At 40.6% G+C, this 144179-nt stretch overlaps 1 protein-coding gene across 2 annotated transcripts; it reads right to left on the bottom strand.

Moving 5' to 3' along the window:
* Nucleotides 1-70385: 70385 nt before the first annotated feature.
* On the bottom strand, nt 70386-128104 carry UBE2E3 (ubiquitin conjugating enzyme E2 E3). 2 transcript variants are annotated; one of them, XM_074144891.1, is made up of 6 exons: nt 127947-128104; nt 126490-126692; nt 124275-124325; nt 74733-74865; nt 72879-73026; nt 70386-71794 (listed from the first exon to the last, which is right to left on the bottom strand). In XM_074144891.1, the coding sequence occupies exons 2-6, from the start codon at nt 126681-126683 to the stop codon at nt 71697-71699; spliced, it is 624 nt and encodes a 207-aa protein (XP_074000992.1). In that variant the 5' UTR covers nt 126684-126692; nt 127947-128104; the 3' UTR covers nt 70386-71696. The 2 variants fall into 2 exon arrangements, with proteins under 2 accessions (XP_074000992.1, XP_074000993.1); XM_074144892.1 differs by lacking the exon at nt 127947-128104 and adding an exon at nt 127471-127863.
* Between the last annotated feature and the right edge of the window lie 16075 nt (nt 128105-144179).

Below are 144179 nucleotides of genomic sequence, written 5' to 3'. Positions count from 1 at the left end.
TTTCCTCTTCTATAGACGATTAATCTCTGCATTTTTCATCTGTAAATTAGATAATGAACCACTCAATAAACCAGACAGTTTTTCACAGTATGTTTGGATCATTTTGGAAGAATGCACCTACCTCCCTTCTTTCTTTCCATGCGAAGAGTTTCTTTCATGTGAGTAGCAGATAAAATACAGAGTCAAGAACTGAGAAGAAACCAGGAACAAATTACTATGGCTAAAATAATGCACCAGACTAGTTACCCTAGAGAAAATATAAGAGGCTATTGAAACAGCATTTGAGCTCCTTCATCTCAGCTCCCAGCAACTCCCACTCCCATTGCTCTTCAAACAGCTGTGTGTTGTTAGAAAGGATCTTGAACTAAGAAGGGCCCTTCTTAGGGTCGTTTCTTATCACAGAACTGTTAACAAAGACCTGATGTTGCTGGAGAAATACTTGTTACAATGAATGATCACTGCTGCTTGGTGGGTGACATAAGCTAAGAGTTGTCTCTTATCTGTATCCTGTTGAAAAGGTTAATTTTATATCTCCACCTTCTTGCAATCCCTTGAGGCTAACAAACAAGCAACTTTGCACATAATTATCAGTTTTATGGAAGCTTTTAAAATACAATTAGAGTAAAACAGATAAAATGCATTCACCTTTTAAAAATTTAAGACTTGCATGAATAATTAAAAATACAGATATTCATTATCCCGGGGAGGGGGGGGAATCAGCTTGAACAATTCTGGAATTATACTGTTAAATCACCAAATACTGCTGAATGAAATGACTGAACAGTGAATTCCAAGCATCCTTGAAAAACTGCTTTTGCCAGAGGACTAAAGTTCTGTGCTCAGCAGCACAGAAGGGGCCAGGTCAAAAGTTAGTGGGTTTTGAAATTTCACAAGATCAGTGTGAGTCCTGCAGGACTGAAAAAGTGAAAATACAGGACTTTAATTCCATGCTCTTGTGACTGTTTAGTAGCAGAACACATTCTCTTTGGTCAGCGCCTTAAGATGCATTAAGAAAGCTTTCTGGAATTAGACACTGGTAATGACATCTGCTCCAAGACAGTAACAAAGGAAATAAGTGAAATGAAAAGAAAACTGCGTGCCACAGAAAATATGCAGTGCCAATTATTTATAAAAACAAGAAAACCTCCCAAGCTGACCCCAAACCTCATTGTTCTACTCTATCATTAAGAAGCTGTATAGAAAAAAATACATTTTTTCTTCCAGTGTAGAGTTTCCAAGTCTACTGTGCAGAGCAAAAAAATGTATCACGTTTTGATAGCTTGTACTGAGTCATGAGAAAGTATATAAATATTTATACAACTTAGTCTTTACTAGACAATAGATAATTTCAGTGAGATATATCCCAGCTGCAACACAAACAGGATCAGGTATTAATGTACAAAATGTTGTGTTTTGCATTAAAAGTCAATGAAAGAGCAAAAATACATCAGGTGTACACTGGGATAAAATACACAGTTGTTTTTTCAAGTCCCAGCATCAACTTAATCAAACATGAGAGCCTATCTGGAGCCATATTTGCACAAATACTAAAGTGTGTATGAGTGGTACATAACAGGATCACATTTTCTATGAAGTTTTAATGAAAACGAAGAGATTCAGCTCAAAAATAAAAGGCTGTCAGGGAAGAAAAAAAAAAGAAGAGGTGAATATGCATCCTTATTAGGAAAAAGAAAGACTTTAGTCCTCATTCATTGTAGAGCATAATCACAACAACTGCTATTACTGTATCTTTATTTATAAAAGAAACTAAAAGTCTCCAAGTGTTTTAAAAGCTGGGATTCTCACCCTGAGGAATACCAGAGCGTGACAAGCTGCACCCTACAGATAGATTTCAGGGCTACGTTATGGGGTACAGAAATATAAAAAAATTAAAGCTCTGCTCTTTCAGAAAACCAGCACACTGTGTCTTTATATGCCAGTCTTTGCATTGTCAGAGGAGGCTTAAGAAGCTATTAAGTAACCTAGACAGAGACCCGAAAGCTCATGAACTGGTGGTTACTTATGTAAACTGGCATTTAAAGAAAAATAGATGAACTAGAGTATGTAGAGAAGCGTCTTGGCACTATTTGCATGCTGCAAAACCTGCATTTAAAATAAGTGGGTTACTGTAAAGTCTGGGCTGCAGCAGCTGAGTCTCAGAGGCTAAAGCACAGTGGGACAGTTGAAAATGTGCAGAGCACAGTAAAATTTGTTAAAGGCTAAAATATGTCTTTTGCAATCCTGTAAATACTTCCTTGCTATTATCATTAATATTTATATTGTTTTCTCACTGAAAATGCTTGGGATTTTACAATTTTCTTAGGTTCAAGAAATCAGAGAGCTGTTGGTTTTGAATGGTAGAAAAATAGCCTTTACAAAATCCTGTATTTATTACACAGGACCTATTTTGCTAGAACAAACAGAGCATGTCAAATGTTGTACGTGGAAGAAGATTTTAAGCTTTGTCTGGGACAAATTTTGCCGAGCAGGAATAGCTGGCTTTAGTGTTTCATTTGTGCCAGTGTAGTTAGTATCTGATCCAATTTGGATGGAAAGTGTCTGTTCCAAATGCTCAGCAGATGGAAGGGTGGTGAGTAGTCACAAGAAACAGGTTATTTCTATTACAATAAATTGCTTGGAAACCCAGGTATTCCTCCACTGCCACTGACAGACATCATTATAGCATGGAGTGTCTGTAAATCAGGTAGATTACTGCCAACCCAAATGCAAGGTTTCTCACTCTGGGTAGTGCTTCTTTGTAAAAAAATGTTGCTTTCCCCATGCTCTGCTCATCGCTTGTTCTCAGGGCTATGGTTACATTGCAAGGAGTCTGCCTGGTATGTCCTGCCATCCCTTCAAAGTGGGGTAAAGCTCATTGATTTGAACTGGAGATTTTGCTGCTATAAAGCCTATATGTTCAGGTCCCTCTCTGTTTCACTGTAACCTTGGAAATTTCTTGAATGAAGGAAGTATTTCATAGTACTATTGCTGCTGCTTTTACTATTAAAACTAAGAAGTACCAACAGGAAAGCAGCAGAATCGCTATCTCTTTCTTTTCCATACAACCACTTGTAATTCTCTTGGCATGAGAACTGCCAGACACTTTGACTCATGCAGTCAGAGCTAATATACCAGTGTAAAAATAAGAGATTCTGAGACAGCAGGAAGTGTTCCAGAGAAGCAGTCTGATTTTCACACAGCTTCTTTTCTCCTTGCTTCTACTTGGCATGCTGTATTTTGCAGCTCATTAGTTATCATATGTTCACTTTGCTCTCTGATTCTCATGATAAATACCTCTGGTAAAGAAGAGTACAGCTCAGAGATTCTGCCTTCCCATTTTGGGTACACTGAAGAAAGTACTTTTAACCCCATCATCCTCAGTCCCAGATTGCAGTTGTGTCTTCCAGGTTCTCATCTCATATTCCATTTGCGGTTACTTATTTAAAAAAAAAATAAAGAGAAGTAATAGCAATAATATAATCAACTTAAGCTGGTAAGCATGACATTATTTCTTGGGTCTAGGCCATATCCCTAGCATTGTTTTATGCATGCAGTGACAAATATAGCAAAGTCTATAAGGTTGGAATATTGATTTAACCCTGAACATCTTCAGTGTCTGTAGAGTGCTCAGTTTCACTGAATTTCACTGAATTTCACTGAATTTTTTTTAGAGTTGGAAGGGACCATATAGATCATCTAGTCCAACTCCCCTGCTGAAGCAGGATTGCTTAGAGAATGCTACCCAGGACTGCGTCCAGGCGGGTCTTGAAAATCTCCAAAGAAGGGGACTCCACAACCTCCCTGGGCAGCCTGTTCCAGGGCTCTGTCACCCTCACCGTGAAGAAATTCTTTCTCATATTCGAGTGGAACCTCCTATGTTTCAACTTGTGCCCGTAAGCCTGTTTCATGGCTCTTCCTTTGGCCAATTGTATATAGAGGAAATTTTCAAAGTTCTTTCAGAAATATCAGATCCAAGTTTCTGATTTCTTCTCAGCTGAACAGGGTGAAGTTTTATAATTTTTGCATTTTCATTTTTATAGTAATTGAATGCTTCCTTATGCGTTGAGTGGAGCTCTATATTACCTTTGTACAATGCACAGAGAGCATGGTGCTCTCTGTGACAGCAGGAAGACTTGTGCCCTAGCACATATCAGACATTTAAAGCTTTCTGATACTGAAAACACTGTTACCACTATGATTCCATCCAAATAAAGCCAAGGAAGGATGTAAGCATAGCTTGGAAAGCACCTCTGAAGATGCAGTGTGGTCATTACAAATCTTTCTTCCTGCTTCTGTTTCCGGAAAATTCATCAGTGGATGACAAAAATATACTGCAGGTTTAGACTGTAATGAGAACATATTTTGAAGGGCAAAATGTGCACTATGGCCATTTCTCTGGCTGTCTTACAGGCAGCTCTTCATCTCGATAGTTTTGCTTGTTCTCCAGATCTAGGTAGGGGGTTTCTCAGTGTTTATATAAAGCTACAGTAGTGTCCAACATTATATTTCCATGGATTCAGTATGTGGAAAGCTGCTGCAAAAGAACAAGTTTGAACCCTCTAAGATTTATACACTGATCTCAACAAGGCACAGAAGACTGGGTTTTGATCTCTTGTAGGGCACCTTCTTTTTCTATGTGTGCATGTTCATCTTAATATGTAGTCACAGATATATCTGTATTTAAGAAAGTTCTTTAAATACCATGGGAATTGGACTGAGACCAGTTCCCACAGACTCAACAGAAATGGAAAATTAGGAACTGGGAAGAAATCCAATGTATATGAATTATGCTTCTTCACTTCCGCCAGTTTCCATTTATAAGGAGCCAGAGCTGATGATGCCGCTCTGAAGATTGAAGTGTCTAGCACCCCAGTGAATCTATTTTATCTTCTGTCTCCATATAATTATTATTGCTAGTCCTTACAAAATTTTAGAATACTAATGCAATATGAATAATTAAGAGAAATAATATTAATTTCAATATTACAATAATAATTACTTTAGGAAAATGTACAGGAAAACTTGCAGTCCTCATTAAGTTGTCCAGAAACATTTTCCCTGTTGCTTTTCTTCAGTAGTTCTTTTGGACCCTGAAGTGCAACCATGAGGATTTATATTCCTGCCAAAATTTTTGAATATTATGATTCTTTACATTACAATTTTAGATATCCATAGGAGTAGCTTGTCCATCTTATCTTCATGATATCATACATAAACAAGATCCATTGACCAATGCTGTTTTCCATAAGAACATTTCTCAAACGTGCAATGTTTTGTACTCTGCCAGAGATGTGTTTCTGTTGCAAACACACAGCCTCAGGGACAGCTTACCAGGTGGAGGGCAGTGGGATACAGCCCAGCAGCCCGGAGCGCCTTCTGTATCAGCATTTGCCCCTCTCACACTCAGAAGGCTGTATTTCTCTTCAAAACAGGCTGCAAAAGACATTGTACTTTCAAAGCTCTCTGACCAAGAAAATCATTCAAATGAACAAACACCTTTTGAAATTTCTTCTTCTGTGATGGTAAAATATTAACTTAATCCTTTAATTATGAGTTGAGCTGGAGGTACAGTTACCCCATTTGAATCTGAAATATAACACGTGTAAAAGTGTAAAAAACTTTGCAACTGCTTTTACCTGAGAACCTGTTGTCCAGTTTCAAAGAACCAAGAACAATCAGAACTCTGTTTTTGTCTCATTCTTTTTAGAAACAGTGTTCTGACATCATTATGACCTTTTAAATAGATTGTTTGTTATAATGACTGAATGAAAGAAAACGTGCATATCGTCTGTCTGAGCAAAACATCTAAACCCTAGTGTTAATCATCTTTTAGTCATCCCTGTGATTCTCCAGATGTTAATGTTTAAGATTAGAAGCCTATCAGCAGCTGTGACACTTTTATGATACCCTGAGGGTCATACAATGGTAACACCAGAGAAAGTCTTCTGCATGATCTGTTACCACTGAATCTGGCTCTATGTAAATTCCCTGTGATATGGCTCATTTTAATCTGAATCCAGAATGAAAATCATCTTTCATATGTTTTCTTAGTAACATACTTTGTTCTTGTACAAATGCCAAATGTTTTAATGAGTTTCCTCATTTTTATGAGTCTTTTTACATCACATTCTGAAGTTTTGTTGAGACAAACCTCAGACCAATGAAGAAATCCCTAGTCGCAGATATCTTCACGTAAACTGAATGACTGGTAGTAAAACTTTTGTAACTATGGATTGTATGAAGACTAATTTTTCTAAGATGTGATGGTGAAGTAGAATCTGCGGGGCCTCTATTCCAATGGTAATGTAATATTGGAGGTGTAATATCGGAGGTGTACTATCTGAGCATAACTACTGGTTGACTCTCATCTGAAACTTGCCCAATGTCAGAATTCCACAGTGCTCTCCTATTTTTAGTTTGTCTATTCACATTAAGTAAATTAAAAGACATCATCAAAACCTCCAGGCGATATATATTTTTTAATAACAGATAATTATTATAAAGGATTTGCCATCGTAGTCTGAAAGTCTTCCTAGACTTTCTTCTAGAATTTCCCTAGAATCATTCATATCTTCAGAAAGAAACCTAGGCAGAACATAAAGAAGATCTGTAAATTGTTTTCAAGCTTTTTGCCAAAATTTAGCCATCTCTCTGTTAAAGCTGCTATTGCACCAGTATTTTGGAAGATACCAATCTCTAGCACAAGTAGGATCATATTAGAACATCATTGTTCAACTTTCAACTTACCTGGAAACACTGTGAAATGCTTTACAAATCAGGGAACATAGTCTTAATGTATTTCCTACATACATGGTTATTAAGTAAACATAGCAGTTTATACAAGCAAAAGTTTTTTAATGCTCTGTCTTTATAGAATAAGCAGAGTCCAGGAATTTACGCTGATGCTTACAGAAGCCTAATATAAGATCCCTAGCTGAGAAGATGATAGGTAGCTTCCAGAACAGATCAAAATAATTACCATGAGATGGGTTTCAGACAGTAGCTAAGGATTCAGCAAGATCTTGTGTAACAGTGTAGAGGCATTCTCCTGCCCTCCCCTGTTGAATCTGTTTGTGACTGGGCTGAGTTGTGAGCTTGTTCAGAGGTGCTACCCAGCAACCAAAGGAATCTCTGGGAAAAAGGTGGCATCAGAGAAAAGGGAGAGAAATCCCTGTCCTCCTCTGCCACTGAAATCACTGGAGCTGGCTAGAAAATTAATTGTATTTCTAAAAATCTATTCTATGTGACAAAAAGGCATTTTTCCTCTCCTGAAGGAGGAAAAAAAAAGAGCTTATCTAGGGATCCTAGAAGCAGAAGAAAATCTGATCAGAAAAAAAAAAAAAAGAGAAATCAATTTAATTTGAGAAGACAAAACTGCAGGCAGGAAACAGCAACACAAAACAACTGTAGAAAGAGTCTATCAAAGCTTTTATGGCAAACTTTGGAAAGTGTCCATAACAGCAGGCTCCAATATGGGCTTTTAAATCTTTTGAAGTTTTTTTAATCACTGGTCATAAGTGTTTCCCAGTATTTACTTTGTGAAATTCTTCTTTACAGTTGTTGGAGAGGATTGGTCAGGGTATGTTAAACCAAGATGTGCAAATGCTTCTGAACTTAACCATGCCAACAGCAGATTAAGAGCTCTCATACTGTTAAAGAAAACCTTGCTGCTCAGGCAAAAAGATATGGTAATTCAAGCTCCAACGACTGGTCAAATAAGGAGTATAAACATGTTTTAGGCAAGTCTCTTTGTATAACTTAAAACTTCTGCTCATGTCTCTGCCAACGCATGCTTTTCCAGGAATATGAAATTGAGATCTTCCAAATTTGGCTTTGCATGTTTTTAGCAGCTTTTTACAACTGGATCTGACATCCAAACTGATACCACAGCTCTGTTTTTCTTCACTAGGCTACTGCAGATTGATGACAGATTGAAAAACAGCTTTATATGGAAAGAGTTTCAAAAAGCCTCCCAAACTGTTAGCAATTTATTTATTTTTCTTCGTACTGTGGAAATGTTTTGGCTCTGTATTGCAAGGTGTCCCGGTTTGAAGTAAAACCGAACCAATTTTCTGTTCTGTAACTTTACATCCCAGCTAGGCCTCCTCTAACTCTCTGAAATTAACGGCACATTGTGGAGAAAACTGCTCGTTCTCAGAATGATAAGACCAATGTTTGTGCTCCATGCCAAGGAATGGGATGCAGAGAGGCCCTTGCTTATAATTATTGCTATAACAACCAAGGGCAGCCAATTTCGTTATTTGCCCCCTTAGGGGGTCGGAAACGGAAAAAACATAGAGGGGTCACATCAGTGGGGAGGAGTGGACAGGACTGGTGACCCAAACCTGACCAACTGGGGTATTCCATCCCATCTGCCCCATGCTCAGTATAAAAGCTGAGGGATCAAAGGGTCAACTCCCCTTCCTGCGATGGCCGATGTCCAGAGAGGACTCTGTGTGTTCATCTGCCTTTGATCCCGATCCGTGTGTTCCTGACTCCAGAGCTGGAATCCAGTTCCCATCCGTCGCTGACTCCAGTCTGGGACTTCCCCAGTGCCTGTGCCAGTGACGTGACTGTCATCCTGGGAGCTTGATACGGTTTTGTATATATTGTATCTATTTCATTATTTTCTTCTTTATTTTTTATTTTAATATTAATTTTTCATTAAAGTAGTTTAGTTAATTCTAAACTTCTGAATCTCCTTATCTCTTTCTCCTCCTCTCTCCTCTTTTGGGGGAGGGAGAAGGGGGAGGAAGGGCCATCTGTCGGTCCGGTTTTGGTAAATTCGGCCGAAACCACGACACAAGGTAGCATCTTTAACTGGCATCACTCAGCCAGATTCAGGCCACTTGGTTCTACAGGGAAGCTCCAGCAGCTCCGGAAAGGGACCCCTTGAACATGCAAACATTCACATTCACGTCTTCACAGAGTCCCCATTATTTTCTCAGTAGGATTGGGATTTAGACACTTCAAATCACCTGAAAAGCATCAGACAAGAAATAAATATATAGTAGGGAAATAATCTGTGCAATCTATACCCATACTGTGTAATCAACAGCAGTTTCATGAAACCCAGCCATTGAGCGTGCTCTTGGTGAACCAGAGCCCATTCCAGCTCTGCCTGCATCGTAGCTTTTTTCTCCCTCTTTTCCGCTGGATTTGTTCCCATGGCACAGGCCAGAGCACTGGCCCTGAGCAAGGGCAAGAGCTGGGGAGGGGAGGAGCAGCTGGGTGGGAGAGTTCCCTCTCCAGGGAGCTCTATGAGTTGCTTAATTTGACAGCCATGTAGCTGATGAGTGCCCAGCTCCTGCCTTGGTGCCAGAACAGAACCAGGAAAAGGAACAGTCACTGTTTCGTTTCTTATAACAAAACAAGAGGCAAGCCGAGATCCCTGACTGCAAGATGCTGTGTAAACAAAACACTGCTTCTAACACTAATAGTAGTAGGTACCATATATACAAAGACAATCCAAGAGGATTTAGTAGCACTTCCTAGACCTTTATATGAGAATGTGAAAAGTCTTATCCTCAGTTGCTCAAAAAGGGGATTTTGAAGGAAAAGGAATCAAAGAAATGGCATATGAACAAGTTAATTTAAAACTGTGGATAGTTAACATTGACCACAGGGAACAAGACCCTAGTGATTCAGGTAACCTCAGAGTAAAAAAATTGGGCTGTATGTCATACCTAATCTCTGTAAAGACAAGCAGCTAAAAGGCTGGTGTTTCTGACACTGACCTCGAGCCCATGCTGAGCTTTCCACTTGCAGATGCAAAGACACTCTTGGCCTTTACAGTTTAACTTCTGAGGTGTGGCTAAGATTTACTTCCAATAGGCTGGCCACTTTTCTTCTTTCTTAGCATTATGTATATCTATGTATATCTTATCGGTCAGTAGTATTCTATTTTAATTCGTTTTTGTATTCTACTATCAACATGTTTCATATAGCTCCCTTAAAGCCAGGTCTTTGAAAAAATTTGTTTGTCTAGGGCTTGATTCTTTTATATTCATGTCTTTCTCTGGGGATCGATATGTAGTGCTTCGAAATATATCAATTAAATTTTAAGTTCTTCACTTTATTTAAATACTCTCATTTTGCATTTGTGTGAAAATAAGCAGTTTCAATACCAAAAAGGCTGAGGCAGGAGTCTCTTCCCAAAGAAGTGGCAACTCCAGTGCAGTGGTCCTGTTTCACACCACCAGCATCAGCGAGCAGCTCAAAATCCCCTGAGAAGGGGCAGGGCTCATCATAGAATCACAGAATCATTTGGGTTGGAAAATATTCTTAAGATCATCAAGTCCAACCGTAACTGCAGGCTACTTGACATGGCAGTGGCAGTAACAAGGACACTGCATCTGAACTGAACTTCCTCTGAAAGAAAGTTGCCTCTGCTGCTGTCCGTCATAGGACAGAAACTAGTGTTGCCTGGTGTCAGGAAAAGCAATTACAATTGAAAAGGTAAATAAAGACAAAGTACATAACTGGTCGTGGGTAAACATCTTTAAAAGGTCACAAGTCTGAGCTGTGCAGATAGAAGATACAGAAATGTAACTTCCTGAACCCCCTTGAAACTGGAAATAATAATAAATAACTGTTTGCACACATACTTTTCTTTTTGTGTGACTTTCCAGTTAGGCAGAGTATCTTCTTGCTATGCAGAAGTCCGCTAAGCCACTGAATAAATGCCTTGCCAGGTCTTCTTGGTTTGTTTGTCTGATGTGTCTCACTTCCCCTGCAAACTCTCACCCTTGCTGTTGGGTGGCCCATGGCCTCTTCAGATGTGGGATGCATCAGTGCATACTGGATTCCCTGGATTTAACATCAAAATTTAGTCACCAACATTCACAAAAGTGTCTGTGACCCATGCGCAGAAACTTAGAGAAATAAAAGTTTCTGAAAGCAAGGAAATAACTGGTAGAGAAGGAGCTTGATCCTGCAGGGCACGAGTGAGGATTATTGTGTACATTTCGACAATGCAAATATAATGAACAAAATAAGAAGGCATGGCCTAACTTATTCTTGCATGATCGCCCCTTTATAGCTCCCTAATGATGCATGACCATGATTATCAGAGGCAGATGGAAGAACGTACAGCTAAGCATTCATCTGCACAAAGCGGATCATGGTTCAACTCATGGTTCCTTAAATGTGCTCATTCACTGCCCACGCCTTGAACTTCTTTTAACCTGCAGACTGGCAAACAGGCGGGTGGAGCTGAGATTAACTTCTGCTTAGGGCACAGGGATCTACTTCATCCACATCTGACCTGAAGTGCAAATCATTGTGTCTCCTGGGACGTATCACACAAGGAGCTGCTGGCTCAGAGAAGGTGCTATCAGCCGTGTTCCAGCCCAAGAAAACACTGATTACACATCAGATTTGCAAGTAAATGAGACCACTGTAACTCTCATTCTTCAGATGAACTGTACTTATGGCATACACATACTGAAGTTACCCTGCTGAATAAGATAGACTCCAGCATGTCCTTATCGATAAAAGATATTTTCAATTATTTCAAGTGCAGAACAATCCAGATAAATTTAATTTTTAGATCTTTTACCATCCAACATACAATTTTAGTTGTTTTTTACAACATAATTCCTATTAAAATCATGCATGCTTTTGAAAGCTTGTTTCCATGTAATGGTTCACATAAAAGGGCTTAAAAACTCTTAAACAAAACTGCCCCTGTTCAGCAAGTCCTCAGCTTGCTCTGTTTCCTCAATAGCACTAAAAACTTGACTTGGAAGGTATATACGAGAAAGGGAAAAATAATTCCATGCTGAAATACTGCTTTCATTGATGTAAAAACTTGGAAATTAAGCAGAGTGCCAGAAGGTAGGGATAGATTCTAATGCTAAATGCTTTCCAGTACTTTCAAACATAAATATCTGTTAGATGAAAGCACAAGACAAGTAAAGACCATATGGTTTCAATACTGTCCGTATGAAAACAATGCCGCTCTTCAAAATAGTTAACTGATGATCTTTCTGAATTAGATCAGACATTTTCCTGCCACTGAGGGGCAAAAGACATGATAGTGCATGCTGCACAGTGTGTGTTACAGAAAACAAAATCCCTGGATGAAGCATCTTATATAAGTAAATAAGTTATTTTACTGGTTTTAACAACTATTTTTATAGGCATTTCTGTGTTTTATTGGTTGCTTGGGAAGTGGGAGAAATGAGATAAAAGAACTATAGAAATAGATATTTAATGTCCCCAAAACTGATTTCCCACAAGTTGTGTAAACTTTTTATGCTTAAAACAAATGGATTTTAAAAGTTTTAAATATTAGTTTTTCAACAGAACATTTACAAGAAGCTTTTTCTGATTTTGGCTCTCATGATGTCTAACAGAGTTCACAAACCTCTGCTGCCTATCTCTGAATTTGACATGTTCAAAACATTTAATTAATCTTGGATTCCTTGCCTGATGCAAATATTCCCAAATGGAAACATCAACTAGATTACAGATAGAAAAGCATGGACAAGTTTTCTGGGGCAGCCAGAAAAAATTGCACTAGATCAGGGTTTTTCGAATTTTAGAAAGTGATGGTGACCCTCTTTTGTGTCACCATTATGAACCAAACATGACATCTCTGGATCAGCTGAGCTCTTGTGGGAGGAGGGAAGAAAACCTGTGCCTGATGCTGAGCATTTTCTCTTAATCTCCTTCAAGCTTGTAGTTCTTTTTAGGAACTGCTCTGCCTTTAGCAGTTAAGGCATTGGAGTCTAGGGGTACTGGAGTCTCTTGCAAGCACTAGTTAGGTCCCGCTTTCACTCTTCTACCTTGGGAAACTGGTCAGCTGCTAAATCACTCTGGTATAAAATAGTGTGGCCCTCTACAAAGCCTTTTCTCATCACCTTGGGAATCACAATCCACAGTATGAGAACCTCTGACCTTGCGAAGCATATTGATATGATCTTCCAGTGTTTTACACTGCGTACAGGATTGTGTAGTTTGGAGTTTGCTACAAGTTTGGAGCTTGACTTTCCAACCACCACCAATATATAGGAGAACAGGTGAAATCACTTGTAGATTTTTGATTTGCACCTGAGGGCAGTGCAATGGCTCAGACATAAGCTGCTGCATGACTATGCAGTTTGCAGAGACCCTGCTGCTGTCAGCCCTCTCAGCCCATTCATTCTCCAATGTCATTCACATTGTTTTTCCTGTAATGCAAAAGGATGAATAAAACTGCATCCATCAAACATGAGCACCAAGGCTGTGCTTTGCATAGCTCTCCACCAAACCTTTTGGCTGCCTTTAATCATTATAAGGAAAACATGGAATTCCCAATGTTTGGTGTTCAAAAAGATTCCACAGCACTGTTTGCTGTGGAGAGGGGGAATCAAAAAAACCCCAAACAACCAAAGGAAAAAAACACTCTAAAAGCCCAGGGGCATCAGCGTAGTGTCTGGGCCAGATTTCTGGATTCAATTTTTCCTTAAGAAACTAGGTTTACATGTTATCTATATTCATGCCATTTACAGTATCAACTGGTAACACACGTCCATTATTATAACAGTATGTGCAGCTATGTGCACTGCTGAGATGATAGAAGTAAAGGGGTTGCAAAGGCAACATAATTCTCAGCTGTTTATTGTGTTAGGATTACATGGTAAGGCTGGGAAGTAGAGAGGAATGTTGAAATTGTTATCGTTATTTCCATGTGCAACTCACTGTTTACCTTATGCAGATATGACTATTGTTATTTTTCATTTTATATGGATTAGTCAATAATCTCCCAAAGGATGGTAAACCACAGCAAAATCAACTTACCACTACAAACTGCACTCCTAATGAGCTTGTGTTTCCTTATACGAGTCATTCTTTTGTAACAGGAAGTCCCATGTTAAAAAAAGGAAAATGTTAACTGGAAAAATACAAGCTACTTTCTGTTTTGAGAAAGACCTTGAAGTCCTTGTAAAGTAGCAAAGGGATGTGGCTTTAATTTCTTCCCATATCTGAATGTGGGGACTATAAATAGTGAGTAAACTGAAGCACTTAAATAAAAAAGAAAGAAAGAAAAAATAAAAGGCATGCAAGAATAGCACATGATCAGGATTGAGCAAAGATCAGAGCCAAGGCGTATAGAAGAAAAAGCTAAATTGCTCTCATGATTACAATAACACATACTTCTTTTTCTTTGAGTTATTTTTACTTATTCTCTGAACATAAACTCATTACTTTAAAATTACTTTATGGAAAACTAATAGAAGCTTTTCATCAAGAGTCTGAGGTTTTCAGCTCGTAGAGCCTCTGTGGGTCTTTTATGCTGGACTTAACAGGAAAATGTCCCCTGATCAAAAACCAGCTACAACAGGAATGAAACAAGCCCAAACAACTCATAGGAGGTGAAGACACAAACCATATTTCCAGCCTCTGTTACTTTCTTAAACACAGCAAGGTTTAAGGTGAGCTCAATCTGTTCTCAGACTGAACGAAGCTATGATGTGAAAACTGAAATGTCGGATACTTTTAGGAAGTGACCATTAACTTGAACTCTGAAAAAATTTTCCATGTCCTCTGTGCATGCAATGGGAAAGTAATACTCCTTGCATTTCTGGAGTTTGCCTGTGTTTTGTTCTGAAATTAGCTCCTTTTTTTTGCCCTTATTTTGAAATGCCGTCCATTTCTTAATGTTGAATTCTTACAGTTCTGCTTTTTTTGTTCCTCTCCTATATCTTATGTCTTTAGATATAAAATCAAACCATTATACTTCAGGCATCTAAATCCAAAACCTTTAATAAAGTTTATGAGGATTTTAGTAATGCTGTGGGCTTGCTTTTTTTTGAACTTTCTCTTGTCCTCTAAAGTTCGTACCTTTTCCACCATGCTGATTATCTTTGAATTTCTGAAGGCCCCATCACAAAGGGAGCTCTGAGCCAAAGGAGAGCAGCCTTCTCCTTTTTGCAGGGTGCTATCCAAATGAAGATGAGACTTTGAAAGATGATCATTGCAGAAGTTTGCCCTGACAGCTCTTCAGGAAAGGGCTTGATATCCACGGCCTCATATTGAAAAGATGGTGAAAATGCTGCCATTAAAAATGTTAATCCTTTCTAGCAGCTGAATTTATATAGGGAAACAGCCCCTGTGGTAGCAGGATCTCTTACAGAGCTTACTGTTAGGTGAGGAATGCTGACAAGGAATTTTATTCTGCACTGCCGTGACTGCAGTGGAAGACCATGGTGTCTATTCCACGGTATTCAGAATAAATTTGATTTCTTCCGCTTTCTTCTGGAGTGTCTGGATATTCAGATGAAAAAAGACAGGTTCATTCTGGATAGCTCTTACTCCAAGAACTAAACATTTCTTGGTGACTTCATGAGAAGCAACGGAAATTTCAGTGTGTGAGAAACCTCACTCATGTAGTACAAAATCAGTTGGATTTGGGTACATGCATTTATTTGACTCTTCTGAAAACTCTGTCTTAAACTTGTGGAATGATCAGCAATGTGAGAATATATAAAAGAAATTAAAGAGAGTAAAGATGTATCCAAGAAATTGAAACACTGTGAGTAAGAGTCAAACTCTGGAGGATGGTTGTTCTGTGCTGACTAGTAAGTCACAGCCCATATGATTCATTCCTGTTTAACCAGATTTTCTTACTTGTATGGACTTGATCACTGTTGGTTTTTGGGTTTTTTTTTTTATTTATACGCAACAAACAGAACACCTGAATAGGGATTGCATTAAATTAATATACTAGATAAATGCTATAAGATATTGGTCAATTATCAACCTTATTTTCACTCTAATGGACCAGAGGAAAATGTACACTATTATAATAACAGCTATTTGCTCAGCGGGTTTACTTAATGGAATGATAAGAATTAAGAGAGAAAGTCCTGCTGCCTTAGCACAGCAAGAAATAATTCCCATGGCTTGAAAAAGGATTTGAGAGTGTAAGACTGCTAAATATAGCAATTTACTCAAGTAAAAGTTCCTAGAAAATCCATATATTATCAGCTGAAAGCATTGAAGGCACAATTACCAATTAAGAATACATAGAGTCAGATGCTCATAAGCTAACTTCAAGGAGAGCACTTGTAGCATGACACAGAAATTAAAGCTAGGATGTTATTTTTCTCCTCATCATAATGGCTACTTACCCGTGCATGCAGTTCTCTTTTGTTTTCATGAAGCCAACACCTAGAAATAGTTGTATCTATAATTAGTAGTCAGAAGTTTTGAATATGATTACACAAGTATAAACTTATAAACATTGTTGTGCGTATATTTAAACTCATATGGAATCCAGTGCTGTCTGTATTTCTGATGTCTTTTTGTTGTTGTTGTTGAAGCAGATTAGATTTGGCATCATTAATTTTGCACTGATTCTGCATGGACAACAATAGGAGTAACTTAATGAGATTTTTAGTTGCTCAGGTGCCCTGTTCCCTCAGTAACCCCTGTTCACAAAAGACGTAATAGTTTGTCCATAGATTTTAAGTAAAGCTTATGATTCTCTACTATAAGAGTTTTGTTAGGTACGTGCCTGTCAGCCTGCAGGATCATTTTGGAGTGTATTGTTCATAGCCTTCTTTAACTCCCTGTTCAGCAAACGTGTTCCTGATTTCTGTGTACTTTCACTGAAAGCACACTAGATATAAGGCTGCACTATGGTTTATCACAGGAAGGACAGTGTCCCAGGAAAAAATAACCCAACCTGTAAAATATTCCAAATATTCACATTGTTGATGCAACTCACAGGGACACACTAGAGTGCCTAGGGCAAGTGATGCTAATTTAGAAGCATTTGAACTAGGTACACCTGAAAGCCAAAGAAGATGCCAACAGTGAGGTTTGCAGCTCAAGCACGCACCCACAAGAACAAATCATGTAAATCACAAGCCAGTGCCATGGGGGAGCTGAGCTGTTGAGCCTTCATGGCAAGACAGGGATTACTTGGCCAGAACACATTACTTGGTGGCTCCTGTTACAGACAGGCACAAAGGACCATAACTGTCATCGCTCAGTTAAAAGAGCACTCCTCAGGAACTGCAGTGAAGCTGAAATTTTGCTTTAAAAAACATATGTCAATGTCTAACTATATGTATGAACCCAAGAATTCATTCCATTGTTTGCCTGCAAAACCCAAGGCTTCCTGATCTTTTCCCTGCAATCTTTACAGTGAAAACAATCTAACTAGTACGTTAGGGGAGGCAGAAAACGCTTTGCAGTGTATCAGGAAAGAATCCCATAGAAACAGATTAGCAGCTGTTCTAGGAAACCAAACAAGCCTCTAAATTAAATGCAGCTTCACTTTGATGCTGTTGAATAAAGTGCTTTTGGTGCCCTTGAGATGCCTTTCTCTAAACAGAGGTTCCATTGTGGCATTCCTGTACAGAGCCGTTACAACGTGGTTTTACTTTCTGATACTTGCATGCTTCAAGTCTGACAACATTCATGATACTTTGCTGCTTATCAGCGCTTTAAACAAAGATCTTTTTTCACTAGAAAACAGTGCTGGTACATTATTAATTTAGGAATAAAATTGCAGGTTACCAAATGGTATTTTAGAAGATGCTCTCAAACACTGACTTTTATGATCCTAAATTGAGATTTCATAACAGTTAATAATCTCATTAAACATTAAACATCATTTGCACAGTGCCGTTATTGTGCAGTCAGTCACAATGCAGTCTAAATATTATCTAAATGAAAATTCTATTATTTCTGCTAGGTGTATCTCATTATTATTCTTACTACTCCCCTCTAATTTGGGGACTAAGAATCCAGTAATTTTACATAACGAACATTAGCTAACAACATAAGGTTTTCTTTGCAGGACAGTGAAACTGTACCTGACAGGGAATATAATAATGGAATAATCATTTGTTGAATAGTCCATTCAAAATATTTCTCAAATTATTAATAGAACTTAACTGAGCCCTCTTATGGCAAATGTTCAGTGGTGTCAAAGCTGTTATCCTTAGCTGATAAAAGACATCACATAAAAAACACTGACTTCAATGAGACTTTGTAAAAAGAACAGGAGAAAAACTGGAAAAGATATTTAGGAACCTGATTTTACATATCTGTTTTTTTAAATCTTGGCCTCTTCATGACCTATATGAATGCAACTTCCCTGAACATGAGAGTTTCTTGGATTTGGATTAGCTAATTTGATGGATCAGCTAAGTCACACTCTGGACATGCCTCTCATCTATCAGCTATACAGAGAGCCTAGGGCAACTTAAATCCCAATTTAAGTGTTTCCTGTAATATCCAGATGCTGAGTGGGATTGATCCATGCCTCTGTTCATAGTGAGGTGGTCCTTCCAGGTGAAGCACAGCCATATAAAAGATCATTTTGATCTTCTGCTGTGCTAATGCTTCTTGACGACAGGCAGCCTCTGCATCTTCTCTCAACTTCACAGTGTTCATCCCTACAGCAAAGAAAAAGAAGCCTTGGCAAGGTCCTCACTGACCCCAGTGGGACCAGCAGGCAGGTTAATGGCAGCATTTAACAAGATCCAGTTTTTCTTTCAGCAGCAAATACAACTTTTTTAATACCTCAAAGACTACAATATAGAAAAAGAAATGTGGCCCCATGGAAATTAGTGACAGAACTGACTGTGAGCTTCACTAAGTCACCATTTCATCCACCTCTACAGCCCAGTTTTCCTGCTAGCTGAGGTATCTCTGTACCACAGTGAATTGCTTGGTAGATATACCACCTTGCTTCAGACCCTCACCTTGAACCAACCCCAGCATTTATCCAGCTACTGCCCTGGCTATGGGAAACAGCAGGGAGCCAAGGCTCTGATGCACACCAGTTGTGGCAAAATAATGCTTCTTTCCCTTCATTTGAATTTTTAATGTCCCACTGGAATATGCTCCCAGATTAATGCATTTCAGTACATTCACATCCCTGAACAGAAGCTACAGTGGTTAGTCAACCTTGTGGGAAGTCAGCATTGTCCTCTGACTTTGTGTCACTTGATGGACTAAGTGATAACTCTTCAATTCTCTGCAATTACATACTGTCATTTATTGCAGATTTTGTTATGCACTTTTTTATAGAAAGTAAGTGCTGAAAACTAGAAATCAGGTCACTTGAGATTTCAGCATGTCTTGTTTTCTCTGAAAGCACTTACGTTGTTAAATTAATGGTCTACTGGTGGTGGTTAAATGAAGGCTTCACTTTGTTATCTATCACCTCTACAGTCTGCTTCAAATAAACTCCATGGAAGACTCCATCCTCCTCCTGAAATTTGCTGTCTATATTTTTGTTCTTGGCAAAATTGGACACTTCTATTATCTATTGAGCAAAGTTCCAGATGTGTTTGTTGACACTTAAAAACTCATAAGTAGAAAATGTTTCGCTCATAATAATGTTTACATGATTAGATGCATTTTTAATTAAAAGTAGCAGAAGACATTAGATCATAGAAATGAAATAACCGCCTCATTGACTGATTTATTGAAAAGATTTAACAAGAACATTTTACTCCAATAATGGTGATAGCACCAGTTTTCTGTTTAATGTATGTTTTCAGAGATATTTAGCCCACAAATATTTCAGAGCTATTTCAAGCATAATATCAAGTTGTTATGGAGGAGCTGTATAGAAATAATCAGAATACCAGATTTGAATTACAGATACATCTTTTTTCCCCTTTGAAACTAGGTTGGGAAAGTTGAAAAAGGGTTCATTTTGTTAAATATTAAACATAAATTGGAAAATGCAAAGACTGAACAAATTAAATAATTTTGAAGCAATAGTGTTACAAATCAGCATAATAAAAAGAATAAGAGCATTAAGAGATTACTTATGATTTAAAGTTAGTTCCAGCTCCCATGTCATTGTAGCTTTTAAGGTAAAGACGTATATAAAGTGGTAAGTTACCAAATTCCAAGAAGAAAGCTTTTCAGTAAATATCGAGAATAAATTACTACTTTGTGATGGATTTTCATATCAGTTCTCTACATGTATTTTATTAGGGCAAATTATGTCAGTAGCAAAAGATATTATGTAGAATCAAGTTTCTGTCATGATCAAAAGCCTCACTAATGTATAAACTAATGCATTACTTGAGTTCATGAGTTTTACTTGTAAAGGCTTTGTCTTTGTAAAATAGTTCCTGCCAAATAACGAAGTAACTACTTCAACGTCATGAATGGTAAATCCTTCAGCAATTACAAGCAGATTGTCCTGAGGTGCCATGTAACTTCATTAGGTTTATCTCCATTTGCTTTGTTTAACCTGCCTCACACATCATCTGATTCTGATCATTGGTATTAAAAAAAAAAAAAAAAAGTGGAAAATAGTGAAATAGTTCTCACTGATTTTGAATCACAAACATCTGAAACTGGCATAAATTCTAAGGTGTTTTATCACATTTCTCGGCAGATCCTATAAAGCAATGATGATCTTCATGTCAAATGGTTCTGTAACCGGCAGGAACATTGTACAGTCAGTGAATGAAGTCACTTGGGCATTACTCATGCTTGTATAACCAGAGCTGTTATCGCTTTGCAAGCATTCATTACTGCGGTGATTCAAAAATGAAACCAACTTCACAGCCTTCTTTTAATTTAAAAGAGATTAAATAACTATCTATATAAGGAACATATCCTAGCTCTGTAGCTATTTGTGCATACAAAAGCAATTTAAAAGCAATAGAGCAAGCTGGCAGTGGTATGATACAATGGCTCCTCATTTTATAATACTACCCAGAAGTCATGCTCAAGCAGACTAAACATTCTTCAATGACTGTCAAGTGTTTGAGTTTACCTGAACTATGAGAAATTTTGATTCAATATCTGCGGTAGAGACTGCAGAGTAGACAGAATAGTGTGCAGTGCATGACAGCTCTATCCTGAGCCTATCCTTTTGACATTTCTAGAGTTCCAGTGTGGACCTGACAAATTAATACCCGAGGCAGGTTGTAACTTTGAAGTTAAATGTGCAATTATTCCAGTTGAATGTAAAATGTTTTCATAACATGAAGTGCCTGTGAGGCAGCAATTCATTTACAAGACTACAAGATAGAAGGTTTAACATCAGTCATGCAAATGGCATTTTAATCTTTTCCCATCCTGAAAAGAAACACTTGCAGGGCCTCCTGGAAATCAGTAATATGACCATCCTCAAATGCTTTCATTTTTTATAATTAGAAAATCTGAATCTCCTATATGATTAGGAATCCCCTAGCGACAATTTCTCCTGTGCTCATGAAGAGAACAAATCTCTCTTTTAGAAGGTGTGTACAATAAATAAAATGAATGTTATTTGTAGGAATGGGACCACATGTGAATGATGTGTGAAACTGATAGAGCTGGACTCCTGTGCACAGAACCCTGGCTATTCTAGTCTGCCTATAATGTTAAATTACAGGCAACAGACAACAACAATTACAGACAACAACAACAGAAAAGCCCAACAAACACAGACATCTTTCAACAAATAGAGAAGCTCCCAAAAGAAAGCTAATGACTGAGGTTGAGATTTTGTAGCAGGAATTTTTGGCATGAATGTGAGGCTGATCACCTGTTATTTTTATAACTTAGCGCCTGTATGTTTGTATACACACTGCGTATAATTGTATATCAACATATGAAACCGTGAGCAGAGAGATAACCCATCCATCCATTAGAGTTGCACACACAGTAGACAGACCTGACCCAAGACCTCTGTCATTCTTTCTGGTAAAGAACAGTCTGAAATCTTTTCCTCAAAGGAAAGGGATAGAGACAGATTCTGCTAAGAGAGGTTGTTTGCTTCTTTGGGAGCCAGGGCTATCTTATCTTTCATCACTATTTTCATGGCAGCATATTTAAATGGATGTTTCTGATTGTTTTGGGTTTGCTAAATTTAGGGACTCAGTAAAAATGAATTTGTTTTGCTGTTCTGCATGCACTGAGACTGTCTTGCAAAATGTTCCTTCACACATATGTTTCTTTGCACAATATGAAATAAAATTCTGATCCATTGAAATCAGAGGGAAATTCCCAGTAAACAAAGATTTTCACTAATAGTGCTAAATACAGTGTGAAAAATATCTCAGGGAAGAACAGTACTCAGATTTAAGGAATAAATAAAAATGAAGCAAATGCTTCTATTTCCTACTGTCAACAACAGTGTCATTTTGCAAGTAACTTTGGGAGTAACAGATTTGAATTCGGTTTCTGAGAGCCTTGGGTATAGATTCTCACATGCATGTCTGTGTGGCTTATGAATGACACTACCACCTATTTTATTTATTAACTAGCTGTTTTATTTATAGAATCATAGAATCATAGAATGGTTAGAGTTAGAAGGACCTTAAAGATCATTGAGTTCCAACCCCCCTGCCTTGGTTGCAGGGGTTGAGAAACAGGTTGAGACCAGGTTGAATTTTTCACTTGGGAGCAGATGATACAGATAGCAGTTTTGGTAAAGAAAAATTAAACATTTTTAATGAAGCTTTCTAGGCTGATCTAAATATTTTCTGGTACAGAGAGGCAAAACAGTAATCAAGATGGAAACTGCTTAAGAAGCCGCTCCATTCAGAGTCTGTAATTTCTATTCTTTACACTGCATAGTTGTTAGACACTGGCTATACACTCTTTGCCTTGTATTTCTAAAAAGTGATGAAAATTTCCATCTTAAATCTTCATTTTTGGCTTAATTATATTGATGAGGTTGCAGGGTTGCAAAAGGTTGCTCAAAGCCCCATCCAGCCTGGTCTTGAATACTTCCAGGAATGGGGCATCCACAACTTCTCTGGACAACCTGTTGCAGTGCCTCACCACCCTCACAGTAAAGAATTTCTTCCTAATATCTAATCTAAATCTACCCTCTTTCAGTTTAAAACCATTACCCCTTGTCCTATCACTACACTCCCTGATAAAGAGTCCCTCCCCGTCTTTCCTGTAGGCCCCCTTTAGGTACTGGAAGGCCGCTATAAGGTCTCCCTGGAGCCTTCTTTTCTCCAGGCTGAACCACCCCAACTCCCTCATCCTGTCTTCACAGGAGAGGTGCTCCAGCACTCTGATCATCTTTGTGGTCCTTCTTGCTGTTCTAATTTTGAAATGACAATGAAAGGCAACTCATGAAATTCAATCCTTGGTTCACAAACTGCATGTGTATCACAACTCCGTGGCCACAGACTTGTTGTTCAGTCGACCGATGCTTAGTACTGCCTGAAAGCTCACCATGAGTCTCCGGGCTGGTGGCATTTGAGCCCTTCCCCAGTCTGCCTGTTGAGAAATGAAGGGACAGGGGAACCTCCACATCAGCAACCATGTTCAACAGTAATGCCAGATGTTAACACTGACTCATTAACACTGACTGAGATCCTGGCCCTGAGGAAATCAATGACCCCAAACAGATGCATCCCCCTGAGACATGTTTATAATGCAAGTATGCTGCTAACTGTGTTAGCATTAACATGCATCGAGGGAACAGAAAGCCTATACTTATCAAGACAGTATAGACAAAGTATAGACAGTATAGTATAGCAAGGCAGTAAGCTGCATCTTAAAGTATATTTGAATTGATTTCTAATATGAATTAATATAAGTCAGCTCATATTCTGTTGCCAGTTATGTTAAGGCACTGTCCTGAAAAGTGTTGGTTGGATATAGTAAATCAGAGTGGCCCTAAGTTTCTACTTTAAGTAAATATATCGTGATCAATCCTGTAGAATGATTTTAGGGCAATGTCTCCTTTTGCATTTAGAGTTATTTTTGGAGTTATATTTTCTCTTTCATATTTATGAAGCAGAAGAAAGTAATATTGAAGCAGATGGTCACGGCAGAACACTGATTTCAAACAGGAGAGTGTGAGTCAACCTGTATCAAAACGCAGACAGGATAGATTAGGAAAGAACAGTGACCCTCTGATCAGGAGTTCAAAACTCACGCGAAATGGGAGCCTGTGAATGCTTGTGGATATTTCAGACAAAGTGGGAATAGGTGGGGTTGCCACTGGGAGCCTGAGTGGGCAGTGCTACCAGGAGGGAAGGAAACAACTGTTTTTTCTGCTTCTGGAAAGAGGCTGCAGCATTGCCCCTGTCCCACTTCTGCTATTCCTCACAAGGAAGTGCACGCATGAATCATGCCATTTTGTAAGAACAAGTATTACAGCACCTGACACGCTGAATGCAAGAAATATTTTATGAAAGTTCACAAATCCATTTTTTTTTCCTTTCAGAAGTAATGACTAAATGCAGATAAGGGCTGCAACTTGAGGTAGAGTCTAGAATGAATAAGCAAGAGTTCCTTATCTTCCAGAGGTGTTTCTATATGTGTGGCAAGACAGAAAAATGCAGCATTACTGACTACAAAGTCACACTTCCTGTATCATTCCTTCTGTAAAAATCTTGTAATGAAGTCTGGATCTTGAGACATGCAAGAATTTTTTTCTGCACTTGCACAACTCTTATATGTTCAGATTTCTGCATCCTACTGTAGCACTTTCAAAGACATTTGGCCAGGTCAGTTCAGACACTCTAGGGAAAATTCTTTAAAATGAAGTAGTTAAAATTTTTTTAAAGTAGACTTAAAAAAGCAAGCCTCCGTGTTCAACTTTGTGCATGTATTCATGGAGTTTAAAGCAGAAAGCACCATGAGGTACTGCTGTCTTGTGATCTGCTAAAAACCTGTTAACCCAATGTTTTGGGAATTACTAATATGTGACTTGCATTTAATTAGAGCCTATTTTACTGAAGATCATCAATTATTTGAAGGAAATGTGTGGCTATAAGTACATGACCTCCAAAAGCAACTCATTCTAGCAGTTCATCTAACAACATCTACTGTTCATCTAAGGTTTATCAAGCATGCCTCATTTAAATCTGTCTGGCTTCAGCTTCCAGGCACTGGTTGTTGTTATGGCTTTTTCCACTAGGTTAAAGAATCTGCAGTATGTATTTCTTCTTTTTATGTGGCAGCTATTTGTGCATGGTAGTCAATGATCTCTTTTCAGCGAGCAGACCTCTGTCATTCAAAAACTTTTTTTTTTTTTGCATCCACTTGAGTGGTTTTTTTTGCGCTTTCAATATCCCTTTAAAATGTGGATATTGGAATGGAATCAATAGTTTCTGTATCATCCTCATCAATGAGAGATTCAGAGTTAAAATTGTGTCTCTTTCATTCTCGCCCTACATGTATGTAATTAGTGACAGCATAAGGGTTTGTTTAGTCAGAGCATAAGGATTTGTTTAGTTGTCCACTTTGACCCTAATTCTTCTTGAAAGTCACTGCTTTCCAAGATACAGTCCCTTATGCTGGGCATGTGGTTTGCATTCATTGTCCATAGATGTATTTTGCATTTAGCTGTATCTGAATGCACTTTGCTTCAACTAGCCCAGCCTGTCTTTGTTGAGTCACCACACTGCCCGTCTTTGGGTCATCTGTATATTTTATTCACCATGATTTTATGTGTACTTTCCAGTTCAGTTATGTGAATATTCAGTACTGGTAGGAAAGGTTACAAATTCTTGTAAACTCTGCATAAAATCCCCTGCTTAAGTCCCAACTGAAAAGTTAATGCTGCATTGAATCAATAAATCACATATTAGATGGTTTTATTAGACAAATCTAAACAAATATCTGTCAATAGGAACTGTATGCCAAATGTCTGACTGAAGCTTGTTGTGTTTATGTAACCAACCACATTTTAAAGTTTTTCAGGGACTGAAATCAGGCTCTTGAAGTAATGGGACAATATGGAAAATTTCTAGAAGGCTTAAGACGGCTCCTTTTTGGCTTTGAGCATCTGCCTATGAGTATTGTAATGCTCCTTCCTGATCCTGGCTATGTGATTCCAACATTTCGCTCTTAAAGCTCCTGTGAAATTAGTGGGTTACTGTAACTGAAAAGTTTCCCTGTGTAAATAATGAGAAAAAGCCGTCTGCCAAGGTTATCTATCAGATCAGAGAAGACAGGAGAGAAAAGGAAGAATTGAGCATCCTTCACTTGGAGATAGCATGGCTGACTCACGTTTGCTAACACTTACAGAGTTGAATCAGCATCAGTAAATGCCTGATTGAGTGGATTTAAACAATAAGCCTTAGTTCAATATAATGAGCAAAAAGAAAAAGAATAGGAAGCCCAATAGAGATCTGCAAACTGTTTCACTCACCCAAGTCCCCTCTTTTCCTGGCTAGAGTGTCTAATACCCTTTCAGTGAAAGTAAGGCCTGAAGGGCACAGACCAAGTGCAGACCCATATAAGCACTGTGCCTGGGATCATTTTCTGTGGAGCTTCATCCTGATTTATTGTCAGCTCCTTTAGTGATGCTGGCTGAGCAATTTTTGGAGGTCATTGCCTGCAAGCCATGTGAGACACAGGCAACCCACGTACTGCAGTGTGTTCCCTGCAACAGCGTCTCTTGGGTGGCCCAGCATATGCTTCTCAATGAGGATGAAGCTGCATGAGAATGAGGAGAGGGAGGGTCCCTGGACTGCAACTGGCCACCACTGCTGAAAGATGATAGTCTCTTCTCCCCTCTCCAAAACCTTTTCCTGCACAATCCCACCTGCTTACATTCATTATTTACATGGTGCCAGCTATGATATTCTTCTGAACTGCCATGAGATGCTGCAGCTCACTAATTCAGTACAAAACTAAACTTGCAAAACAACAAAGTGGGCAGTTTTCTGCTGTACTCTTGGAAGTGGCTTGTGGAAGGATGTTGTGAGTGTCTGGGGCTGTGCAGGGCTGAGAGGAGAGAGCAGAAGCATAGAAGGAGAGCAGCAGGGTAAGAAGAGCAGGAGTGGGACCTGCCTTAGTTGCCACTGGATATTAGACGTACCCCACGCTGTCGGGATGGACTCCTGAGTCCTCCTGAGACAGAATGAGCAATGCAGCTCCTGCCCACCAGCCACCCCAGAGATGTGGCCAGCTAAACACCTGCTTGAAAAAAACTCTTTCTCAGAGGTTATTTAGAGTAGCTGGTTTCAAAATGCTTGTGTCTAAGATTTCCCTTAGATATAGAAGGGCATATCTGCCCGTTTCCTAATTTAGAACAGAACAATTTGTCAAGCTCTGCCTTTTCTGAATCATTGTTACTAGGTTTTTGTGCCTGCTTTGAGTAATGCTGCAAGAGAGGTCCTAAGATCATTCTTGTTTCTGCTACTTTTAGTATTTTCCAGCTTGCTAGTTTTCTAGCTTCTTGTATCATGTTTTCATACTCCATACTTTTTTTTTAATTGCCTCTTTTTAAATATATTTTAACTCTCCCGTTAAAATGAACACTCTCTTTTCTTTTTCTTGGAATAAATACTTCTCCTTTTTCTTGTTTTCCTCAGATGTAAGACAATAAATACACATGTGCACGTAGATCTCAATGTACATTGGCTCTGGATATGCAGGAAACACAATGTGATCATTCGTTCAAGCATTCTTCCGAGAATTTCAGTTCTACCCACGTTTGAATGAAGATAAAATTACTTCCTAAGCTGATCAAATAGTAAAACATTTTAAAGAGAGTATTTATTTAACAGAAATCACGTTGAGTGAAACTTGTTGGCTCCAGTTTTGGTTTAAGTGGTTTGGAATCTCTACACTTTTGCAGAAATTATCTCAATTTACTTCAACCTCAAAATTTTGTATAGAATGGAGGAGGTCATGTGTTTGAGGCACTGAGTCAGGCTCTCTCCAGTTCTCCAGTCTCCCCTTACCTCTCTATTGCTCCTTGTCGTGGGAAAGGCAGGGCAGAATTGCTCAAAGTTTGTGCAACCTACTGTATGTTTTTCAATCAAGCATATGAAACTTGCAGCTCATTTATGTCTCTTTAATCATTATTCATCACATCTGCCATCCTCCCCAGTTTCAGCATTATCAACTTTAATGAGCTCTCTCTAACAGGGAATGGTCTTGCTACAGTGAAACTGGTATTTTTATAACATGGAAACATGTATAACATGGAAAAAGGTTCAACATATTAATAACTTTCTTGCCTACTCAGTTCAAGAACCACTTTCTGGGAAGATTACTCTAATCTCACACAGCAATAAAACATCTACAATAAATCATCCATCCCTCCAAATGACTTGGGTTAAAACTGGCATTTCACAATGGCATCAACTGGTCAGACAGATTTACATTAGTGTAAAACTAGAATGAAGTTAATAATAAATGGACAGAACAAGAAAACAATTTGTAACTCAAACTAACATCTGCTACTCTTTAATATTATGAAAGAAAACTGGGATAGCCAGGTTCTAAACTTATGTTTTGCACATGCACAAAGCACTGCTTTTAGATAAATTTTGATTAGGAACAGCGTGAGTTCTGGTTCCATAATTGCATGGCTGACCAGACTTGTGGTCTATTTTATACTTAATATTGGTCTCCAAAATTTTTCTAATCAGGTAATTGCTAGTTTATCACGTAGACAATGTAACCTTAAAAGGACTAATTACATCATTATCACCCACAGTGGGCTGTAAAAGAGCTATTATGGAATGAATAGTTAGTGTTTTAACCCAAGTATCTGTGGATGCTCCTTTATTTACAGAGAACAAAAGGAAAAAACAGAAGTTTTAATCATTATTTGCTCTCTGGCAGCCTAAAGAAAATTTAAGTGCGTGTCAGTTTAAGAGAACCCCAGGAGATAGGGCATTGGTTTCCCCGCACGGGTGTCTGTTAATCCCTGTAGTTTTTCTGTGGGAACTGGAGAGAAAAGATCTTGTTCTCCACCCACATGATATTAGTAATTGTCAGAATAAGAAATTTCATAAAATAAAGCAAAAGCCTAAACCAAAACAAAACTCCAAAAAAAGCCTAGTAAATCACACAATGAACCCTTCCAAATTATGAGGCGTATATTTTATGTCCATTTATAAAATCGTTCCTTGTCTAATCTCACAATGAATGCCCCTTCATCTCCTTCTTAAATTGAAAGTTGAAAGGTTGGAACTTTAATACAGAGGAGAATAAACTTGAGAAATCTCTGATTAAAGAGAGTAATACTGATTGACTTGGTATACACCTATTTGGGTTTACCTTATTTGTACACTACAAGCATGGTTTCTAGTATGTAGTGAAAACCCTAAACTGATTGATTTAGCTATTGTGGACTAGATTGTGGGCAATTATATTGCAAACCACTGTTAACACCCCACTTTTGTGAAAGTCTCAGGTCACTGAGTATTACACACGAGTGACCAACAGTATCCAAAAACCAGTGTATGTAAAGACTGGGAAGGAAAGTTACTTTAATTCCAACTTCCTTTTCTGGACCTGAACCATAATAATAATAACTATAATAATTGTATAATACAACTGAATTTTTAAAAAAAACCCTGTCACAGACATTTTAGTGATGTGCATATGGGAAACTGGCATTTATACATACATTTTTGTAAACCAAAATCACACCAGCTTCAATGTCAATGAAAATATATGATCCTATATCTTGGGATTTGCCTGTGTCCTGGGAAGTGCCCCTAGAACTGTTTTGCAGTAAAACAATTTCTGGCCTGGATCTTAACTCTGTTTGATGGTAGTGTTTCCCATGTGTGATAGAAACAGGCTACTCTCCTACCATACGCATTTGTGAGTTCATGAACTATCAGAGGAAGTTTGCATATTGTGAACATCTGTTTTTTCCCCATTCAGCTGCACAACTACAGCTGGGAAAGACATGAACGGAGCTGTTAGTCATTTCTGAAATAAAAATAGATATAGTCTATGACTTTAGACTTTGGCTGTGAGCCTGAGACCGTGTTTTAAGGCTTTTTATTCCACTACATTGCATTACATTAACATACCCAATAACAGGATCCTTATTTAGGAAAGAATTTGAAAAGAGTAGAAGATAAAACACAATCTTTTCTGATAAATTAAAATGCTTTTTTAATGGGGTATCTTGCAAAGGCATATAGTTTTTGTAATACTGCCCTTCAATCGTTGACTAGCCAACACATCACAGATAACACGCATGGATCCAAACAGCTGAAAAACTGGCACGCTCATCAATCTTTGTCCTGGAAACACTGATTTCTGGAAGTAATTTCATGTAATGATGTAGCAGTTCAGGTGTGGCCTGTGCTCTCTCCTGTAGATTTAGCACTGAGCAGGACAGTAATATTTAAGAAAAAATATCGAAGAATTAATTATTATGAGTAAGTTTGTTTGAGAGCTAATTTCAACATGGTGAAAATAAGAGGCTCATGCCTTCTAATGAGGAAATAGTGGTATCGGGCAGGTTTATCCATTGGAGACACACATGGAAAAAATGCTTCCCAACCCACCCACCTCTGCTGCACTACTGCTTCCCTGTCTGGGAAATCTGGGGATCTCCCAGGTGAAGAGGGGTTGAAGCCAGGAGTGAGATCAGGGAGAATGAAATTATTTTCCTCATGAAACCAGCAGAAAATTTTGAGCAAGGTTAACCCAGCCCGGAATTTTTAACTTTCCTGTAAAAAATTTCAAATAGAGATGATTGCTAGAGTCTTGCTCTGGGCTAATCTGATCATGGCAGCCTGAGTCTGAGTGACTAAAGGGTCTTCTGCACAGAATGTCATAGGTCTCACTGCTTTTCAGGTGAAAACTCTGTCCTTTTGCTGAGAAAATCTTCCCACTCACGAAAATCATGTAAGGAGGATACGGAAGTGCCCTCAGAACTTCCTAGTTATCACCTGAACCCTTTACTAAGTAAAGAGAAGCAATCTGGCTAAATGACAAACATGAAGATATATCTGTGTTTCCATAACCCACAATGTGAATACTCATCAATGAAAGGCACTAACCTAGCAGAGGGTGCCAGCTGAATCTTTGCTGAGAGCCCTATGGTGTTTCTAAATTAGGCAGAGAGCAAGCAAGAACTATCCAGGACACCATAGAAAAAATGCAATTTCTGCAAACTAACAAAGGGATACTAATACTCGTCTTGCTTGAAAGACAGCAACTGTCAACACTATAGGCTATCTCAGCAGCATCTTGTAGATATGCATAGATCAGCATACAAAGGTGTTAAAATTCAAATGAACTAAAAATCATTTCTCATTAGTTCAATTTTCAGTCATTGACATAGCTGATCCTTAGATTACAAGGAAAACTAAAATTACATGTTCAGAAATGTAACTGCCTTTGACTTAGTAGTATTTAAGTTTCTAAAATACTTCACAGTTAATAGTTTTCCAAGGCTATGTTCTGTGCTCCATTTCACTTTAAATAATCCTTTAACTAAATTTAGGCAATTATCCTACCACTTTTTGGTGATTGCAGGTGACTTAGGTGTTGTTTTGTTCAATATACTGCTCACCTGCCACAAACTCTAGTGGTATATGAGTATTTTTACAGAGTTTTACAATGATCAGTGTGCTCTCCTCAGCTTTTGAGGTGCCATGACAGCAAGAACAGGCAATATTCCAGAAAATACAATTTGGCAAAAAGATGTCATATACTCATATACCAACAATCTCAGTCAGTCTCAGTGTTTGGACAAGATCAGATAATGGACAAAAAAATGACTGCTTGGAAATGCACCTCAGGAAGACAGATGAGGCTGACCTGTGAAGGAAATACTTGAAGAATTTGCAAACATGGTACAGTTCTCTTCTTTTAATGGTACACGTGTAAGATTAAGTGGTTAAATCCATCATTGTAGAACTCCTTCAAGTAAAACTTTCTGCTTTCTCTGACTGGTGGGGGAATGTGTCCCACCCTGACAGATGGTGGCCTCATCTTGGATGCGTGTCTTCTCTAGCTGCATGGAAAATATCAATACACCTGGCCATGAAAATGAGTCTTTAGGAAACACTGACAAAGAGCAGAGGAGTGTGGTCCCCTAACCACTGATGTCCCAGTGAGCCTGTCTTCCTCCCTCCACCTTCTCTTCCTCTCTGTAAAACTAAGGAAGAGGTTTGATATTGACAGCAGAAATCCCTACCATAGGGCAAAAGTTCACCTGTGCAGAAGACAGAGTTGCTCTGGAGCAATCTCAGTTTACAGAAAAAATCTGCACCGAACAGAACAGCCACTGCAGACGTCCCTGCCCTTCTCTCAAGTGAAAAGTGCAGCTCTGTGACCTGTCTCCTCACATACAGATGCAATAGGACAGATCCATTTTATTTAAAAAGAAAAAAGAAAACAAAAACTGCCAAGTACTCATTTTTTCCATTAGGGAGAGAACGAGAAAAAATGAACAGCATGTGGTAGATATTAGTCATGTTACTTAGTGCACTACTTACTCTGACTTTTCTGTATACTGTGGTGGCAGGCATTGGTGTTAAAACTTGTATTATCTGTTCTGGCAATTCACCTCAAAAAATTAAGTGGGGATTGAGCATTTTTTCTTTAATGTTTTCCCATAAGAGAGTTAAGTGCTCTTTCTATTTACAAAATGTGAGAATAAAACAGAGCATGTGAGAAGTCATCACAGGAATGAAAAGGGAACTTGGACCAAGATGAGAGCATGGCAATCATTTCTACCCACTGGCAAGGATCAGCTGTCCTCCCTCCTCCTAATCTTCCTCCTTCTGCTCTTCCTACCCCACTTCCTACTCTCCTACTGTTCTCTTGTTGTGAATTCTTCCATATGCTTCTTGTGTTTACAGTTCCTCCCTCTCCTGGAGACTGGAGTTAACTTAGATCATCATCTTCAAGTATCTTCTCTTGAAATACACCTTTTCTGAGATACTTTCGAATGAGAAATTGTGAAAAGTTGTAGCAGCATAAGAGGGCAGAATATGTCTAACAATAGAAAATATTCATGAGTTATCAGTTACTGTAGATAAGAAAAGAAGAAGTAATTAAGTCCTGCTCCAATAGGGAATTATATTTTGCTGATTATTTAGTTGTCCCTTGACTGCTTACAAGAGGATAATAGTACACCTATTAACTTCTTATGTTAAAGAAATTAAGTCATTCATTCATACATTTCCAGACCAACACACACCACCATTTGGACGTTTTTGGTACTGATACCTCTGCCCAGACCTGTGAAATAAATGCAATCTATGTAATTCAGAGGAGATTTTTTTTCTTTCTGTTTCAGCAAGAATAAGATCCTTCTGTCCTCTTGCTCTGGCAAACCACAAGAACCCCCAACTTATTTCTTTAGCTAGGAGCCCAGTACAGAAAATAGGGGAACTCCTGGTGTCCTACTAACAGGAAGAAGGATTCATTAGCAAAATTCACTTTTTGGAAAGATGAGGATGTATGTCAGCACTGCTACATTACTGTACAGTGTTGCCTGCTAATAGAAGGGAGAAGCTGGGTGGTGTTGATGCACTACAGGAAACAGTGGTGAAAGAAAAGGGTGATGGACTGAAAGTTAGGTGCTACTGCAGCTGGGATTAGTGAGAAGAAAATATGCAAACCATGTATTGGTATTTCCTCTGATACATCTGCCTCTACGGCTCCCAAGACTGGAGCGTCTGTACAAACTCTCCTGCTTTTACTACCAAGATTACAAAAGTTGCTGTGAGAATTGCTTTATTTTCCTGCAGTACAAATACCTAATCTTTATTCAGCCCAGTTATTTCAACCAAGTATGACACAAGGCTTGAATGCCCACACAGATTACACAGATAGCATTTCTCTGCATATTTATCAGCAGAGTGCACAATGGTGTAATGAATGTGTTGAGCTTCATTTTGAACAGCAACCCTAGTGTTGCAACTTGAAGCATGACAAAAAACTCAAGCATTTCCTGAGGTTTTGAAAAAGTCCAGCTGTCTTTTATAAAGTAAAACAGCTCCTTTTCTTCAGCCTTTACCACAGTCTTGATAAAGACTAAGACCTTGGAATCGCAGAGGTACCACTAGCTACTATGGTAGCTTGTGGCTGAGCCACAAGTACCCTAACTGCAGAGCACAGTTTGGAGAGGGCATATCACACATCTAACCCAAAGGGAAACATGCAGAACTTGAACATGAACATGGCTTACCTTTCCCCGTTGATGTCATGATTTCCATGTGCTAAATGTGTCTGTACCTCCTCAGTGGGTCAGCTCCTGAAATCCTGTTAAGAAGAATATAAGAGCAGCCTTTAGTTTATTTATTTATTTTAACAAAATAGATATCTTGAAAGCAAATTGAACCATATCTCTTTTTCCAAAGTGTTTAAATTTCTCAGAATCCGGGATACACAGACAGAAATTGTAACTGGGAGGCTAAAGGAGCCCAGACAACCATCTGCAGCTTAATCACACAACAGGCTCAAGGGCAGCTTCAGGGCCACCAACAGAACTGCCTCAGGAATCTGCGGAGAAACCAGATGCTTCTATGTACAGGAGAAGTCTTTGCCATTTATGCCCCTGAGGCTTCTCTGTGCTTGGAGAGGAATCTGCACAGGGGCCAATGCACCCACAACATCCCTCTTTCCAAAAACACATATTATTAAAAGACATCTCAAGTTCAAGATCAGAAAATAAATGGATAAATAGATCAATGACTGAAAAATGAAATTCCTGTTTTTGGAGTTACTGCTCTCATTTTGTCAACAACTAGCTAAATAAAAAGGCAATGGAGATGACAGGCTCCTCTCAAACTACAAAGCAGCATATGAAGCAGGCAAAGGTTCCAGGAAATATTTGGACATGCTCTGATTCCTTCTAAAGGAGCACAGATTGGTGAGAAGGTCACTCCTTGGTTAGTGGAGAATTTATCACTGTTTGGCTTCAATGTATGAATTATGTCCATTAAATTTTTAGGTTTTGTGCTGATTCCTTTATGGTTGTGAATGTCTTATTGCACGAGCATGATTCTTACATTCTTGAAAAGAATTCTGGTGAAAGTAAAAGCTTGCTCCAGATTTCCATGTTGAAAAACACCTATGCTGTATAGTTGTCTAATGTTAAATCTTATCTTTGAGTTTGCTTTGATTTTGGGTGTTCAAAATTCAAATTCATCTTTTCACACCATGTACCGGCTGCTAGAGTTCTACAGCTGCCTAATGGGAAACTACCATCACAGCAGTCATCTATCTCCGTTTGTTTAAATACCACCTTTTCCCCAGTATCCTGTGCTGACTATGTCACATGACTATCAAGACATTTCAGATAATGATGATGGCACATATCCTAAGATTGTTTGACCTCCATCCCATCTTTTTGATTCCCATTGGACAAACTACCAAAGCTGGGTCTGGAAGATTTTTATTTTTTTATCTCAACAGCTGTGACACTGTCCATCAAAATATAAACCTCTTTTCCTAAAATAGAGTCACAGGAATAGCTCAGATCTGTTACCAAAGTAGAAAATCTGATATCAGCCCAGAACCTCTTTTAGAAAGAAGAGAATGTCTTTTTTATTTTATGAACTGTAACTGCACATCTTTTATGTTTACATTTTTCTCATGAACATTTTTGCAGGTTTGTTCAAAGCAATGTACGAATTCATATTAGATCTATAGATCATGCACAGAGAATTAGTTGTTTCATTCAAAATTTGACAGGCATTGATTTCTTTTTAAACCCTGTTAAGATCATCTTCTTTATGACTGAAGATTGTAGCATTGGTGTTTTCATGTTTCATCATTCAAAACATAGTTTTCTACAAAAATGTTCTAAGATTATTTAAGTTAATAAATTTCCTGCCAAAATCCCAGATGTTGATATGCTTTTGAAAGCACAAATTACATAAAATTTCATTTATGAGCTTTGAAATATTTCCGTGAGTAACGTAGAAAAGACTTTAATCCAGAAAGAAGTTGGTATGCTAAATTAAATGGAAATGCTTTGGGAGCAAAGGAATACATTTTGAATTGTTAGATAAAAGTTCCCTCAAAGCATTTCACAATACAGAAATGTATAAACATCCCATCTAACATTTGGCTGTGTTGTTTCTGATATCCTGGATTGCTACAGGATCAGAGGCCGAGGAATTATCTCAGGACATATGGAAATTAAAATGTCTTCAGATACATATGGGAAACATCTCTGAGAGCAAAGAAGAGATTTACAGGCTGATGTTACTTCCTGTGTAAAAAGAAAATCCTTTCTACGGGAATTGTCTTTGTCTTGGGTGTTTCCAAAACTTTGTTCCCAAAGTGTTATATTTAGTTGGGTAACTTTTCCTGTGCTTACTGGTCACTCATCAGGCTTGCATACCAATTATAGCATTTCTATTGACTGCTTTTCTTTCTACAGTGGAATTAGTTGGGCTGGTTTGAATTTATTACAAACGTTATCTTCAAAGCATATAATTTTTCCTTCCTTCCCCTACAGTATCTTTGAAATGTTTAATCATGTAGAATAAAACTGTTTACCTGGCTCAAATCAACAACAGACTAGAAGCAGGAGAATATGGAAATGACTGATGAAGGTTCCCTATACCTCTCGTTAAAGGTTGTCTTAACCACTTTAGGGCTTATTTTGTGAGCACTTACCTATGTATGTATGCAAACCTGCCAACACTGAGAGATTCAAAAGTGGCTGTTTCATAGCCTCACCGTGCCCATACAGATGAGTTTATGTGTACAGATAGGCGTTGCACCACAAGCCAGCAGGAGTGGTGAGCCAGCAGATCTGCTCTCTGAGGTCTCAAGAGAAGAGCATCATATCTCTCCCCTGCAACTCAAATATCCACAGTGGAGCTGATAACATCTGAGGGTAGGGACTTGGAGTCCATTAACCTCAGGACAATGTCTTTTGTTCAGAAACAGGCAAACACACATGGCACAGTGTTTTCTTACGCCAATACATGTATATATGCATGTGAACTCTTTTTTCCCCCAAATATACAAAGACCTACCAGATCAAGTGATTTATATTTCCAAGAAAAATATCAAAACCTGTTTGAGAGAAGTGGTTAGGGTAACTAGCTGTCTTCTGTTCTAAATCACTGTGGTTTAATATCTCTACAGTAGTTGATTAAAAATCTGTGTTAAAAGCAAATTTACCTGAAAATCAGCCACCCCGGCAGCTCCCAGGAAAATAGAGCTTTAGAAAAATCATTCAAACAAATAACAAGATTCTCTATATAGAATAAAAGAGAGAAGAAAAGTCTTCAAAAAAGCTTTCAAAATCCCTTAACTATTTTACATGAAGTAATTCACAACCCTCGGCTCTCAACCTGGAATCACAACTCAGCATCTCAGTCCCAATGAAAATCTTACCCTTTCTCTCCAGTTTAAGTGACTGACATTGCTGAAGCATAAACTGTAAAATTTAATGACAAATAGATCTGGGATACAATGCTGAAGTATCACTTACTGCGATTAAAAAAATCCCCCTGATATTTGCATAGTTGAGCAAACGTCATTCATTGTGTAGTAATGAATATGATTGCCTTTTTCTGCCTTTAAAACAAAGCAAAGAACAAAACCACCACCTAAAAAAATATTTTCTGTATGATTCAGACGTGGTATCCGTCTCATGAATGAAACTGTCTTGGTGTCTGTCCATGCAGCACCGCATGCTTGCAGCGACAGCAGGAAGCTGTAGGATGGTACTGCTCAGGAAATGTTAGCAGGCAAATCTTCAGTCCGAAAAAAACAACAGCCTTTATTATTGCACCTATACATATTTAGGTTGAAAGCGTGGCAGTTGTCGGGTTGCATGGAAGGTGACTACTGAGATTACTGGAGAGGACTGGAGGAGACAGAGTTGTGGCAGGGACTGCTTTCCCACTGCGTTCTGCGTTGGGGCAGCTGTCTGACTAAGAGCAAAAATTGTCAGCTTCACTAACTGATAAATTCAACTTTGTATCTCAGTATCCAGATGGGGAAAGGAAAGTGGAGTAAATAGTTGGGCTACTGGTCATGCTGTTAGTTGTGCTATCTGCCTCCAAAGCTGAAGAAAAAGCTCCTCCCTCCTCCCAAAATGTTGGTGGGTTCAGTAAGAAACAAATATAGCAAATTCACCCTTTACAGTATTTCTTTTGTATTGCCAGCACTTGTAAAGTCAGTAACCAGTTTCAAATGCTGACAAAGGTTCATTTTGCCTCACTTTTTGTACTAAAGAGAATTGTATTGCAGTGCACTTATCTGGCACTTCTCACCTCTGGCTCTCAGCTTTAAACAATGCTTGGTACCTCAAGGAAAAAATGCTTAGAGGCTTTTTCCATCTTAACACACTCCTGTTGATTTTGCAACATAGTGTGAGGCGTAGTGCTGAGATTGCAGCTTTATTGTTTGAGGGGCAGCATAGACTGGAGAGCAACTAAATTGGGCCTGCCCCATGCCTCCCTCTCTCCCCCCATTCCAGCAACCCCCAGAACCCTCACCTCCAGTGAAGCCACAGGTATGCCCAAAGGTGTTGCTACATCCAGCAACTTGCCTGTCGGGTGCTGGCTGTAGCAGTGCCTGCTTGGCCTTACCGCAGTCACGGCTGTCTGCAGAGGGGAGCTTAAAATCAGCATGGACGTGGCCTGACTTCTGTGTTAGGAGCATAAAGGAGGAAAACTCATCTGATGGAGCCTCGGTCTAACGCAGTGCATACAGCTGCGTGGCACCCAGGTAAATCCGCGTGACAAGGCTTGTTGGGCTGTACAAATGTTACTGCTGTAAAAATACAGCAGTCACACAGGATGTCCTACAGCCTGTAGTTGCTCATGGCTACCCTCAGCCACTCTATTCCCTAAGAGTCAGGGCATATCAGGAAAGACTTGACCACCTGTGGATATTCACATATCCAACGAGGAGAAGAAAAATTAAATGGCTCTGCTTTGCTTTATTTCTTGTGACATGTGCAGAGCATTACATCTGGATGTGTCAAAATATATTATGTCACGTGATGCTCTGTAACCTGGTGGCACCGAAAGTGTGTGTGTCAGGCTGCAGGAGTAGCTTACTCAAGACAGACTTAAAATCAACAAAAGAGAAAAATTAAATACCAGTTTCCAACCCAGGGAACCCAGCAGAATTTGCTCTCTTGTCTATGAAAGTGTGTCAGCTGGGACATCTCTGCTCACAGAAACGTGTCCTTAGCAAAACCACAGAGTTTTATCACATCTACAAAGTGTTGAGCTGAAGTTTATTAAGCAAGAGAAGAAAAAGGAAAACAATGAAACAGAAGTAATTCTTTGTTAGTTCAAAAGATCTGGAATATTTGAGGCTTTCTACTGCAAAGTGTTCATTTGTCTGCGTTGCACACGTAGGAATCCATGTTTCTGCAGAAGGAGTTCTTTTGTACTTCACTTCTGCTCAGACAGTAATGTTAAATTGATACAATAAAATATATAGTGTTAAAATGCTAACTTTTAATTTAATTTGCTTTACGTTATTTGGATTTTAAAACTTGAATTTTAAGCATAGTCTGGCACTTGTTTTTCTGTTCAGCATTTTGAAGAGAAAAAGAAGTGTGAATCTTAAAAATATCTAAAGGATCTCAGTTAACCACTGAGGCTCTGAAATAACTGGATATGGCAGTACCCAGAACTGTTGCAAAAGGCTGAAATAAATGATGGAAGTAAATAGTAATATATTGTGGCTGGATTATATTTGTGACTGGAAATGTTAAAAACACACCTTTCTTTTAAAGGAAAGCCTAATATATCTTGTATGTGATGTATATACTAGAAATGGGAAGGAACATACATGATGTGGGTTTTTTTTTCTTCACTCACACTTTATTTTGCTAAGCTTCAAGTGGCAGCTTTTGCTCATGAAGACTCTCCTGTGTGGTTACACTGGAAGCTTAACAGGCTCCTGCACACAACTAGCTCAGCCTCAGCCCCATGGGCTTCCCACTGTGAGTAGGGAGAAAGGACACCCCGGTGCCGTAGAAAGGACTTTATAGCCCTGTAATAAAATTCCTGTAGTAGTAATGGTGTTGCAATCAGCCATGATAGTCTGCTACTTCAGGAGAAGCAGGGTTTGTTTGGAGGCAGAGACAGTATCTTCTGTTAGACCAACTGAAAATAACAAGTGAAAACAGACCTTTGTTCAAGCACACAAGCATGAGGTTAAACTGAATCAAAAGAAGGGTTCACGTGCCTACAATTTTGTCCATTTTCATACAGTTTTTGCAATTCTTTCAGGTGTTCTAGTAAGATGTTAAACTTTGCAATAAAAATCAAGGTAAAGTGCATACTCCAGTGATTTGAAAAACATTAAAAAATCGGTTGATTAACTTTCCTTCAGCTCCGTCAGCAGGCACATTACAGAAAGGCTCTACTTTTTCAAGGTGCAGGTGAAATAGCTCTTCTTAACTCTGTTAACAAAAGAAACTTGCTGTTCTTGCTGTGGAAATGGAATCAAAGGTGTTCCTTTCAGTCTGAAACAAATGTTCCCTTTGCCTTGCAGCTAAACATCAAGAGTTTTATCTTGAAAGGTGGGGTTTTTCTGTCTCATTGCAAGTGAAAATAGCATGTATAGCATGTAACTGAATGTGTCATGTTGAACAGTTTTTGTCTCTAAATTAGTGCAGATCAGAATATATGGGTTCTCATTGAATTCTAACCAGTATTTATTTAGTTTTGATGAAGTGAAGCTATAGAAACAAACCCACACAAACTCATAAATTTCTTTCAGCCTGTTTCCATGAGTCTCTAAAGAAAATATAGAAGAAAATGTGGTTCTGCTTCTCTTTTTCTGCCTTTAGCACCAAGAAGTTGCAATACAGTACTGATAGTTTTATGTGTGCTTGTGACAAACAGCTAGCAATAAGTTGTGGTCAAGGAAGTGGTTTTCTGTTCCATATAACAGCAGGTACTAGTGGTGCTGCTTGAATCAGGCACAGAATTTCTATAATACTAAGAATGAGAAGTCAAAGTAAGTTCAGAAGCAAGTAACGAGAGTTACATCTTTTACACTGCAAGGCATTTAGTTGGCCTAGCCAAGTGAAACAAGGACATGAATGTTATTTTCTTGTAGCAATTCCCACCAAAAGCTGTTTCATTCCCAGAATTTAGCCATCCTTAGGTTGCTCGTGCCTTCCCCATCCTCGGCATTACCAAGTTCCCAGGCTGTGCAAAGGCACAACTTCACACTACTCGAAAAAAATCACACACATATTTCCCACCATTTAGCCCCAGCTCATCAATATATACATATTATCTTTCAACAGACTCAGCCCCGATATTTTACTACCTCAGGACTGTCCCAGTTTGGCTGTGTTATGCTTATTTGCAGCTCTAACAGGCCACAGTAAAACCGTAATTTACACCTTTCAAGGAATGAAATTCAGAGGCAAAATGAGAAAGGTGTTACTGTTCAAAAGCTGTCAAAACAGAAACTTAATCAGGGAAATCCATATAAAAGGGAATGTGGGACAGTATGTGATGACAGCCTCTTGTTACAGAGCCTGTGCACAGCATGGGGCTTCTGGATCACACTTCTTCTGGCGCAGCTGAGACACTCGCTCTGCTTTCCAGGTGTCTGAGCTAGGTAAAGCAATCTCTTCATCATCCCGCTTCCTCTGTAATGTGATCAAATCCATCATTCTTTTTGTTATCTCCTTTTGTGTTTGCTTTGCCCCGCAGTAATTTGCTAACTGCAAAGCAGGCAAGTGCTTTAAAAACATACAAGCCTGCTGCAAGTTAAGTCATACTTATCAGATGTGCTGGTAGTGAATCATGCTGACAGATTGGCTCTGTTTACCTCAAACAAACTGTCAGAAATGTTCGGTACCCGAAGCAAAGCATGGAAAAGGCTTTCAAATACACACACAGATCAGATCATAGCCCAACGCATCATATTTTGCATATTTCATAAAAGTGTCACATGTACGTTTGCATGTAACAATCTCAACACGCTGTTTACAAAGATATTTGGTATCTCTACAAGAGAAAGCAATTAAGACTCATGTAGCTAATGGGGCAGGAGTGGATTTTCTCTCGCTCGTTCTGCCCAGTGAGTCTGGCTGGGGGCTGCAGGAACTGCCGAGCTGCGAACACTGCTGTAGTTCCTCCAGTGCCCTGTCCCTCCACTTCATATAAGGCTCCCAATGGTTTTGTGCCCCTCTGTGCTGCGCTGGTTCTCCAGATGGACGGTGTGTGGGACTGCGTGGCAACTGGGAGTATAGGAGTACAGACAGCACAGGCTGCTCCAGTGGCCAGAGCACTCATTTGCCACAAGCAACAAGCAGCATTAAAATGTGTTTGTTTTACATTGCCTGGGAATTTCCCTCTCCATAGGGGGCTGTATGTAACAACCTTGCTTTTCTTTCTGGGCTTCAGCGTTTTGTTAGCAATTTTAGAAACATTTTTAAACTGACTTTCTTGAAAAGACACATTCCCTCAACATGGTCATGTTTCCAAAGTCGTAAACACACATGCATACAGCTTTTATTTCTGATAAAAGCAGCCCTTACCTACCTGCCACAGAGACCCCTCTGCTCGTGGCTGTAGGTTGGGAACCCAAGGTGGCCTTCTTAAAAATAAACTTAGATTGGTGCAATTCCATTTCCAGTGCTCTTAAAAGACAACCTTTTTTTTTGTTTGTTTGTTTGGGGTTTTTTTGTTTGTTTTGTTGTTGTTGTTTTAAAGAGCTTTTAAAATAATCTACTTTCCTGCAAAAGATTAAAAGTAAAATGATACAAACCCTGGTTGAAATTTATAGTTGCAAAGTTCAATGCTGTAAAATCTGGGGAACTAAATATGAACAACTTACCCACAGCCTTGCTCAATGTTTAAATAGAAACCAAGTGGGACAACCTGAGACTAGAGCAGAGGGAGCAGCAGGGAGTTGTTTTGTTTTTCACTTCTCCTAGTTCTATTTTTTTGGGTTTTTTCCTACCTGTGAAAGTGTCAGAAAGTCCCCTCCCATGGCTATGTGGCATCATCTCTAACTTCCCTGAGCAGGGACCAACCCAGGATCTGAACCTTATCCAAAGGGGCTGGCAAGCATTTAAAATATGAGCAAGGTTTCTCATTATAAATAACTACAAATGAGGAGTTCAGAACCAGGAATGTCCTGGTGAGAGAGGGAACACTGGTTACAGCTTATTTATGTGTACAGGAATTCAATTAGGATCGACCTGGGCATCCACCAACATTGTTGTGATAGGGGGACTTAAGAGGGAATGGCTTTCCAGGGCTGTACTCTGCTATAAAAGCTGGCTTTGAGCTGCAGCGCCTGTCTGCTCACTAGGTCTGCACGCTCCCCAGGAAACAACAGTTTGTTTGCATCCAGTACCACTGAACGTGGCAAATAAGGCACTCTGAGGGGTGCTGTGGCTAGGCTTACGGTGGCTGGATGTGATACAAATGCCTATTTTGTGTTTATGATCCAGGACAGGATTACAAACTGGCATTTGGTGACACTAGACAATAATTAAGTAAAAATTAATTCCCTCAATCTATTTTACTGCTAGTGAAAAGTGGATTTGTTTATATAGGAAAAAAAAGGGGGAGACAGTAAGTTCTTGACTTTGTAGGGAACCTGGTAATGTTTTTTTCCTGCCAGGTGAAGAGAGCTCCTGACTTCTCACACAATGTGTAGTTTTACAGCCGTCATCATGTTTATGAAAGGGACTGAGAAGACCACTGTGCTATAACTTTTTGCACTTGACTCCCACTGTGTTAGTTTTGCCACGGTAGTACTTTTTTGATCTCCAGCCATTGCAACCTTAAACCAATACTTGCAAAGAGCGAGAGAGGAAATGGCAAGTTGGTCTAACCAAAACACCTGCAGTACCCTGGCTACTGGCAACTTCGTTTCCCTACTTTTGTTTATTTGTTTCTTACGGGCAGACAAGCCTTTGGAGAGGACAAGAAGAGGGGAGTCTAGAGAGATTCTTGTGGGTCTTTCAGATCCTTTTACAACTGTTGTTTCAGAAGGATCTATGACCTGCAAAAGTCCATCAGAAAGACAGAAATACAGGCAGCAGCAAAAGCTGCCTGAAAGGTTTCTTTATGTGGACATTTCTTTCTCTGTTTTCAAGGCATTAGCAACAGCGTTTTATTTTTGTAAATATGGCAGATAGACATTTTTCTATTTTTATACAGCTTTTCACCTTCATAAATCTGGAAATGATGTACCACTTGCCAACTCCAAATGAAAATGCAACCTTCTGTTGCTGCCGCCTCTTGAATAGTTTTATCTGTATCTATAGTACCGACAACGGGAATGGGGGAAAGCAGCTAATTAAGACATTCTTCTCACTCTATAATACTGAAGCAAACTGCAGATGCATTAAAAATACTCTCTTCCCAGTACTTTGCACGTTATATAAAGTCCTGGGAATGAATCGTCCTCAGATGGATGATATTTTTAAATGACAAGCTAAAATGAAGAAAGTTTCCGATGGCATTCACATAGTTCTGTGAAGCAGACCCTGCTCAGGCTTCAGCTTTGGGCTCAGCGTTTAAGTGACTGAATTTGTCAATCACCACAGGGCCGTGGGCTCTTTCTTGTCTCCTTGGGTTTGTCGACAGCAGCTTCTCAAGTCCACAGCGCCCTGATGCACCACCTACACAAACAGATGTACACAAAACATTTAAGTAGTAAGATAATTTGAACTGTGTTTTGGAAATAAACACAGCTTTTTCTCACTGGATGAGGACAAAATTGTTGAGGAATATTTTTAATGTTGTTACAAGTGTATTTATTTAATTGTTCCTTCCTGGGTTTCCTTTTTCTCACTGAAGCCGTTTTTATTCAGTTCCCTGACAAAACTACTAAAAACTCAGCCTTTGGGACATCAGAATGGGCCATCTTTTACATCACCAGCGAAGACACAAGCACAAGAAAAGGCTTCGCAACCAAAGGGTCTAGTGTGGGATAGATATGCTGAAATCTGCCCCCTCCCTCCTTCCCCCCCAGCTCTATAATATCTATTATCTATCAGTTTCAGTGGAATCTTTCAAATCTTTACAATGCTGTGGGATGTCACAAGCTGCTTATAGAAATAAAAGGTACTGTGAGTCTTCAGTCTTTTTTTCCAATAATAGACCTGGATAAGATCAGGGTCTGCCTGACCCCTGGTTTATCAGGTTTTCTGTCATATAAGACACAGGAGATGAAAAGATTCTGATTTGTTTAGATATGTTACCTAGTCCACTGGAATTGTTTCTGTTTCAGACACAAACAAACTTTTCTGCAACTGGCTAAAGATGTCACATGGCAAATTTCTGTTCATTTACTCATCCTAGAACTGTTATTTTTTGCATGTTCTGTAAACCCCTAATTCTCCCTCCCTCATTTCCCCACCATCACCTTCATAAAGTAGCATTCTGCTTTCCTGTGTTGCTATGACAACATTTACACTTGCCTTTTGAAGGCAAAATATGTGGCTTCCTTCCATATTTTTGTCAGTGTGCTCTTGTGTTAGAGGGACACACAGGGGAATGAAGACAAAAGCAGATAAAGGTTTAAGCAGCAGGCTGCAACTTTATTTCCCAACATAAAGCATTTAAGTGGGTCTGGCATGGATTTACCTATGATATAATTCCTCAGTGTACCCCTAAGACAGATTCATTCAGTTTAGTCTTCTGAATCTTCTTTCTTTGTGCAAGAGAGAATTAAAGGAGAAACAGCGAAAACTTCAGACCTGCCTCCCTCTCCTGTCTCCTCTAGGGCAGGCAGAGAGACCACCAGCAAAATTCACAATGGCCTTTACTTCTAGGACTTGTCAACTAATTCCAGAGAGGGAGAGCAGCTGAAAGGAACTGAAGGTTAAAGAAGGATGCAAGTTACTTTTTAAATTAATCAGAAAGTAAAAACAAAGAGAAAAAGCCCTTTCCTCTCCCCTACAGCCACTCAGAGGAAGGTCTTTGTGAATGCAGCGTGTTGCACTGCAAAATACAGGAACTAATGCTTGCACCTGATAAGAGTGACGGTTGGTTATATGGGCAGAGAGGGGTGCTGTGCCCCAGTTCCCAACAGGATCCTCAGTGCCACTACCTTGTCAATGACTTTCCGTGCTATGAACAGCCCAACTGACCACTGCCTCTCCACAGCTCTAAAAGCTGGCTGGCAGCTAATCTGCAGCAGACGTAAAGGGAAATTCTTGTCCAAAGACAAAACCTCTGCAAGAAGTTTTGAAGCAATTGGGTCTTTATTAGAAGTGCCAGGAACTGAAAAAATACCTCCCTTGACCAAGCGCCTGGCTCTCCTATTTAAGCCACAGGACCTGAGTCAGATAAGTCTTATGGGCTGCAGCACTGTCTCTTTGGAATGTAAAAGCAGATGGAGACATCCCATTCCCTCAAAGCAACAGAGATAGGCTGGCTTAGCTGATGCTTATTTCAGATCTCTTTAAAATCCTACAGGAGAAGATATGCAGCAGATATCTCTCTATATTTCTGGCACTGTTAGCAATCTGAACTGCCTCTCCTTACTCAGGCTGTGAGAGCATTCTCCTTTTTTTAACAGAGCAACAGAGCATACCTCTGCAACACACTAGCTAAAGGAAAAGCTTGTGCTCGCTGAGTGTGGGAAAATACTGAACTCTGACCACTGCTGACAAGATGTTAAACCGTGTCAACAGACTACGGAACAAATACATCTGTAAACAAAATGTATTGTATTTAAATAGATTGTTAATATGTTCTTCAGTGTATAAAGGTGTCAGCTGAGTGGGCTTAGAAAACTCACTGCAGACAGAACTATGTCCTTTAAGAAGCATGAAACTCCAATACTAATCTAGCTTGTATGAGCATGCCATGAACTCAGGGGGGACCACGACGGCTGTTCTTGCTCCAGCACCAAACCCTGTATTGTCCAGTAATTCCGTCACTCACACTTTCAGAGATAACCCTTAACAAAATGCAATCTACACAGACTTTAGAAGGCAGATAAATACACTGAAAATTATCAATGTAGAACAAACATGATTTAGCATGCTCAGAGGCCAAATCAAGTTTGCACAATGCTGGCGACAGTTCCACTTTTGACAGAGAGGCTGGGTATTGGCAATGTCTCTTCAGCACCCATCTCAAACTGTGGAGAAGCAACTCAGCAAAACAAGAGATAGAAGGTGGCTACAGCTGTCTTGGAGGGAACTTGATCATCTCCATCCACAAACCTTGAAGTCTAAATCACAGCTCCACTACTCAGTTCCATTTTGATTGCCCTGTGCTATTCCATCAGTAACAGCTGCTGCTCTTTGGATCTGCTTTGTGGTATCCAAATTGTAACCACTGTCAGCTTCTTAATGTTTGTTTGTTTGGGTTTTTTTTAATCTAAAGATGTACCTTAGAACTGAATCAATAATTAACCCTCCACCATGAAGGACAATGATCTGAAGAACTTGGCTTTGCTACAAATTTACAGGACTTAAATCAATTTCCCTGTTCATGCTACCGAAAACCGAGGAGTTACAAAGACATTACCGAAAGAGGTGAGTTTTGGCAGACATCATTGGCATATACTGCGTAAATGATGGGAAGAATTGTTCCTGTGTAACACGAGAACTCCAGGGAAAAGGCAGATGGAGCAGGACCCTCACAATTTCCAGACCTTTAGTCTTTCTGAAGGCCGTTCCCTCACACAGTCACTTTAGTCCTCCCTGGGGAGCAGAGGGCAGCTCCTGGTGGGATGTATTAGGGGGCAGTCCCACATGCAGCAGCAGCAGGAGCACCCTGGTGCCCATGCATAGCAGAGGCATCAGCGGAATCCCACTGCGCCTCAGTCTTGCTCCTTCTTTTCCAACACGCTTTTATGTCTCCACACAGATTGACTGTGGCACATTTATATCCAGCAGCGTTCCTCTACAGCAGGGGATTCTTTGCTGTGAATTTATGGCTGGATTATGTCCCTCTTTAAGCTACCTCATAGGACAAAGCAGCTGTAACACATGGTGCTCACAGCACTCCTGCACTGGCAGCAGGCATGAGCGATGGGCAGCAGTCTCACCCAGCTTCTGTTATGTTTTGCCACAACAAACCCCTCTAATGTGGTACAAAAATTTAGGCAACACCCTTTTTCCTGAGGCAAACAGTTTTAAAGCTCGTATTTCAGCTGAGCAGTGTAAGAAAAATAGGAAATGAAATACACATATCTTCTGAAAGCATATTTTCAAAATTTGAGCTGTATGCAGAGTTTTGGCTTGTGTTGCGTCATTCCTGTTTAAAACTTCATTTCAAAAAAATCCACAAAAAAAATACAACAGCCAATTTTTATTTTTTTTTGTTCTGACTCCTTAGTGATGTTACTGTGTGTATGCAAATAACGGTATATTTATTTCTCCATGGTGGTCTCTCTCAGCTCATTTTACTGTCCCAAAAGAGCAGTCTCAAAATTTTAAGTTTCCTAAATCAAATAATAATAAAAAAATACTTCAAGCCAGGGACAGTGAGGATTACTAGCTCATAATAAGTTCCCAAATCAGAAGTGCTAGCTGCTGTACTGCCCTGTGGCTACATAACATCACGTGTATATTCCTAAAAGACTAAATGATCTATACCTGTAGCTCCTATTGAGCACATATACTAAGATACTGCTTTTGTTCTGATTGGTGCAAAACACCATTCTGGAGACAGACACGTGGATGCAGAGGTCACAGGCAGAGAATCCCTAACCCATTTAAGGCGTGTTGTTTGCTGCTCTGTTTTTATTTATAATTTGGTTGCTTTGTTTTGGTTTTAAGACTCAAACAATGAAACTTCACTCATTAGCTACGGAAAACAGTTCATAGCCTGACATCTGTGACAAGGGCTCTCTTGATTTTCAGTCTCAATTTTCTTTCCTTTAATTTCTACTTCTTAATTGGAGTAGTGTATGACATGCTAACTAATTTCTCTCTGTCATTAGGCCATAGTCCTGCACATATTTATGCATATGATTAACTTTGTTATCACAAGGAATCTGAAATGAAAGTGACAAAGCAATAAATGTATAGTGTTTTGGGGATCTGACCCTCCTCAAATATCGTTGATTCAGACAGCTATGGTCTCCTTAAACACTGCATTGTCAACCCACATATTTTGCCTAGGTTAACCTCCTTTCTGAAGGCAGTGCATCCATATCATTAACCATGTAGCAACTTTTCGCTGTTAAATATCCAGTCTCTTCAGTTAATTAAGTATTCCAATATGAACACGATATTCCATGTCTGATTTCTTCACATCTGTCCATTATCATATAAGACTCATTCACACGATTTGTCACAACCATTGATGTACATCCGCGTTCAGAAAGATACAGCTCCCAACTGGAAATGCTCCTGGGGGTGAACAGCATATGTTCCATTTTATGACACTGGAATGGATGTGCATTGCTCAAAAATTTTCCATACTTTTTTTATAATGCATGAAACACATTAAATAACACACAAAGAGTAAGAAGATTTGGTAGAGCAGAGTATTATCTAGCAAGAAGAATCAGGCAAGTCCAAAGGAGCAGTATTACTTGCAATGCTCTAAACTGGAATTCGTAATTTAATGTAATTCAAAGCCTTTATCTTAAATAAGAGCACTAGAAGTTCCAGAATTTTGTGGTGTTTTCCTTATGCATAAGGAATAAATAAATAAATAGGAAGTGCAAGAACATTAAATAACAGCAGGGTAATCACTTTGAGCATAGGAAGAATTAAATAACTAAACTACTTATTTAACCCTTGTTCTCACACACTCCTAATGTCTTTCTCAAACACAGATGATCTGACATTAATGTCCAATAAAATCCAGGCTCTCTATGAAGTGCAGTGCAAAACTGACAGCCATCCCTAGGGTTCGGCTAATATCTTCATCGGACAAGAACAAAAAAGAAAGTTGCATGAGCTCTCACCACCACTGTAGCCCCTGCAAGGAGTAGCAGGTGGAACGTCTTAGAGCAAGTACACAGTGCCGTCTTTTTTAATCATGATTCTTCCACACATTATAATACATTTAAGTGCTGTGCTTGCTCTTTAAGACGGCCTCATCTTGATAATCAATGTAGCCAGTCTAGTGAAGTGCCACTTTCCTGCTGTGAGAAAGCACAATTCCTCTTACTGCCACAGCCCCCTGCTGACATGTTGTAAAACATTTAAGCAGGAAACTGTTAAACCTTACTTCTCTTTTTTCCCTCTCTGCAGACAGAAATCTTCTTTCCTGCTGGTTTCTCACTTGAAGTAAGAGCCGTTAAGATGTGCCCTGGCTTTTACCCTGAGCTTTGCCCTAATTTTAACCTTGTGCGACGGTTATCTTAATTTTACTCAGATTTTTAAAAATGACTCATTTAGTAAGACAAACTGTGAAAGTGTCTGGTAAAAGACTAGATTTCCAATAAGCATGGTTAAAAGGTCACCTACGCCAACTTTTCTTCAGAGGCAGGCGGGAGGCAGCTTCAGTGCCTTCACTTAGAAACCACACCGAGTCAGTGTGGGGCATTCTTGTAGCTGCAAAGTATGCAAAAAGCGAAGAGGCTGGACTCGGAGATCTACGTCTGCAACATCAGGCACATGTTTTCATGCCATGAGCCCTGCTTCTTACCACCGGCACTTTTAAAGAAGGAAGGAAAAATGAAGTTAAGGGACTGATAGTTCCATTAACCTGAATAAGCACCATTAATAGATGTTAAAGTTTAAGACTGGGAAGCTGATACAGGTACAAGTTTTATGAGTTTTAAACTGTACTGTGAGATTATGAATGAAGTTAAAGCCAGAGGCTTTTATGCCATTATGAGAGGCTCTGTCAGTGAGCACTGTAACCTAATTAGTTTTGATGCAGCAAATCAGCAAAGCCACTACTGGTTATGACCTCTGCCAAGAGCACGAGAGAGCCAGACAAATGAAGCTTAAGATGTTATTAGTTGTTCTGTCGCAAAGTTCCAGATAAAATATGACAGGATGTTGTTGCTTGACTTCGGCATCGGTTCTCCAGATGGCACTCAGCACTGGCTTGTGGCGAGGCTTGCAGGGAGGCTGCCACATTGTCTCTGTCAGAACGAAAGTTTTCCAATTACAAAGAGATAATGCATATAGATGCAAACTTAATCTCCTGAACGAAAGGTTGCAAGCTGTGTAATAGCAGTTGAGGGGAGAGATTTCACATAGTTCACTTGTTTTAAACACTGTTGTTCAGGAAAGCTTTATTATCCTGCCCAGTAAAACAAAGAAATCAGATGCACTTGAGACTCTGTGCGTTAGGGCAGCTGTGGCTGGACTCAGTCATGCCACAGACAATCTTGTGGAATTAGTGGGTCTGATCCTCCTGCTGGGCTGTTGGTGTAAATCAGGAACAGATGCCCCTGAGATAAAGTGGTGTAAGATGGATCAAAAAAGGAAATTAAGGACCTTTGAATCAGCTGAGAGCTGTTCACTTTTATTCAGTGGTAGAGCAGGTAACTTCTGCCAGTTTGGTTGGGTGAAATAATCTATTTTCTTTCTCAAATTTTTATGAAATCCTTAGTGGAAAAAAGAAACAGAATATCATGCAAGTGGTGAATTTAGTGATTTCACACTGATGTTATAAAATAATATCTTCATATTTGTAGCACTGTACCAGGCATGTTGAAGTTATTCAGTAGCCACAGTGACAGAATGACAGGATAATGGCCCAATAACCAGCAGAAATGGCATCTCACTTAAAGATCATTTTAAGGTGCTGGGAGGCATTAGGAATCATATAAAGGCTAGAAAATACAGTAAGGAGACGATCCTCCACTTAACCCATGTACATAAAGAACTGTTGAATGAATGTACCACAACCAATTTTAAATGCTTTCAGTAGCATAGCTTTTATATATCACTCAGTATCACTGAGTGAGTCACGATTGTGCTTTTCAGGGTGTGAGTGTCCTCTTCCATCTGACAGTCTTCTGACACTTGAAAGCAACATGGTTCAGGAACATTATCTGAAATACTTCAACACAAGAAATTTCCATTAAGCTTAAGAGAAAAACCTTCATCCTGTGAGGGTGGTCAAACACTGGCACAGGTTGCCCAGAGAGGTTGTGGAGTGGCCATCCCTGGAGATACCTGAAGCTCAACCAGGCTGAGCCATGAGCAGCCAGCTCCAGCAGACCTGACTCAGGCCAAGGGTGGGACTGAATCAGGTCTGGGGGCTTCTTCCAGCCCCAACCATACTGGGTTTCTATAAGTCTATTCAAATTATCATCTTCTAAAAATTATCATCCGTTGCCAAACCATTTTAAAAAGAAAGCCAAAATCAATTTAAAAAGTCCCGTTTTCTATCTGGTTATAGGGATGTACTTTTGACAGAAGAAAATATGTAAATACAGGCAAGCAGTAACAAAACGTGAAAAAGCAGGGTTATTTTTGATTCTCTGATTTCTAACTAAAACACAAATACCCAAAAGGCCCCAGCAGCACATAAAGGGGCGTGATTTCTGCCGGCTCAGAGGTGAGTACCATAGCAGCCACAGATGGCTTTAGCCACCCATATTCCCCTGTAGGGAGGCCAAGCGCTTCCCGAGAGAGGGCTCCATCCGGCCACCGCCAGCCTGGCCTCGGCCCTGCCAGCCCCAGTGTCTCTCTGAGATGGCTTTAAAAAGGCTGAGTGACAGTGAAGTTTCGTGAGCTGAGGGTAGGCAGGAGACCCTACACTTGACTAAGTGGAGTTGCACTTTTCCTTTTGGGGGTCTAGTTGTAAACCTAAGGATGACAAGGCAAAAAGGGCTTGAAGGGCTAGAGAGAAATCTGGATTGTGTTGCCCAGAAGCAAATCTCCAGACAGGTCTTCAGGAGGGGTATTTCTGTGCTTTTTTTTCAGCCTAGTCCAAACAGCAAATTGGGAGACAGCAATTTCTGACTAAAGTCTGTTCTTCAACCTGCACTGCGCTTGCTCTATGTACTTCAGGATGTTTGTTTTCCAAAGCCTATGTATCCATACTGGTAAGTCAGTGCATAGACTCTCTTGATAGTAAACTAATGATTGTCACAAGTGTTGGTGTGCCTCAGCCCAAAATATTTAGTAGGTAGGAAATATTTCTGCTTACTAGAATGGGGAGGAATGGTGATATATAAGCTGATGCACAGAGTCAAGAACGGCTTCATTTTCAAAGATGTTGCTGTTGATACTCTGCCTTTGCATGCTGCGTCCTTTTTGTTCTAGATTAGGACAGGACTTTTTCACAGGTATGAACAGCTGTGATAGCCACAGAGCTGCCATCTCAGAAAGAGAGGAGTTAAAGAAGTAGGTCAGTGAATGGCACAAGGCTTTGCTTGCAAAAGGCCCTGCACCTTTATTTCCTGTGGAATCCAGTGGGAATAAGATACTTTAAGAATCACCATCAATGACATGGGTAGAGACACTGAAATCTTGAATCTGAAGGGAGATGTGACAGCGTTTTCACTGCTTCACAGTTGCATTTGTTCAGACAGCCAAAGATAGCAAAGATGAAAGAGGAGATTGTCTTATAATTGTAGGATTTGTCTTCTCCAGGACCCAGAATGCAGCTGCCCCAGATTTTATTCATACACATGGTTTTTAAAAAATGCACCCCTCCCAAAAAGCTGTCCCAAAAAGCTGGAAGAGCTTATATTGAAAATCCGAGCTGCACCATGAAAAGAGCACAAAGCAGATAAGAGACAGCTATTAACTCTACATGTGCTCGTTAGTGCCTTGTAGGCAGCAGCATGTTGGTAAACGCTCAGCTGAAGGGTGAGATGTGCTGGTGGATCTCCCCAGGGAACTTCATGAACAGGGAGAGCTCAAAAGATGGCTTGGAGCTGTGTGCTGGGGCTGTGCTCTACCCGGTAAGGAACTGTGGAACAGAGACCGTGACTGACAGGTCACTGCAGTGCAAGCCATCATCTGATGAGTGAAGATGTGAGTTGGACATAAAATGCCTATAAAGAGAAAAAACTCTTTTGCATGTTTGATTTGGTAGAGATGGGGAGGGCCTTTTTCCCTCTGCAAAGTTTAATGCTCTCTCAAATGAGCAGCAAACCAGGGCCTGCTACTGCTTACTGTTTGAAATTATATTCTCCCTTTCGGCTATAAAGAACCGTGAAAAACATCTTACTCCAAAGTGTAGCTGTAAATTCAACATTAATAGTGCAATAGAAAAGAGCATTTTCTTTTTCACTGAAATAGCAGGATGTGAAAATCTCCAGTGTAATTGAAGCAGGACTGAAAGGAGTACTCTATAAATGGGATTAAAGAAGTAGATAAATGCAAAACGTAAAGAGAGGAAATCACAAATTCATACACAGAAGAATGAAAATATCTAAAGCAGAACAGCTTGGGGGAAGTGACTCTAGTTTCACATAGGTGTGGATGAGAACAAAACAGTGGTGAGGGGAAACGCCCTACAAGGTGACATGCATTTACTGAAAAAATTAGTAGAGTTTATGGGTCTAATTTTGCATTGTTTGGAAGGTCTGCAAAACCTTTTTGCCTGTAACCATCCCTGCACAATGAACTGATCCCTGTCTTACCTTTCTGAAGAAACTTAATTCTTGTTTCCTCATTGAGGAAATACAGGTTTGATGTAATCAGAAGTTTTACAAGAACACATGACATTCATCAAGATTATCTTTCATGAAAATTATTAAGAAATACCATCTGTATTTTGGTCAGGTGAATCCACTTTGTTCTGGCTGCTCATTCAGATGCTGATAGTGGTGCTCTGGAAGACACACATGCAAATGGTAACATCCAAAGGAAGTGTGCCGATCTTATCTCAGCATAATGCCCAAATAAATTCCCTTTGGTGTTCCCAAAGTGCGTGGGTTTTTCCATTCCACGACTTTCAAAATTTCAACTCCTTATTCTGTCTTGGGATGAAAGGAAATTCTGAAATGTTAAGCCTGTTGTTTGTTCACATTGGTGCAGCAGAGGCAGAGGGCAATCAAGGCTTAAAATTCTATTCTGTTGGACATTATGTCTGGACAGTTTTTTAATAATAAGATTCTGTGGCATGGTTGAAAACATTCTTTCACAGCTGTTGATGTGTTAATCCAGCATGAGGAAGAGAAAACTGAAAAGGCATTTCAGCCATAGGTTTTATATTAATATATTAAATTAATATACAGTTAAAGCTGACAGCATGTTTACATCTGGATCCTGTATGATAGCAGTTGATACATTTAATATGGCGTGTGGCATAAAACAGGATTAGATAAGGTTTTCTGCTTAGCCATGCTTCTCTTGTGCAAAAAAATATTTATAACAACTTTTTCTACGAATCACATCGTAATGCTGAATACTGTTTTGAAATGCGCTCTGCATCAGCAGTATTTTCCAAGGGTTATGTCCCTGTGATTCTTGCTAATTAGCAATGAGTTGGCTCTGGGGTAGAAGACATGCTCAGGAGGATTTTCTGAGGTTTGATTTCAAAAACCCAAACGAACCAGACCATTCCCCAAATTAGCTGGTGTGAATGGAGCTGAAAAATTGGGCTGGAGCAGGACCTCACATACGATTGATAATTTGGAGCCAGGTCAACTGAGAAAGAAAACCATGTTAATGTGAACTTTGGGAAAGCATGTACTCAAAATCCTAGGCAAGGGCGCAGAAGGTACTTTATTATTTGATGTTTCTTATCCACATGACTCAGTCTTCAAGTCCTCCCAGAATCTGAAACCGCACCGACATCTATTCGTGCAGTCCTTAACGGCTGCAAATTTCTGTGTGCTCCCATCTCTGTCTCCCCATCTCCTACAGCAGTATTCTTTCCTAACCTGAACACACAGGACCTGAGTGTGATTTTTTTGTGAAAAGCCTATCTAAATTGGAATAATGTGTTCAGAGGAAACCTTCTCCCTCGTACCCTGATGCTGAGCATCTCTGTGTATGTCACTACAGTTCCTGGCAGTGTGTACTGGAGGCCGGAGTGTCTGGCACCGTGATCCCCAGGCAAATAGGAAAAAAAAAAGTTAACATGTGAACCAAAGGTAGCTGTAGCATGTTCTACTGATCCCTGTCCATTGGAAGCTGCTACCCAATACCTAAAAGTGATGAGGGGAATGGGCACTGAAAATTCTTTCCACCCACAAGTCAACAAGAGTGAGAAATCATGTCTATACATGTACTGCAGGTACATGTTCAAATCCACTTTTAAGTAATAGAGACATAAATGAAGTTGAAACAGATGTGAGGCAGTGGTGCTAGTCATTCTTTAGGCTATAGGTGTAACAACAATGTTTAATTTTGTATGCTGTCAAAGGTAATGTTTGATGCTGTCAAAGAATATGCAATTCACAGCCTAAAGAAAAGATGTAGCTGTGTTTCCATATACGTCCACTAAAGACCAGGAAGAAAAATGCACGTGATTTCAGTAGTCAGTACTAAGCAGTGCCAGCATCACTTTGTGTCTGAATAAAAATAAGTACTAAACAGTATGAAGATGAAAATAACGTAATATAACAGGATTTGTATTTGGGGAGAAAAGTGCCTTATTTCTGGCATTCATCTTGAGTGCATTTGTCAGTCACATAGTCTAAATGATGAGAGAGTTCAAGCACTGCAGACAGGTAATAAATAAAGCCCTAGAATTGCCTGGTCTGGCATGTGTTGCTCTATCATGAAACGGAGACATTCAATAGAGAGGAAAATTGACCAGCCACTGACAAGAGATAATGGACTTATCTGTTAATGGAGTGAGATAATGTAATATTTAATATAACATTCCTGATAACTAGTCAGGAAGATCTACCTGTGCCAGATTTCCAAGGTTATTTGTAATTGAATGCAACTGAATATCACTAGAAAACAACATAAAAGGGAAAGAAGTTTCCTGCAATTTATTGTCAAGTGCAGAGAACTTTTAAGTCTGAAGACAGAGTCGCCACCCTGAAGATCTTACAGGCCCCAATTTAGGACCAATTTAGATTTAAGCAAGTAGCTAAGCACTTTGCAGGTAGATGGCCTCCCATTTTGCTGCAACTGTGAAGGGCAGATGTCTTCTGGCCCTCCTTGTCTCCACATCTCTGCCCCTGCTCTTGGCTCTGTGGTCTCACCCACACCTGCGCATGAACTCTGGTGCCTGTTTGACCCCAAGCTCAGCTGATGTAGCATAATGCATCTTCACGAAACTAGGTCTTTTTTCTCCCCTGTATTCCTTCCCTGCTGGTTTAATGAGGTTGGCTGTAATGCTGGGTTGGCCTGTAGTTCATTTCTCAGCTGTTAGAGGGCTGGAAATTACAGCTCCCCGTAGGTACAGTCCTTAGTCCTCAGCTCGTGGTAGTAGCCAGCCGGATGTATGGGGCAGAGTGGGGCTGGTGTGGCTACTTATAGTGATTTAACAATGTGATTCCTGACATGTTTTGAATGATTGTTTTTTTCTTTAGTGTGGAGTCTGATTCCCCACATCTGCACCAGTGCAGTATCTGTTGGTTTCAGTGCAGCTGGTGTAGGGCCAACAGAAAAATGGTGATGTTTGAATCATTCATGGAATACATCTGGGCTCTTCGCTTTATATATGTGTAAAATCAAAAATATCTCTTTTTCTGGTCTCACCACTTCTTCCTTTTTTTTTTTTTTCTGTAATTCCAGTAAAGATGGAGTTCCCCCCCAAAAGAGCATTCATTTCTTAATGCTGAAGGCATTTAGAAAAGATGTGGAGAGCAAGAAAATTGCCAGTAAGTGGCGTGTGAACTTTTAGGGACACAGACTAAACTGTGGTATTGATAAATCACCATAAAAAAGAGCTTTATTTGGGGAGTAGGACTTGAACAGAGTTCCTACTGATGTTGACAGAAGTTTTGCCCACATAAAGGATTTCAAATTTGGTTAAAATTGTGGCATTCACTCTTCTATCAAGAAGCAAAGTGCAGTCTTAGTCTCCTGACACATTTCTTATCTATCACATACTGTAATAACTATTTTCTTCAGACAAAAGCCTGATAGTGGTGCTGCAAAGTACTCCTGCCTGAAAGGATAAAGTTTAGTTCAGAAGTAAGAGATGATGAGAGGGAAATAAAGCATGGGATGAATTGATGGCAGCCATGGGGAGAATACATATGGAGTGGAGATCTCGAAAAGCACGTATCCTTGTTATTTAAAAACACAGGGTTATTAAATTGAAAGAAAATGGAAGGAAGGAAGGAAGGAAGGAAGCAAGGAAGGAAGGAACCTGAGCCAAAGATATCCCCAGACTGCAGAGTGCGATGACAAACTGTCCAGGGCCACAGAGCAGCTCCGCTTTGTCTGGTCAGTCCCGAGGCAGGGCTTTTTTGTCCCTAGCCATCTCTGATCGATCCCACCTCACTGTTTGGTGCCCACACTGGGGCTGGTGAGCTCCAACCAGTCCCAAGGCCAGGCCCAGTGAGGTTGGGGCTGTCTGCACCATCTTACGCAGAGAGCAGAAACATTTAAGCGGCGTGCTGCTCTGCTCTTCACATTGCCCACAGGGCCATTGAAACTTTGAGATACTTTTCAGCTCTCAGTCTCGTGGGAACTCGGTTTTTTGGAAACCAGAGCCTGCTTGCTGCAACCGCTGCCTCTGAGTCACTCTTTGCATCAGCCTGCAGCTGCTGGCAACTTCTCCCACTTTTCTTTTTTTTTTTTTTCATTTTTTCATTTCCCTATTCAGAGACAGGGCAAAACAGCCCTGCCTGGAGCTGGGTGTCAGGAGTCATGACTTCACAACTATCATGCTGTCTTGGCATTTGGGAAGATGCTCCTTATTGAGGCCATTTTCTTTACTTTTCTTGCCTGACGGCAGATGTTTCTGATTTACACCCATACCACATACAACTTCAGAAATACACATCTCTTCAGTTCCAAATGATATTGCCATATTAATCAGTTTCTAGATTCGCTATGAAACTATGCATTATGTGTTGATTAAATGGAGTGTTTCTTTGCTGGTTTGAGACTCCATGGGTTTGGCTAATTGCCTTGTTGTTCATTTTTAATTGCTATTGCAACCCCCCGATTTCAGCTACTAGAAGGAGTCTTGAGGCAAGTTCTGAAAATCTGCATGTTTTGGGAGACTTTTTTCTCCGCTAGCAGCTCCTCCTCCAGGAAATACTCTTTTCTCTGCTTTTTGAACTGGTCATTGTCAGCTGTTGCACTCAGAAAAGCAGAACAGGAAAGGATAGGTAGTACTTGACATAAGTAGTTCCTGGGAGCACCAGCAGCTCAGATGAGCACAAGGACTTACCTGGCAACTTACGAGGGATAAGGTGCCTTGGTTTTGTGTGGTTTTAACACATGGCAGTGTGTAACTCGAGTCACAGTGCAGGATGCTCTCCAACAGGGAAAGAAGGAGCAGGAGCGTGTAACTGAATTCAGGCAAAAGACAGGAGCTGGGTTTCACCGTAAGATAGAAGAAGTAACCCACTGCTGTCCCTAATTTTGTAGGAAGCCAAGAGTGCTCTCTATGTGGACAGTGAGAGTCTCTGGTGTTGAGGAACAGCATGTATTAACTTGATTTCTTTGTTAGTGCTATTCCCACCTGTGCAACAGCTCCTGTTCTGAAACAACTTAATCACTATTTATATCAGCCCAGCATGTAATCTATTTCTTCTTCTTTACTGTGTGTTGTTTTTTTTTCTGGAACTGCTGAGAAATGCTGAAGTGGAGGATATACAGATCAGTACGTGGAAGAACTGGTCTCAATATAGCCTGAAGTATCCCAGACTCTTGGCACAGATTTGTGAGTCAATGTAATTATGACCTTGTAGAAGATGAAAGTAAGGGACTGATTGAAGTATACATTGAGGTTAGCATAACACAATGCTAATCCACCTACAGGATTCTTGGAAGAATCTGAAGGAGAATATTTAAGCCAAAATTTCCAAATTTATATTCCAAAAATTTATGTTGTCAATCTATTATCAGCATATGAATTGATTTGAAAGGCCCTCTTGTTGATGTTAACATACAGGCTAAGGCCCATCCTTACCCTCAATCTATAGGAAAAAATTAATAGGATTAAAAATCCTTCAACCTCTGTTGCGCCTTTTGAGGAAGTCAGAGAGATAAACAAAGAACTGTAATTCCTAGATTTGCAGTGAAAGCCTAAGTGACATTAATCTCTGGTCTTGGGTCCAATATGTCACTGCTCCACCTGTAAGTTTTGCTCTGAGCTGAACTGGGGGGCAGCAGTTGGTGGTAGCTGCCCAACCTTAACTACAAGGAAAAGTCAGGTATGTAGTCACAACTTGCATGAATACTTTTGCTGAAAAAAACCCCGGTCTCTGGTTCACGGCTGCCATAACCAGTGATAGGTGTCAGGGCATATTTTATTGTTGTTGTTATTCTTTGACCCTTTCTAATCCAATGTAGATTTCCAGCATTCCAAACAACATCCTTGAGGAAAGGAGTTTCCTAACAAGCTTCCTTAATGCTCTGAGGAATATTTTTTGTCTTTAGTTTGTTTAGAAACTGAGCTGTCCTGGCTTCATCCTGGCATTGGATGAGACAGTGAACAATCAGTCCCAGGCACCACTCTTGGATGGCAAGCAGCAACTCAGATCCCATCATGTACATAAAGTCAGACTCTTTTCCTCCTGCTTATCACTTTACATTTAAATACATTGAATTTTATTGGCTGTACTAAATCCTGGTCACTGTAAGTTATTTTGATAGTTTTTCAGTCAGCTTTCCTCTTAACCGCTTCGATAACTATAAATCAGTAGCAAACTTTGTCCCCTTAGTATTCAGCCCTCTAGTGCTTTCTTGCTTTTAATAGCTTCCCTTACCCTGTAGCTAGCTGCTTTTTTTCATATTTTTAAAAGTCTTTCATGTTAAGAGCTTTTCTCCGAGACCCAATATTCTTTCATAACAGAAACAGGTTTGTTTGGATACTTTCCAGCCTGCTTATAATGATATTACTCCTTTGAATGTACTCCTAGTGTACTGTTAACAGGCTTCTACATTTTCATGTAGGTCTTTTTTAATTTTATTTTTCCAAATGTAACTTGCTTTCTGGAGCTCCAGTATGGATGCTGAATAGAAGTATATTTTGGGCCCTATTACAGGGTAGCTGTGAAAAATAGTATTTTGTCTGCAATAAGTAGGGCTGAGGTGCTTCTCTTTTTCATTTATGGGTGCTTTCTGTAGCTGCTCAATCTTGGGCTTCCAGCCTTCCCATCATTTATTATTTTATCAAATAAAAAGTGCAGTAGTCACATAGTTCCAGAACCAGCTTCATCCCTAGCCCTAGTCCTTGTCTGGGGCTGAGGCTGAGCCTGGGACCCCCAGCCACAGCCCAGAGGATAATCAAACTCATTCCGGAACCAGTCTTTGGGTAGTGCAGCCTCTCCTGTGGTGGCCTCCATCCAGCAGCACTCCAACCCAGCGCCAGTCTTTGTCTGTCTCCCAACCCCATCCCTAACCTTAACAGGATAAGAGCAATGAAGGTCCAGTGGGTTCATGGCCATCTCCGAAGGCAGCAGGCATGGCAGCCAGCGTGGAGAAATCTGCACCTTTCCGTCCACGTCTTTTGTCTTACAGTCAAATTATCATCCCTCTTCCTAGGGGGAGGATGAGTAGAGCCATCCATCTGTTCATTTGCCACCAGTCAGGCCTAGCTCCAGCACGACAGTTTTATTTTCTTCACTCCCACTGTCTTGCTCTTCTTGTTTACTAGAGAAGTCCTTTAGACCAGTCCAAGCTGTTGGATTTTATTTGGTCAGGCTTTATTTCTGCCCTTTGCATTGTGCTGGATTTTTGCAGCCACAGTGGCAGACTGAGCTGGCCTTCGATTCCTGGCTCTCCGAGGAGCAGAGACCCCATGCTGAGCGTAGCTGGCTCCTTGCCACCTGCTCCTGTGATAGAGGATGGGTGTCAGAACAAAGCTGGCGGCATGAATTGGCATGATGAGGTGAGAAAGTAGGGTGCACGGTGCTCCAGCTGATGCTTGCCAATGTAATTGCCCTTCAGGCAATAATTCTTGCCAGTGTGATGGCCTCCAGGGACCTTCTGCAAGCCAGCATAAGCCAGAGTCGCTTCTGCTTCCCCATCGCTCAGCTGCCATGAGTGTTAACCTTACATTAATTCAAGACTGAACCCCTAGATTCACATTACCCAGTTTTTCATAATAGCAAATTGAAGGAAATTACCTCTTCTTTCATAACCCTTAAAGTGGAAGGAAAAGAAAGCAGTAGCGAGATTTGGAAGAATGGTCTTGGGAGAAAAATATCTTGTACTGGTGCACAGTATAAACACCACGAGGAAGGTGTACTCATCTGGTGCTTGCAGCCTGCTTGGCACTTGCTACAGTAACTTGGTTGTCCTTAAACCAGCACAAGCAGCTCCCAAAGCCACTTTTCCAACGTGTCTCCAACAACGGCCAGGAATGGCGGAGTCAATTGTATGGGAACAAAAGCAGGAAAGCAAGAATTACCATAAACTTAAGGCAGAAAAATAAAATGTGGACAAGACCTGAAAAGAGCTCCCTCAGTTTTCTGCAACGAAAACAAAAAAAAAATCTTAGATTCCAAGAGACAGTCAGATCCTCACAGTAAAAGTCAGCTCTAGTAGGTTGGAGTTCGTAGTATCTGTGGGAACTTTTAAATCTTCCTTTCTTCAGAGCTTCATGTTTCCCAAATGCTGGAGTCTCAGGGCACTGCAAAGACCTCATCCAGTCTCTTCTTCTGAGAAGCTGGGGGCTGAATACCAAGGACTAGCTTGTCACTACACTTTCAAATTGCTTTTAAGTAAGCTACTCGGTTGATTCTTTTTTTGTGAGTGTTTTTATTTTACTTGTGTGGTGAATGTTCCTCAGCTGTGGATGAATGCTGTTAAACAAATAAATTGGGTTGGGTCACAAAATGTACCTCCTCACTTTGTAGTTCGCCCCCTCTAAATGGAAGTTTGAAGTTTCCCAAAGGCCAACCAGTCTGAACAGCAGCTAGAAGGTCCAGCACCCTGAGGGAGTGAGCAAGAAGGTCCCTTATGAGGTAGCAACTGCCTATAGGGAACATCACTGTGATGGATGGGGCAGATGGGTCATGAAGTGCCCGGGCTGGGGGCTTAGTGCCATGGGAGATCCCCACGATGCTATCCTGTGCCAAACTCCCAGCCTGATTCCTGGCCTAACTGGAAAAAGCCTGGTCACTTTTAATCAGCTCTCCAAGCACCGCTGCTGACTGTTTAAATTGTTAAATATTTAAATAGTCCACAGTGAGGAAGTATTGGTTCCTCCCAGTGCAGTCTGTGGGACTTGGCAGTAGTTTTGTATGATTTTCAGCACATTTGCAGATCTACATCACATTCAAAGCATAAATCTCAGCAATTTGCATGAGCCATCCCCCTTTGCAGTTTATGGCTCTGTAAATGCCTTTAATAAAAACCCTACTACAGGAAACATCTTAAGACGACTGCTATTTCACAGCTTCACTACAGGTTCCTAATGTAAGTTAATAAGGCAAACACAATACCTGACGTTTGCGATGGTAGTTGCACAGGCCTTACTTTGAATGCTGGCTAAATCCGATTGTGCTTGACTTCCTTAGTGGAGTGTCTGAATTACAGCGTAGGTTGAGGCCTGAAAAATCAATGGCTGCTTTAATCATTCGATTACAGCCTTTGAAAATCATTAGCAATTTGGAACTTTTAAAATATTTATCCATACATCCTTTTTCAGCAGACAGTGCCAGACCAGCACAACTCCATTTGTTAGGCTGGGGAACTGCTGCTAGAGGGGTAAAAGGAGCAGCATTAGCGCACTGTGGCTGAGCAGACAAGTGTACCACCAAAGCTGAAAGGCTGACAAGCCAAAGTCTCAAGTCAGCTCGCTCAGCTTTACCTGATTTACTGTGTTTAGCTGAGGTCACCCTTCAAGGGGCAAAATACAAGTCAAGGGCCAGGAGACGTCTGCTGGCTTACAGAGCAGTCGTCCCCCACAGCTGCCCCGGGTTTGGATAAACTCCTCCAAGACCTGACCAGTGGAACAGACCGTGCGAAGGAGCAAAAAAAGCAGCGCCGTCGAATCCTTTGTCACAGAAAGAAAAGCAGCTGTCTGCGAGGCTATTTTTCAGAGTGGGACTTATGAATTAATATGGTTTATAAGAAGAGGAAAATGAACTTTCTGATGACAGGAGCCTAATATTTAATCTAATAAAGAAAGTAGAAACTGAGCATGATATTTCAGTCCATCTGGACTAACTCTACCCATCTGCAAAGATTTAACTTTGGAAGGTAGTTGAAAATCTCACTTCTTAACTTGCACATTTATTTTCTTTAACTGCCTCTTCGGAAGCAGTGGCATCAAAGTGCATAATATATATCGTCTGCCTTTCTGAGAGAAAAAAAATTGATGTTCAGAGAGGATGAACAAGCAGGCTGAGAGGCACTGACCAGCACACCGACACTTCGCATCCCTCATAGGCTGTTGGGTTTATGTAAGTGACATTTAATTTTGTGGAGTTTAAGGTAGCTCAATGAACTTGGGAGAGATGAAGAACCGGGCTGGCAGCAGCTATTTCAGATAATCTGTTGCAGTTTCTTAGTTTTAACAATTTTAGGGTAAAAATACACTTCGATGCGGATTGTCTGTCCTTAGAGTGCACCGTAGTGGCTGTTGAGTAGAGGTGGCAGCAAGGCATCCTGCTGACATCCCCACGAGGAGGGGAAGCCCCGGGCCCCAGGATCACCCCCTCCTGTCCTGCAAGGGTGACGGGCGTCCACTCGCTGCAGCCCTCCTTGCTCCGCCGGGTGAAGGGAGGGTGGCCGGGCCTGTCACACCTACACTCGTCTCCCGGGAAGTGTCACCCACCTCGAGTGGACAAGCACAGGCCATGGGAACTCCCAGAGAAAGCCGGCCGGCCGCGGCCGCAAGCCCCGGCTTCGCCCACTCGCCTGCCCCGTGTCCCCCCCAGGCGCGTCGCCGCCGGGGACGGACGGTGGCGGTACCCGGTGCGGCAGTGACACCTAGCGGGAATCTTAAAGATCATCGAGTTCCACCCCCCCCCCCCTGCCGTGGACAGGGACGCCTCTCACGAGACCAGGTTGCTCAAAGTCCCATCCAGCCTGGCCCTGAACACCTCCAGTGATGCTGCGCTCTGCCAAAGAGCAGGCACCTGCAGAAAGCTCTGCAGGGCTCAGGAGGAACCACTGCCGCTACAGCTGGGGTTTAAAAAGTCTACGCAAGTGAAAACTTCTCAAATGTTTTATTTGGCTAATTTTTGTCTTGTATTTATTTGTCGATTTAGTCTTTTCTCTTTTCTCTTTTCCTTTTCTTTTCTTTTCTTTTCTTTTCTTTTCTTTTCTTTTCTTTTCACTATTTACTATATTTTATTTTATATATATATATATATTTATTATTTCAACGATTTAATTTTTTTTTCCCTCATGGAAATGCAGGAAATTAGCTGAGCCAGAAAAGCCACCATGTGGTTTGATTTGTCCTAACTTTAGTTTTTCTTTAATGCAAAGTTCAGGCATTTTAACATTTTGTACATGCGTGACAGTTTCTATTTTCCTTTCCCTTCAGTACAACAAAACTTCACAGTAATTCATTTTTTCATTTACTCCATCTGCTACCTTATAAATGCTTGGATCAAATACTGTGCAGCAGGCAAAGGAAAATTACAGTAAAGTCCATGATTTACCTACATAATATACTGAACGAGGTAACAGACCTGCTAATGAATAGCATAATCTTCCAGAAGAACTACTGTGTAATTTAGTTCTTACTCTCTTATTTTAAGAAAGATAATTCAGGTCATTTTTACAGTAAAATATCAACTAAATCAATGAATGAAGCTTAAATGATACCTTAATGTTTTTAGTTCTTCATTAAATCCATACTTATGAAAAAAATTGACTGGAAACAGCAACACTCAGAAGTGAAAAGGACAAAAATTGTTGCTTGTACATAATAACTAGTCATTCCAGCAGTGAAAAGACAGCACATTAGATTCACAGCTAACAGGGAAACCCAGGCAATGGCAGAAAGGCATAGAGCATATTAATATTTCCCTTCAGAAACTGACAACAAGTTTAAAATAATTTGTCACTTTATTTCCACTGCCTATAAATTAGGAGCCGTAAGTACTGGTAACAGCTTTGTTTAGCATGCAGTCAAGAGAGTCCCAGCTTGGTTCAAATTTTCACAAATGTATGCAGATTTAAAATGCTGGAATACATAAACATAACCATAGACTTCTACGCTTACAAGAAGCTGCCTTCCTTGGTATAAGAAAAGCCATCACACATCACTGTACTTTAACAGTTTAAATCCCTCTTCCATGTATCGCCTCTGCATTTCCAGCCCCACTATCGCTGCCTGGCGCCGTGAACGGACACTAGACTGCAGGTTTCTAACCCAACCATGTCCTTCCGAGATACATACAATTGCTACGTTCAGAGGAACGGTCTCCCACAGGATTTGCGATTCACCCCTGTCTACCTATATGATATCCCAGAAAACTAATCTCCGGGATGACAGCTCATTCAGCACTCTGGAAAATTTACCCATGCTGAGCTCCTCTTTAAATAATGACCTGACATTTGTTCTGTAGAGGGAGACAAAGCCCAGACTGATGAAAACAGTTGGCAGCTGCTTTCATTTGTGCCATTCGGAAGCCAGCTGATAATTTGTCCTTGGGGACCCATCATTTCTTGGCAGACAGACCTGTCCAGTGCTCTTTGCTATTACTTTTGCTGTTACCTCCCACTCCTAGTGTATGCGGCACACACACAGTCAATATTCGAGGCAGATTAAACTAAAACTGCCTGACAAGAGTGATGAAAGATTTCATGATACTGAGAACTGGGAGATAAGATCACAGATGAATTTGGTGATAATACAAAGCGGCGGATATTGGGGAAGACAAATTTGTTAGACCTACATAATAGGTTAAATTAGCTATTGCTCAGAAAAGAGATTCCAGCATTTCTGAACACAGCTTAACAAAGACATTAGCTAAGCGATAAGCAATGGTCAAAAAGGCAGAGTAGTATGAACTACTAGGCAAACAGACCAAACCAGAAAACATTACTCCAGATGAATTGTGAGTTCACCTTTTGCGTCCAGCGTGCAGCTCTCATTCCTGTCAATTAGCTGGAGCAGAATTACAAAATGTACAGACAAGGGTGATCAGGAAAATCAGAGCATCTTCCATGCAGGGAGAGATTAAAAAAATGAGGACTTTCCAGTCTGAAAAAAGAGGTTACTAGGGGCTGATAACAATAATGGTACACAAAATCATAAATGGGATCAAGAAGGAGAACAGATGCAATTATTCATTAATTGTCACAGTAGTAGGAGGCACAAAATGAAGTGTTCACATTGCAGGTTACATGTAATAATCACATAACAAACAAAGTATTTTTTGACACAGTCCATAATTAAACTGTAACATTTGCTGTCAAAGGATGTTGTGGAGGGTAATAATTCAGGATGGTTCAAAGAGGTGTTTATCTTGGACAACAAAGCTACAAAATGCTTCCCAATACTTGGAAACACTACATAAGCGGACAGGGCTGTCCACACCTTACCTGCAGAAGAGCAATAATGACAGCAAAAGAGACGTATATGCATTTATCATCCCTGCACGTGGTCCCATCACATCTTACATGCCTATAGCTGCAGAGCCTGTGCTCAGACATAGTCACCATGAGGGGATGAGATATGTATGCTTTTCATACTATGCCTCTTATTCTATCTATTCCTGGCAGGTTTTAGTTTTAAGGATCCCCCAAACTGTTGCTAGTATGTTGGGTGCTTTCTGTTCTATCCAGCAACAGAGGCAGTCATAACCGCACTCCAGAGAGACGTGCACGCAGAGAGGTGGGGGAAGACAAGCTGAAGCAGGTTTCCCTCTTTAAGGACAACAAAGCAAAAGCCCCTGTGCGCTGCAAACATTCCAGCAATTATCTTCCAAGTTCATTATCTGCTCTTCCACCTAAGCTACACTTGAACGTGCCTCATTATCATCAACATCAGCAAGGTCAGGCAGCAGAACAAGCAGCCATGCAGTTGCCTCACATCTTCTCCCTTTAAAATACATACTGTGTTACATGATCTCTCCTGTTGTCCTGGGATCCTCTCCAGCCACTTTCAGCCAGGGTGGTTAGTGAGGGAAAGAGAGCAGCGGTTCAGCCTCGGAAGTTCCCATGCAATACAAACGCAAGCGGTGCCACCATGCAGAGGCTGAAGGGACACTGTAAATGAAGCAGCGCCGAGTTCTCAAATGCACTCCCTAGCTATAGCATGGGCTGCAGAAATACAATGCTGGTTTATGGCTGAATCAAATCTCATTTTAGTCATGCTACTGCCACTGTCCTTTGAAGCTGTTTTAGTTCAGGATGTCTGCACAATCCTTCCTTCTTTCACAGTGCTGAGTTTTGCTGAAGGAAATACAGGGAAGATGAAATTCAGTCTTCACCCCGGAGTCAGGAGTCCTTCCTTTGCTGCCTGCACCCACGCAGACGAAACCCCAGGGGCAGAAGACCATGAGATCAATGCAGAAGCTGCTGTGGTCTCCAGCTTCCTCCCCTGCAGGTGCTGTGGTGACCTGGTCAGGGCCGTGGGGAAGCCGTGGCAGCAGCGGCAAAAGGGTGGCTGGGGCTGCCCTGCAGCTCAGAGCTGCACCCAGCTGCACCTCGGCCCGAGCTCTGCAGCTCTCCCATCGTGGTGCTGCTGCGAGGTCACAAATCCGGTTCCCACACATGAAGGAAGGGAGATGCTTGGTCTCGCTTTCTGCAATACCCATGGCCACAAATAAGCTGGTACAGAGCAGGAACTGGTGTGCAGCAAAGCATGGCAGAGTTTCCTCTTCCTCCCCAAGAGGCAGGGAGGTAGCAGAGCACGAATCAGACCTGGTTCAGGTCCTGCTTTCCTTACGAGGCTGCGCAAGCCTGGCTCGTGGCCCAGGCTACCCTGCAGTCTTGCTTTCTATATGACTTTTCTTTTCTATATGACTCCCTCCCCTTCCCAGCTATAGACTTCAAGTGATTGCTAGTCAACATCGATCAGTAATTGAGACCGTCTCCCCATAAGGTGCCTCACACATCGCTAAGACATCACAGAACATGAAGCAGCTCACCAAGAACATGTTAGTAGAGAAATAACAAGGCTGATATATATTTGCCTTTCCACTGTATTTAATATATTTTTATTTAATACATTTATATTCACCCACCCCTTCTCATTTGATATGACAAAGTAGTTCCTCTGAATGTTGCCACCACCTCAGCTGAGAAGTGGAGAGATGTGACCATGTTTGCCCGTTTGGTTTGGCCCTGTCCGTTCCTCAGCAGTGTCACAGCTCGAAGGCTGGGACAGCCAGTTCCCACGCGAGCGCTCCTTGTGCTGGGAGAGGACAGAGCCTGGTTCAGGCACCTTCCCAGCCAGCTGCATGTGCTCCCCAGTCAAATCCCAAAGACAACAGAACAAGAAAAGCCCATCCAAAAAGGAGATGAGGAGAGGATGTGTGATATCTTTACCTGGTCTTTTCACAAAAACGTCATTTCAGTTAACTTTTTTTCCCAAATACAGAGCCTAGTGATTGGCAATAAGAACATGGAATGGAAAATTAAAACTGCAGAATAGGATCAGCGCTGTGCTTTGGTAGTGTCCGATATTCAGCCCAGCACAGACAGGAAGGAAACAGTTTGAAAACACCAGATGCTCTTTGCAACTGGTATTTTGGATATATTTCCAGCAGGGATTTCTCCCTTCCCCATGAAAACAGACACACATTCTCATTTAACAACTAATTGATTTATTTAACAATACAAATTTCTTTCTACTGCATGGTTTAGCAGAGAGAACTTGAGAAACAAAATTAGCTTTTCTTCTTTTTTAAAGTTTAAATGTTTACACAAAAACAACCTTTACTTCAGTAAATATAAAATTTACACACAAAAAAACTACATTAAAAAAGAACAGAATCATGACAAACCAACAAAAAAAAAAAAAAAAAAGGATGGGAATTCAGTGTAAAGGATCCAATTGCAAGGAAGGCAAGATGGGGCAACACTAACAAGGCATCCCACTTGTACACCTAGGTATCTGAAGTTGTAGGTAAAATACAAAACCAAAATACATTAAAGTTAGGATTAAAACCTGTATTTTTATACCATAATATTTTATGATATAAATATCTGTAAATTCTGTAGGCAACACAGTTAACGTGTGAAATACATCATTTGCTCTTGACTGGAAAGTCACTGGAGTGGTGTACGAGCACCGTGTCACCACGAGTGCACTAATGGTCAGCAGTGAGCAGACTTTAGACGTCCAGCCCGGATGTGATAGCCCCTTGTTTCTTTGCCAATCTGTGCTATTTCTCACACGTCCAATGACATAATGAGAAACTCTGGTCACCTTCAGCAGTGATTTCCAGCACTTCATCTCCTGGCATTAGTCTGTTACCTGATTTAGGCATATTCACCTGCCAGATCCCGTTTCTCATTCCCTTTTGCACTTTATAACCTGAACTCTAAAGCTATTTTGTAGCTACCAAGAGAGACTGGCTTCTAGGTTGAGATATTTGGGATACACAGTTCTTCAAGCCACCTTCAGGAATCTGTAGAAATACTTAAAGTAGGGTGGACAATCATAGTCAAAGGTTATGTGATACAAAAACCAGGGACTGATATAGCAATGGCTAACTTTAGATCTAAATCTTTGCTTTTTCTATTGCTTTAATATTTAAACTTAACATTCAGTTTTCATATATTAAACGAGCAGAGCATCTTACTGATGGAAGTGCTACATTATCTCCAAAAACACCAGGTAGGGAGACTGTAAAGTTTAAAATTAAGCGTAATTTTAAAAATCATTTAAAGGGATCAAGTCTTTTTTTTTTTTTTTTTTATAATCAATATTGTGACTGGCAACCTATAAAAGCTTAAATTATAAAACTATTTGTGACTCTACTTTTTAAACTGTATGTACTATAAAGCTGTATATCTTTGTTACTTACAGATGTTACAAAATTTCCAAGCCAGAAAGTGAAGTGGGAGAAACGTATTCTAAAAGTTTTACAGATTGCATTTTCACGAACAAAGGTTCATTTCCCCCACAACTGCTTTTATGTCATAAAAATTTGATTAAATTTATTCTACTTCTCTCTTTTCTGGACAGATGATATAGTGTTCAATCATGCTTTGGAAGACCATTTTCAATGGATAACTGTAATTCTCTAGATCAGCAAGTCCGATCAGCAAGTAACTTGCTTTACTCGGAAACAAAAGCACCAGACTATCTCTAACTTGGCCCTTGTCCTGCAAAAAATATATGTGGCAAGACTCAGGCAGTCTGTTATTAGAGCAGGACTGGCCCTGAAGCAACCAGCCACATTAACTTCTGAAGGAAGCTTATGCAATGCTCTCATTCCAACTTGAGAAAGAGCCGAACAGTATTAGATTTAAGGAAATCGTAAAAATGACATTTGTTCTGTTAAAAACAAAACAGGGAAAACTTAAACAATCCACAGGTGTGCATTAAACATTTAATAGCAAGCCTTTGCTTATGTATATTAATTTAAAGATTATCCACAGGGATCTGTGATACATTGGCCCTGCCTTGTTACTATAATTAAATTTATTCAAATATTAACTTAAAATAGGAAAACAAAGAAACTACTCCTTGGGGAACATGTTTATTGTGTTTGAGATGATACACTGGGTGCTCTCTGAGCTACAAAGGGAAAAAGGAAATCCTTTCATTACAAACTGACAAAGGTAAAAGTTAAAACAGTTTTCACAACAGCATGTACCACATATTGGAAATAGATCTGGGTTTAATACAAATGACATAATTCCTAGTAACCTACAGCTACCTTTAATAACTTCATACAGATAATGAATTAGGCTAAAATGCACTATAATATTTGGTTGACTTCAGGAACAGTATCCTTAGTACATCACAAAATACATTTTGATATCCCAAAGAAGCAAGACTTGCAAGTAGGCATTTTAAACATAACTAATCTACAGCTACAAATTTCTACTCTTGATAGCATTTACCTTTTTGGGGGGCAGTATCCCAGTCTTCAAAAGGATAAAAGCAGAGTAGAATCAGTATAACATATACACAGAAGTCCGTATTGTAAAGGCTATAAAGATTTGTTGCACACTGCAAAGTTGCCTTCTGCACCTTCACACTGCACAAGTAGTTTGTCACTTATGTTGCATATCTCTTGGTCCACTGTCTGGCTATCCTGTCATGTTCTGCTCTGTTGGTCAGGTACTGAGTGGCTATGCTTCCAACCAGAGGGTCAGCTGCAAAAGGCAGGAGAAGATGCATTAGAAACCATTCCACAATAAAAAAAACACCAACTCAAACAAACACAATTTAAAACAGAGAATCTATTCCAAATTATAGTCTTTCTTAGGCCAGAAAATGCTGTGATATATAGTGGGGCTCCTATCATACATGACATTTCCAAGTGAAAGCACACAAGGCACAATGAACAGAAAAAGAAAACACATAAATCTGTTGTGCTTATCTGCATATCAATGAATCGTGCCGCAGCTGGGGACCCTGCTTTCATCCCTTGGAAGGGTCACTGGGTGGAGGGGACATTAGGCGAGCACAGCCTGGCACACTCCTGTCACATTGCTGGGCAAGACCAGTGTACACTGGTTATCAGGACTGCAGGACACACGCAGAGGGGATCCAGTTTGCTTCAAGAGCCATCAAACTTTTGCATCAAAGAGGGTAATCCATTTCTTCCCGATCATTACCAGTCTTCTGTAAATGAACTGTCATCTTACCACTACTGCTCAGTTCCTCCCCTGACCATAGGCAATTAGCATTCATTGCCTAATGACACTGGTCACACAGTTGTTGCTGCAAAACTGTACTGCTTCCAGTGCGTTCCTCCCCTTCCAAGAGGAACAAGAAACTCTTTTTGAAAAAGGGAAAAATCTCTCTGAACATCGTCCCCCTCACATTTGCAAGATTAAACGCTTCCATTGCTGCCTTAAGGGAAGGGACTTCCTGCAGCCCCTTCCAACCTTGCAGGATTTATGAGTTTGTAACTCAAGACAACTTTGTTGCTTTCCTGGTTTGACCACTCACTTGCTGGAGCTCCTGCAATACAGACCTTAAATGACATCAGCTTATTGTCTCCACCATGCCTTGGGAAAAAAAAGGGCTTAATGCTATTTACTTTCTGTTTTGCCACAGGAGTGAAAAGTGCCATTAAATGCGGGATCACATCCAAGCAGGAGCGTTTCATGCCCCATTTTAAAAATATTAATTTTTATTTAATCTGCATACAGTCAAATATACAAATTACATTCCATGGCAACTAAGTCAAATGACTAGGAGTGGACGCTCAGTAAACTATCAGCTCCTTACCCGGGTTGCAGTCTGTCAGAAGAGAACAAATAGACAGCAGAACCTTTGAAATAGTCAAAGCGGGGCTCCAGTTGTCTTTCAGGATATCCAGGCAGATGACTCCCTGACTGTTGATGTTGCAGTGATAAATTCTGGTACGGAAAGTAACCTAGAATCACAGCATAAGAGATAGAAAGAGAGCCATTCAGTGTTGCCCAGGGATGCTGCCCCTTCTCTCTGAGCAGCAGCAGCAGCTCCCAGAGCTTCTGTGGAGGCAGCTCCTCTCTGCTTAGTTTCTAAAACACAATTATTTAAGAGAAGAGTGTGTATTTACTGTGGTCACGGCTACTTTAAGAAACATACTATGGAGATCTTCGGTGCATAAACTGCTTTCACACAGGCCCTCTGCCTGGTACCCACAAAAATTAGGACCTACTTTGTAGTACTGTACGCTATTTAATGAACATATGGCATGTCAAGGACAATCTAATCACAAATGTAACTTTACTGTAGTTTCTGAAGGTGAAGAAGTAGACAGAATTTGGCTGCATGTGCAGTATTATTTTATCTTTTCCTTTCTTTCAAAAGCCTAAATATAGTCCATGAAAATTAATATTTAAAATTGGAGTATTGTATTATTCTTGTTCAAATTAGCAATGAAATCTTTGCCTTACTCTTCATTAGGCAGGACATAATATACAGCCAAAACAATGCTATCACACTAATACCATCCTTTTTTAAAAACTATTTCAGACTAATATTGGTAGAGCATGTGAGCATTATTCTGCACAAATAAGAAGTTAGAAATATTTAAGTGTTTTAATTACATAACGCACAAGATGATGATGAAAATTTCCTTATTTGTACTGATGCACGGGGGAAATGTCTACATTTTCTGAAACTATTGAAAATTCACAAATGATTGTGCTTTAAAAAAAGTCCATAAGATTTTTGTGAGGAATTTGTCTAGAGCTCTGCATCACTTCATTATAACAATTTTAACTCAGAGGATATTAAATTTCATGGATTTCAGAGAAGTCTGAAATACATAGAAAGTGTATTGTTCTTTATGCTGAAATCCTTCTGGGAATGAAAAAAGGTATTTGATTTATAATAACAATGTTATAGCAACAAGAGCCATAAGTTGTAGAAATGTCGTGTGGTAGAACGTATTTAGTCTTTGTGAATGTCAGCAGTGTCCTTTCTGGTGACTTGTCAAGAGTTGTAATTTGGCTTTAAGGGAGGGGAGAAGGGAACAACCTTTAACTTCTTTGATATCCGTTAGTAAGTTATAATTTCTTAAGTGTCCATACTACTACTGAGCATGGAAATGAAATTTTAGTTTAAGATTAGTTTCATGGGAATAAAAAGAGCTTTTGCTTAAAAATATTATCAGACAAGGTTGCTGATCTTACCAGTAGTAAGTAGATTGACATTTACAATAATGGGAATCATCACAGTAATCTACTCAATTTGAAGTGACAATGTAACACTACAGTGGCCTATCTAAAGTTATTTTAGCTTTCTGTTATTTTGTTAAAAATTATGTGAAAATATATAATATAAGATCTGGTTCATAACAGGAAAAAGTTTACTATACATATATTTTAGTTCCTGGAATAAGAAGGTCTTGCACTGTCTTCTATTAAAATCAAAATTTCTTGAATCAGAATTATCTTGGAAATCAGTATTTGCTGTGGTAATCAGGAAATAAATTAGACACAGGATTTTTAAGAAACTGCAGCCAAGATTTTGGACCTTGTAGTTTTCAAGAGACCATAAAGAAATTTAATATTGAGAAAGAGATGAGCACTCACTCACTGCAAGTTCCCACATATGAAAAAACAATAAACGCAATAAAAACCTTACCCTTACCTTTGGTGGCTTGAATGGATAGTCAGATGAAAATGTGATATCCAGGAAAAAAACGCCTCCTTCATATACAGAACCTGGAGGTCCAAGTATAGTAGATCTCCATTCATAAATGTTATCTCCTTTAGGACCGGCACTGTGTAAACAAAAGAGCAGAGAGAAGGAAAGAGTCAGGTGTACCTTTGAGAGAGGCATTTTATAGATTTCGTTCTACATTCATTTTGTTTAATACAAACCTATCCTTAACACTTGCCTAATTTCCAACTGATTTCAGTGGGCTCAGTGTTTTAAACTGGCACGAAAGCTGGGCGCTCCACTGTTCCTTTGGAGATGCAGCAATGAAACAGATTGACCAGGAACTACTGGACTGTCACTGTCTGAAACACACCCCCACCTGCTCTCTCGAACATGTGGTTGCTCTGAGCTTCTACATCATGCCCTTCCCATGACATCACATGGGACTCATAAAAGGAGTTGTAGGTCTTGATCACATTTGTCTTCTCCAGGCATTAAACGGATCATACCTTCCTAAAAAATGTGACTTACACGTATATGGATACACATTTATTGCCGCTTGTTTCGCAGGCTAGAATGAAATGTCACACCCTTGGGCAGGAAACTGAGGATGGGAGAGAGAGAAAATGAAATAACCTGGAATTGAGCTTCTTACAGCACTGTCAATCCAAATAACTGCTTTCTTCAGGATATATTTGTGTTACTCCTCCAGGCAATCAGCATTGAGACTACTAGCCAAAACCAGTTTATTTTAAGAAGTACAATACTGAAAGTATTTCTCACTAGGGGAAGGGTTATTGCATAATTAATTATTAAAGTAAAGCTTTGAAAGAAGGGATAATGAAGAAGCCTTTTCTCGACTTCTGAGACATCATACTTATTGCTGTCATCACACAGTAACCATCTAATCTCCTCACAAATGAAATCAAAGCACCACCTTATTTCTGTAAGCAACTCTCAGGGTAAAAACTAACCTAGCCTTCCGCAAAAGGTCCTGAATCTGAACCGCCAAGATCCAAACTGACTGCTATGGAAAACAACCCCGCTGAGCTCAGGCAGGCGTGGTGGATTCATCACGTCTATGCAGACAAGTCAATAATGCAGCACTGTAAAAGATCCTTTCAATTCTCCCCACCTCGGCAGCCTCCCAGGCACCACCGACATCTCGCAGACAGAAGGTCCCCATCCTTCTCCCTCTGCAGTCCCAAGGAACAGGCACTGAGGACTGTCATATGTGATTGCACATGAAGCAAGCAACAGGGCATGGCATCAAGCTGTAGCCTGAGAGTTTGTGGTTTCTGGCATTGCTCGACACTTGTCTCCCTACAAGCCCTCCAAGTGTTAAAGCTCTTCCCATGTCATGTCACCTCATGTATTTGTCATACATATGTCAGCAGTCTGTAACGTGGCATGCTGGACATTCATCCTTAAGATGTAGCCAAACACATGGAGACACTCATCAGAGACAAGGAATATGAGCAGTCTGCGCTGTGTGTCTGCAATTCCTGCACCAAAAATTTAGCTAGTTTTACATTAAGATCATATTTGGGAAACAACCAAAAGCTGATTTTGATTATGAATTCCCTTTCAATTTATAATTTCCCAACGTGTTTTTTATCTTGCAGATGTTTCATGTACCAAATGTTTGAACTGTTGCAGACCTTTCATTAACAGGACAAAATAATCATGGATTTTGGCTGACATCCTATTCAATTAAAAGCAAAAACATATTTGATGGAGCTGTAGCTATTTTCCTGTTGCCAAAATGAAAGTAGGTAACAGCGGCGTGCTGGCCTCCAGAGGACAGCTAAGAAAGGAAAACTAGAAGTGCTGTAAAAATAAAGTTTGGGTATAAAATCACTGATCTTACATTTCTATTTGCAATGCATGCACAAAAGCAGAAGAAAAACAGTGGATAATTTTAGGGAAAAAAGGGAAATCCAGAGGCAAGGTGGTCCACTTTTTGATGATGTAATGAACTGTTAGTACCCTCAGTCACTCCAGAAGATAATTCCATTTATGGTCTCTAAAAAGCAATTAGTGTAAGAACTGAAAATATTGGGGCAATAATGACAATATTTAAAACCCACACAGGCCACTGAAATGTTTTAATTAATTCCTGACATTCATCAAGCTTACAGCTAATTAGTATTGTGCTTGGAAACCAAATTTCTATGGAGCAATTCAATTTCAGCATTCGATGTCCTAATGACTGTTTTATAGTTTAATGCAGAGGTTAGTGCTCTTGCCTCATGTGTCAGGTACCTTTCTTTCATACACCTCTAACAGCTGGATGCAATTCAATCAGATTAATGAAATAGCTGAATTAAATTAGTGACATATTTCAGCCCAATGAATCAGTCACAATTAAGCGTGACACCAGTCCGGTGCCAAACTTGCTGGTAATCACTCACCAAGTCAGAGCAAGGGCATCTATCAGCCAGTGGCCAGAAGCTAAGTGCAATAACTCTCTGCCTATTACTGTCTGCAATCCTCTTCTATACCACCACTAGCAAAATATAAAAGGATCGGGATAAAACGCAAGAAGGGGAATTCCTAACCTTTAAGAGGAAGAAAACACTCTGTTCGAAACCCCTCCTACTGCTGAGAAAAAATTGCTGCAATGTCAAAAGTAACACAAAGCTGTAACAATAACCGCAATCAAATAAAGGAGAAAATTTTTAAATCAAAATTTCCTTACACCTGGCTGAGGTTTGTGAAATTTCTATTTAACAGCTGAAGTGTTGTCTCACTTCCAGTGGTGTAAAGAATACCCCCGCTTCTTTAGCAACCTGAAAATGCCCTCCATTACTGCATTACTGGTGTGAGGCAACATGAGGCTAAAGCACAGAGACAAGACATCACACTTGGCTTCTACTACCTGTATATTTCCACTGGGGATCATCCCCAGCCTACTTTGTCTTTTATATACATACCAAGGTAATCTTTTTTAGAAGGAAACAAACCCACACCCTCTAAGGCTCAGCAAAACATACCAGACCTATTCACGGCAGTCTTGGCCTCTGCAATGATTTCCACAAGGACAGGATGGTGGGGTGACACCCACTTGGGACTGGATCTGCAGAGCATCATCTCAGTGCTGCAGAAAGCCACAATGAAGGAACTGCGACTCCCTGGTGCAAATCTAACTTCTTTGTTCCCACGGAGGACAGCAAAAACCCAGGCCTGAAAACCCAGGCAAAAACCCAGGGGAATATAAGGAAGCTTTACTCTGTCTGCAATTTTCTACTTCATTGATATACCCAGAAGACATACTCTCCTCCTTCTCTCAGGCACTAAAGAGGCTGGCATGGGAGATCCTTCTAGGGGCTGTATTTGAGCTCTTTGTTCCCAGAAGTTTTCCTGCTATGCAAGAGACTCGCTCTCCTATTGCAAGCACAGGCTTCCAGCATCTCACCTTGAACTTTGAGAGCTGTGGTGAGTGGCAGCCTAGGAATGTTTCTCACTGTCTGCCACACTGGACAGAATACCCCAGGGAGCGCGCTACAATGAGGAATTTCCATCATTTTCTTCCTTTTCCTTTTTTCATCGCTGAAAGACCCAGCTCCTTCTGACTTCCCCCATGGAATCAATACGGACACAAAATCCTCCTCTATCCTGTCCTTTAGAGCACAAAATCCCAATGGGGCAATGGATCTGATGACAACTTCAGTTTTTTGGCTACACAGCATGCATTTGCAGTTCATTGCTACCAGTCTGCTGCTTTCCAAAATTAGCTTACAAAACATCACAAATTCAATAAAGGCACTACCAGTATATTCTCAATAAAAGAAATACTTGATTAATTTTTTACAATATGGGCTAAAAGAATCTCAGGCAAAATAACAAAGCAAGTTAACTGAAGTGACAAAACATTCTTCGAAAAATTAGGACGTTTTTACTTCATACATAAAAGATGGATTGATTTTTTAGAAATAAATTAGATAAATTGACAGAATAAAGTTAACTGGCTACATCTGCTTCCTACCTAAATATTCATTATGCCACTTCACTGAGGAATATATACCTGATCCAGATAAGACAAAGGATTTATAACCACACTCTATCCAAGCTTGTCGGCTGAAAAGATTTAATTTACAAGTGTGACTTCAGATGGTGAATTTGAGAAGATGTGAGGTTAAACTCTAGGGGCCCATGGGGTTACCCCAGGTCCTTTAAACCTAACTCTGCTGAACCCTGGCTCTCAGGTTTCATGAAGATCAAGAACAGCTCTTCCAGCACAGTCTTATGAGCATTCACACAGATGCAGCGGCATTCACACCAGCAAGAAGTCTGTTAGACTCCTGACGCAGTGGTTACAGAAATCAGAATTCAGCATTTGTTACAATTCACTAAATCAAAATGTATTAAAGCTGCCCATATGGAACTAGCTGCAGGATGAGAAACTAGGACAAGAAATTTCCAGTCTACATGATGCTGGTAGCATGCTGCTTTCTGCACTTGCTAAATGTGCTTCCCTGTCAACAGCACTCCTCTGAAACATGAGGCTCTAAATTTGGTGACAGAATGCAACTTCATAGGACTGAGACTGTGATAATTAAGAAGAAAAAGAGTGATGGAAAATGCAATTTAGGTAGATTTGATGTTAAGTCTGTTATGCTTTATTATGAAAAACAATTTGGGTCTGTAATAAGATACAACTGAAGAGAAAAAAAATATTTTGTTTCTTAGGAAGCTTCCTGACAGTGAAGTCTGTCAAACAGGCTTATGAGAAACATTATTGGTACCATGAAACTACAGGTACTGGTCTATACCCCAAGATGCCCATTGGGGATCCTACATAGCACAGATTTAAGTGATGGACTATTTTCCCGCATTTTCCCCCCAAAGGCCCCACCCTTAGGTCTGATACCCAGGCAGGTATCACAAAGGCAGCAGCAAACAAACCGAATGGGGTACCTGGAGTGAGAGTTAGGTAAAGGATGAGCCCCCTTCATCCTCCCCAAACTTTTGTCTCAAGATGAGACTCAGAAAAAGTAAAACTTTCAAAGTTCTTCACAGACTGCTCAGCCACAGCGACTTTGTCACAATAGTATAATTATAATTTTTACAGCAATGTAAGTGAAGACAGTGTTTTAAGAAAGAAGTAAGGTATCTTTTTTAATTTTTCTTGATTCAACTGAAGGTACTAAGGAAAGGAAGAACGAATGGCCTTATGTTGCACAACCTCGTGCTTGAAAAATCCACTTTAAAAAGGTACATAGTGAATTTTGCAAAATTCACAACACAGCTTCAGAAATTGAGTTTTACAAAACCTGCTGTAAGAAAGGCACTCAGCATGTTACCAGCATGAAAGGTTTTGTTTTGGACAGCAATGTCTCAGCTAAAGCTGTTGGAAGATGTTCTAGTTCAGTACCATGCCACTAGAGACTAATGGAGCTGTAACATCCTACCAGCATATACAATTCAGGCAAATACACAGATCCCATCTGTAATGAGTCTGCCTGCCTCACCATCTGAGCTTCTGAGCTTGATGAACTCATCTCCAGTGGAAGGAGAAAGCCCCAGGTTCAGGTAACTTCAAGGTATCGCAGAGGTGGGGACTTGTATCTACCATGTAGGATATCTAGTGCAGATGCTGATGTTTGCACCTCAGACTTCCCAGACAATCAAGGTAGAGAGATTGGTGACTCCCTGCAACACAAGGAACATCTAAATTCTCCCTAATACCAAGGCTCTCCATCTCCCGTTGATGACACCTACTTTTCACTGATGCATGGGGAGCTTGGCTCCTAACTCAAGTCTCTAAGGTCAGTACTTTAGAAAATACACTCCACGCTGTGAGAAAGGGCTGTCTAGCTCTGTATTCACGTGCTACCTTGTAGCACACCAGCTTTTTATCTAGATACAGATAAACACTGCCATGCTGCTGGTAATTAGAAAAAAAAATAAATCTCACAAGGAACCAAAGAATCTCCATCCGGTTGACACTGTCTGAGAGTTAGTTCAGTGTTACTCTGTGAAGCCTGGAGAAAGCACAAATCACTTACCAGTAGTTTTATTTTAGTGTTAAACATGGGAATGGAAAGATGCTCAGATTATTTTCTTGCTCTGATATTTTCAACATTTTGAAGAAAATGTATCCATTACCTTTTTTCCTTAATCCTGTTTTCCCAATTGTGGGGGTGCTCTTGTATTTTTGGTTATAGAGCACAAGAAAGGAAATGGACATTAACTAAATACATACGTTTGTGGCTTTCAGTCCTGAGACCTTTAAAAACAGACAAGCATGGACAGCAATTTCCATTGTCTTTATTTTTCAAAGCCTCATTTACAGGGCTTTCTGGAGTACTTATTCTCAGTGTTCATATCGGTGCCAGTGCCTAAGCACCTCTACTTACAGAATCTGAGTAGTACATCCTCTATATGCAGAAAGCATATTGGTTTCACTGGCAAGAGCCTCAACTATAGCCCTAATTTTTGGTTTACAGCATTTTTCTAGGGTTGGACACATGTAGGTTGCCTACAGCAATATATGAAATCCATGTTGAAAACACTTTTTGATAAGGTACTCACTATTATTAAGGTTTCCAGGTTATGTGCAATTTCTTACAAAGAAAAAGTTTCAGTCTATTGTTCTTTATACAACTACAACTGTTCTTATTTTACCTGCCACTGAACTATCTGCTACATCTGCTTGCTGAAAAAGGTTATTTGCTGCTTCTAGCAGGTCCACTGAGGCTCTGTGTAACTGAGGATATACACAGTCTAGTTCACTGTACAAACCTTTGCTTCTATCACTTCCTTAAAGTCTAACATACCCTTAAGACTGAAATCTAGAAATTACTGCTAAAAAAAAAAAGAAAAAAGCCTATTTTTAACTCATGGATCCCCTGATAATTCGGCTGGTTGTAAAGCAGTGCAGGACTTGAGCCCGAGGCCATGGTTCAATGCAACAGTAAATCCAACTTGAGAGCTCCTCCTACCAGATCAAAAGCAGCGTGGCTACTCATAGTAAAGTGCTGATCCAACATAAACTAACTTGGCCAAACCGTACGTGTTCCAAAAACTTCAATGGATTAGCTTTGTAACACCATGCTTTCTGCCTAATCAGGTAGCATTTGTCCTCCTGCAGCCAGCGTAAAGAGGGCATAAACTTTAGATTGCACGGTCTGGCTTAGAAATGTAATCATGTGGCTGTATTTGGTTCACGTCAAATCGTAGCATTATGGGAATCTATTTGAGTGCAGATCTGCTATTAATCACCCTAAAGAGAAAGATGCCAGATTGTAGTGTTTTAGACGATTAAAACCTCCAGTGCTAAACTTGCCATTAGTAGAAGAATATACACTGTTCTTACTAAAGGAAACTGAGTAACAAATCATTTGATAATTCCATCAAAGCTGTAATATGCAGATAACCCAAGTAATGTATCTTGGAAAGCTGATGGTTTTTCCACTGCCAAAAGCCCCATTAAATTAGTTCATTGCTCCAATAGTTCAACTTTACTTTCCTCTTTGTATTCCTGTTAGTTCCTTGGACCTTTCTTGCTGCTGTTAGAAGTCTGCTCAGGTTCTCTCCATCTTCCAGAACAACCATAGCCAATTATGGAGGCAGAATTCCTGTAATTTTTCTTTTGAAAAATAACTAACCCCAGAACATAGTTCACTAAATTACAACAGAAATGCTGAATTTAAACCAGGTAACAAAATATGTCAGATTGTTTCTGTGTATGCTCTTGACAGAGGAGTTATAAACTACCCAGGTTATATATAAAAAGTTTACCAAACATAAGTTGTTTTTGAAAACGGAGAAATCACAGGAGCCACAGGCATGAAGAAAGCTCATGCTGAACATTTGGTTTATTTTAAATATCTTGAAATTTGCATAGAAGTCCCTTTCACATGCCTACACTAGAGAAATTACCCATACTCCCTATTAAAAACACAGAACAGGACAGCCGGTAAAGGGAAACATTTCCTGCTACTTCACCATGTGTTAATAATAACAAAGCCATAGTTTAGCATAAAATAAAAGACCAGCTCCCTGTCATCAGTGTTGAAACACTAGTAGTACTAGTGGCAAAATGTGTGCTATTTTCTTGCTGTTGGTATAAAGCTCAATTTGTACTAAGGCCAAATCACTTTGCCAAAGAAATCTGTCTACCAGGTATAACAGTTCACATTTTCCTTCCACTCAAAATTACTGATGAGCTTGCATTTAGCAAACATGGCAAATTTTGCTTTTTTTCCATGAGAGATGATCCTTTTCAACTCCCTAACACAAACAAAACTCATTTGGGATACATGCGTATTTTATCCTTCAATGTGTTATAGCCTGCGTACTGACGCTAGCAATCCATACTGAAAGAATTGCAGGTACCTGAGAAATCATGTGGCCTTAATTTAAGGTGTCTGCCTCCACATACACAAAACAGAGGCACTCAGACACAAGATCATTTGCCTAATGTCATCCAAAAAATGTGTGCTGTGGAGTATGACTGCAATGTAAATCTCCCAAATCCCAGGCTATCACCTTACCCACTGGACTAAGATTTTACTATTAGTAGCTCATTCAATAGTTCTGTGGCATCCATGTGTTTTAGACATCAGTCACCTCCATCATTCACTGCAAAATCTTCACGTCAAAAAACTAAGTGACACTAAAAAATCCAGTTTAGGATTTCCTGCCAATATTCTCAATGACACTTTTAACATCAACGAAGAAAATCTATTAGTCCCAACATCCTTTACGCACACGCTTTGGATGGGGGAAGAAAGAACAGTTAAAATAATTAATTTCACTAAAGGATCTAATTAATCTAAACATACAATTGGCTTTAAAACTGTAGTAAACTTGAAAAGATTAATGCCTAGGAACAATAATGGGGCAATTTTGAACAAACTAAGCCTGCAAGTCAACTAGAGCTGTTCAAATGAAGTCCCCAGCTATCAATCTATCCCAAATACCTAAACATTAGGCAATTTCAAATACCGATTAATATATTAAAAAACCTTCCACTGCTGTGTGGGTTATGTTTTGTTTTTTAATGAATGTATCTTCAGCCAAAAACTGAAAGGAACTCCACCTCTGAACAGTGCTTTTCAAGACAGGAAGCACATAGTGATTTAGAGAATCACCACAGTCTGACAATTCAAGCCTAAAGGCAGACTCCATGATTAAACTTGTGAATGGTGCTAATGTTGTGGAAGAGCTTTCTTCTAATATCGTAAAAGGAGAAAGTGCGATTTAGTGAACACGATTTATTCAGGTACTTCATGAAGGACCAAGAAAGACAGTGTTGCTGGGAAGTCACCTTCACTGAATTGCGGGTGTATCCACCTGTCAAGAAGATGAACACCCAACGTGCCTGGTGCTCCTGCAGTGGAACCTCCTCCTCCTCTTCCTTTGGAATGTCCAGGATTGGGCTTCTCCACCACTTCACAGCAATATAGCTAGAAGTTCCCTTTCCCCCCTCCTCTAAAAATCAGCTTTCAGCTTCAGCAACAAAGTTACAGCTTACCCACACTGAGATGGAGAAAAGACACAACCAGTGGGTTGAAGAGCCTGTCTCTGAATAACACTCTGAATACGAAGCACCTACTTCAGGATCTTTAACATATGCGTATTAGTTTCATACTTTTAGTTTAACTTCCTGAATGTTGCCCTGTAGCAATATTACTTTCGCTCATTCTATCCCTCAAAAGAAGTCTGTATTGTCATCATCTAAGTCAGTTCTTGGTTCAGTCTTCCTAACCTTCTTGCATAGGCTTTCTTGCAAATGTAATTCTATTATTACTTGTAAATACTTCCTCCCTCTCACCTCCATCCATTTCCACATCACATTGTACAGCCTAATGAAATGGAAAATGCCGTGCCACAGCTCCCTGTGTCAGATGTCTAACTTGAAGCCACAAAAGTCTGATGGAAATCTCTGTAACTAGGAAAAAGCTGTATTTCTCAAAAATAAAATTGACCTTTCCCAGTTCATAAAGAAAGACCTTCCCCACCTCCCACACAATAAAGATGACTTCTCAAGCCTGCCTTATTTCATGGCTGGGGTCACTACAGCTTTTGTCATGAGCTACTTCATCTGAACTGAAAGAAGATAGCTGTTTTGAAGGGGTGTGAATCTGGTTACCCCAAAAACAAGAACCCGGTTCAATGCAATGGTCCAATGTCCAGAAGGCCTGTCTTTAGTCCTGTTCTGACACCGGTTAACAAAATTTCTGACATTGAGGATTGATCAAAATGAAATTTTCCCTTTTTTCACAAGATTCATGGTCTGAAATTATCATCAGAACTCTGGCTACAGGCTTTAAACTCTGCTTAAAGCAAAATGACGACAAGTTTCACATTCAGTGCAGGGCATTCAGTTTATCATTGTTGACGATTTTTATACATTTAATCTACTATTTGGTATTAGATTTTTTTTATCCTTGTACTTTTAACAAAACAATTCTGCAAATAAGCTTTTGCCAATCTGAATAAATAAAGCAAGCCTCTGTGGTATAACCCATTCCAGCAGACCCGAGTGCAAGGTGACTGATGCTGTCCCACAACCAATTAACCCCAGCAAAACCAGGCCCGTGCCTCCTCTTACTCCTTCCTCTCCCTTGACACCTGTAGTGGTGCTGGTGAAATCCCATACTGAATTGCTCTGTGGTGCTGGGGGTGCTGAGAAGTTAACTGCCAGGCTGGCTGGGCTCCTGGAAGCCGCAGCTGGCTGCAGACTGGCAGGGATGCAATGCCAGCATCAGCACAAGGACGGGGGTGGGTAGCTGCGGTGGGGAGTAGGGCAGAAGTGGGGGGCTGCAGCAGCTCCACCTGAATTGGCTTAAAACATGCTAGAATTATACTCTGCAAGGGCAACTCTGGACCTGCAGTGTCCTGTTTATCCAAGTAGAGGCTCAGGATCCTCCCTCTGTCTCTCCACCATTCCACTCTGTCCATTTAATCCATAAGCTGTAGAGTGACCCATTATGAGCAGTAACTGTCCTGTACTGAGCATAAGGCAAACTTGATTCATGTGCTAAAACATTAGCCCAACAACGTAAATTTCACTAATTGAATAGGAATATTTAGAGAGTTTCAAAACAAAAGCAGTTGAGGGTAGGAATCTGTTTTGTATAATGTAGAACTGAAGACAGCTGAAGCAACACTTGGTAGAGAGTAGATACAAATGCAACTTGTGTATTAAAAGCATTAAAAACCCTGTGAATACCAGCTTTAGTTCCAAAAGCACAGCAATTCAAAGGAATGGAGAAGGCATCATGCATACAAATACACAGAAATCAATGTCTGATATGAGTTCATTTTACTCCACAAAAGTGTACTACAGTAAAGAAAAATGTGAAAATAATAATCATTCCAGGGGAAAAAAAGTCAATAAACATCTAAGTGAAACAAGTCTCACTCAGTAAAATCTGTTTATTGAAAAGCTCCAGCCCAACTATTGCTCCCTCTAACAATGTTAATTTAATAAGTAACTCTTTCAAATGAATGTTCTTTGTGGAGACAGCTGAAGTCTATAGAGCAGAAGCTGTTCGGGTTAGCCTTGGGAGCAGGGCTCTGTAGCCCTCCTCCAAGACAGCTGCCACCGCTCAGGATGAGCTAAGAAATTTGTGACCCGCACAGAGCCTTCCTGTAGAGTCTGGACCACTGGTACCAGTGGACTAAGATACGCTGCTACTTCATTTCACCTTTTTACACATCTGTCCGTTAAGAACTATGATTAAAAAGAAATGTTTTCTTCCCCCATAGCCCAGATTCACGGCAGCTGTTGGGAAGGTGGCAGTTTACTGCCTGCAGCAGGACACAGTAACTCAGACCTCAGGCAAAGCAAAAGCACATGGAAAGCACTGACCTCTTTGTGGGCGCTAAATCCTTCTTTCCAGCAGATCAGGTTGCAGCACCAGATGTACTGCATTCAGGAATTAGATACCACTACAACACAGACACAGAATGGCTGTAACCTCACAAAGAAAAGGCTCAGTGTACGGTTTTTATTTGAGACTATAAGCATGATTTATCAGTGGAAAGACTACACCTAATGACTACTGTTGCAAAATTCATCGGGTTATATACAAATTAAGTATAATCTCTTCCAACATGTCCTAATATTATATATTGATACATAACTCCACTTCCTTCATATTCTCAGTCAGTCGTAATTCAGTGAACCCCATTAACCACACATTTGCTTACATTTGCAATCTAGGGAAAATAATGTTCTTTGTGATAACTGCTCTCAATAAAGCTCTTTCTTGCTGCAAATGCCTAATTTTAAAGTACAGCACTGCTAGAAAAATTAACTTAAGACAGGCTGCCTGCTCATTGTACTTAACAGATTAGAACTAAAGGGATAAACATTTTCACTAGTAGTTAGACTGCTAGGATTGATTACTGATGTTTAGATGACCAAGTATTTGTACCAACCCCCCCCCAAAAAAAAGTAGTAGTAAATATATCATTGCGAGCATAACCACTTTTACTGCAAGTGTCTAAGACAAGATCAATATTCTGTTTTACAGACAGAGTAATAAATGGGACAGGACTATGACCTGCTAAAAAGTGACTCCCCCACCGCATCAAGCAAATGCCAGCAGAGAAGAAAATCTTGCAAAAGGTAAGATGTTGGTATTTTTTTTGGTAGGAGGTAGTTTTCCAAAGAGGTACCCAGAGACTCTTCAATAGCCCACTGATAATTTGTGAGCACAAAGATCTTACTTTTCAGGGTTACACTTCAATTCCCTCCTGCTCCCCTGCCCGTGCAAGCAGCAGCAGCTTTCACAGGGCAGGACTCCATAGGAGCTGGAAGCTAATTACCAGATGTCTTGTAAATCTTTCCAATCTGCACAACTTCATCCAGTTTGCAATGCTTAACATCAGCTCTTTTGGAACCTTTTCATCCTTATTTTTGTGTAACAAATTTTCAACAACCCAGGAATTCTTTGTTCTCTCCTAATAAAACAACCTAAAATGTTAACAGTTCAGCATGAAACTAATGAATTAAATTCACTTTTCTGGAGATCTGAGCAGAAGTACAGGCATTTCCAGATTTACTTGAAAATTTATTAATTCTGCAAAAAGTGCTTTGGGCTGTTTCTTTAAAATAACTTTAGAACTACAAAAATTAATACAAATAATGGTTGTAAATTGTTTATGCGTTTTGCCAAACATATGGCCACTCAAATGCTGCCCTTATTGAGGAAAACTTAAATGAAAATCTTAAAGGGGGCTGAAAAGAGAAGTGGAACGAGTCAGATGTTTGCTTGGATGCAACTGTACTTAATAGAAGCTCTGTCCCCAAAATTTTACTCTGAATAACTGCTAGTGGCAATACAGAGATATTCTGCAGAGCACTGAGCGTTCAAGTCTACAATCTACATGAATGGAAATGATTTTCAATTGCCCCCTCTTGGGGAATATAGTGAAAAGATGAAGAGTTAGTCCGTTGAGTATTGCTGCTCCTGCAGTACTGCTGACACAGGAGACTGTCACTTCTCCTTAACCTATTTTAGTGGGACCCATACCAAGAAACCGTATGGATTTAGTACGAAGCAGGAATATAAATCCCCACTTACATGAATCCTCCAGTTGGCAGAGTTGGGAGGGGTTTGAACCACCACAGGAGAAATCTGGTAACATCTCCACAGGTGCAGCTGACTGTGAAGCGAATGCCTGACCATGCTCTGCCTCTGCTGTGGAAGGAAAGATGACTCTGAGCTACCTAGGAAGCATGTCCTATACCCAGGGTCAAGAGGAATCGGTGGCATATGGCTTTTTGCTAGCTGTGTAGCTGGAATGCCCTGTTTAACCACAAAGTTGCTTTATTTAAAACTCTTCAACCAGAAGAAACAAAGCAAGAACTTTCACCTCAGGCAAAACACCCAGGCTGCTGGATGCCACCTGCTCTGGAAAGACTCTGGAAGCAGTACCTTTGCTTTTATTTTGTACAAATTCTATCCTGTGGATGCTGCAGATTATATGGTGTAAAAATAAATAACCTTTTCCAGCACTCAGTATTAAATGTATTTAGATACATGCATTTTGGATGATAAGCCTAAAACACACTCTGCTTCTTGGTAGATGAAGATCATCAACTACAAGAAGCATCTTTCCCCCTCCAAAATAACAACTTAAGTACCTAAAATATTGCTCTCATCAAATTATATTCACAAAAGCATTCAGTAAACATCAAGTTTATAGGAACTGCCACTATAGAAGGAGCAGCTATGCCCCAAACCAAGTGACACTTAAATCACAATCTTCATTTGAGCTACTGTTGCAAGCAAACACTAGTATTAATTATAAAACCTCTGTTGCTAAAAAGCAAAGTGGCAAACATAGAATTAGAATCATAGAATAGTTTGGGTTGGAAGGAATCCTTATAGGTTGTCTAGTCCAACCCCCCTGCAATGAGCAGGGACACCTTCAATTAGATCAGGTTGCTCAGAGCCCTGTCCCACCTGACCTAAAATGTTTCCAGGGATGGGGCATCTGCCACTTCTCCGGGAAACCTGTTCAAGTGTTTCACCACCCTCACGTTAAATATTTCTTCCTTGTATCTACTCTAAATCTGTTGTCTTTTAGTTTAAAACCATTACCCCTTGTCCAGTTGCAACAGGCCCTGAAATTAGTGGCTGTGTTCACATGTGCACAACTATCCAGGAGGATTAGGGTTACATGAAGCTCCCATTTTGGCAGGTGCAGAATGACGTGATCCCTCCATCCTTGGTACCACAGCTCCCAAGCAGTAAAATTCAGCGAGAGAGGACTGGACCCTCCTACCACATGTTCCATCCCTCATGCCTTCGGGAGAGAGGAAGCAATAGGCCTCATTCATTCAAAAGAATTCAGGACAACAGGGTAGAAGAGTTGCCCCCATTTACAGAAATGCAACTGCAGTACCTAGAAGACAGTGTCACTCCTGAACTACATGACCGTGAGGAACTTGAGGCCCATGTGGGTGTGCCATATGGGAGCCAAAAGCGTAATGCTAAGGCAGCAACAGTGTTTTTTTCCAATCAGACTAAAAGCAATAAACTGTTCAAAATATATTCTAGGAAGGGAAGTACTGCAAGATCTAGTACTATTCTCCTGCTGAGAGTCAATGCTGAAGTGATGACACCAGTAATTTCTATCTGACTTTTTCCATATGCTGTGCTTGCATTCAATGGGAGGAGTCACTCTTGTCAGTTCTAAGGAGCCCACCCTGAGTTTTTGTGTACTAAAGATTAAAAAAAAGATTTACACTGTTTTCCTCCAGGCACTTGGCTCCCCATGCTACCCTGAATGCCTTAAACACTTATGAGTGCTTCTTTTCTTTAAATGTTAACAAATTTAAGTCATTATTACAGCAATTTTATGAGCGTGGCTTTGTGAAAAGATAAATCTCCTAACATGTTCTGAAACCGTCAATCTACAACACTTCCACTTGCCTCTCAAACACTTTAGAGCAGGCACCTCCCTTTAAAGATCTGCCCTGGACAGACCTCCAGCACCCAGCAAAACCTCATTAACCACTGGCTTTTCTGAGCCATAGAAGAAGCAGCAGTTCACCTTTAATACAACGCACTGAACCACTGAAGGTATAAAGACAGCAATTATCGATATGAAGTGGAGCACATCATGATGATATGTTCCTAATGATGCTTTCTTCTTTCCATTTTTAAAGCTTTATATATACTCTGTAGATTGGCATTTCTGTGTTTCTCAGATCAACTAAGTGGCTATGCCAAGCCTCCCTACAAACAAGAATTACATTAGTAACTTAAACATCAACTGCCTACACAGTCATAAACTAATCCACTCAGCTAAGTTATACTGCAGTTACGTATCCTGCCAGACTCACAGTCTGATGTAGGGAGACTTTGTGGAGCACAGAAAAGGGTGAACTCGCCGGCCTCTGGGGAGCGGGTGCCATCAAGATGCACCTTGGAAACCCAAGCATCCTCTCCAGATGGCAGGTATGGAGCAGAGAGAAACCATCTCGCAAATACCTGGGCCTTGAATATCTCTAATGCTCTGAAGGTCAACCTCCACCTGGAATCTACCTAAAAGCCAGAAGGCAATTTTGTTGGCACTTCCAACAAAGTGCTGCCTAACAGGTACAGGCTGGGTTTTAGCTTCTGAACAGCCTCTAGGCACAGCTCCAAGTCAAGGCACAGGGAGTGTCTAGGCACATCCGAGCTCATGGAGTCAAGGCACAAGGTGAAGCAGGCATAGATAAGGGCTGCATTCAAAACAACAAGGTACACTCAATATGCCAAACACAAATAAGCTGTCTATTTGGCATCAGAAAGCATCCAACAGAAAAAAAAATTCCAACTTTCAAACACTGACTTCCCCATACCTTTATCTATTTGCTGTTTGATTAATTTCGACATTAGGTCCACAAAACTAACGTACTACTTCTGCAGACTGTATGTTTCCAGCCCCCTCAGAGTTCAACTTTTCAAGCTCTACTACACCTTCCCACTCCACTCACAGTCTTCTCAACCTCCCTTCAGAAATGCAAGGTAAGTATGTCTTCCACTAAAATCTCAGACAGCAGAGACCGACCGCAGTTCTCCCAGAATGTGCCTACATTTGCTCTACCTCTCTCCTTCAATCTGGCTCAGCCGAGCGCCTCCCATCCGCTCTCAAAGACACCTTCTTCCTCTTCCCTTGAATATGCCCCTAGTACTCCTTCCAACTGTTACTCTTCTCACAATCAAGCCAGTCTTCATCTCATGAAGACAAAATTCCTTTTCCTTGACAATCTAACAGACTCAAGGAAAAAATATTAATTATAAATGGCATAGTTATCTGCTTCATATCTATTGAAAAAATTCATCAGACAGACAGCAATATCTAGGTATCTTTCACCATCGCTGATTCTAACACAGATTGAATTCTTCATCTTAGACTCATATTCAAACTGGAGATGTTTCTGTTCTGTTTATAAAACTTTTGTTCTTAGCATGCCTGAAATAACCACATAACAACCAGAAACTACTGAAAAGCAGAGTATTTTTTCTTATTGGATTTCTAGTCAAATGAATGCAATGATCCTCTTTGTGCATGGTAAAATACTTCTTAATTGGTTTATGCCTGTTGCATAATAATATAGAAATAATCTATCATGTTTTTACTATAAACTAAGTCTTAAAGAGGATGATACACTGCCTCTAGCTCTTTGCATGTTAATCTCCAACAACTATATCAATGTAAATCTGCTGTGCTTATATTTCTACTGTCAACATTTATTTCTCCTTAAAAAACTTTAATCTAAAAATATTTCAATAGTGAAGAATAGAAATAGAAAATAAAATGTCAAGGACATATTACAGGAGATTGATTAAATATTCATAAGCTAGGAAAAGCTAAATTTGAAGTTACACATGGCAACCTTAATTCCAAACTGACAAGTTCCTCAAGTTCTCTTTAACTACCTGACTATATGCTCTGTCTTAAAAAAATTTTCAGAACTTTAGAAACACCATCTTTTAGTAAGACAAATATTTTGCATCTATAACCTCTAGAACAAATTGTCTATACCCAGCTTCCTGCCAGTCAAAAATACCAAAATACCAGAGAACGCCTATGGCTCATACACTCAGCCAAGTTCACCACTAACATATCTACTGAAAGAACTACGAGGAAGACAGTTCCACTGCTAAAGTGAATTGCATGTTACATGATTATCAAACTTCATAGGAAAGAAAAAGTCTTGGAGAATTTTTTCTAGCATATTTTTTCTAGAAAAGACATCAAATTAATGCCAGTGTTATAATGTAAGAATGACGCAAATATATAAGAAAGAAAATATTACAGAATGTATTGAATGTGTATGAAAACACAGGTAAAAATAGCACCATCAATTTGAGAAACAAACGGTAATTTAAAGAGACTGTACAGTATACAACAGTTGTACATACAATTTCAGAGATACTGCAAGAAGTCTGCTTAATGTAAAAAATGCATATCTATAAACATTCAGATTTTCAATTGTTTTACACCTGGGCATTTGTAAAGTTATCCAAGCAGCAGCAGCAGCTGCGTTCCTTCTGAGCTTAGCACTCTGAATCCTTGTTTTTTGTAAGAAAGTCAAAAAATGGTAAGGCATAAAGCCCCCTCTGACTTCTTTCACAGTAAATTCTTAGCCAAACACTCAGAGAGTTTTCTTGCTCTCAGTCCCCTGACCATTACATTTTATACACTTGCCAAGCACGAGACTGTTTCCGTGACTTCTCCTTTATTCCAGCTGCATGACACTGCTGTTACTTTTCTGCAACTTATAGCTAAATCAGAGCTTGAGAAAACACATGTCAATACCCAAATATTCACAAAAAAGACATAGGATTGAATAATTTATTCTGCAGACCCCCATGAGTGAGAAAGCCTTTCATTTGTAAAGAAATCATCTTACCTTCCCCTCTATCTCAATAACTAAAACTTTTTTTTTTTTTTTTCTAATTTGGAACACGTAAACAACAGAAACATTCACTTTCTTTGGATCTAGCTTTCTCAAACATTTTATTCTTACTTTAGCCATGGACCTAAATTCAAAATATATCTGTATTACTGAAGACGACAAAAAATGATCCCAGCAGCAGCACGTCTAACCCTAAACCAGCTCTCCCTGATGGACAAAGAAAGCTCTCCATCAGCCTGAGGCCAGATATTCCAGTCTCGCAGCACAGGGACACCCACAGGAGACATTGGCAAAAGCACTCCAAAACCAGTTAAAACCTACAGTAACATTCTCAGGGATTTCAGCACAGCTACTGAATCATGACCGAATCCTTTAAGAACGATCAGGCTCCAGTAGTAGAAACAAGGAAGCAGTAAGAAGCAAGAGCAGCAGAAAATACTCCACCACATGTGGTGCACGCAAATAATATGGACAAATATTGAAGTTGCTTTTCCCAAAACTCAGTGCTACCACACTGCCCTGCTCTGGGAATATATGTCACACCAGAGGCTGAGGGAGACACAAGCTGGCTTTGTCTGTGGTGACTTCACGGATGAAGTCTGTAAGCAAGCCAGCTTGCATCTGGGTGCAGCATCTATCCGTTTCCCTGCCCAGCATAAGACAGGTAATGTTGAGGAGAAGTTAAAGCTCTCTATATGGCATTTAACGATCCAGGCCTCTACCCAGATGGACAGTGCCTGGGCTGTGCCCTACTCTGTAACTAAGAGGAGTTTTCAAAGTCAAAAAACATCACCTCCAGACTTCATTGGATCCCATGTGTGTTGTAACAACAAAAACCCAACAACAAACCAGAAAGACCCAACCCCCAAAACTAAACCCCCAAACTCTATGTGTTTGTTGGGTTTTTTTTAAAATCACACTTTCCTCAGAAACACCAAAAATAAACTCTGCTGAGGTAGGGAGTAATTTGCTCGTTAGACCAAGTAAACGAGACTGTGTCAGCAGACTCACTGCATCCCAAGGAACTGTAACCAAACGAAGGTGCTCGCACAGGATTTTAAAGAAAGACAAATCTGCTGGAAAGAGGCCGGTACTGTTCCCTCAGCCTCAGCCCCCATATGTCCTGCACCAAAAGGATGGACAGAGTGCCCCATACTAGATCTATTATTGGTCTTACACGGGGAATATCTGTTGGAAGAGAGGTCACAGGTTCTGGCAGAAGAACCACACACACAGCAACAAGCGATACCAAGTCTGGTACCAAGTCCAAGACAACATTCAACTTTTTTCCTGGATGCTGACGCAAGGTTAACTTTTGAAGCCTAATGATGATTGTTGAATTTCAATAAACTCACTCCGCTGTTGAACAACAAACCGAAACATGTTATCAGGCAGGGATTTGTTCAGAGCCGCCAAGGATACACTTGGCACTTCCCACTCCTCTGTTCATTTAAGCAGGGCTGTTCCAGAACAAACACACATTCAGAAAAATTTAAATAATCTGGAGCAGCTGGATGCAATCTTGATTCTTGCTTAGGAGAGCAGTGTTCAAATGCATGTCCGAAAATGAACCAAAAGCCACGTGCTCAGGTCCAAACTCAAGAGGGGGAATTCGCATGACTGCTGAGGAGCTGGCAGCAGTGGGTCCGTGGGAACTGGTGGAGAGGAACAGAGAGGAGAGGACCACTTTCCTGGTGGTTAAGGAAAGTCAGTTTTATTATCTAGGAAATGTTACAAATGCCATCAGCAACTAAAAAGAGCCTTAAAAAGATAACTGAGATCAATGTAATACACAGTATTATCTTCTCTTCCTAAAGAGACAGAGCTTGCGTTGGCTGGAACTATTTTAGAAACATCCCATGCAGAACATATCACAGGAGGATTTTCTATTCTCCCCTTTCCTGAAGATTTACCAGAGACCTCGACTAATCATGAGGGAGCCAGGGGGGGATCTAGTGGGAAGAGTTGATTTCTCACAACTAGCCACTGCCTTTTGTCAGTCTGATGAGCAGGTTTAGCTCTTGAGCGCTTAATGGCTTTTAGTTGGAAATCTAAGAAACCGTGCAACAGGGCAGGAGAGAGGGAGGCAATGAAGATCGATGAAGACCCAAAACTCAGGACATTTTTCTATTTAAATCCTTTCTGGATCAGTGCTCCCCCCAAATTTAATGGATGAGGTAGAAAAGATTTCAGCAAAGCTATTTTAATCTGTAGCTTTTCACAGGATGTATGCAGGGTATATACTGGTTAGTATATTTAGTTGGCATAAGAAATATTTTGCTGGCATTACCTGTGCAGAGCATTATTAAAATGAACAAGTGTACTCAGTCCCTTTGACCAAATTCAGTTCTCATCTCATCTGAGGCTTGACTAATGCCACTGAAGTTAATGGAGGTGCTTTATACCAACACAATATTACATTTCAGACACTAAGAAATGCTAGCAAGAATTAGTTCACTTAATTCTAAATTCATAAAAAGGCAGCAACTTGTGCTTTCATCTATAAACGTATAGTAAAAGTATGAAGAATACTTTAATGCATAGCTAATGGTTTAACATTAATAATTAAAATTTAACAATTAACAATAACAATAATATATAGCTAATGAATTAGTATAGCTAATGAATTAATAAACAGTGTAAAAAGAGGCAATAAAACTGAAAATGCAACAGATCTCTGGTGCTTTAGATAAAAATTGATTTATAATTTATTCAGATTTAATATTTGTTTTACAGAAAAATCTCTTTCTCAGAACCTCTACAATCTCTCCAAATAAGATACAAAATCTCTTAGAATAAAATACAATCTCTTAGCATAAGATACAAAATCTCTTCAGGTTAATTCACAGCTCTTTTGAGCAAAGGCAAAACCCACAATCTCATTATTTGGGTTTCTTGGTAAACACATTAGATCCACAGATGCAGCTACTGTGTTACATATGCATGTGACAACCGCTGGCATATTGACCTAGCAGTGCTCAAGCACACATTTCTCTACCAGTTAAACAATCTTTCCTGAAATAAGCACATCTTTTCTGTTATCACAAGCTATAAAGCAGTTCAAGAGCCCTGAAATGATCTTTTCATTAGTTTGAGATGCTTAAGCATCCCAGTACTGAAATGTCCCATGTAAGCCTTATGAGACAGGAAGAGTATAAATCCTGCTCTCTTATTCCCTTAATGAGAACGCCTAATAAAAATGTAAACTAATTCTCTTGGCTGCCACTATCCTGTCTACTGAATAAAATCTTCCTTTTCACCCTCATATATTTATATAACTTTGAAGCTACAATACCAGCATGGTTGTTTAAGATTACTCATCCAATGACACAATCTGGCACTAGTTTCTTAACTTCCCCCATTTCTCTTTTCTATTTTTTTTTTCCCTGTGTCTGAGACCAGACAGGATCACCCACCCTGTTAGCAAATCCATCCTCTTCAAGCCAATACTGTACAGCCTCACCAAAGTCCAGCCTCCGTCAACAAAGCAATTACAAAACCCTTAGCTTGCAACATTTCCTTGTTGAAGGTATACTTGAGTAAATATAAATTATCTATTTGATTACAAACATTTATGTGCTTTTAAACCCAAATACACATTAAATACACTTTTAAACTCAAATATATATTAAATATGCTTAAACTATGCCTTCCTTGCTTTCCCTGTAAGTGCCTCCTCGTCCTCCTAATTTAAACAAATAGAGATGGTGCTTCTCCTGTGACATTTCTCACCATTATTAGCTGGGTGGACACTTCTGTCTCCTGTTCTACTTACACAGAGGTCCTTGCTCTACGGGGACACAAGAGTTTCAGGCAGGCCACAATCTGACTGTCCAGCAGCAAAAGGAAGACAGTGGAGATTTCAGTTCATTTTCATGCCTGACCTGGAAGCCAGCCAAGAATGCCAGCAGTACCTCTGGACAATCTGAAAAGCTATAGAAGAAAAAAAAAAAAGAATCCTGAAGCTTCCAGCTAAAAGCCAGGGGCTATAAAAGAGATGCCAGAAAACCTGGGGTGATGCAGAAAAGTGAGTTGTCTGGAGAATGGGTCAGGAAGTGAGTTGAAGCACGGGCCATTCTTGGACGTGGCCAGAAATTGCAGCTAACCGCAGAGCAGAGCCGTGCCGCCCGCCCCAGCCTGCTTTTACCACTACCTGGCCAAAAGCAGGATCACAAGACGCATTTCAAAGCAAGAAGGTACCAGGGTGGAAGCTGCCAGAAAGAACATGTAGAAGATGAGATTGTTGGAGAGGAGGGCCACCTTTCACCATACAAAGCTGTTAGCAAATCATGCTTATTTGGTCCTGACTGGTTCCAGCTTGAAATAGCTGTAAAGCTTACTGCTAAGGAAGTGTTTCTCCAAGCTCTCTCCTGAAAGCACACCTCTCGCCAGGGACCAAACAGTGAGAAGACTGCAAATCTGCCCTTCCCTTCTGCTGCAGACTGCTCCTCTTGTAGTGTGGTTAGCAGGTGAAAATATGAGCTTGGGCCCCAGCTAGCCCAAGGTACTCCTAGGGGACACAGCGAGACGAACTGGTCTTTTCGGTGGGCTTCTCCACACTCTTGCTGGGTGCTGTTTCTCCTACTGCCCCACGTTTGCCAAATCACAGCTTTGGAACTGACTGGCAACCCAAGCTTCTTCCTGGCTCTCCCAGGTAAATGCTCACTGCCAGAGATGTACTTTCCCTGTGAAAAGCAATCCTCCCCCTCCTTGTCTCACATCCAACAGGGCCAGCCCTGACCAGAGAGTAGGCTTCCAGGCAGAGAAGAGCCAATGCTCAGGAGCAAAGCATCTGTGAACATCAAGAGAAAGCAGGAACTAAACACCATTACTCCTTTGTGGGTTTGTACAACTGGAATTAGACCACTTAGGAAACAGCCTCCAGCTCATTTGTTTATTATAAGGTGCCTAACGCATAATTAAGCAGGGGGCCCTGCCCTTCGGAATCCCTCTTCTTTCAGCCTGTGCTCTAACCTTTTGATGAAAAGCAGACAGAAGAAAGGAACCAAGTGTGTTTAGTACATGTAATATAAGCAGGTCTCGTGGCATGCTGATACTTCCCGGTCTCCAAGGAGAGGATAACAGCTGTCTTGCTGCTTCAACCTCCTGCTCCTGAGTTGATTCATGCAGTATCTGAAAAAAATATAGCTACGCCACAGTGCCTCCAAGCTGGGGGACAGGCAGAGGAGAGCCTCTCACACAAGCCTCCTTACACAGCCCTACACACAAAATATCCCACACCAACCGCTCTATCCCCACACGAATCACGAGTGTTTCCTCCCAGCAAGCTCCAGTCGAACCTTCTGTTTTTTCTAACATCTTGTTTTTATGCCAAAAAAAGTGTATTTCTTATTACGTCAGTATTGCTGTTTTCCTGGAGCACTAGAAGATACAAAGCAAGGGAAGAGCTTCCGTCATCTTCTCCACACAGGTGCAGGACATGGAGGTGGTCTCTCTCAGAGGTACTGGCCATCTTGCCCTGGTTGCGTTGGTCTCTGGTGTATTCAAACAGCCCCTCGCTGGATCCAGTGAGGTTTCCGTACTGAGCAGGCAGCCTTTGAGATGGAGTTAGGCCAGCTGGTTTTCCCGTACAGTATTCATCCCCCTGAGAAGCTCTGCCTTTTGTCAGTCCCTGCAGCGTGTGTTGTCAGGCCTGGCAGCTCACCTGTGCTTCAGGCTCCTCGCCATCCCTGCCAGCAGCATGGGAAGAAGAGCTCGCCGCTGCCTCCACCCCACTCTGCTTGTCCCACTGGTGGCAGCCACACCACCAGTTCATACAGAGAAGCAGCTCCCAGAGGAGACGGTGAATCAGGACAGCTGCCCGCAAGCCTGGTCTACACTTTATAAATATGCACACAACTCCACATAAGAGCTCGCTCACGCCACGGTGCCCCCTCACAACAGCCCTGCCACACAAGGGCTGAGGCCCTTCTGAGCTCCAGCTTCCAGCACTTAATGCAACTTCCTTCCACGTTCACAGAACAGACCCAACAAATGTCATCCAAGCTGGTTTGCTCTGAAACAACAGAAGTGGGATGAAAACACCTGCAATCTCATAAAGGTGCATTTCAGGCGTTGAGGGCAAGCCAAAGTGTTGTGGTTTTTATTGCAACTGATTCAAAGCAGAGACATTCACGTGTCTGGCACTGAGGTAAGACATCAGATCCACTTTAGATGATCTCCTGTAATGCTGACATTACACTGGGCAGCTCAGCCCTGCAGAGAGAAAGACAACTTCTGCGCTGATGGCAGCCACTCGTAACAGGGATCCTCAGACCTCCTTCTCACAACCACATTTGCTTCCATTTGGCACTTTTCCCCCTCTCCTGGAAATGCCATGGTGAAACAGTTTTGGGCTGGGTTTTTTTTTCCAAAAAGTTTTGACTTAAAATAAACACAAAAAGTTTCCTTTGAAAATGAGAACTTTTAACCCCGATGTCGGCAATCACGCAACTGCTAGAGGAATAGTGCTCCTCAGCACCCAGGCCAGGCGTCTCAGCCACTGACGGGCAGACAAGACACACGGAGCACTGGCAGCCACCTCCAGACACTGCCCATTCCTGCCTGGTGCCTGAAAGGGACAGATCTTCTGGGGTGAAGCACCCTAAGGCTCATCTCCTCTCATCACCATGGCTATGCAGACATTGCCTATTCAAACAGTCAAACAGGAGCTGCCAAGGGAGGGAGTGAATGAGGAGGATCTGCGGCAGCAGTTGCTAGGGGTTAAAAGCTGCTCTTGTGACACAAGAGGACAGATCAGAAAGACACTCTTGACTCCAGATTGGACTTTTTATTCCACTACCCACCCAGATTACAGCCCAAAGCCTTCACAGGGTACTGCTTCCCCATTTGGGTCATTGCCCATTTATGTACATTGCTACCGAATTTGACAGCTGCAAATCACGCAGGAGAAAAGGGGGTTTGAGATCCGACTGCTTCATCTGGCTTACACCTGCATTTCTGGCATACGTTGAAAGTGCGCCTGAATCACACTTTTTTCACCACAGGAATTGCCCACATCGTGTGGAAAACGTACTTAATCAACTTCTACCAAGGACCAAGATTCACTGTAAGACACGTTGAAAGGGGTAAGTGCTACCTCCCTATGTGGGGTACAGTCTGAGCTCCACTTCCTAATTATGTCTGACCTAGAGGTCATCAAGACAAGCCATCCAGCCCTCTGTTTCAACCAACCAGGAGAACCATTAGCTATAGTGGGTAAACTCTTCAGAGCAAAAACTGTTCTGAACATTTTGGTGTTAGGATTAGCACAACAGGGTCCCCTGACAAGCATCCCAAGGGTAAAAAAAAAAAAAAAGGAGATATTTGCAGTGTTGAGGAGGCCTGTACAGAGAGTGCAAATGAGCAAAAGCCCATGTTATCTTTCAACCCTCTTACTTACTGGGTAGTTCTAGGTGTTGCCCACCCTTCTCCCACATGTGAGCCCAGAGACGCTCCTGCCTGAGCGTTACACCCTTCAGCACTTACTGATGACAAAAGAAGGTGCAGTTTACACTTACTTTTACAGCTCCATTAAAAGGTGACCTGCAAATAAAAAAAAAAATCAAGCACATTTAGTATTATGTGCTGAATGCCCCCAAATAAACAGGATTAGATGAGCATTCAGCCCTCATGTAAAGATTAGGTAAAAAAATTGGCACTGAATGGTTACTTTGATTTTACACTCCTGAAACAGTCCTTCCCCACAGCAATGCAGCGAGCAGCTCCTGACAGCTACCGGCTTCACATTTCTGCCTCTCACTGCTTGCAGACAGCATACTGGGATGGAGAGGTAGCAGAAATGCTATTCCTTCGAATGGCGTATTTCTGAAACCGCCACAAGAAAGCTGACAAAGGCGAGGGGACGGCAAGCAGGTCCCGCTTCCCCGGCTTTCCCTCTCCTCACCCTGCTTGGGCACCAAAGACTATGCTTTCCAAATGCACTGACCTGACACTGGGCTAAACCTCATGCGGAGCCACTGGTAGATCACATATTTTTGAAGACGAGGCTTTGAGATCTGTTAAAAATATTAGCAGTGCATTGCACAGCTACAGGTAGAGCTTTCTTCTGTAAAACACTGAACACAATAGCTATTTCTGACTCCCCAGCACCACACTGCTGTCCCCTCTTCCTTCTGCATTTGGCCCCATTTAACTGTCTCCCCTCCCTCAGACCCAGCTCAGCTTTCTGCATGTGCTTAAAACCCACTGACTTCAATGGGAGATAAGCACATGCTTCAGTACTTTACTAAATAGGATGCTTAAATGAATATAGACCTCTCCCACCGATGTTCTTTTGTACCAAATTTTGTACCTTTATTATCAATTACCCTGTATAAAGTGATGAAAAGTTAGCTCATAAGTGCTTTGATTACTTCATAGCTACTCCCATTCATTCTGACTTATAAACATACGGACATATAAACATATGGTGTAAAAGAAGATTAAAAAATCATGGCATTCTCATACGTCTCCCTGGCATACAAGAGACGGCCGTTAAGCATTCTGCTGCAGTTCTCAAACAACCTTGATCTACCCTCAATTCCTATTTGCCATTTCTCTAAAGTGAGGCTTCACAAAAAAACTACATTAACCTACAGAAATACACAGCAGTGGTGTTCAGAAAGTTTTTCAAATAAGGCCTAGCACTTAGTTTCAAATCTCTTAAGTAAACAGTAGCTTTGGTGACCTACTGTCATCAAAGTACATTCTGATACATGCTTACTGTTTGTTGGCTTCTTTAATTTGGCTTTTTATTTCTCATTCTTTTGCGAAATCTGATACTGCTTTATAGGCGTCCAAGCTGTTAATGTAAATCAGCAACATTATCCTACAACTAGAACTCTACTATAAAAACTTCAAAAAATAGTGTTTTGTAAATACAAGTGTTAGAACAACCAGAGGCGTGCACATTCTCTACATCTAAATGCAGAATTTCAGGCAAATTGATTGACAAACAAGAACCGTTACTTAAACTAAGAAACCAAACAAGCGAGTTATACCAATTCCTGCCAAGAACAATTCTTCCGTTTTTAGTAGACTGATAAAGACATCTGCAATGGATTAAGAAAGAATTTTAAAATAACTATAATTTTAAGCAGGAGATCTTTTAAATTAAAAGTGCTGGTGAACCAAGAAAAGGGAGTAGTTTATGCCAAATTCACACTTACATTTTATAAGAGGCAGATGATGGAGTTGAACAGATAGCACTGGACAAAAGCTGCCTGGGCTCATCATTGTTCCTTACCATCCTCCCTGAATAAACCCACCTACCTGATGTCTTTCTGCCTTCAGCTAAATATGCTTCTGACAGTGAAAAGCAGGTTTCCCCTTGCCTTGCCTGGGAAAAAGCACGCCAGAGAAGAGTGTGCAGGCATGGTCACGCCCCACACACAGGCACGGTCATGCCCCACACGCAGGCATGGGGGTGTCACGCCAGTGCTGCAGCCAGAAGCACAACTGACCACTAACAAAACAGAGGAAACTAGCCAGAAAAAAAAATGCATGGTGTCTAAAACACAAAATAAACAAACAGAATCAAAACCCCAAACAGCACTTCTGTTGATTTCACATTGCCTGTAATGACAGTGGACACCAGACTTCAGGAGAACATGCCATCCCAGGAGCATTCCATAACGTAATACTGGCATGGCTTTCTGTTATTGTGTGTCTGATCTAGCATCCTCCAAGCAGTCCTTCCGCTAATATTTCAGCATACAATTAAAAGAGGCTAATTGTGCATAGAGAGAAACATGCATGAAACAGTGGCATGGGGTCTGGCTGAGCCTCAGTTCCTTGGCAAGTGACTTCAAGAAGTTTTCAAGCAAGGCAAGGAAGAGAGCAGAACCACAGCAGAGACTACAGCAGACTGCTTGCCTAAGAGCTATACATGCAGAAATAACACTTAAATGAGACGCCCTCTCTTGAACAATTAGAAGCATGATTCAAAAAGGGAAAAAAACCCCTGATACATACTGAAAGATTTAAATATTTTTAAATTACTCTATCAACTTAGATTAATTTCAGCTATTTTCAAACTAACACTCAACTGTTAGACTACTAGGCAACGCCATCTAGTGATGCTAGTTGAAAAAAAATCTTTTAAAAAGATTCACTCTTGCAAAATTCTTGTTAGTGGAATACAGTTTCAAGAGGTGCAAAATTTTCAGTACCTATAAGCATTTTGAAGCCTACAGCGTTAATTTAGAAAAAAAAGGTCTGAACCATTTTATTTACCCTGAAGTAATTTACAGAACTGACAACACAGAAAGTGAGCTGGGTTAATCATATCAGAATTTAAACATGCACACCATGTAGTCTTGAAATGATACAGGGATACAGCGCAAAGCCCAAAATATTACCTTCCAGTTTTGGGAATAGCTACAGATATTATTTGTGTGATAAAATAATTTACCTAATTTTTCAAGATTTCTGTTGGTGTGTGTAAAATACTTGCTTGAAAAATTTTACCCCAACCTTACAACCCCAAGGGAAAAGAAACCCTGTGCAGATTTAAACTCTCTTTTTTAAGAGGTGGAACCACTCAGTCATCTGCTGGCGATAGCTGCTAGCTGTAATTAGCTTCTGGTGGAAATTGCCAGCAGACACAACTAGAAGTTTAAATCAATTGGCTCTGCTTCCTCCTTACAAGAAAATTGGCATTTCAGGGCTGCATTCCAGCGTGATGGATCTAAGAAACCAAAGCCAATTTGACAAGAAAGGGAAGTGTCCCTTTTCATGGCCTGCTTTAACCCTGAACACGCTGCATGCTCCTGGAGAGGATATATCATTTTTTCTTTTTTTTTGAATCCCCAAAGAAAGTAACTACAAATATACAACAAATATTCCTCCAAAAAAGCCAGTCCAGTGTTTAACCCCAATTATTTTCACTTCACAGCTGTGAAGATGGGAGAGGGAGGGACAAGATTCGAAAAGTCAAAAACCGCAAATAAAGGTAGCACAGGAAACAGGATTTGCAAGAGGAAGCAGAGCCCGGTGTGTGAAAAGCCAAGCAAAACCCTCAAGCACCAGTACAGGACCTGGTTCACACTCACCCCAAACGCCATGGGCTCATGATAGTTTTCCATTTTAGCTGCACCGTATCACACCTTTCAATAGTACCACAGCGACTGCTGCACAGGTACCTGCTCTCACCCTGCTCTGCTGTACACCTCGCTTCCCTCCATTTTCTGCATATTTCATTATTTCAGCATTCAGGGCTTCATCAGCCTGTAGCGGCGTTCGGGCTGTGCATTCTTGTGACCGGTCCTGATCTTGTCCTTCTTCATGCAAACTTTGTCAAGCAGATTACTGAATGTTCAGCCGTGATGAGTAAGTGGCATTGTGGCTTTGCCAGCGCTGGGCTTTGTGTAAGTCTTGCTGGGATTTAACGTCTTCGTACCAAACTCGCAGGGCTAACTGAGGACCTCAAATTGTAAAGAAACACTTCACTTCTCCAAGGCCACCATTAATTTGCAATGAACGTGTCTAACATGGGAGCAATTGTTTTCAACGAGATAGTATCTATAACTGGGGGTTGTAACTACTCTTCAGAAATAACTTCTTAACAAATCATGTAAACATCTACATCAGGGGGCTGCCTAAAGTCTCCATGTCAATGGCACACATGCACACCTGCCAAAGTAAGGGTTTCTGTCAGGCTACCTTTCAGCACCTGCTTTATCTGTATACTAAAAAACTTAGTTGACGATGTCTTCAAGCTCACCAGAAAGTAATATGATTTGAGATATGCAAGAAACTCACACGCAAAATTTACTACATACAGCACTTAAACGAAAGCTTAATGGAACAGGGAAGGGTTTAAGTCAAGCAGAAACTCAGGCATGGCAAAGTGGCCTATTTTTGACACTAGATAGACTGGTCACATTGTGAACTACTGGAATTATGTAGATCCTGCGCTAGCAACTGTTTGATGCATTTCCTGAAAAGACACACAGTGACAGCACAGCAGGACTGCCACAACCACTCACACTCCAGCTGCCTCATATATGCACAACTCTCTCTTAAGTGTCTTTTAATACTCACTTTGTAACCTTACTTAAACGGGTCACCTTCTGAAAAAGGTGTGTGTGTGGGTTATTTACCAGAACTATTCTAGCAGATTAACCAGAAAAACCATGTGTGCACACGCTTGACTATATTTACTTACATAATATTACACTTTTCAGAAAGCAGGTTTAAGAGCACTCTAATATATACTTCCTTTTAAAAAAAGCCCATTTTAATATGAAACCTCTTCCAGCATGTTAAGATGGATTTAGCTAGATGGGATCTTTTCCCCTCCAATTAAGAAGAAAAAATACTGTAGATCTAATCCTGCCTACAGGCTATCTTTTCCTTTCCATTTTAAAAAGCTAACACTTACTGCTTAATTATAAATCTGGTGTTTTGCACAAAAATGGGATATTTCTTAAGTTCTCTTCTGCTCTGTGTTCCTCTGACCCAAAATTGCAAAGCTGTTTCCCAAGACTTTTATCATGTCTTTCTTGTTAAACAGTTGTTCTTCTTATTAAACAAGCAATAGAACAAATCCTGATTTCTTTAAGCAGTGGAAAAGCAAAGTTTCTGCCAAAAAGCTACATAGCCAAGAATGTTAGCTAATGTACATCATTGCTTTCAAGGCTAAAGCAGTTTGCACCAGATAGGAATCTCACCCAGGAGCTGAAACTCTCCAAGACATACAGTCTTCAGAGAGAGAGAGAGAGCAAGAGATCAATAGCTGCACAAAGAGGAGCAGGGAAAGCTGGATCCAGACTTAGTCCAAGGATTCCCTGCACGCTCAGGCGCTGGGGAGTGCTGAGCTCCCTGACATCCTGGTTTCACACCGCCTGCCTCCGTCCCCCAGGTGGGGTGGGTCTGTAGGACACAAACGGGTAGTTCAGCTCTGCCATGAGTAACACGAGCCTTGAGTCTTTCCTGGTGGCAAGCAGGCGGCTGCCAGACCAAAGGTGCTGCGTACAGCGCCTGCATCATTCTCTGCCTCACTAAGACACCACTCACTCAAAACCCCACGTTGTCTCCACCCGAAGGGTCTGTTTGAGCAGAAATATGGCCCACGGGCTTTGTCACTCCCGTTGAGATCTCAGCTCCATTTCTGATGCTTGCTCGTTTCTAAAGGGCAGAACAAAGACAACATGTGGCTTTAAAAATGTCTTAGAAACTATAAATGAAAATTTACATTAAAAGTGTACAGCTTTAATTACATCTCTCAAGGGGAAGAGAGAGCATTTTTGTGTCCCGATCTTGTCTTCTCTCTGCTCTAGAAATTCATGAGATGATCGGAGGTACAAATGTTCGTATTTGTAGGGGAAAAAATGACTTGCATTACATCCTCAGCAGTTCGTGTAAATAACAGGACATAAAGTCTCACAGAATTAGTTTACATTTGAAACATTTTCAAAATATTGTTTTAGTTGGGTATAATAGACCACCAGAAGATGTGACACACAGCAAACACAGGCCTGCAATTAAACAGCTGGCAAACAGCCAGGAAGAGATAAAGGCCCAGGCTGTCACTTGCTAGACAATATATATGGCTATTTTGGCAGCCAAAACCGAATGTGATAATTGAGCCATGACACATTAAAAAGGCACACAATTTCCAAGGAAAGAGTTCCTGAGCACTAAACAGGGAGCATCTATAGTGTGCTTACAGCAAACTAAGATTTAGGAGTAATAATGAGATCAGGCTGATTACAATTCAGTGGTGCAAAGCCAACCTTGTTTAATGCCCTGCACCACTGTAAGCAGTTATATACAACCAGACAGAAAAATACATGTGTGAAGCCCACAAAGGCTGTCAGTATTAGAAACAACGGGAATCTGAGAAGCGTATGGCTCTGTCTTGAATTATTTTTCTGTGTATTTTTTATATTAATTAGATTTTTATACAGTAGCATTCTTGTTTCCAGAAATTACAGTGCACTCAGTTTGACTTCCAACACTGGGAAGAGCTCAAATCTACACATTTCAGTTTTAAAATAAGAATATCTAGTATTACATGAAGAGTAAATAACTTCAGAATCACACTTTCACTGTAAAGAAATATGACTGTTTGTTTAAGACATGAAAAACCATAACACTGACAGCAATGGCTGTTTGGAAGATCAAGTCCAGGAGCTTTTCTAGTGTTTCACTGCATGTTTTATTAAATAACCTAAGGACACAACAAACGAACAAATGTACCAAATGAAGATACGGCTCTAAGTTAACACCCAACAGCTATGTAAAAGCCTCCTATAAATTCACTCCATCAAATTAACATGCTGACATCAACTGCATTCCCTTCTCGAGTAAAGGACTTGAAAGCCTCTACATTGTCAGCCCTCAGTCCATTCATTCACTAACCTCCCACAAAGTGTAGGTAGTTCATCATCTAAAATTATGCTTATATAAAAGAGAAGTTAAATTTAGGCTCTGTAATAGGAAAATCCCTATGAAGAGTTTACTTCCTAATCTTATTCTAAACTTAGCCACATTAAAGATGTATTCAAATAAAGAAATCGCATGTGTACCTTTCCTAAACAAAAGTTGCAGCATATCAAGAGAGCTTAAAAAAATCGTAAGAAACCATTTTTAGGCCCTCTAGTACCAGTAATATCAAGAAGACAGTTGCACAGCTCTTCAAAACTTCAATACCAGTGAACCAGAACTGAGTCCAGTGATATCGGCAAAACTTTTGGAAATGATCCTCTGCGATGAGCAAAGGAAAAGAGGAAAATACAGAGACATTAGGGAGGGGTCCCTTCAATTTAACCTGATTTCTTATCTCAAATGAAAATATCTAGATGCTCTAAAACACACAGATTTCCCCAAAACAAACTCCTTACCCACCTCAAACTCAAACATCCAACACGCACTTCACATCTAACAACCACAGCAAACTGGCATTGGCATACTGGGCTGAAATGAAGAATCAGCATCAATACTTAACTTTGTACTAAAAACAGTACAAGAAACTATAATAATTACATAATCTACTTTCACAAAATTATCTGTAATGGCTGTGATAGTAACTTCATTAAGTGTTAGTAAAGGAAATGTAAAAGCTTAAAGATGAGGTCAGAACACGCACTTTTGGCTGCTTCCTCAGGAGATGCATCAAATGTGTTATTTCTGTCTGACGAACAGTGGACTCCTGAGGGTAGCTTTTACGCAGCCCCAAAAAGAAAAATGAAATCATGATACAAATTTTTCTGACACCCAAATTAAAAGGAGCATAAGGGGACAATTGCAAGAATAAATTAGTTGATATTCATCTGAAAAATTCATACTATTGCATGTATAAATGGCATACTATAATAGCAAACTATATTAAAGAAGCATAGTCTTTTTTTTTTTTTTGTCCCTAATATTGCAGCAGACACACAGGCATATTATTCCATAGGCTCTGCCAAGTGATGTTTAGCAGCAGCTGAAACAGGGCCAATTCACACTCCCTTCAGAAAAGCATTTAAACATACATGCATAAGTTTTCCTGAAAAAGGTGAGAAAGGTATGGTATGCTCTTTCTGACTCAGGGACACAAAGCAGAAAGGCAGTAATTAAACAACTAGAAACAACAGAGGAATGAAGAGAAATAAGCCCAAGTTAATTAACATAGCTCATACACTTGCCCCTTGCCCTATGAAATCTCAGTAAAAAAAGAATTTTGTCATGGATTTTGTATTCCAGCCTGACTATGAACAGCCAGTTATGAAAAGAGCTCTCAGGGAATTAAATGTCATCCAAAAGCAAATTTCCATACAGATTACGGGAAAGTGACGGAAAACTTTTAGGACAAGAAACAAACAAACATAAATAAGTAGCCATGCAGTATGAGAATATTCAAGGACTGTGAATAAAATTGTGCCAGGCAGAAAAGGAAAGACTAACACAGATGAAGAGGAATACTACAAGTAGGTAGTTTATTTACACCTACCAGGGAATCAGGGAATGTTTCTTGTTATGACTATGTTAACTCCATTCAACCTTTGGCCACTAGTAATCAGCTGTAATTGCAAAAGAAACTTTGTCTGAAAAGACAAGGAATTACAGGTGAAAGTTTTTAATCTTCTGCTGCATAGAGTAGTAGCTGTAAAAAAGTGTGTCCCAGTAAAATGCAGAGCACTAATCCTCCCCACAAAGTAGAATACCCTGGAGTAGATAATAACATTCTCTGCAAAGTAAATCCTCTCTTTATTTATAGTCTGGCATGGTTTCCCGATGTTTACATTTATTCAACAAGCCAAAAAATTACTCAGACTTATTTTTTCTTTATATTTCACATTTAGAAGAACAGCAAAGCTCTGAGCACCTGGACCATAATTAAATCTATAATTCATCCAGCAGCATGAAGACTAATACACAAATAAATTAACTCCACCTGCCAGGAGAATTAATAATACCGGGAACAACTTATTGCAGATACCAAAAATGAGAAGAGAAAGGTTTTATAATAAAGCTTCTGTCTTTCAAATTTCACTTAGGAAGATCTTTTCCCCCAAATTCCTATTCCAGTGGCAATCCAGACTCCAACACTAAAACTTTAGAGGCTAGAAAAAAAACCCAGAGAAACTAATAAATGAGGGACTGAGAGGCACAATACCCGTTAGTGCAGTCATTTTGAGTCATGCTACAAGCAGAGCATGGCTACACCACTATCATGCTGAGCCAGAACTGTTCCTCCCCAGGAGAAAGGGGTACCCTTGGCTGATGCTGCACTGCTGGCTCCAGAACAGAGCTGGGGCACCCCAGAAACACGTTCGCTCCTAACAGAGGTTTCAGCCTCTTGGGACCACAAGCAGCTGGTGCAATTTCAAACAGCACCCAGGATGCTGCAGTTTATACACCCACCCTAGGACAGAAGAGCTCAACGGTGCGTTTCTCTTCCCTGTTCTGCATACGGACCAGATAAACACCAGGGTCTAGGCTTACACCTAGCCCAGAGACTATAGTTATACACTCCAGCAGTGCCAGGATGACTCACAGTGCTTTGCACTCTGCCAGCTGACTTTGTACCGAGCAGAGAGGTTGCATATAGAGAGCACAAGCAGTTGCAGCACAGCATCTCACAGACGCTGCTCATCAAGCATTCATTGCTAATGGCATCTACTGCAAAACTAACCAGAGCTGACCCTTCAGTTTTGTGATCAGCAACCGACTTCAGGAAAAGATCAACAGAATTACTTTCAGAAATAACAATCAGTGCACTGCATGAACCGCTCACTGTACAATTTAGTGTTGCCTATTTTTTTTCCTTCAGGCTTCGTTAAGTCAATGGCTCTTTCAAAGTTAACAAACCTGGAACACTTCTGGGCATAAACAGATTTGGACTAAGACCTGGGGCAGTATGGTCTCTCGTAACTACCCATTCTTCTTCCTGCACTTTCAAGAAGCAGAAAATCAAAGTGCTATTTCTATTGGTGCAGCAGTATTTTTCTAACAGCATTCTTATATCCCACCTCCTGAAATCAGCTGCTATCACACAGGTGGGTGTGTGTCATCTTTACTGGAAAGTTGCCCAGCCTGGGTGGGGGATTTTAGGTGTCCAGCTGATCTCAGGTGTAGGAAGAGGTACGCTCACTGTCACTCCTGTCTCTTTACTCCCATGTTTAAAAAAAAAAAAAAAAAAGTGCAACCACAGCTGAGTCTGACAATGCAGATAATGGATTTTATTTATATTTACTCTTCAAAGGACGGAATCTGAATACAGGAGTAAAGAAAAATTAAGCATGCTAAATTTGCACTTGTCAGAAAACAAAGCAGAGAGTTACTAAAACCTCTCTTACAGTCCTGCCCTAGTGAAAAGTAGGCCATTTGCAGCACAAATACCAAGCACAGCCAGCTCCTCAGCTAAGGACATAGAGTAGCACACAGAGCAATTCAGAGGCGATGCAAACCGCCTAAACAGCATCCAGCAGGATGAAGAGTCACATTCATGCACTGAATGGCACAATCCTGTACTTAAGCAGTCCACAGAAGCCACAGGTACCTGTTAGAGGGGAACGACCCAGCAGCACACAGCCCTACCACCCTGCTGGGACACAGGCTATTTCAGTTGGCAGCGCCGTACCAGGGAGCTCAACAATGTGATGTGCCTACAGCCATGAGAACTGAGCAGCCAAGAAATCCAGAAAGCTGGGTCCCAAGTTCAAAGATTTATTTTTCCCATGTTACATGCACCCTAGGTATTTATGAGAACAGATTAATTTTGGCTTATGACTTCTAGGCTAGCAAAGCTTTGTCTGCCTCAGACTGCAGAACTCATCTCCATGCTTTAATGGGTAAGGACCCAAGGAATTTTAGATTTTCTAATAAAACCTCAGTTTGAGAGTTAGAATGTCATCATCACGTAACTGTTTCACTAGTGATCACCTAACAGAAGCAGCCAGCAAACATTTGATCCATTCCACAACCACCCCTCCCGCCCAACTCAATCCTTCTCGTGCTTCAAATTCTGCACCAGCTTCTCCAGCATTTGAATTAGGCTGAAGCGCAGTGACTGACCTGGCCACAGAGACTGGGACGTGTCTGGTGCAGGGCTCAGCACCGACGTGCTCCACAGCCCTTCTCCGCACCCACCGCCTGAAACAAAGCACTGAGCCAGAAAACCTCCACAACCCAAACAAGAGGTAATTTGTTGCAACCACCAATCCTCCGTAGGAAAGGGATAGAAAGAAACCTTAATAAGAATCTGAAAACAACTGATAACTCTATTAACAAGCGAACAGTAATGTGATTTCTCATTGGCTGTTTCTGAAGGGACAGAAGGCTAAACGTGAAGAAGGTTAGCTAAAGCAGAGGAAACCTTTTCTATCTCTCCAGCCAACAACTGCCTAATGGCAAGCGCTTAAAGTAGCAACCCTTTTAACTGTTACAAAACAAAAAAACAAGCTTTGGGCTTTTCTCCCCTCAACATTCTAATAACTTTTTAAAGAACGTACTACTGAAAACAGCTTTACATACTTTGTAACTACAGCTTCAGAGCTATAAACTCATGGTTCCACAGAAAAAGCTCAAAATGTCTCACAAGTGCTTCTATACCTTGGCACCAACTTGCAGAACCAGCTCCTGCTTTTCATTTCCACTAAAACACTACAGAGAACAGTAAGGATCACCATTGCACAATGCCAGGCCAAGTTTATTAGACCTCTAGCAAATAATAGCTTTATTTAGACATTGTATGTAAAGCATAGAAAAATCACACAAAAGACAAACCAGTGCAATTCACAGGAAGTAACAGTTCCCAGTTCCTCCTGCCCAGATCTGAATTATCAGTCTAACTGAAGGTGTATTTTTACAGAGCTTGCTTTCTGTACAGAAAGAAAATCAAGTGATAACAAAACATTTATCTGATTAGCACAGCTGACAACTCTATATTTTTTCCATCCCTGACCCCACCGTCACTAATTTCTAGTAAGGCACACTTGTCATCGTGTGGGAACTTTGCCAAGAATGCCTTTTATATCTAGTACAACCACACAGTGCTCAGCCTACAACAGTTGTTTTGGTATTGACAACTGCTACTGTTAGCTTGCCTTCTAACTGGTAAGAAATTATTTTGTTTCTTCTATTCCTAAGACAAAAAACCCAAGCAGGCTTAACAAAACAAAAAGACTTAATATAATGCTAGTCTGTGGTCTTACCATGAAAAATAAATAGCCCATCAAAACACTTGAAAGAAAAGTGCTTTCACTGTATTTTTCTCAGAGAATCAAGATGATTTCTTCATGTACTGATCTATTGATCTATTTAAGGTTTGGTACTGTATATTATCAAACAAATTACTTCTCTCTTACTACTCTATTTTGGTGATGTCTCTTTTACTTTAGTAACTTGTTTCTTTTTTTAAAAAAGAAGTTATGGTGTGTTTGCTCTGGTATAGGTAAGTACACCAGCTGTCATTCTGGCTTTCAGTTACTTCAAACAAACAAACAACCACCAACAAAAAAAAAAAAACAACCCACCAACGTACTACCTGGCTTTCTGAAATTTGTATGGATAACATACAAAATATCTATTCCAGACAAGCAAACACTTTTGCAGCCATAGACTGTGCTTCAAACAGTTTATCATGTGAAGATCACCCTCTCAGATTTGATTACTGTTTAATCACACTAGTAGAATTTTAGGTTGTAGAGTATTTCTACCTTTTGCATAAGAATTTTATTTAATCACTCCGACTATGCTTAATATGCAATAGGTTATGCTGTGTAACTTAGATCACTTAAATTTGCTTCCATGGGAATATAGTGTTTGTTACAGCATTCATTACAATTTGATTTTAGTCTCTTAAGACCTCTCTTTGCTTTTGCTTTATAGGCTAGAAATTAAACCAATATTATTTTTTTTTTACCCCAAGATGGTGAAGTCCAAAACTCCAAACACAAAACTGGGCTTTGGCATAGGGGTTTTGGTTCACTGGTCCCTTAAAGTGTCTGTAGGGGGAGATGTCGCTGAATTTGTAACATCCCATTACAGCTGTAATGTCCCACTACAGCTTCTGCCATCGATAATAATGAAGAAGATACAGATATGCCCTAGGTATCTATGAACAAGTGAGGATGAGCACCGATGTACAATGATAACACAGAGCTCAATGTCAACTAACCAACCCTGCACCACTTCACTTCTCCCGTGGATCCTCTAGCCTGGATGAGGTCTCTGATGTAGGGATACTAGGGGGAAGGACAAAAGCTAGTTAAAGTATGAGCATACCCCAGGCGGTGACTGCACAGTAGACAAGTCCTTTGTTTGTTAAAAAAAGGTGCCTCTGTGTGGGGAGGAATCTGGCTGTCCATTGTCTGCTACAATGGCTGCGGCTTCACAGCAAGAATTACCATCAGCTGAACATATCTCCTATTGCATAGCTACTAATCTATTGTAATGTCTTTTTTTTTTTTTTCCTCCAAACTCACTCTGCTCAAAGCATTTACTAAAGCAGTCTAAATGCTTTACTTGAATTGCAAACAAAAATAGCTTTCTGCTGCTAACCTTCCCTTACAGAAACAAAACAAAAATGCTTCTCTTTGCCGTTTTCCATTTGTCCTATGGAATCTGACCTGCTGATGCTCTATTGGTTTACTCGTCTTCAATATTTTGGTGATTTCCATGTCTAGGCTTCAGAGTGAAGTGATAACCTGAGTTCAAACCTAAACCACCTCACTGCAGCTTCAAGTTCAACGAATTGACCTGGCACGATTGAGAACCCCTGGCTTTCTGCAGCCCTGTACTGCTAATCTTTTCATGGGGTGGCTTGAGCGCTGGGCATAGCTACCTTCACTCAAGCTATGCTAATCAAGCATCCACAAGTCAGGCTGGCTATGCGCTGAATGCATACCTTAATTTGGTTATTGGTTCCCAGCCCTGCCACCGAAGATACATGAAGGGTTTCCGGCAAGGGAGGAACCCACCTCAAAGACAATCGTGTTGTGAATCCTTGAGGCTGGCCTTTAGCTTTGCCGTCTGCTCTTTGCCTTCGTTGGCTTCCTTCCCAGCGCCTGCACCCTTCTGCATGCCTCAGAGAGGAACTACTGAAGTTTATAGCAGCATTAACTCATCAGCTGGAAACCTGCCAGGCTGCTTACATTTTCACTACAATCTTCTGAGCCCTGACTCCAGAGGGTGCTTAGAGATAGGATCCATGGTCAGAGGCAGTATGCTGTACAACTGTTTTCTGATGTGCTTGGATCCATTTGGGGTGCTGTGCACAGATGCATCAGGGCTTGCAAATCTACTGCAAACTGCCTCTATGAAGCAGGGAAAAAATGTCCCTAGCTTTTGTTTATCTCAGTGATAGAGGTACTTACGCGCCTGTGGAACAAAAGCAGAGAATCCAAGCACAGAGCACATGAAGTATCAAAAATCAAGATCTACTGCACAGCCAGTGCTATTAGTTTCTCACAAAAGTGATACACCTCTGGAGAACTGATGACAGGTGCCTAGCTTATTTCTAGTTAGCAGGAGGTAACAACTTTGTGCAGGGAAAGTAGGATTGGACCCAAAATGAAAACAAAGCCAAAGGCAGTGTGTGTGTGTAAATAATAAATCAGCAGAAAAATCACTAGACATCTGCTTTTTTTTAATTGACAACAGGAAAAAAACCTGTGCGTTTCCAGTGACTTTTTTAATAATTGCAACTGCTGTTGCTTGAAATTACAGAACCTGTATACTTTCCAGAATGATTATACTACAAAACCCTGATTAAAATAGTTTTTTATTGAGGGGAAAAATCACTTCCTAATGAGCTTTCCTTTAACATTGTCATTTAAATCTGGTATCACAGATAGTTTGGTCAAACTGGCCCTTAAAAGGTCACTTAGTCCATTTCCTGCTTAAAGACAGAATCAACTGTATCTAAACTGCTCCTGCCAGTCATTTGTCTAAACTTTGTTCTTAAAAATCTCTGGTAATGCAGACCCACCCCTCCTTGGCTACTGTCTGTATAGCTAGGTACTCCTTATGTCTGAATTAGTTCTTCATTATGGCAATTTAAGTTGCTCTCCATAACCACCAGACAGGACTAGCAACAATTGCCCTATTTCCTTTGCAGCAGCTATCTTTCATCCAAAGATTATTCTTTCTTTCTTCTAACCTGTATTCTTTCCAGCCAGCCCATGACACTTTGCAGTGTTATGCTTAAAACTGGATAAGGTACTTCAGCTGGCATTTAATAGTGTTGAACTGAATGGGATGGCTTTATATACCATGTCTCCAACACATTTTTTTTCTTTTTTTAAATACATCCCCCCCATTGTGACTGATGTTCTATTTATTTCTCTTGCTGTAGCCTCTTGTTGTTGATTCCTGGAAAGCACATGATCCTCAGAGTGGCTACACCTTTTCTGAAGAACTGCTCCTCATCCAGGTTTTTTTCCCCCATGGATTTGTGCAGCTATTATGCCTACTAAAGTGCTGTGCCTTGCAGTTCTCATTGTTCCATTACATGCTATTTTTAAGGTCACTTCCTATATTTGCCCACATCACTTTGCATTCTAGTCCTGTCCTTCAATGTGCATACAACCCCCTCCTCCCTGCTGTTACCTGCAAATGCAATATTTATATGCTCTAGTCCAGTATCCACGTCAATAATGAAAACATCAATTACTAATGACTGCAGGATGGTCCTCTACAGACCCTCTCTACAAATTCTTCCAGCCTTAAAGTGACCCACTGATAACTACAGGTGACCACGGTGTTTCATCAAGGCTATCTCTCCCTTCATTTGTTTTTGAAAGTGATGCTTAGAACAGTCGTTTCAACACTGTCAACTAAATCTGTATCTGAGTTCCTAAAAGATCTGGCCAGTCTGTTTTACAGTAAGTACTATAAAATTAACAACTGCTTCAGCCACAGTTCTGAACTAAATAACAGTATACTGCACTCTCTGCACAGGGAAAATTAATCCAAATTATCGCAAGCAGGCTTGGACTCGTTTATCACTAGCAGTTACTGGCTCAAAATAAGGCATCAATTTAAAGTTACAGCATAGTTCCTGGCTAGGTTAATGGTATGCACGCTCCTGTCCTAGATGGCAGCTGGATATCCTTGCTCCTGCCTACTTAGCCCTGAACTCAGAAAACATGTTCAAGGTATTTTTCATGATGTCTGTGCTACCTGTTTCGAAATGTTCCACATCTATGCAAATCCTAGTTACACCAGCTCCAGGAAATCTCCACACATCCATTTTATATGATGTAGTCAACTCATTTTAAATAAAGGGTTCAATGTAGTTTAGCTGACTCTCTTATATCTGGACTTTATTAATTTGAATTAAAATTAGGCGTCCCAAGTCTGTAAAAGTAAAGATAAAATCCAATCAGAGTAACTGATACACACAGACAAATCAGTCTGATGGGGAAGCACTCAGCATGCTAGGACCTTGCCATACATACTGTTTATCACAGACTAAATATGACAGGCTGGCAGTGGTGAGCAATGCACAGTTTGAGTGTAAAAAGAAATATGTATATATACATGACATATTTTAATCAGTTTTATCACAGAGCCTGAGGGGCCTTTGTACAGTTATACAAATGGATATTTGAAAAGCAGATTTGTCCTTAAGTCTAAGGACACGTTACTTCGCGGTTTTCACAAATTTTTGCACAACAATGCTTGCAGAATTGTCTAAAATTGGTCCAGCTTGGGCTCTTCTATTGTTTCCAGATAAAACTTAGACATAGTGAGGGTCAGTTCTCTAACACAGTAGCTGAGAGAAAAGTGTTTGAACTATTTCTACAACTCTAGAGTAGACAGCCATGAATTTTTTTTTTTCTTCTAATTTTTACAGTAATGCTAATGAAAACTGGTGAAAGATTTATACGACCTTTTGACTAACGCAGACATTTAAGAGCATGTATGACAGCGCTGTGGACACTGCTTACACAGATGCCTAACCTGCAAATCTGTAGGTATGAAAATGTTGATTTGTGTTGCATAACCCTGTCTTAATTATGCCAGTGAGATAACTTGCACGAGAATTCACTGTGTGGGGGTTGGTAAAATACCTTGGTTTATAGCTTGCAAGAGGTCGATACTTGCACAGGGGAAAAAAAGACTTGAGGCATTTTGAGTTAGTGGATCTGTCATCTAAGTAGCAAGTAATTTAAATATTCTCACAATTCAAAACATTGAGGAGTTACACAATCTTCCAATGTTGCATTTTTTTTAATAAAAGCATGTTAAATAACAGTGCACTCTAGCTCTACTTAACACTTAAATTTAGAAAGGCATTTCAGTAAAACATTTGTTTCATCCCTACTCCTTAAGCAGTTTCACTGGCTACTGGCAAATAGGGTAAAAGCCACTCTGCACGCATAAGATGGCAGAATCGGGCTGTTACTACAAATGGACAGAAATACCTGACTTCTGATTGCTGTGCTAAATTATATCACACCTTCCTACTCTGACCTAGACTATGCTCTTCTGGTAAGAAAGAAGGAGGGGAGAAAGAGAATGGAAGAAAATGCTTAGTAGAAATAATTCTAGGTAAATCAAGGCTACCACTAGATAAACATATCTTTAAATCACTGGGAGCCACTGATTTACATTCAGCAACTAACAACGAAGGAATTGCTTTAGAAGGAACCGCAGGACTACGTTCAAAGCAGGACAATACTAAAAAGTAGTATTTCCATATTCACTTGAGAGCTACTTCAAACATGTTCTTACAGGAGTTGTGAACCCTCTTCACTGTATTTTTGTAACTGCAACTGCAAACTTCTGTATAGGGAAGGAAGTGTTTTAACACAATAATTGTGTGGGTTTGTGTTCTCAGAACCATTCTGCAAACTCCAGCTTTCTTTTCTCGTAGCATGCATTTATTGCACTCAGTGGTGAGAAAGAGCTGGGCAGGGAGAGCCAATAAAAAGTATAATGTAACTATCAGAAGATACATTATCAATTAGGGTTTGGGCCACGTTTTTTAAATTTTGCTTATTCAGCTTCAATACAGGCATTTTTGTACATACTACTAATATACCATTTCTTATATACCTTAACCAACTTCTATAAGGAACTATTTAGCCTTCACAGTTGGGGTTTTCACTGCAGAGGGGAAAACAAGCAAAACTGACATTTTTTTTTCTCAGTGAGACTCAATATTTAGCAATATGAAGACATTTAACCAATAAGAAATTAAAAGAATAAACACAAAACTGGGGGACTGCCATTGATCTGAAAAGTCAACAGCTTGACTGGAAAAAAAAATTGTAGGTGTGAAGACTTGGGCATACATTTGTTCTACTGTATAGGGGCCTGGTATTTGACTGCATTCAGAATATACCTCCCCCTACTGATTTCAAAATAGCAACAGAACTAACGCCTGGCTTTGACAAAGGAGAGATGGAAACATTACATTTGAGAGACAAAGGAATGGATTGACTTATTCATATCCTGGTGTGTCTGACAAAATGCTTTGTGTGAACAATGCCTGCTCTGAAGGGAGGGAGGAAAAATCCAGCAGAGTTAGTTTGAATCACCTATTTAAACCGTTTAAGCAAACTTGGATGTTTTTTTTTTTTCTCCCCCTTCCCCCCAGGGAGCACTATGGAGCAATCACATGAATCTGCCTCACTTAGTGACTGGAGTAGTCACCTCCATGGCAGAACTGGAGCAAACCACCGCTGTGCAGTAACATCTTCAACAGGCACAACTGTTTGCAGAGTAAACATTTGCCTATAACCTTACTGTAGATAGAGTATGTTAACAAAAGGCAGGCTTCTACCAGCTTAGCTGCGGCACCTTCCTCGCTAACACAAGGCTGCCTTAGCTCAAATCCAGCGCTACCTCTCTGCACGTGGAAGAGCCTGCACCACCAGCACGATTGTTCATTGCTCCTCATTGTTTCAGACAGCTCAATTGAAAGAGCTTAAATTGCTGGTCTGAAGAATACCTTCACAATATTGCTTTAAATACATACTGCAATGCTTCCCCACTGATGGGGTAATAACCACAGTGAGACAGTTACAAACATCTGGATTCATAGGTCCATAACTAAACCAGTAATAGCATTCGTCTGCCAGGATTTTGCAGGCATTTTTCTTTGTGTCAAACTCCAGACCGTGGGGTTGGGTTGGCAACACTCTGCAGCGTAGAATTAGCCCAAGATGTGGCAGTAATGAAAGGGACAAATGCAGTCATTAGGAAGCAGAAGAATCCTGCATTAAAACAAAACCCCTACATGCCTTGCTCCCATTGTGGTCAATGCACGTACTTTGGAGTGTTATTTTAAAATAAGTAGTTTTAAAAATGAACTACTCAGAAATTATCAACCTACTTGCAAGCCTAGGAGGGGCTACAAACAGCAAAATCATCAACTTTTGCAGTATTGCTCAAGAAATCACGTTAGTATATATTAGCATACAAGGCCTGAAAATAAATAGTAATTGAGACAGTAATCCCTGTTAAGGAAAATCATTTCAACGGACCTATCAGGTCAGGAACTCACTAGCTAGAGGATGAGACAGAGCAGGGAGCCTTTGGGATGATCCAAGCAGCTCTCCCTTGGTAAGAATTGCCATTTCCCAGCAGCAGGAGGAGGAAAGTTGTCTCTCTGACCAGTGCTCTAAGGCACGTGTTTTGTCTGGCCTTTTTTTCAACCACTTGCTTTCCCATGTCTGATCTTTAATTTAACAAAGAGAAGAGATTAAAGCCAACCGACAGAAGAGACTATAAAATGCTTAAATTCTCCCGTTTGCATGAGAGAGATGCACTATCTTAACTCACCTCTTTTTAAACCACATGAATTAAGCTCTGAGCGGATACACTGATTTTGGTATTTGCTTTCATTTCCTACAAAGTTTATACCAAACTGGATTTGTTATAAAATGGGTTGTAAACTATAAGCTAAGCTGGCATGGGTGTTAATAAATTTACTTAATACTGACTTGAACTTCAAAAACTTTCCTGTGAAGATGAACAAAGATTAATTTTGGAGTAGAAACAAGGAGGAATGAGCAAAGAAGACAGGGAGTACATATTTTTGCTATTGTGGATCAGCAGGGCAACGAGGAACAGCTAAAGGAAGCAGCTATAAATCACAGTACCCCTGGGAGCAGCCCCACTTGTGCCAGCCCTAAAATCCAGGAAGTACAACGAGCATCGGAGCTAGCTGTGCCCTGCTCCCCCTGAGCTCCAGCCTCCAAGTTGGGCAGGTCAGAACAGTAGCCTCAGATATAACCTTAACTACAGAGCGGTGACCTCTGGTCTAAACAGTTTTATGCCATGAACTGAAAATAGTTATTCCAGATATGTCAAACCCATTTAAGAGCATCTCGGCAGCCCAGATTTACCATGCATTATGTGCAAGATCTTTGCAGCATTTTCCTGAGAATGTATAATGGTGGGGTTTGGCACACTTCCATACCTTGAAGTATGTATAAGCGCTTGGCCGTGGTTTGAAATTGAGCTGCCTAGAAGCAATAGGGCCAAGACCTTTTTAGCTTTGCTTTATGCTATTAAAAGCACAAAAGAAATTAAATACAGCACACTGCACCTAGTAGCACGGGTTTGAGTTAAGCCAGTAAAAAGCAAGAAAAAACAGGATCAGATACCTGTGTCCTCAGTTTACCTATCTGTCCTAGTGCTACGGTGCATGTCGGACAGTGACTGACTCGTTTCAGGCTCTTCTGTTGGACAGGAGAAAACACGGGAAGAAAGCAGTACTTAATTTCCCTCCAACATCTTTAGTGGCTTAAGATCAAATCTAATTTTATTGGGTTTGATGTTTTATCTTTCTTGGAAATCACATTGAAATCACAGGAATTTAGAGTATCACTGTATGTTCAACAGTAAAGCTATCACCATAAAGATATTAAGTTTTATACTTGGTACCCCCCAAGGTGCAGTTCGCATTCACTGCTCACAAACACAACAACGTGATGCACGACACCAGGCTTCTTCTAACAGTTCATTGGCCAATTAACAGAATCAGAAATCAATCTCTACTGTTGAGACAAGCAAGCAAAAAACTGCTATTTAGACATTTTTACTGTTCCTGTCATTCTTCTATCCCAGTGCCTAAAATAGAAGTTAATGTGCAGCCCAGGCCTGCTCAGCACACCCAGGAACGGGGCTCTCTTGGGGCTCTGGCATTTTTATAAAACAGATGTAACAGCAATAGATGTGACCGTGGGAAATCTCACTGCTGAGGAAACCTACACTTCTTCTGCATGAAAACCACAGTGCACCCAGTCAGTGTAATTTTAAGTAGCTAAATCAGCCTTAGATCACCCTGATGGAGCAACTCCACGTGCAGTTACACCGACAGGTGAGAAGAGCCAGCACCCATCAGTGTTCACCAGGATGCAGGAGAGTTCAACATACTCTTCAGTATTCGTAATGTATCCTGTTAAAGTAACATTTAATGTTTTATACATGCCATTATCATAGTTTAAAAATAGCTACTTCTTTATCACTTATGTAACTGAATAACCAGAAGAACTACCAACGTCCAAGAGAGTCTGTTGCTCTAGCGCTGGAGGAGAAACAACTTTGCATGAAGAAATCTCTTTGGGAGAACTTATGACATGAGGTTTTTTATTTTTAAAGCGCAAGTGAATATGCCCAAGATATACAGACTTCTAAATGGCTTTTTTTACAAATTCTTTTTCTTTTTACAAGAAATGTAATAAGTAGCTTTCTGCTGCTTGTTGTATGGCGAGCAACGAAGAGGTGTCCATATGCCTGCTCTGTCAGTCTGTTGCCTAATCTGTGCAACTACACCCCATAAGAAAGCGTGTTACCAGCTTCAACTGCCCTGCACATAACATACAGCTGCATTTACCTCCTGATACCAGAAAGGCTCCTTCTAACAAGTCAATTCCAATGTAACAGTAATCCTTCGGGCACTGAAACTCTGTTCAAACTGTTCATCCTGAAAACCCAGAATTGCTGTTAGAGAAGCCAGTATCTCTCACAAATATTTTTTTTTATTTTGCAAAAGGTGCATCATACAGTTGCTATTGAGTAAAAGGGTTACATTCCTCTTAAAAATACTTATGGGAACAGAAGAACTGATTTCCTTATACTGACAAAAAGTAATCTTTTCCCCTGTGCTCTGTAGGAGAGAAACTTGAATAACTTTTAGACACATTGAGGGGGGTTTTCATAATTCTCAACAGCATTCCTGGGCATCTGGTAGTACCAGCTCACAAGAAAAACTCTCTGCAATACTTTTGTGCTAATACGAGAGGAACGTGCTTTCCCAAAGAGCTAAATATCAGATTGTATTGGAGAGTATGAGGGGAGAGGCTTCTCTTTCTAAGAGCCAAGCTGTAACTTGCTGTACCGGAATCTGCTACAGTTATCTTTTTAGCAACTATAAGGTAGAACATTGGTGTTGTATTTCATTTAAATATTTTCTCTCATACAATGCGCCCCTTTAAGGGTCCAAGTATAAAGTGTGTGACCAACACAGAACTAGATCCCAGTAATTTGTTGAAAGTTATTCAACACAGTTATTTAAAAACAAAGCAAAACAAAACTGTCACCCCCCCCAAAAAACCCCAAACCCAACAGACATTTGCTCTCTCAGCAGAGCTCACCTCAATTGAAAAGACAGAGCCGCTGACCCTGCAGGCAAATACATCAGACTGCCTGGGCAATCTACAGCACAGTCCTCAGGGTAAGACACCTTTACCACAAATTCAATAAAACACAGCACTGGTTAGCCCCTGTTCTCATAGACTAGTCAGGCAGCAGAACAACTCACATTTTACTGAATTAGCAAGACCAGCACCAAACCTTTCCAACTATTCAAAGAGCCAAACAATTCCAACATAAAATCAGAAAGCACTTCCAGCATTTTTTCACACACATACAAGGCTTGCTGTTACACACGAGCTATTAATCTGAAGATACCTTGCAGTTGGAAATCTCACTGAGTTGCGTCAAATGAAAGAAACATTATTTCAAAGTAGCTTTACTGCTCACAGCTAACAAGAATTTTTATGCATCCTTTAAACAAAAGTAAAACATGCAGAAGGTTTAAAGAAATTAGCTAGCTATGCTACTATTTAACTTTCCTACAGATAAGTGCTCCAGTCACCGTCACTTTATCTAAAACTAAATCACTGAATCTTCCAAGCTTACAATTTCATTTTCTGAAACCTAACACAAGTGTCTCCCAAGTTGGGAACTTCCTTAAAAATATTATCTATCAAGAGACTATAACTTTGACCAACAGACACATAAATTTAAAGGCGGTACTTCATCTTATCTAACTGTTAAGCAACACACTAAGAGAAAGCATATAAAAATCACATATGGTTCTTTACCTTTACTTCAGAATGAAGTGATAACTCTATAAACCTGGCACTCAAAAAGCCAGTTCAAACTACATGCAGACATTAAGTTGAAAGCTTCAGCGTATTTTGAAGTTCATACAATTAATGTTTCACCAAGGCAATGACCAGCTACGGAAAACAAACCAAATACACTCTACTATGTACATCAATCACTAATGACTACGCCTCCGACATGCAGGCAAAATAGCAAACTTCAATATCAAACGTTCCCTAAGCTTGTTCAATCTGCTGTACAGAATTTTCGTCTAACAGTCACCGGTTGTAAACACTAAGTTTCCCATTTGTTAGCCTCAGCACATTAATCTACCACTGTCCACAATTTAAGAAGCCGTTACATACCTGCAGTTAGGAGGAGGATCAAGGGTTATTTCAGCTAGCTCCTTCTGGATTCTGTTGGTGAAATGAGAACAGACACAAAGCATTTGAGATAGTCTATAGAATAAATCAGGGAATTACACTGCCCTCTACCACCATGCAGTTAAATGCAAGATTGGCTTTGCCTTCAGTAATGCTAACATGGCTGCTTCCTCTTTGTTCTCAGAGGCATAACCCAAATCCCACAGCTGAGAAACTTTGCAGCTTTTTTCCTGCTCCACGCTGCATGTAAACAGAACACTTACAACTGAGTTGGGTAGAAATTTCCCACAAGTATTCAGAAAAGTAACTCTTTTTCACATCCGAGCACTTTTTACCAGAGAGATTTTCTTTTCAAGCTAATATGCAAATGAGGCGGGGGGGGGAGGACACGGACACGGCTGCACAGGCAGATTTGACAATGACTTTAAACCAGCGCTGCAGACCTGTGACTGAGGCCAAAGAAGCAAACCATGCTGGCAGCAGCCACGCTCTTTTCACAATATTTTACCTACTACTTTGCAGTGTATTTAAAAAGTGGATTTGCAGATCTGCCAGGCTGTCTCTGTTACTGGAATAATCTCTCCGGATCAACTTTACTTCTCTCCACACCTTCTGCTGCCTTTCCTCCCCCAACCTTATACAGTAGCTGTATTTACATGATAAAAAGTGATATAATAACTTGAAATAATCTGTGCTTAGCTTTACTCTATTACAACCATCCCCAAGGTGTTAAGATCTGGAAGTGGAAAACTTTTTGTCAATTTAATAGTTTATTCAGGTACATAAGAGGTGTAATTACACGGTAATTTTTGTAAATTCCTCTTTAAAATATCAAATAAGAATTCTCTTCAGAAGAGGACCCATAGGAGCAAGACCGTAAATTTCATGTGAATAGCAAGTATTAAAATATGAGCTAACAGAAACTGCTCTGCACATCCTTGCGCTAATACCAAGAAGTTCAGTCAGACTACTGAACTATTCGAGATATACAGAATCAGACTTGCAACAATTAAGTGAAATAAAAGCAAGGGGGGAAATCTCAGTCTTGAAAGCTTGCATCTCAGGCTTTTCAAAAAGGGTAAGTAATAACAAATTACAAAGCCTACATAGTAGTTCCAGAACTTTTATTTCTTTAGCCAACCCTATTTCAAAGGGTTTCTTTAACAAGCCCAAAAGTCATCAAAGCCACCCAGTCCTACTCTGCAGCAATTTTAAGACATTTCAAAAAGCATTTACTGAATTTAAGTCCAATGCAAAATTACTATAGTGTTCCTAAAAGTTAGAAGTACATTGTTAATGCTGTATAAGCAAAACTTGAAGCTACTATCGCTACTGCACAGCTTCTCTTGCTACGAGATATTTGTAAATGCTTGCAAAGAAAAGCAACTCCAGGGAAAGGACTGGAAAGTTATGTCTCATCTCCAATGACCACTGGAATCAAGTGATTTGAAGTTTGCTTATTTCACACAGCTGAATTTACAGAAAGTTATCACAGTACATGTCTTGAGAGCTAGACTGCCAGTAACCCTATATGCAAATAAAAATGCAACAGATATAACTAAACAAAGTTCCTGAAGATTTTCATATTTAAAGGTAAAGGCTACCTGTAGAACCCCATGGTTTGAATCTGCAGATCCTAGGGGAGAAAACCTAAGTTTCTCCTGAAAGAACTGCTGAATGAACCCATTACTTGAAGGTGTGTAAGGCTCTCCTGGGCATTGACGTGAAAAGCTAGTCATAAGACCCACAGAAGCCACTGGGGTTTTGTGACATCTTTAATTAAAGAGCATTGCTTGTCATCAGTCTACATGTGATAATAAAATACACCGGGAGGACTCCACCCTGTACCAACCAGGCATGGAAACCTAACTTTGAGAAAGATAGATCAAACTGACAGTCTCTTGTGCATTTTTGCAAATACAAAACGTATTTAGGTGTCCCCCAGCCAGCCTGTAAGTTACCAAGTTCTGAAACAAGTCTTCAAAGCATGCACGACAAGTCTGTGTAACTATTACCCCAATAAAACATGGATTAATGAAGACACTGCCTGGCAGGCCCCTGTACTACAGTAGCTGGTACTTCACTTTCCCATAGAGCTTTAGAAGAAGAACCCCTCTGCCTTGAAAAGGGCAATGCAAGTACTGTGACTCAAAATACTGTGCAAACATACTACAGAATGTTTTACTATCCCCTTTACCTTTTAGCACTAGTAGATAGCTTAGCAGTAGTTTTGCTGGATAGTTTGGTGTTCTTCTTCTGCTGGGTGGCAGAGGGTTTTCGTTCTTCTTGCTCTTCGGGTTCAGGTGCAGGTGGATCCCTCTGATCGGCATCTGAACTACCACTGCTGGTACTCGGACTTTCATCATCTGACCTCTGCCTATCACTGGACATCGTGAGGAACTTTTTTGGGGAAAGAGAAGACAAAGGCAGAGTTAATACAACAGGCAGGACTCTCTCTTGCCATTCTCCAAGTTCCGGAGAACACCTGAATCAGTGACAACTCCGTTTCACTGAGAAATTAACCGAAATATACTTCTTTGTCTTGTCCCCAAGGGCTGCAGTTTGGCAGCTACAAAGAAATATTTACACTTCCGAAAATACAGATATTTCCAATTTTTAAACCCACTCGCATTTTTTTCATACTTTAAACAATATGCCAATTGTCGACTTTGTTCTAAGGCATGAGACAGATTTAGCAGGGTACTTAAGCAATGAACATTAATAACTTATGACACATTGTAAATAACAGACCTCACTGAAAATGTTTTTTAAAAAGTCACTAATACCCTGTAAATATTTACATTGGAGCAGAACATTTTATTGGGTCCAAACGCCAGATCCCCCCCCTCTCCCCCTCTCTCTGAGAAAATATATTGCCAATAACACTCGGGTTGATTTCAGATGGAAATGTACACTTGCCCTGTGCATTTAAAGGGCTGGGCTGGGGGGGAGGGAGAGGGTGGAGGGGGAGAAAGAGGGGTTTTTGTTGTTGGGGGTTTGGTTTTTTTGTTTTTGTTTTTGGTTGTTTTTTTTTTTTTAAAGGGAAAAACCCCAAGATGCATTTAAAGCAACTCGGGCAGCAGCAGCCCCGGTTATTTACATGGCCAGCAGCGAGAACTGCATTTGGCCACCACCGAGCTGCCGGAGGGGGGAAGAAGAAGCATAATTCAAACTGCACCTTCTGCACAGCTCTCCCCGCCGCCGCTCCCCGCGCAGCTCCACCAGGCAGACCGACATTTTTCCGCCGACCGGGGAAGAAGGGGGGTGGGGGGGACGGGGAAGGAAGGGGGGGCTGCCCCAGCGGCCGCGGGGGGGGGGGGGCCGAGGAGGAGCGCGGCGGGGAGCTGCGGCAGGGCTGGAGGCGGCCGCCCGCCCGGCCGCGCTTTGTGGGGAGAGCTGGGCTCGGCTGAGCTCGGCTGGGCTCGGCGGGCGGCGGCGGCGGTTCGCCCGGCCCCGCACCGCACCGTGCGTGTGCACCAAGTGAGGCGTGAACTCGGGCCGGCTCCGCGCCCCCCCGGCCGCCGCCAGGCAGCGAGCGCCGAAAACAAGAACAAAGCTCCTCTACCAGCCCCCCCCCCCCCCGCCTCCTCCCCGCCTCCCCCCACCGCGCTCGCCCAGCCGCCGCGGCAGCCGCCTCGCCCGCCTCTCCCTTACCTTCGCCGGCGTCCTGTCCCGCTGCTGAGTCGGAGGGGCGGGATGGCGGGGGGCCGGGCCGGGCCCGCGGCGCCCGAGGAGGGGACGGAGGCGGCCGGGGGGCTATACGGCGGCGGCGGCGGCTCTGTGGCCGGGCAGTGTGGAACATTGAGAGCCGGAGCAGGGGGGGACGGGGGGAGGCGCGGTGCGGCCCCGCGGCCGGCGGGTGGCGCTGGCGGGCCCCGCTCTGCGGCGCGGGCTCCCGCGGCGGGCCGGGGGGCCGGGGCGGGGGGCGGCGGGTGCGCGCCGGCGGGGGCGGGGGAGGGAGGGGGGCACCGGCCGCCTCCGACCGACCGACCGACCGACCGCCCCCGCCCGCCGCCGCCGGCGGAGTTGCCGGCGGGCGGGGGGAGGGGAGAAGGGGGCGCTCGCTCCCGCCTGGCGGCCGGCGGAGCGCGCCCCCCGCCGGGCCGGGTGCGCGCAAGCGCTCTCCCGCCGCGGCCGGGAGCGCGCGTGCTCCGGGCCGGGCAAGGACAAAGCGGCGGCGCGCCGGGGAGGTGGGGGGGGGGGGGCGCTCTCGACGGTGCCTCGGCCCGGCCCGGCCCGGCCCGGCCCGCGGCCTCCGGCCGTCGCAGCCGCTGGCCCAGCCCGGGTCTCGGCCGGCTCCTGCCTCCGGCCCCCCAGTGTCTGCGGGGCACCACCGCGGGCTTGGTCAGGCCGGTGCCCACCGACGGCTGCTGCCCGGTGGAGGCCGTGGGGCCTCTGCAATCCCCGGCCTCCTCCTCCTGGGCCGCTGCAGCCTCGCACCTCACAGCTCGCCTCGTGCCTCGGGCCCGGTGTCAGAGTAGGGACAGATGCGGGCGGCCGGCACACGACTGGGACTGCTGGTGGTTTCTCACCCTGCTGTTACCTCCCTCCTGTGTTCACCTACAAAAAAATCTCCGGTTTTGGCACATCTTCACACGCGGGGACTGGAGAAACTCCCGTGTCTGCGGGAGCCCCAGCAGCGGAGCGGCGGCCCTGGCTGTCCCGCCGGCCGAGGCCTGTGCGGAGCCGAGGAGACCCAACGCCCTGTTGCGCCAACGCCACGCTGCACCCCCCTGCAGCAGGAGTGCCACCCTGCAGCCTCTCCGCTCCTCCTAGGAGGAGTCAGGATTAAAAACAGGATTAGGAGTTGTTGTGTGAGCAGCCCACGTGCCAAATTCTAAATGTTTCAAAGAGGAAAGGGAATAATTGATAGCAGTTGAGGTAGGTGTCACAGGGAGATGGTACAGGATGGAGGTGGTGTGTACTTGAACAGCCGTACGCTGTGTGATAAAAGCAATCTGCTAATTGAAATAACTTAAATATTCCAAACTTGGAGTCTGATCATACTGGCAATAAAATCCACTTGTAAAAGAAGATTTATTCTGTCTGTGAAAAGTAGATGAGGTTGTGGATAACTGGCTTCAGCAGAGAAGGAATTAACAATTACTGTAAATGTTTGTGCAGTTTACATGAAATCTTGGACTAACGTTGCTGTCCAGCACAAGAGCTTTCACCTCAATGGCTTTTACCTCAAGGGCTTTCATTATCAACAGCCTAATGACTTAAAACTACTATGTTTTCTTAGCTTGTGCAGGATCAAGGGGTCAGAGAGCGTGTATTATCCTCTAGAGGGAATAAACAATCTGTGTGTCAGGGAATACCCTTCTCTGGGTGGCTGAAGTTAGCTCACTTGAAAAGCACAGGGAAGATTTGGCAAGAGAGTTGAATGATGTGATGTGGAGGAATACTGGAGGTTTGTTTGTTAAAGTAGGCTATAGAGAATTCCCAGATCACCACTACAAGCAATTCGCCCCTGAGGTATGCTGTAGAAAATTCCTAGCATAAACAGTATCTGGCATGATGAGCAATCTGGGCATAATTAGTAAAAGGGAAGCATGGCAATATCAAAAATCTATCAGTCAGCACTGAGAGCCACCCCCCCACCCCCCCAGCTTCTGTTGATGCTCAAGATGAGGCTTGATGGAGCTTTGAAAGCAAAGATTAAGTGTTTAAATTTTTATTTCAGATAAAAATTAACACAGGCATAAAAAAAAAAGTACTATAAGAATGTGCGTCTACAGAATGAAAGTAAGTAGATTGGTCAAGGGTTGCACACCACGTCAGCTACTACATGTTGTGTGGCTTCTGTGGCTTTCAGGAAGTGAAAATTAAGAAAGCCCATTTAACAGAGACTAATTGAAAAGGCAGCCCAAATTTTATTTTCCCAGCCTTTTGTACCTTATTAAGACAGATTTACTACAGCAACATGTGGATATAACAGATGTTTATTTGAATGAATATTCATTCATTTGACATCAGGTCTCAAAGGATGACACTTTCTTCTTACGAGGTTGTATTTTCCTTGGGTATATTTGTTATGTTGTCAACCATAGAAAAAGTACTGCGCTGAGAGGTATAGTACAGCTTGAAGGAGAGGGAGAAATGCTGATTTTAATAGCCATTTTTACAAAGCTACATATCATGATCTGTCTGGCTTTTCATATCCCTTGTGAATTGACATCAGTGTAATTTTAACTGATGTAAACATCATGAATGCTTTTTCTCTGCCAGTTTATTGGGTACTTGAACTGTGAAAGTGCAACCGGTATTGTGAAGTGCAGAGCCTTCCCAGGGATTGTTCAGACTTGTCTGAACAGTCCCAGGCACTCAGGAGTGGGTGAGGCCTGCATTTTTCCCCCAATCAGTTGCCTTTGTTGTTTGTGTTTTGTTTTTGTTTGTTTGGGTTTTTTTTGGTTTGTTTGTTTGTGGTGTTTTTTTTTCCCCACAAGCCCTGCTCCCAAAGGCGGTTCATGTTTTTTCAGAACCCAAATGTCTTTTTGGGTATGTCTCCATCCCTGCTCTGTCAGAGCACAGGTGTGAAGTTACTATCAGCACGCGGAGCTTTAACAGCTGCTTTGGGCTGCACAGACATCTGAAAATATTTTTCTAGGTTTAGGAATTCACAGTTCAGTCTCCTCCATCTGACATGAAATTCTGTGATAGAAAACAACTCAATGCCTGGCACCAGAACTAGGGTGAAAGGCATATTCCACTTCTCACAAGAAAACTATGAGGGGTGGAAAAATCATTGCTTGATCTCCTTGCCCCTAACATTTTAAGGGTGTACAGATGGTAAAATAAGGACAGCATACATTTTTCATGATCAAGAACAGCTCAATTGAAAATACTATTTAATGTTTACAGTTGTATACTCCATCTTCTTTATCACAAAATCATTGTTTCGTGACAGTAAATATATCTCCACCTAGCAATGCATCTTTCTGTTTTATGTGTGTTCCCATACCATGCTGTGTTGTTGAAGCACCTGTTGGAGCTCTACTACAACGCCGCAGCTAGATGGGCACAAACTGCAAAACCCAGAAATGAACAAAATATTATTTTTAAAAGCAGATGGGGTAAAATTTAGGTTGTCTTTATTAGTGTCATTGGAGCAAATAGTGCCTATTGTAAGGTAGATCCTGGACAAATATTCAGCCTGTGTTTTCCCAGGATAATTAATAATTTTGACAGATAGTGCTAGGAAAGCAGGCTAGGCAAAAATCTTCCTTGGGCCAGGAAGAGATGTAGTGACTTACAGAAGCGAGTGCAGAAAGCCTGCTGCAGAGTCAGTAAATGCAGCTCATCCTGTTATGCCTTAAACTTAAAATCACTACCATAAATATGATTATTTTTACATTGTGATGCTATAGGTTCATTTGTGTTTATGAATGAAAAATAAGCTGCTAAAGAACAATGTTCCTACTGTGTTTCAATTAATTTGTATCCTCAAGAGTTTACAAGAAAAGCAGAGGTAATATTTTTTGTCCTCAAACCGAGAAGTAAACTAAGCGTGGCAGTGGGCAGGAACGAACCGTTAGGAAACCACCTCCCAGTCCCTTTGTCAGCTGGTGTTTAGCCCATCTGTTGGTTTTGTATTGCCACCTTACAAATCCTGGCACGGGACCATGGTGGAGGAAGGATGGGGAGGGGGGTGAGGGGAAGAGATGAGGGCAAGAGCCAAAACGCTGCTGTGCTTCACTTGTTCTTGTTTGAAGAATGACTTCTTGGAGGCGGTTGCAGCTCAGCAATAGTCCTGGGACTGCTCTAACGCGGACTGTCACAAGGCCTGGAACTTAGGATGCTGAGAGGAATGTTCAGGCTATCTTTACTTTCTCTGAATCCTTATGTGCTTGAATAAAGCCAGGAGAAGAATTTTACCAACCTGTGTATTTTAACACAGGAGTTAGATAATTAGCCAGGGTTCTTTACAGTGTTGAACACTGCTGTATCTAAACCCATAGAAAAATACTTTAATACTTAACTTTAAAAATACTTAACTTTAATATGTTAAAGCACTACAGATATTAATTAGTCTTCATTGTAATCCTATGAACTAGATAGTAAGTTTTACTATATGGTTTACATTGCATTTGACAATTGTTTTTTACACACTAAAAGACTAAATGGTCAGCTGAGTACTAGTTTTTAATGGGCAGATTAGCATTAAGCACTTAAAAGACTTAACAGGTAAATCCATTTTTTTAAAGCACAAAGTCATGTAGAAATGTTTTTATTTCAGTGTTCCCATGGAGTCCTTGTATTCTGTTGTGTAAATTCTTTCCTTGTGTGTAGATTATTGATGCAAGAAAAAAACATAATGGCTCCTTTGGAGTTCCTGTAATCATTTATATGAATCAGGTGTCTCTGAATGTCACATGAGTATCAGTACTTTAAAAAAACCTGTACTTTTTTTCTGTTGAAAGCAGCTTTTAACCTCTATAATTTTCATTTTACTTGGAAAGCTGTAAGAAAAGTGAGAAAAATTGAAAAAGAGAAAATTCGGGTGGGATTGATTTGTCTACTGGATGATAGGAAATTGTGCTCCAGAAGGGTATTTCCCTCTATAAATAAGCATTATTTCAGTGAGTATTCATCTGCAAACAACATTATGAAGAGAATTTTTTTCCTTGAAATTTTAATTGAAAAAATATCCTTGATGTAGATGTATTGGTAGTTTCAGCTTGTGTTAACACAGACTTAATTTTTAGTACCGTATCATGAATGCTTGACTATAGTAGAGTAAAATGCAAACACTGTCAGACTTTTACCTGTAGCAAAGTGTGAGAACGATAGGTCTATAGCAACTTCGTAAAGTCCATAAACCAATATTGTGGTGTATATTCAACAGTATAGAGTGTAAATCATAAGTTAGGGAGAACTTGGCTCTACAGATACAACCCTGGCAGACCAGCATCCTCAGAAAACTTTCAGTGTGGAAATCTGTCCCTTTTCTGCACATGGGGCATAGTAAAAGAATGCTGTCATTCTCGGTGTGTGATGTCCTGCTATGAAAGCAGTAGCTGTTGTAGTGAATAATGTTCAAGGCCTAGTAAACTTCTCATTTCCCTGTTGCAAATAGAGATATTCCACCCCTAAACCATCTCAGATTAAATTATCTATAAGTATATACACAAGCATATATATTAGTGCTATCTACAGACTGCTTAGATTGGAAATCTTTGGCTCCATAAAACCTTTGGCTCCAAAAGACCAGTCTGTGCTGTTTGAGTGAGAGCAGAAAGTTAATAGGTTGGTAGTAATAGAGCTAATATCCTCTTTCATGCCAGCCAGAAGGCGGCAAGATAATTATAAAGACAAACTCACTTGACTGAGTTGAGGTCAGAAAAAAACATACACATAGGGCAGGCATTATTCAGAAGCTGATTGATGTTTTTTCAAAAAAAAAAAAAATTAGAATTCACATGACTAAATCGGTCCATCCTGAGGGCGTTATTGAAAGAAAAGGATCCTGGGCAGCTCTTTACTGCTTCAGTCTGGTTAACCTATTTCCATGGCGTTAGGTGGGTAAAAGATTTCCTTCATCACCTTTAGGGCTGGGAACAGCTGGCACAAACAGCTTTATCTGGGTTGTCGGCAGTTTGACACATCGGCCCCCAACAGGCTCTTCAAATTCCATTTTCTGACATCCCATCGAAGAGGAAGGAACCAACCAACATTTAAACAAAATCTTACAAATCCCTGAGAGCAGTCACACCCTTTAGTAGTGAGTCACCGTGCTTTACATTTGCCTGCCTGGAAAGCCTGTGTCACTTCTGAATGCACCCTAATTATAGGGTAAAGCCCATATATATTTCCCATTATCATGTCTGCACTGGATAAAAGGCCAGCTTGGCTGATCGCCTGTTCTACAATAAGGAAGCAATACCTTTTTTAGCGTATAAAGATCAGGATTACCAAAGACTCCTGTGGAGTAGCTTTGCGGCATCTTGCTTTATCACTAGGAACTTTACTGTCTGCATTTGTCCAATCCCTTCCTGCTGTAGGAGCCCTAACCTCCCACAAAGGGACAGGAAAGACAGGTCAGGGCCCAATCATGATAAATCACCACTGCAAATAATTAGGCAGGGCTGATCTTCTGGACTTCTGAGCTTGCTGGGCAGTCTCTACAATAGGAGTACGTGTTGCAACTCCTGGCAGTCTCTTGTGCCCTGGTCAGTGGAAGTTGTTGCAGCAGGAGTAAATGTGTGTCAGGAATGGATCTCCATGGTGGTGGTGAGGGCTGAGAGGGGAGGACAGCCCTGGTTGAAGAGCTTCTACGTATTTGCTCTGTTACCTCTCCTGCTGGAGTAGACACATCCAAGCGGAGAGCCTGGGTGGGGCTGTCCTAAATAACTGTAGCTAAAGCCATCCGAGATGGAAAGTTAGGCCCTGGAGACACAGTCGAAAAACTCAAGGGCAAGAATGGATTAAATCCTGCAGGGTAGGTGGAGGGTTTATGTTTGTCATTGAGCGTGCTGAAAGGTTTCTCTGAAGTATTTGCGTGGTGAAGTGGTGCAGACTTAGAAATGATCTGCTTTTAGTGTTACAGTCGTTTTTATCACCCCCATCTGTGTGATGTCAAGATGTGACTGTCTTCAAGTAGCTGTTTTAGTATCCCCAGCCAGAATTTTTTGCACAGGAAAGAAGTTATGATTAGCAGGTGTGAGACCAGTCTGATTTTAGTCTTGTCCCATGGTTTTGACAATAAACTCTTCTTTCAGCTTTTGATTCTTTTTATAATGAGCATTTCCATTTTACACTTTTGAGCAACATCATCTTTCCAAGTGAGAACTGAACCAGGCTCCCTCTGGAGTCCCTCATTACTGCTAGGCTGGCTGGGTACCAGCTGATGGATGAGTGTCCTTCCTGGCCAGCCACGTGTGCAGTCTCTACTGCACTCCCAGCAGAGAATGAGAGATCAAGGATGTTCTCCGTGCCCCTGCAGAGCACAGCAGCACTGCTGAGTGCAGTTATCCCTCAAGTTGCTTTTGTCTTAAATACCCATTGTGTCTTTTCGCTACCTTTATTCACATGTATGTCAACAGACTGACTGTTGTGTGTTTTCCAGTGCAGTAATCCCAGCTGCTATGGGAACCCTCCTTCACAATGCAACATGGCACTGCAGTGCGTGCTTCTACTTACAATGTTTAATAAATATGTAAATTAACGTACTCTGTCTCTTCAGGTAGGAGAGTTGTATTACTGCACTTGTATATCACTGAATGTGCTATTCATGAGGATGGCACAGTGTGGAGGGGCAGGAGCTTGAGGTGGAAGTTTGAAATATAATTAGCACAATGAAAGTGTCAGTTAAAGCCTAAGTTTAAAGTGTTTTAGGGTTAAGCTGGTGCTCCTGTGTTTTGTGCAAAACTGGTGAGGAAGACTAGGAAACACAATCTTAATTCATACCAGCTCTGCTTGGATCAATCTAACTATAATATTGCCTATTCATACTTGAATTTTTAACAGTTATATTTTACTACTGCTTTACTATGTTCTCACTAATATTTAAAGTGAATATTAACATACTATGTTTTCAAGAGTGCTTTTTGGTTAAATAAAAATAGAGGAGACTGTACTATGCCAGAACAAATAAGAACATGGTGCTAACTTCAAAACAGCAGAAAAAATATGCCAATGAAGCTGATTCCACTCATCTAACATCAAAAGATTGCTTTACTTTGTACTGTATCCATGATCTTGAAAGCCATGAAAAAATCTCTCAGGGGTATTCTTATTCCTAAGTTACCTTAGGTTGTTTTAATTAATTTGCTAAATGGAGATAATAATTCCTGAGGTCTGCTTATTTTTGTCCCTGTTTTAGCTGTGCGTGAGAATGAAACTTTGGCCTTTGCTGTCAGACTGATCATGATTTTAAATAGTAATGTTCTTGCTAGTAGACTGTATTAATCCTGCTAGTTGAAATTTTAAGATAGGGAACGTCTTGGTCAATGGAATCAAATTCTTCTAACTTAGTGTTGAATTAGGACACAGGTATTTTAAGTTAAGAGTTTAAATACCATCACATAAACAGATGGCCAAATTTAAAAAAAAAAAAAAAAAAGAAGCTAGTAACTCCCATCTATATTTTACATATAAAATCTTATAATATCCAGTATTGATATCTGACATACTGGTGTGGTACTTTCTTGCCTCAGCATCAAACCAAGGATAAAGGAGATGTAGAAACAAAATGGTTCCATTTATCGGAACTGGTTAAAGCATATCCATTTAATAATGGACATTTTGCAATGTGCATTTTAAGTCTCCAGGGTACATTTTTCCTATCTTTCTCAAACTTAACTTTGGAATAGTATGGTGCTAATATAATTTTGGCTGAAACACTTGTTTGATAACTCTTTCAATGGAGAAACGCGGTGACATTCAGATTCATTTTAGCAATTTAAACTTTGGTGACATGAATAAGTCACTCAGAATGTGTGAAATCCTGAAGCAAACAAAAATATTTTTTAATGATACATTATTTTTGTTGGTTTCTTGTACCAAGGAAGCAACAAAGGCTATCTTTACGTCCCCAAATTTATCTTTCACAGAATCATACCTAACAAGTAGATGTGTACATGAAAAAAGGTTTAAAAGTGGAAATCAGCTTCTTTTCTTTGCGTTGTTTCTTAGCAGTTAATATGCTATTGAGGGGTCATTCTGAACTGTCACAAAGCCTAGTTCATACAAGTAATGTCCAACAGAATAGGAAGAGTTTTTGTGCTGAGGCTCAGGGCTAACAAGTGATAAGCCATGGTTCTGTTCCCAGAAAAAAAAAAAAGGAAAATGAGAAATGAGTGGGAAAAAGCACCTATCTGCCGCTCTACAGAATTCAGATATCTAGATCTCCATTAGCATTGTCCTTTACTACACATTGATGCAAAAAAAACCCTTACAGAGGTGAATAAATGCTCCATTCTCTTGAATTATAGGTGAATTGATTATGTCTTTCTTTTTGTACTTTATTAACAGAAAACCCATGCTGTTGAGCGCAAGATCCAGAACTGTTGAATTTTGACCTCAGAGCTAATCTATAGCTCCACTCCAACCTTCATTAACAAAACCAGATCAGATGGTGCCAGCTAGCCAGTCAGTCCACCCGGCTCTTCAAAGCAGCAAGGGGAGAAGGTATGCTATACTATTCAGCCACAAATGCTAAAATGGTAGTAGTATCATTTGAATATATCTACGTTCAAGCCAGCTCTCAGATCTCCCCACAAGAGAGGGTTCCCAAGATTGGTGCTTGTAGGTTTTATGTGCTGGTGAAGCTCGTTTCCTAAGGCACTTTGGTATTCACACAGACTGTACTCAGACATTCCGAAATAATTTCTTCAATCAGTCACATGATTGTCATTCAGGTAACCAGCTTCGCACATATTGGTCACATCACAAACTCAATTATAATCATAGGTGTGGCCTGAAAAATGAAGTTGCTCACCTACCCTGGTGCATCTGCCCTCAAATTGAAAATCTTACAGCTCAGGTACTTTAAAGCATCCACTAAAGAAAAAATCATCCATTTTTTCATGATAATGTGGGGCCTCCTGCAGGTGAGCACCACATGTAAAAATATTTCACTTTTCTTCCCACATCTTCCTCCGTTTTCTTAACAATGTTGTCAGATATAACAGTAATAAAGCAAATCCAGTTTGTGATGTAGTTTGCAGGTCATGTAATACTTGCAGATAAACTCTGTCACTGAGGTTTCCACAGTCTGAAATTTGGTTCTCTGTAGTATCTTGAGGCTGCGGATTAATTTCTCACACTGGGCTGAATGCAGTGAACTGTGGAAGGACTGTACTGTAAGGAGATGTGAACATACTTACCGGAACAGGTCAACCTTCTTTTGGCAGGCAATAATCATGAAACAGGCACAGCACTTAATATCCTGCAAGGACGACGGCAGGTTTCTGGAAAAAGGCACTCCCTGGAAATATACAGTGTGCCTAGTTGTGATTTTGGGTGATGCCTGTCCATCTTTGCTGCAGGATGCTTCTGCATCTGGCAAAGGAGCTGTGAGATTGTCAAGATCGTATCTGAAGAAGCAAACTTGTATTTTGTTCAGCACCGTGCTCAAGCTGGACCACTTTTCCTGACATTTCCACATACAGCAGAACTTCCAACTAACAGTCTTTTTCACCAACTACTAGAAAGGAGAGGTTTTTATTCTGTCCTCAGGTGTACTTGTTCACTAATAGTTACCCTGCTGCCTGGAATCTAAGAGGTTTGCTTCCCTCTGTAGCCTGGCCCTCCACAGAATTTGGATCAGTTTCAGAATATCATTATTAAATTTAAAAGCTTTGTTTTCCAAGTCAGTACATATTGCAGCTTATTTTCAGACAACATTCTTTCCTGCCATCTACTTTACTTTAGGAACAGCATTTCTCCTAACCTCAAGGGTAAGTCTCATGACAGTAGAAGACTTAGAAGACTTTCAAACCCCTTGCAGAAACAGGTAGGAATGGTCACAACTTTCACAGCCTTCGGGGTAAAGTATAACATGTTATTCTAGCCCTGCTGTCCCCACAATGTACACAGCTTAAAGCAGCAGTGAAGACAAGAGGAAAGCAGAAAAGGTCAGACTGGAGAATGAGAAGAGAGAATAAGTTAGATAAACCCTGTCTGAGGAAAGGAAAGAGCAAATTTAGACTTGTGGCCTGTTGTAATATTGGTTATTAATTCTTGAGAGAAGATCACATACTGTGGGAAAGGGCAGCAGAGATTGACAGATAAGATAGATAGCATTGCTACACTCTGACCCAGCAGTCACAGAACTGTTTGGTGTCTGGGTTTCCTTATCTGTAAAATGAGAATTGTTCTTACGTACATTTCAGGGTCCTCAGAAGCATTAATAGGTGTTTATTGTTAAGGTTCCTTGAGACCACCAGTTGGAAATATGGAATAACCTGTGTCTTCTGGGCTGTCTTTTCCATCTGCCAATATTCTAGCCAATTTAATTTAAAAACCAGATACTGTCAGTTCAGAGTTTCTTGGAAAGTAATCAACTAAAAATGGGAAGAAGGAAAGGGTGTTGTGAAGCTCATCTAATTCTAAAGCAGAGGAGTGCTGCTAATGTGCTCTCCTGTCTGCTGTGGTGCTTGTCCCCTACTCCCCTTTCCCATCAAACACAGCCAAGTGTTAGTGACTGCTTGCGCTCTTCATGGGACCATTCTCTGGAAACAAATTTGACATTTCTTTTGAAGGCCAGAGATCATTTGTTTACAAGAGCTGAAAATATGATGCCAACCTTGCTTCCCTCCATACCATGTACTTTTCTTGCCACCAAAAAAGAGGACTGTTAAACAGTTGCTGTCACAGGGGAGGTCAAACTATGACATTTCTTTTTCTGGAGAAGGTGCAATAGAGAAGTGGAGAGGTCTCACTTCTGTAGGGATAGGTGATGCAAACAAAACTGTAGCACTTGTGCTCCTCTCTTGGTGTTCTGCCTTTCCATAGTTATGCAGGATGTGATTTGCACCAGTGTCGTGTTTCTGAAGAGCATGGTGGGCATGGGCAAGCATGGGCAGTTATGGAAGGGATTGCCTTTTACATCATCTTTAGCACTACCCACCACGGTGCTCTTATTAGCAAGGAGAGTACCAGAGCTGATGAGATCGTCTGGCCCTCATTAAGCCAATGTCAGGAAAGTATTAAATCATCCAGTTGCATTTCTAGATTTTTAGATTTCTAGACGTTAAACCCACAATAAATTACTAAATAAAACCAAAGACCTTTTTATCCTCGGATCAGGTTAATTCTAATCTTTAAAATTATTCCTATTTTTATAACATTTTCAAACCAGTTATAGTGTCAGTGGCTACATACAGTGACTTGTAATTAGTTACTCATTAGTTGTCACACAGCTCTGTAACTTCTCTCTGTGACCTCTTTCCCAAGGCATTCCTGGAGCATGAGCCTTCTTTTACTGAAGTTTATTTTCAAACATAATTCAAATATCTGTGCAGAACAGCTTCTCATTCTTGCAGTTACAGTATGCAACATTCTTTTTTTCGCTCCCTCTACTCCATCTTGGAGAGTATCAGTGATATCCAGAGCATCTGATTACTACCATTTCTTATGTCACCATTTCTTATGTCACCTGAAATATATAGGGTTTTTTTTCCTTTTGCAGGTTCCATTACTTGCATCATTCCCTCCTGCTCCCACAATATTCTCCACAGGAGAGTTCTTCAAACTGTTTTTTACAGCCCCCAACAAGCTTCCAGTGGATCACAGGAGCTGTGAATTTTTAGGCTCTTGAAGGAGCAATGAACTACTTTGACTTCTTGGCAGTCTACATAAAGGCAGCTGTTACATAAAGGCAGTTTTAACTTCCTTGCCTTGGAAGGGATGAGCAGATGCTGTTTCCTCAGAGAAGTGGAAGGACTGAGTGGATAACATCTCCTCTGAGATGTCCTCCTCTTTTTCCCTGCATAATTTGCATGAAGATGAATGAATTTGTGCCTGCAAATAATTTGAGACTATGTCCTCCAGAGGGACTAGTTGTTAAGCAGTGTCAATCCTTTCTCCCCAACCAGCCAGTTTTCACTCTCCGTATTCTCATCCATTCTCATGTTCTTCTCCATTTATTCATCCCTCTCTTCTCTGATTTTCTCTCTCATCCTTCCCTTTCCTTGCGTTTGTCTGTTTTCATCCCCTTAAATTCTGATTTGGCAGGTTGGCCACCCACCTCACTGCCTCACTTGACCTTTCATTCTAGATCAGCTCTTCCTGTCTGAATGTCTGCTTGTTCAGCCTTGTCTCCTCTCACCATAATAAGACAACTGCTCCTTGTTAGTGCTTCCTTCATCTGGTTTTAGGCCTGGTTTCTCAAGGAAACAAAATTTCTGTGATTATACTGTATAAATGCATATATTTATCCTTCACTGTAAATAAAGTATTAAGCCTTTGGCAAAACTTAGAAAGGAGTAGTGGGATTTAAAGTGTCTAAGATTTATCAAAGAAGATGGTCACACAGAAAAGGAATTTATTTCATGTTGCTTTGAAAATAAAGAGTGCAGTTTGAGCTCATTCTTACTAGACAGTAGAAAATCCATGCAGAGGACTGTGGGACTCATGTTTTATTAGATATTACATTATTAGAGTTTATATTGTTAGAGCTTCAGTCTGGGTTTCTCTCCTCTGGATTCTCCATATGTAAACTCTGATTTTTGCTTTTCCCACAGTTGCAGCCTTCAATTTCTCTCCTGTGTGTATTCTTTGCTGTCCAGTAACAAGTGAACTCACGGTATATTGTTAATATTATTCAGTAACAAACCCAATCAATCACAATGTACAATGGAAGGACCTCATGGCTTCTGATATTCACAGAACTACTATTTTCTGACATTTGTGTCTTAATCTATTGTCTATGCATTGTTCAGATCATAAAAATTTGGAATAGGGATCATCTCTGCATTTCTGACCACTATATTGTATTGAAATAGTAAGCAATGGTTATAGTTAGAAAAATGGTTCCCATAGTTTTTAAACATTTCTATATGTTAAGTATGTTTTAGGAAAACTAAAGAAAACTCATGCTTTCAGTTGCACTGCTTTTTTACAGTAATAAGTTGACGTTTCCTTAACACATGCTTGGAATATTTCAGTCTTAACTTGGTACTATGGAATTCTTAATACAGGTGTTGTAAGAAATAATGAGCAAAGATAAGTAATAGCATCCCAGTTGAAATCAAACCAGAAAATAGCTAAATAATGTGAAAAGAGGTGAATTACAGTAAAGTAGGTGTGTAGTGTATTATGATGAAAAGTGGCTGTGGTCTACAGTAAAATGATCTCATCTTGCGGTGAGTGAGCCCAGGTCCTAAAAAATGGCAGGGAATCATTGCTGGAGAGAAATACGTAATCAGGGAACATCAGAAAATGTGTAAAAAAATAATATCTGGGTTTTTGTAAAGATAATTTTATGCAATTGTTCTTGGAGGAATCTTGGTGCACCTGTGTAACTCGTCCTATTTTATCCTGAATTATGTAAGACTAGTGAGTACAGAGAGATATTTTTACAAACATGCACACAAAAGAAACCAAAACCAAAGGTATGAACAAAATTGGAAATTTTACTTAGGTGTATTTAGTGACAGTTAAAAATGAATCTGAGTCAAAATGGGAAAATTTTTGCATCCTGTGAATTCTGCTGTACACTCTGTGTCCTGTGTGTAATTAATCATTTACACCTGCGTGGAATGTCACAATTCTTATTTGGTAACATTTTGCACTGGGATAAATAATACAGTAGCTGCAGGGGTTTGGTAAATAAATGGCTTTCCTTATTTACTTATTATCTTTTCCCCCACCTAGAATATGTTAAACATGTTTCAGACCTGACTTGGTTTCAAGTATGAATAGGTTTTTGATAGCAACATCATATATCTTGCTTGAAGGTGTGAAGAAAAGGAAGAACTGTTTTCATGCTTCAGCATACTTATGTCCCCTAGGTGTCATGTAAGTGATAAATGAGCTCTTTTGACAGCAAACATATTTCTATGTAACCTTCTTCACAATAAGTGACTAGTTATCAAATTTGATTGCTAACTATTCTCTGACTTTGCAGAACTTCTTGGACACCACAGAATTTCATGGACAGGTTTGCAGGGAAAGGGGCCTGACTAAATCCTAAGAGGGGGAAAACACAATATATTCTGATTCCGTGTTAACTAAGTGGTTAATATAGATGTTTACAAATATAACCAGTTTGTTTATACACACCCGCCACATTGTCAGTCCCCATCTTCAGTCAACAGATTGCTTTTCCTTTGATTCCTTTTCTATGGAAAGACCTGTGTGAAATGTTCCATGTGGAAAATTCACCCACAGCATATTACTGTTTTATAGAGCTCCTGGTAGACTACAGTGAGAGCTGAATCCCTAGCACTTTTCATTTTATCCAGGAAACAAAAGTAATGACGATGTTGTCACCACTTCAGCACCTCCATGAGTAATACAGAAGAATTGTTAAGAATCCCAAAGCGGCTGTTACTACCCATCATCTTTCTACTCTGTTGATAACATTTAAAGCAACTGTTGTTATCGTGGGAAAAATGAGAAGGCTCATTTGAAACCAGTATAAAACCCAAAAGATTCAATTCAGACACAGTTTACACAGTTTAAGTGGTTGATTTCCATGGAGTTGCAATTAGACTGCAGCAGGTCTGGATCTGGATACGAGTTCCCTGCCAGGAGCTGTTGTACTGCCGAGGGTTCTCTGCGGCAGCATGTGTCAGCTGTCCCTCCTGCTTTGTCAGCTTTTGGTGTCACTAAATTGCCAAACTGCCTCCATGCAGAAATATAGCTCTGTTTCTGGGATCTTCTGGCTTGTTTATTTTTCTTACCTATATTAACAATGTTGCATGCTGTTATCATCCCTTTGGACTGTTGAGACAATGAATGAACTCAGACCTCCAGCAACAGCAACTTCAATACCCTTATTAAAAATTAGATTGTCATCACTACATCCTACATTCATCCTGCATTGATGTTTTTGATCACATCCTCTGTGTCTCAGCCAAACTTACATTACCTTTTTCTTTGAGGACTGATGTGCAAATTGAACTCCCTGTTTCTGATGTAAAAACTTACTCTCGTCTGAGTCCCATTCTGTCCCCTAAGTTTGAAATCTTTTCTGGTCCACAGCAGAGCAGTGTTCACCTGTATATTTTTCTCTACATTTCTCAACCATTGTTTGTCATGTTTAATCAGTATCTGAAGGTATAAAATACAGCAAGTAAGAGCTTGTAAAAGCACTTGACCAATTAAATGTAATCATCTCTTCCTGAAGAAAAAAAATGTTGGATATTTTGATAAACTACTCACTTAGCAGGGAAGAAACATAATCTTTCAGTTGGTGTCTTCTCCGTATGTATTTCT

Source organism: Numenius arquata, chromosome 3 (genome assembly GCF_964106895.1).
Source record: "Numenius arquata chromosome 3, bNumArq3.hap1.1, whole genome shotgun sequence".
Taxonomy (NCBI): domain Eukaryota; kingdom Metazoa; phylum Chordata; class Aves; order Charadriiformes; family Scolopacidae; genus Numenius; species Numenius arquata.
Note: the sequence above shows the minus strand (reverse complement) of the source record. Positions and strands in the feature narration are given on the sequence as shown.

What these genes read in the sequence shown, in the direction of transcription:
- UBE2E3 (XM_074144891.1), bottom strand. Translation starts at nt 126,683, where the DNA reads ATGTCCAGTGATAGGCAGAGGTCAGATGATGAAAGTCCGAGTACCAGC. An exon ending in GATCCTCCTCCTAACTGCAG is followed by an intron (nt 74,866 to 124,274) that starts GTATGTAACGGC and finishes TTGTTTACACAG; the next exon opens with TGCCGGTCCTAAAGGAGATA. An exon ending in ATCCATTCAAGCCACCAAAG is followed by an intron (nt 73,027 to 74,732) that starts GTAAGGGTAAGG and finishes CTGTGATTCTAG; the next exon opens with GTTACTTTCCGTACCAGAAT.